Source organism: Lissotriton helveticus, chromosome 4_2, assembly GCF_964261635.1.
Source record: "Lissotriton helveticus chromosome 4_2, aLisHel1.1, whole genome shotgun sequence".
NCBI classification, from domain to species: domain Eukaryota; kingdom Metazoa; phylum Chordata; class Amphibia; order Caudata; family Salamandridae; genus Lissotriton; species Lissotriton helveticus.
The window spans coordinates 137,045,797-137,185,912 of NC_136064.1; the positions used below are offsets into that span (position 1 = coordinate 137,045,797).

A 140,116-nucleotide genomic window follows, 5' to 3' on the forward strand; every position below is an offset into this window, starting at 1 on the left:
TCTCCAATAAACTTGGAAAAAGATCACCAGTAGAACTGATACAGATTTATGCTGCAAAGTGCCAAGCCATAGCATTATATGGTGCAGGGATTTGGGGACATACAGCCACTGGTTCTCTACAAAAAGAGGAGAACATCTTCATGAGATTCCTTTTGTCAACTCCAAGAGATACCTCCACCTACGCCTCACACATGGAACTGGGAATCCCATACATTGAAGATTTAATAAAGATCCAACCTCTTTTACTTTGGAGACGTGTTTGGTTGTCGAAAAAAATAGCCTGACTAAAAATATTTTACGGGACACTATGGATTTGGACCATGCACACAAAATAGTCTGGCTTTCTTATGTAAAACACTTTTTTTCCGACCTAGGTTTACAAAAGTATTACCACACGCCTGAAAAACTGAAAGAAATATCCAAAAAAGAACTGAAACAAATAGCGCTGAGCCACTTGGAATCCCTGAGACTGACTTTGATGACATCAAAAAAATCTGTTATTCATGCGATTATGACACAGCAGTCGCCGAAAATCCAGTTATACTTGACTTTGGAGCTCACAGCATATGACAAGATGCTCCTAACAAGGTTCAGAATGAATCTTTTTTACAGACTAGTGACATTTCCCGAAAAAAATAACTGGAACACACACATGGAACCGTGCCCATGCGATGAACTTTCACAACAGTCCACCATGCACACAATATTGTTCTGCAAGTTTTTCCACACCCACCGAAAAATCTGGCTAATCCCCTTATTAAAAAAATGGGGCCATAGACAATGTCGTCCAGCCATGCTAGCACTTCAGACTTTGGACTCCGAATGCACCTGTTATCACGTACTGAATTTTTTAAAGTGCATCATGAGGCACAGAAATAACTTGTGAAATAGAGGACTAAATTTGCACAGTATCTGTCTGTCTCTTTTTTCTCCTAACTGTATATCTTTTAACAAACATACTTTTTCGTGTATTTTGTGTGTCATGATAACTTTTATAACTTTTATGGTTTTGCACTGCTAAAAAACCGAATAAAGATTATTATTATTATTATTATTATTATTATAAAACCATTTATCAGTCGCTATATAAATCAAAGGGTAGGCATGACACACTAAATCGGGCAAATCTATTAAGGATCTTTCAACACATACCATCATTGACAGATATAAGAAGTGTAGATATGATCCGTGTTCAACTTAAATCCAAGAGAAAAACACCACCACATAGCAGAAGCAGTTCTCAGGGGAAAACAAATCTTGAAAAACCGGGGGATAGCAATAGAGAAACCAAAGCAAGAAAAATACCCTCTTATTTTTCTCAAACCTGAAAACACAATAAAACACTCAAAAAAAGCCAAGGAAAACTTGCAAAGTACATTAAGAGGCACTGTGAAAAAACAATTTGATGAGAATTATAAAAACTTAAGTATATAGGTAAGTACTCAGGAGGATATGATCAAAAATAGAATAGTAAAAGATGAAGCATCTCCAAAAACTCAAAGGAGGGACCAATACAGCAGGATAAGTAGTGAGACATTGTACCTCACTCATCATTCCTGATCCCATAGTGGTCCCACAAGAACAATTTAAAACAAACCTGCCCTTGGCTGCAATGATTGGAACTCAGTGCACCGACCAAAGTAATTAATCCGGTATTAAAATTGACTCCTGCAACGTTGCTGGCATCATCAAAGCTCTTAAACATGGATCGGCAAAGAAAAACTGCAAAAAAGTGACATTCCTTGCCTACAAGAAGCCTGGGCAATAGAACCCATACATCTGGAAGGCTTTGGAGTCAGATATGCTACAGGCATTCAAAGTGGGGGGAGAAGGGGAAAGAGAAGGTAGATCTTTAATGCTTATAATAAACATATATCTTAACATCCATGAACAGCCAAAATTGGAGGCAACAAGATCTATAATGGAAGACCTAAATAGAAGAAATCTTAAGCACACACTTTGGTCCGGCTAAGGTGATCACGGGTGACTTCAACCTGCAGCACTTGTGAATGAAGCTGAGTGAAACAATGCACCTAACAAGCTCAGAAAGAATTTTTAACAACTTCCTTCAAAATTACGATTTTAAGTCAAATGAGGAATTATACTAAAACACAGACGCAAATAGTTACATTAAATAATTGCACAACAATCAATTATATTTTTCTGTGTAATCAACCCAGTCAAAAAATAGCTCACTTTGAAACGAAAACACACAAAATAAGCGATCACACAATTCTTCGGGTTGAAGTGAGCTTTCGCATTAAATAACAGAAACAAGGCTCTACTTTAGCCCACTCTATATGCATCGAGGAACATTCACTAATCAGAAGGATAAAATGGAATGAGCAGGAGGCCACCATACTAAACTCATGGAAACATGAACAAGAATGCAGAGGCAACCACCCTCTTCCTGAGTATATTGGGCAAAACTAAGGAGATGGATTTCGGCCTTGAAAACAACTCTCTGCAAAAATGAAAAGGAAAACTTCCAAGTGAATGTGACATCTACCACACAAATCCGGCAAGGTGACACAAAACTTAGTGAATTAACACGTAACTTAAAAAAGGCAAATAGAACTCACAGGATTGCTTGTACGTAAACCACATGGCGCATGTACAAAGAACACAACACTCAGCACAAACACCTGCTATGGACATTCAAAGAGAAGAACCTAGAGCTTTGGTTCCCACACTGTGTGCTGTGTCTCCCTGGGGAGCCGGCAAACTTAGCCAGGGGAGCTGCGCACCAGGCACTTTAATGCGTTTAATGTTGAAGGGTCTGTTGGCTTCAGTTAAACTAGTTAGACTTAATTGCATGATGTCAATGATTTGTAAGTGACATGCCTAAGCTGTGTTGGCGTGTATGACATGGGTATAAATGGAAGTGCATGCAAATATTCTTCAAGATCAGAAATACTTTAGCAATGGGGCCTACATGCATAGGGGTGCTATCTAGCACTGTAAGTGGGATAAAGAAAGTTTGAGAGGATACTTAAAAAAGGTATGGGCAAAGAAGTATAACAAGGAATATTTTATTAGAGGCGGCCCCTTAGTAATACGAAACACTCTGCGTATATGAGTATAATACCGTCATCAGCTTCATCCTATTTATTTTCAGGGAGAAAATGCAAGTACTCCCGAGGCTGGGCTTACATCCCCCACCCTCCAAAAAAGTAACAGTGGGGAGTCACGGGCAATGGGTCAAGGGAGCCACTGATCGAAAAAGTTTGGGAACCACTGACCTAGAGGAAGAATGGACCAAGATCCACAAGCTATTCAAGCCCTACAAACATCGGCAATTCTGGTAACGCATAGCTCGGTTGGAAAGTGACAAGATGGACCGGCGTAACTCTCTCCACGCCGATGCATGGGTGCGTCATGTATCCACAATCTTTATAGAAAACAAAGGTAGCATTCAACCTGGAAGCATATTGGAATGTTAATGGAGCGTACAAATGGAAAATATGACCCCACACTAGAAGCCGGGAGTAAAGACCAAGACGGTCATGCCGTCGAAAATATAATAAAAAACATACGACAAGATGGGGCTCCTGGACCTAATGGGTTACAGGGACGAATGTTTAGAGAAGATCCAGCATATTGGGGAAGAGTCCTAGCTAACCTATTCACTGAATGTCGGCTGCAAGCCAAGGTTCCAGACTCATGGCGCGGGTCATTTTTACAACCAATATTCAAGAAAGGAGACAACACTGAACCAAAAAACTACAGATTGTTTGCTCTCCTGGAGATCAAAGGGAAAGCCTACGCGAGCTCCCTACTGGCTGAGTTGAATAGGTGGATCGAAGATAAGGAAATCCTCCCCTCCGTACCAATCAAGATTTTGCAGAGGATACTAAACAATCAACGTAGTTAGCCGTATCTTACCTGAGCCGGCAAGCAAACTTTAAACTGTCTTTGCCTGTTTTGTAGATTATTCAGCTGCTTTCAATTGCGTCTCTCGACATAAGCTCTGGACCAAATTATGTAATTGGCAAATCCCAGTAGGGGTCCTCAACGCCATTATCTCGCTATACAGCAAAACTTGGATTAAAGTCAAGCTAGCAGATAAATACAACAATAAAAAGTGTTTTACAAACCAGGGCCTATAACAGGAATGCATTCTCGCCCCACACTTTTCAACCTACATACAGCGGATCTTGGTAAGATGCTTCAAAATGCCAACCTTGCAAGCACTAAAATCGCACCAACAAGTTCCAAATATTTCAATATGCAGATGATCTAGTAGAGATGGATTACACCAAAATTGGCCTACAAACGGGTCTAAATGCCTAAAGCATCTACACTGAGACAAATGATTTAATCATCAACTCACACAAATCTAAAGTAATGATTTCCGGGCATTGCGCAAAAAAAGCACTGTTTAAATGGAATGTGGACAGGGAGATAATTTCCACTACAAAGTCCTATAACTACCTTGGAGCTTGGCTCAGCAATTCCGGAAGAGTGGCTCTACATTTACATAAAATGAATTCCAAAGTACATTCAGCAATTTATGCTTTGTATAAACTGCATGAGGAACTGCAAACTGATTACAACATATATGGAGCAAAAATACATCCCTACTTGAGACAAACATTGGGGAGGAAGGCTCTAAAAAACATTCAGTGGGCCAGACCAGTGCCCCTTCCAATCAAAGAATTAAACTCCAGATGAAAATCCCTTGATCTTATAACCAGGTGTAGTAGTTGCAGCTATAACACAGAATCCCTGCTACACTTGGTGTGCTGTTGCCCTGGCCTGTTACAGTTTTTGTCAGAAGCTGCAAAAACCAATGTGGCTATCCAAAGGAGCTTGGACAGTGAAAGAAGCAGTTTTGGTTCTGTTCTCTTGCACCGCACCTGCAGACTTGGCCAGATTTGGGTGATACATGGGCGAGCTGCCCATCAGACTTAACGAAAAAGAAGGTTCGTACAACACCAGAGGAGTTTGAATAGCAGCAAGTCATTAAATAGAAAATAGATTTGCTGTTAATTTGTCTAATGCACAGTTCCAAGTGACACATGGAACTTTGTGGTAACACTGCTTATATAACGGTTTTTACTACAAATAGTATTTTCCTTACAACCGCAATCGGATAGCATTTTATTCATGTGTTCTTTTTATAGATGTAAGATACACTACAAAAGATTTTAAGCAACTGTGCTCTTTTTTTTTACTGATGTAAGATAAATTGCAAATGATTTTAGGGAATTGTGCAATAAAATGTTTCAAGTCAAAAAGTCAAGACATAGGTCTATTATGAAACATTATGACAAAGCCAGTAGGATTGACTTACTTGTGTAGAAAAGCATGTATTAAAGACAACAGGCATTTAAAGATTACAGTAGTAGTCGGAGGTTGTTACATGGTATTTCACAGATTACTGTAGTAGTTGAACTTTGGTACATGTTATTTCACAAATTAGTGTAGTAGTTGAACTTTAGTACATATTACTTCACAAATTAGTGTAGTAGTCATAGGCTTTGATGTTGGTGATCCATCCGAACAAACTGTACAGATAGTGCATATGCTCTACGACAGTCCTTGTTAGGCTCTCTTAGGAAAGGTAGTGTTTTGCCATCTGTAATTTTGTATGCATTTGCACTTTTTAAAATGTATGCCGGATGGTTACTTTGTGGTAAGCTGGCGTTCAGGACAATGTGCTTAAGTTGGTGATGATTGACAAACCAATGATAAAGGCTATATGCTTAATTGTTTATCATGAAAAGCTACAATAAAAACAGTGGGTCTGAGAAAACACATAGTAAACTAAAGCTTGTTTGTTATTACTCTGAATTAAAGCCTGCAGATAGATCTTTTTTTACATGGAATCTCATAGACTATCTTAGTAGGTGAGGGTTTTGGTGATGGTCACCGGCGCTGATAAACGAGTGTGAAAGATTTACACACGGTGAATCCGTGTTAAGCCTTGTTAGGTGGGAGACTTTTTTGCTTTGCCAACTGCAACTTTGTTTACATTTATACTTTTATGAATGAGTTGTGGGAGAGCTGACGCTGTGCACAGTAGGCCTGAGTTAGTTAATGTGTCAATCCAATGATAGCAGCTCTATGCTTGATTGGTGTGGAGGGGACCGTTATGCCAGATACCAAGGGCCTGGTCTGTTTAATAATAACAAGTATTTCAAAGGCAGTCGGCCTGGCTGATTTATTGTGAAAAGCAGATGGTAAAGCCAGCAGGCCTCTACCAGAGGATTGTTATCACAGAAGGTCACAGGCCGTGGAAAGGTATTTGGTTGCATGAAATCTCAAACACCACTGTAGTAGACAAGGTCACCCACTCTGACAAGCCCTGGCAGCGGAATGTCACTGTGATGATTCCTGTTAGGACCTGTTAAGAGAGGTTGTATATTGTTTTGCCAGTTATATTTTGTACATATTTGTAATTTTATCCATGTCTGCCTGATGGTTGTCAGTTTCTTCTCAGTTGTGTTGGTTTTTGTGGTATAGTGAGTCAAATCATTGGTAAGGGGTAGAGGCCTTTTCCTTTCACTGGGGAAAGGTGATATCAGATTCCTTAGGAGTGACCTGTTAATAATGAAATGTTATGACCTAGCTGTCAGATTTTAACCAAACATGACCTCATAGCAGCACTAGACGTACTCCCCCCCCCTCCTAGTTTGAATGACATACACTGGGATGGTTTGAAAGAGTTTCACTCTGTTAAGTTGAACCACCAACAAACACTGCCAGCCTGTCGGTCTCCCAGTTTCCAACTGTCTCAGCAGAGACTTTACCATGGAGACCTACAACACACAGTACGAGTTGGAATGTAATACATGTCAAGCCCTGGAGGCCTCCGGGTACCACGCGCTCTACAAATGCCCTTTTCATTTCATTCATTTCATTCATTAATACACCCCTCCCGCAAAGAAAGGACTTACCTTCTCTGGAAGGGTTTCTAGTAATCATATTGACTAGATCATCTTTTCCAAGCAGTGCATCAGGAGAGTATCTGACTTTTTCATCATGTCTAACTGCGTCAGTGACTAAAACATGTTGGGGCTTACTCTCTCTGGAAAAGTGGACCCTCCGGGTCCTCTAAGGACAGCGGCCATCGAAGTCAATGGAAGTCAGGGCGCTATCCTGTAGTGAGGCCTTATCAACCCAGCCCTACTGCCCTCTACTATAATAAACCACAATGAAGCACATGTTTCCCTATGTGTGGGGGTGGAGGAAGAGACAACTTCAGTGCTAAACTCTTCAGGGGGCATTTGTCAGTCCACAAGGAAACTTCTGGCAAAGTCGCTAAAGCCCAGAGAACCTGAGGATTTTGGATGGTTTAATAAGGCTTCTACCAGAGCACATCATGACCTTGTGTCCAGTCTATAAAAAACTCCTAAGGATAAGGAGGAAGTTGAGATGTGTAGGCACTCTTATGAGCACATACTCAGCGAAAGGAGTCTATTTGAGAAGACGCCTGGGAGAGCTTGAGCATCGCCTGTCGAGATAGTGACTGTTATTGATTCTGGGAAACCATAGAGGCCCCCTTTAAAGACAATGGTCAAGCCCCAGCGATATTTTCATGACCTTCGCCGACTGGGTTACCCATTTGTTTCCATCTATAGGCCACCCTCTCAGGAGGCTATCACTATCGGTAACTACAATCACTGAAACAAGCATTGGCATAGCCAATAGATCCCGCCTTCTGGACCTTATAAGTGTGTAGCCATGCAGCATATTATCCTGGGTGGTGTGTCGCTAGGGATTGAAGAGCTGTACAATTATTATACCCTGTTTTTTCACAGTGTGTGTGTGTGTCAGGGTACGCTATTCCAGTGTGTGTCGCCCATGCCTGACCGCATTATTAAGAGCACCCTATGAATAATGCATTGTTTACAGTGTGTGTCTGGCTACACTGAGCTCACAATACACTGTTTGCAGAGCTTGTTTTGTGTCTGCGGCGAGCACATGATACCAATTGTGCGGAAGTAGTTATCCCCGCGGCTACACCGAGATGCCAATGCATATCATTATCACGAAAACAAAGAGATACCTTTTGGCTGGGTAAGTGCATTGCCTCTCAGAGCAAACGGAAACATAGTTTAAGATGCAGTTTGTACTGTGGTGAAATGTTCACAGTCACATATCCAGGAGGAGGCGTGTCTTGCTAAAGTGACACAGGAGGTAGTGAGTCGTGTCTGTGAGTCGAGAGTGTGCTGCGACAAACATCATAAACTTTCCTGTTTTACCTCATATTTTATAGGGACATATTCACCACAGAGATGAACAAACAAGAAGTACATACAATCGAACAAATAAAAAGAAAATGTGGCCACGACAGAGGCTGCGAAGTCACGAATTTTCTAACAAACTTACTTTCTGGTCTGAACTTAAGTAATTATTCTATAACTATGTTCAAGTGCTTGGAAGTGGCTGTAAGGCAAGATATTGGCACTTTCCAAAATAATCAAATATGCAGATACATTATTTTACTAAAGGACTATTAGAAATGTGTTATTTCATACCATGCAACCCAACAGCCCTCTCTTTAATGATCTCAGATTTGGAGTGTGCTAATGAGGAAGGCAGTCTGTTAGTAGGGAGGGAAAAGGAAGGTTAAAGGCCATCACGCAGAATGTTTAAAGTATAAGATATCCTGTGAACAAGAAAGTGGTTGAATGTCCGTTCCTTGCTTATAGCTCTATACAATGTAACACAAATCAACCTAGCACGCTCAACCCTCAACAGCAAGCGTTTCTCCACTAAGATATTTTTAAATGCTCTTAAAGAAATGTTAGATATTTTTAAAATATGGACCTCACAGTAATTGCCTCTAGCCTGCTAAATATATACATAAGTGGTAGGTAGTTATAGTTAGGACATAGTTTCTATAGGAAAAAAATGTTTATGAATTGCCTTTAACTTAGCCACCGTTTCATGAATCTTCGCAAATTTTTAAGAGACGCCGAGACACCGGAAGGTATTTGCGCGCTCTAGAAATTTTAAAAATAAATAAATAAATAAAACTAATTGCCCACTCACTTGAGCTCTTGTGCTGAAAGTTTCAGGGTGATTGATCAAGCGGGGGACAAGAAAAGAGGGGGTCCCAAAACGCTTTTTCTCCATGTTAATTTCCACAGGAAACTTTAGACATGGCTACAGCCCGAACTGCTGAACGGAATTTCACCAAATTTGGCAAAGAGTCAGAAAGCAATCTTTTTGTTAAATGGTGTAAATACATTCATTAGTTGCTTTGAAATTTTAACATTTATCAGATATACAACTGTGGCCCCGGAGGATCCGCAGATCCTCCCGATCTGGAGCCTGCAATCTGATTTGCTGCCAACACTTCAAACAAGGAAGTGTTGACAGCCATCTTGTGACTTGGTTGAAACGAGTCACAGGAAACAAGGCTAAAAAACCTGAAAAAAACTAGAAAAGGGGTTAGGGTAGAAACACCCAGACCCCCTAAGCCTGCTCAAGGGATCCCACAGGGACCCCCAGGGCCAAAAAAGCATTTTTTTTAATTCAGCAGGATTCATGGTGAATCAATAAATACGGCACATTTTAAAAAAATGCTTCGGTTCCTTTAGGCCCCCCGGTGGGTCAAGTCCCAGGGGCAATGATAAAAAGAGATGCTGAAGACCACCACCTCCCCAAGGCAATATAGACAAAAAAATATGTGGGGGGCTCCTACCTCCCCACACAGCCCCTGGGACCACCACCTCTCTGGTGAAATATATGTGAAATGTGGGGGCTATGCGTTCCCCCCCAGCCTTTAGGGTAACAACCTCCCCGGGGCTATGTTTAAAATAATGTGTTTTCTATGGAATGGTGGGAGCACCGCTCCCGCCATCCCATAGAAAATAGTGTGCTCACCTTGAACAAACAAGTGCACTTGTCTCTTGCTTGTTCAAAGTGAGCACACTTCGCTTTTTACCCCCAGGGGGCAGCATGTCAGCAGGAAGTGTGAGCCGGCTAGGACTGCGGAAGCCTTCAGACCCCCCTCTATTGAAAATCACCCCAAAAATATCTATGCCCCAAGGGATTGAGTCCCAGGGGCAAAATTAGCCTGGGGAGGGGGGCCGCATGGCCCCCTTATCCTTTGTAACTAACATTTTTTAAAAAGGCCTAACCCCGGGGGATGGAGTCCCCGGGCCAAAATCGGCCTCAGGAGGAGGGCCACGCAGCCCCCCTCTTTTTTAAATGGGTCAGGCCCTTGGGCCCAAAAGGATAAAGGAAAGGACCTCACTTCTTAAAATACAAAAAAGAAAATGAAGCCAGCATCTTTCTCCACTACTCTGCAAAAAAAGCCTGCAGGCACACTACTGGTTGGGGGATGAAGTCTACTTTACTCCAGAGGGATCTTGGGGGCCAAGATATCCTCCCGGTAGCTCCTGTACGTCCTATGCAGTGGAATTCCTTAGAGCTGGTTGGTAGCACAGCCCCTTTTCTCCACCACTCTGCAAACATGACTGCTGGTTAAAAAACCTTAGAAATTCACTGAAAAAAACAAAGGTTACAGAGACGTTATAGTTAGGAATTAGCATTTTAAAAACCTTAGAAATTCACTGAAAACAACACAGGTTTCAGGGACATTATAGTTGGGAATTAGTATTTAAAAAACCTTAAAAATTTACAGAAAAAACAGGTTACAGGATCGTTATAGTTAGGCTGACATTCTACTTGTATAAAACCTGTGAAATTCAGCCTCTAGAACTCGCGCCCCTGTAATGTACTGCTGATGACGTTACATATTACATCACTCATGACATTGTCAGTGACATCACTCATTACATCCCTGATGACATCATCCACATAATCTCTGATGTACCTATTCACACCCCAATCTAACCTTTCATACACCCACTCCAAATTTCAGACTACCAATCTTGAAAGCATAGGCACACTAATGCCAGTAAGTACATACCCACTCAGTGATTCATAGGTCTACACACACATCCACTCACTCACCCATATAGCCACTCATACACCCAGTCACTCACCAACACTGCCACTGACATATCTACTCATATACCTATACAGACACTTACACACCCCCACTCACCCATAGAGCGACTCACACACCAGGTCACTCACCAAAACGTCAATCATGCAGTCACTTACTCATCTATACAGTTATACACACACACCACCTCACTTATTCATACAGATACTAACACATACTTAGTCTCTTATACAATCACTGACACAAGCACACACTCATCCATACAGCGACTCTCACAATCACTCACTAACACATACAGTCACTTATAAACTCCAACACTCACATATACTGTCTTTAACAAATACAGTTACTCACTATATACCACTGAGATATGCATTCATGCACTGACACAGCCATATGCACACTCATTCACCCATACAGCCCCTCACAGTTGCGCTCATATACCCAGTGAATCACTCACTCACATATCCATGCTGGGAGTCACACACCCCTTCACCCACCCACACAGACACTCAGGCACCTTCACAGTTACTCAGACAACCAATCAATAACCCATATTGACAGTCATGTAGCTACTTACAACCCCTTGCAGCCTATTACACATCAACTGACAGACTGATACAGATATTTACACAGATTAGTCACTCATCCATACATTCACTGAGACACCTCATCACTCACTTATACAGTCAGTCATGCACACCCACTTAATCATCCAAACAGGCACTCATGTACCCACTGATTCACCAATACACATTTCTATTCATATTTAACACTCATAAACTTTGTAAAAACACTCTGAGTCACTGGATGATGTCAACAGTGATGTCATCAGTAATTCCAGAGGCTATGTAATGAGTGATGTAATGTGTGAAGTTATTTCTCTGTATTCCTACAGATAGTTATTTTGTTACACAAAACTTCAGACTTCCCTTGTAGGGAAGGGTTTTGCTGTTGGGTTCTCTCTCTGACAAACCCTAGGGGAGAAGATTCGCACTGTAATAACTCGTGATAGAATCTCTTTGTAGATGTCTGCCAAGATTGTGCAATAATAATAATCAGTAAATAATACATACATACATACATGGAAATGTATATCTATTCATATACATAAAGGGCCTTTAGCCCCACTCTTTTCTCCTATTGGTATATCCGCATGTCATTTACACTCTGCTTCCACCCATGACAGCAAACTGCGTGGGATAATGCTTCAGTCCTCACAAGTCATTCACTCTCTAGCCCTTGATTACATGTGCAAGTCCACCTGAAAATAAGTGTGCTTCAGTGTCTGGGCTTGTTGGCCAGTCTTTACGTTTAGAATATTCCTTCATTTATAGCTTCCCTTTTTCCTATCAGCTTCTCTTTTTATTTTAATGTTTCTTAAGAGGAAACTGAGGGCCTGATTCACAAAAGTAATCTGAGACAAAATCCTAGCTTTAAGACTTTCAGTATTCACAAAGGGCATTTAGGAGGAGTAAAGTAAGGAATCCTAACTTTACTACCAATGAATGCCCTTTGTGAATACCGAAAGTCATAAAGTTAGCATTTTGTCTCAGATTACTTTTATGAATTGGGCCCTACATCTCTCCAGATAATGGGCAGGTTCTTTCCCATCATTTAATCTGCAGTGCGCCACGTTCCACATGGTCTCTTTCTCTAAAGCAGGAGATCATTATGGAATGCTGTATTCAATAGCCTATCATGTTTTTACCATTCAAAGATGGCCAACACATTGGTTCTAAATTTGGCAACCATACTTGATCTTCATAACAATGATAGACTGATGAGAAGACTCCTGACAATCCAAAAAGCAGCAACCAAACTGATCCTCAACCTGCCCAAAAGGACCCATACATCCAAGCATCTAAGAGGCCTCCACTGGCTCCGCATCCAGAAAACACCTATTGAAGCTTCTGACCCATGCTTACAAAGGCCTTCATAATCAAGGACCTGCATACATAAATCACCACCTGAGAATCCACCGCAAACCCAGAAACCTCTGCTGTGCTCACTTCGCAGTCACAAAGTCACCGATCAGCCTCGTCTGCCATGCCGGAGAACAGCCCTTGTCCCACTTCAAAGCCTAATCATGGAACACCCTTCCCCTCCACCTCCAAACAGCACCCTTGATGACAGACTGCAGGAAGTGACTCAAGACCTGGCTCTTAAACTAAAACCTGTAGCCCAGCACCTGGGTAGCCTCACAGGTGATTAGTCGCGCCACACAAGCACCGCATGACTAAGTAATGGATCGACTATTTACAATATCTTTGCAAGACCGACACCCACTGGTATGTAGATTTGAAATTGCAAATATAGTCCCTGTTGTGTTTAGAAGGCAGGATGCTTTCTATTTTCCACTGGTATTCTTTTAATTTAGCTTGCATACATTGTATAGTTTGTTTGTGTTTGATTGCAGGAGTGTTAGAGGGTGCATGGAAGGTTGAGTCAATGGATTGATCAATAGATGCACAATCGCAAAGATGAGTGACAGAGAATGCGTATGCTGAATTATCTAGTGCCTACACTCATCAGTGACAGACAACTAACTTTCGTTCATAAGCCAGCCTACTGCCATTGTCAGTGCTTGTTTTTTCTATGCTCCTCAGGAGTTACGACAGTTTATCCTGCAACGCTCTATTTTATTTGCTCCTCAGGATATGCAGCATAACCTTTGTTTACAAAGGTTGTAGGAAAGAGTTGGTCATGAAAGTTTAAATAATGTTGCATAACCATGGTACTCTACTTCCAACATAGGCCTCATGATTGGAAAATATTCAATGATTTACCATTAAAAACACTAGTTTGGTGCCTTCCTGGTAAGTACATGCCACAGCAATGCCTCGAGGGAAACTTCAAAGTCTCACTATATTTGTCTTAAATGGTTACCTTCCTGGTCACTGTAAATGGAATGGTGAAGTCCAGGCCCTGTAGGGGCACAGGGTCCAGTGTATTAACCCACAGAAGGACCTTTGCACCCTTCTGCTGTGGCACTGATGTACAAAAAACACTGAACTATCTAGTTCCGCCTTTTCATATTGGACATGTGGGGGGCAAAGAACAGAAAGAAGGTGAACACACCAAAAAGTTCCCCAAAGCAGGTAAGAGAGCGCGTAGGACACAGGGGGTTTTACTGACAGAAGCATTAAAAAGGCTACTCAAAGCCCTCAGTTACAGCAATTTAAAGGTCCTCAGCTGGCTCAGGCTCAGCTGTGGTGGCAGGAAGTTTGACCTGGAATCATGGTTTAATTTGAGCAGGTGGTTTCTGGTGCTCAATACTGGCACTTAATTGTCAACACCAGCACTTATAGCAGTCTGCCACATGATGGCACTGTCATTCTAATTTAGAGATAACAACAACAATAATTGATTATTAATTCAATATGCATTGAAATGGCTATTCCCTGCTGCTCAACACATTCTTATCACTGTGGTGGCCTGGAACAGTCTGAATTGTCCCACTTGTACGATGGGATGGTTGTAGTTGTACTGGTGCAGTCATTGGACGCACTGGCAGGGGCAATGGGTGGTACGAGCTGCAATGGCCTCCTGACAGGGGCCATGGCACATACTTTTTAAATAAATTAAGCACAGGAGCGAAGTGAAGTGTGCACACAAATAGTAAATGTGGAGGTGAGTGTGAGCAGTAATTTGATGATCAGACTCACAGTAATAGTGCATATGCAGAGAGGGGTTGTCTTCCCCCCAGCAAGCCGTGGGATGCCGAACAGCATGGCAACTGGGAAGAGTAAAGGACAGACATAATCCCAGGGTAAACCCAGAACTCGCAGACCAAACTCACCCAGAAGCTGGCTACTATGGGCAATCAGATTGGCGAGGGGGCGTACCCAAAAATGGACTAACGTCATGTTTGATAACGAGTCACTAAGTGCCATCGGATATAATGCACTAGTAATGAGTCACCAAGTGCCATAGGATATAATGCACTAGTAACAAGTCATTAAGTGCCAATTGGACATAATGCATTAGTAAAGAGTAGTGTGCTTCGACGCCCCGTCAGGGGTAGTAAGAGCTATATAAATGCAATTACAATACAATACAATACAATAGGATATAATGCACTAGTAATGAGTCATCAAGTGCCACAGACCATCTTTTGAGACCCAAATCAAAAGGGTTGCAGGGAGATGTTTTGGAATCCTAAGAATATTGAGGAAGACCCTAGATATCCTACCTTTAGTGGCAAGAAAGACCTTGACTCATGCACTAGTCACTTCCAGGCTAGATTATGGAAACTTGCTGTACCTTGGTGCAAACAAACAGGGGCTCCAAAAGCTGCAATCTGTCCAGAATGCGGCAGCACGCCTTGTTCTAAATCTGCCAAAGAGAACATCCTCAAAGAGTGCATTAAATTCATTGCATTGGTTACCGATCCAGAAACGAATCACATTTAAGGCCCTGTGCACTGGGCATCGAATCTTGCAGGGCAGGTGTCCACCGTACCTCAATGACCTGATGAATCCTTACGAGACAGGAAGACAATCGGGATCCACAGGGACACATCTGGTGAAAGTACCGAGTATTAGGAGGGCACGAATGGGAGCACGCTCCTTCAGCTATCTGGCAGCAAAAAGCTGGAACTCCCTTCCACTGACTCTTAGGGGGGAACCATCGGAGAAAAGTTTCCGAAAAAAATTAAAAACTTGGTTGTACACACAAGAATAAAATAGTACTTAAACTGAAGATATAAAGTTCTAAAGGATGATAAGCGGTATTAACAGCGCGTGGACAAACCAGTTGGTGTAACGAGGCGTTCTGCAAATGCATAAATAAATAAATAATTAAATTAATAGGATACAATGCACTAGTAATGAGTCTTCAAGTGCCATAGGATACAATTTACTACTAATGAGTCATTGAGTGCCAATAGGATATAATGCACTAGTAACAAGTCATCAAGTGCCATAGGATGTAATGCACTAGTAACGAGTAATTAAGAGCCATACGATGTAATGCATTAGTAACAAGTCATGAAGTGCCAATAGCATATATTGCACTAGTAACGCGTCATCAAGTGCCATAGGATATAATGCACTAGTAACGAGTCATCAAGTGCCATAGGATATAATGCACTAGTAGTGAGTCATCAAGTGCCAATAGAATATAATGCACTAGTAACGAGTCATCAAGTGCCATAGGATATAATGCACTAGTAGTGAGTCATCAAGTGCCAATAGCATATATTGCACTAGTAACCACCCTCTGCCTCGCTGACACATGATCACCATCCTCTGCCCCGCTGACACATGATCACCATCCTCTGCCCGCTGACATGTGATCCCCATCCTCTGCCTGCTGACACATGATCACCACCCTCTGCCCCACTGACACATGATCACCATCCTCTGCCCCGCTGACACATGATCACCATCTCTGCCCGCTGACACATGATCACCACCCTCTGCTGGCTGACACATGATCACCACCCTCTGCCCTGCTCACACATGATCACCACCCTCTGCCCATTGGCACATGATCACCACCCTCTGCCCCGCTGACACATAATCACCACCCTCTGCCTCGCTGACACATGATCACCATCCTCTGCCATCTGACACATGATCGCCACCCTCTGCCCCGCTCACACATGATCACCATCCTCTGCCTGCTGACACAGGATCACCAACTCCTGCCCCACTGACACAGGATCATCACCTCCTGCCCCACTGACACATGATCATCACCCTCTGCTCTGCTGACACATGATCACCACCCTCTGGCCCGCTGACACATGGCACAGGTTTGTGAGGAGTGCTGGTTTGAGCCCCTGGTTTGTGCGCCGGAGAGCACCAAGTCGACACACGGCCTGTGGCAAGAATGAGTCCTCACCTGTCAGTTGTGTAGAGGCCGGTGCTTGAGCGTTGTTCACATGGTTTTTGAGGGATTCAGCATTTTTATCACAGACTGTTCGAGTCCTGTGAGGCTTGAAAATACTGGTGATGAGTCTTGTTTGGTTTGGAGCCGGTGGCACCAGGAGGGAATACGGAGCAAGGGTGGCTTTCTGCGGCTCTTTATTAGTTCCAGGGACTTTAATATCAGAAAGGTTTGTAAGTGTAACTTTCCAGACTGCCAACCCCTCAATTGCAGCTTGGCTGCGGCTTCGTAGTTTAGTTCTATGCATTCTGGTGGTGCAAGAGACCTGGTAGCTGTGCTGCAGCTGATTGACAGGCGGACGCGATTTTCAGTGAGGACAGTAGATGAAGTCAATCAATAAATCAATCAATCAAGCATTTGTAAAGTGCACAACCTACCCATGAGGATCTCAAAGCGCTGGTGTGGGGGGTGGGAATGCTGCTACTGTTCGAAGAGCCAGGTTTTGAGGAGTTTTCTGAAGGTCAGTAGGTCTTGAGTCTGCCTAGGCAGATGGGGAGGGTGTTCCATGTCTTGGCGGCGAGGTGGGAGAATGATCTGCCGCTGGCAGTCACTTTTCAGATAAGGGGGACAGTGGCGAGGGCGTGGTCGGCAGAGCGGAGCTGGCGGGTGGGGGTGTAGAAGCTGATTTGTCTGTTGAGGTAGGCTGGTCCGGTGTTGTGGAGTGCCTTGTGTGCCTGGGTGAGGAGCTTGAAGGTGATCCTCTTGTTGACGGGGAGCCAGTGCAGGTCTCTCAGGCGGGGTGTGATGTGGCTGCGGCAGGAGATGTTGAGGATCAGGCGTGCGGAGGCGTTCTGGATGCATTGGAGCCGTTTCAGGAGTTTGGCCAAGGCTCCTGCGTAGAGGGCGTTTCCGTAGTCTAATCGGCTGCTGACGAGGGCCTGGGTGACCATCCTTCTTGTTTCATTGGGCATCCATTTGAAGCAGGAGGAAGAGATGGGGTTGACCTGCTTTGTCATGGAGAGGGTCGCATCGAGGATGACCCCTAGGTTGCGTGCGTCGTCGGCGGGTGTTGGAGCTGTTCCTGGTGCGGTCGGCCACCAGGAGTCGCCCCAGGCCGAGGGCGTGGATCTGAGGATGAGGACCTCCATCTTGTCTGACAAGCTTACCCCTCCCACACAGCGTTGGGAGATCTCCAGCTTCATCCTGCTGCTGTGGTGCACCGCAGGTGACGGGGGTCACCGTGCATACTCCAGGTGACAGGGGTCACCATGCACACTCCAGGTGACAGGGGTCACCATGCAAACGCCAGGTGACAGTGGTCACCGTGCAAACTCCAGGTGACAGGGGTCACCGTGCAAACTCCAGGTGACAGGGGTCACCATGCAAACGCCAGGTGACAGGGGTCACTGTGCAAACTCCAGGTGACAGTGGTTACCGTGTAAACTCCAGGTTACAGGGTCACAGTAAAAACTCCAGGATTCAGGGGGAATGTCAGGAGAGTTGCTGGAGGAAAACAAGCTGTTGCAAGAGATGGGGGAGGTGGAGGAGCAGAGGGTACCAACCACTTCTGCTCCCCTCCAGCCGCAGCGCTAGCGCTGCTTTATTGCCACAGTCTCACCACTGCCCCACACCACAGCCTCACCACTGTCCCCACACACACAGCCTCACCACTGCCCCCACACACACAGCCTCACCACTGCCCTCACACCACAGTCTCACCACTGCCCCACACCACAGCCTCACCACTGCCCTTCCACCAGTCTCACCACTGCCCCCACACCACAGCCTCACCACTGCCCCACACCACAGCCTCACCACTCACTGCCCCACACACATAGCCTCACCACTGCCCCCACACCACAGCCTCACCACTGCCCCCACACCACAGCCTCACCACTGCCAACTGCCTCATTCGGTCTCTTTGCCCCCCCCCACCAGCTCCCACCTCCCAGCAAACACAAGAATGCCGAGGTAAGTGCCACAAGGGAAGGAGCAATGAGTCGAGGAAAACCACAGTCCTTTGGCGAAGCAACGACAAGGGCAGGCAGACAGCAGGCAGTCCAAAGGCAATCTGAAGTGGGACCCCTGGGTTAACAGGTAGGCAGGTAAACTGGCCACAGTAAACTGGCCACCAGGGCTGCAGAGCCAACATGCAGCAAGCAGTCAGTGTCCGGCATTGTCCAACGTCAAAGGACATCTGCAGTGTCTGCTAAGCCTACACCCCACGGCCATGGGAAGCAGAGAGTGGCCGGAGTGGGCATGTGAGGGCACCCAATGTGGGTGTCACAAGCGCCGCTGGTCAGCTACCTGAGCTCAGGATATCCAGTGAAAGCACTCCGCTGCTGCTACCCACTTCACTGCGGCTTCCCCCCTCCACTGCTCCCCCCCCCCCGCCGCTGCTGCTCTGCTACACCCCCCTCCACTGAAGAAAGAAGCGTGCCCCTCACCACCAGAACTGAAAACAAGCCCTTTGGGAAATGAATTTCTTAAGTTCAAGTAAAAAGTGTGTTAGCGCCACAGCTCTTTCAGCAGCGAGTCCCTGTGGCCCGGCAGGCCTGGTATAAGTCTTACCCACCCCGGCAGGAGTGAAGTGTGCAGCATCTTAGAGTGCACTCACAGCAGCTACAGTCCTATCTGGTGAGATGGCTGCAAAAAGACCCAGTGCTGCACTCTGCAGATGCAGGGTCTTTCCCTCTGTTATGGTCGCCCTCTGACCATAACAGGTGTACTTGTACTCTCCCTGCAGGTTAGTTTCCATGCTCCCAAAATGTTTTGGGGTAATTTTGATAAGTCTGTCCTCGATTCCAAGCTGGGGTGGCGGTGCTCCCTCTGTGTCCTCACTCGTTCTATGGAGTTGGGTCAGTCACAGTCCTGTACTCCCAGTGCGCTATGGGTCACCACTGCACAGTTTTAGGCTCCTGCCTGATGCACACGGCAAACCCTCCTGGCATAGAGGGGTGCTGCACATGAAGGACTGGACTTTTAACAGAACCAGCGGTGCCAGGGAACAACACCGATAACCTTCATGGGATACCTGTTTCGGCGCACAACTACAGAGACACAGGACACTTCCTTCGGCGTCAAAGACCAGCGTTTATTACTGCAGGGAAACAAGAGTCATTAGAAGTACATAGGCATGTAAGTTCTGCGAGTCTGCTTCGAATTGCATATGTAGGTCGCTCTCTTTTATACAAAATGTTGCCATTGCACAACATGTTAACAAAAGGTTACAATTCAGTTCCCACAGTAAAACTTCAAAAGGGTCGCTTTCATGTGTTCAGAATCCCGGAACATAATTACAGTAGCAATGTCGGTTCCCAACTGTAAAAGTACATCTTCCCACCATTAGGCACACCCATTAGAGTTGTAAATGACAAAGAAGAAAAGACAAGGGCAGCTGCAAGGAAGTCAGACACGTGTAGAGAAAAGAGGGTGAGGGTAATATCGGAAGCATGATCGTAGGATCAAAGAGCTGGATCCATCGCCTGCACGGCTGTCACAATAGACCGGTACAACCAGATTACCCTCAAGCTGGGCCATCTGCCTTCGCTGTGTCATTCCTCCGGCCATAAAGACGCATGAAAGGAATATGCGTCTTCCGCAAGGCTTGGGAACTAGAGGGTCAGGGGGCGAACAGTTACCTGCTCGCTGACTACGTGAGGGCAAGAAACAAAATGGATGCCGTATCTAAAATGGAACCCAAGGGTTCAGATGAAGAACCCGTAATATTAGACGAACCCTGGCAGGTAGTGTAGCGAAAATACACACTCTTGCCAAACTCGCCATTTACGGTTCGTAGATACCAAACTCGTCCATATTCGGTAATGCCCAGAACGCCGTAATAATTTTTACGGAACCTCAGACGGTCCTTTTACCCTCATGTAGGCAAGCACTAGTCGGAATCATAATCGATTTCGATACTCATCAGATCATTTAGATGTTGCTGATGCATTATTCTATCCTTCAATGCCTCTTTGGTGACAACGGGCTGTCTTATACACGTCGTAGCACAAAGGCCACATAAGGCAGGACCACATTGCACACAAAGACAACATGAGAACAGAAATGTCACAACAACCCCTATGATCATCAGAATCTTCCAACCCCAAGTCGATATCAGACCCCAAAACCATCCCAGAAGCGTCCAATTTCCTTCGTCCACGTGTATGGACTCCGAAATTTTGTGCAACTTAGAGATGGCTTGATAAACCGTTGGAGCGTTATCAGGTATGAATACGCAGCAGCTCGAATGGATGACTTTACAAACCCCACCTCTATCTGCTAGAACGATATCTAGAACCATACGGTTCTGCAACGTCATTAGTCTATCCGCCTGAAGCTCGGCTGTCAAATTACCAAGGGCACTTGCAGTTATATTGGCAGTTGATTCTACTACACGAGTTAACTGCCTCAGGTTCCTGCTATTAACCATCGGTCCCCAGAACGGTAGGAAACCCTTAAAGAAGTCTCCCGCTTCTTGTCCGGCAGTATCTTCTTTGCTAACCACACCTCTCACAATTCTAGTTCTGTGATAATCAGAGGCCACAGTGAAAGTCGGGGGCAAAAGATTCGCAATATAGCAGGTACCCGAGAAGTCATGAGGTAACCACGTATAGGCTCGATCATAACATACAAAGTAGGTACCCTTGGCAGGCAGGAAGACAGGGGAGGAGAGCGTTGGTAAGACATATGTCTCAGTACACGCGCTCTCCCCAAACTGAGCTCTCGGATTTCGACCAAGACCTTTCAAGCAGAAATCACCGAGGTGAGGTACAATCCATATCGGTGACGAGCTTTTAAGCTGCCTCTCATCTCAATGGCGATGGCAAAGAAATTGTTCGAGGGGTGTCAGCTATGGACTGAGCTTCGCTGAACGGAACAAAGTGTTGTGGAGTGTCTGTTTCACATGAAGAAAAACCTCTTCTTATCCAGGTGTCCGACGGCAAAGGAAGCGGGACCTTTTTGGTGTGGGTAGCATGTACCCAATTTTTGCGTCCCTGCAGTCGAACCGCCGTCCTCGTAGCTAGCTGTACTTGGAACGGACCCACAAATCTCGGTTCAAGATTCCATTTTCGTCCGAAGTTTCGGACGAGAAGCCAATCTCCGGGTTGGAGCCGATGACCAGGACCCTCTGTTTGTGACGGCAGAGCCTCAAAGACCTGTTGATGAATCAAACTCAATTTAGCAGTCAGATCATAGAGATAGTCAATCAACATAGGATATTCGACTCTATCAAACTCCTTAGGCCTTGGGACTCCCCATACATTAGCAGGACGGCCGAACACAATCTCGTATGGGCTGAGCCCTACTCGAGAGTGTACAGTTGCCCTGGTCGACAGGAGAGCTAGAGGCAGAGCGTCGGGCCATGATAGACCAGTTGTCGCCTGAATTTTAGCCAATTTTAGTTTTAGGGTGCCATTATATCCTTCCACCAAGCCTGCTGATTGTGGATGGTTTGCACTATGAAACTTTTGCACTATCCCTAAACCACGACACACACTCTTCATCACACTCCCAACAAACTCACTTCCGTTGTCTGACCATATGACCCGAGGCATTCCGTAGCGGGGAAAATACTCTTTGAGCAAAATTTTTGCCGTGGATAAAGCCGTATTATCCTTAAGGGGGTAGGCCTCAATCCACCTAGAGAATGCACACACCACAACCAAAACATACTTCAAGTTGTTACATCGGTCCATGTGGATAAAGTCCAACTGGATGACTTCGAAAGGGTACGTAGGAGGGGCAAAATGACCAGGCGGAGTGGGGGTGCCCTTACCAGGATTGTGCATCAAACACACCATACAATTCTTAACCACTCTCTCTGCACACTTAGTAATCCCATCATTCTTCCATACATGAGACAACAACTTGCATATGCCTTTCGTGTTGATGTGCGCCGTACCATGAGCCATTGTAACAACAGCGAGCACATACGCATCCGGTAACATCCATCTCTGCTTCTCTGATAAATCAACCCAACATCCATTCTCATCCAATCTTCCCGTGCTCTTTTTCCATTTAGTCCTTTCCATCTCAGTGGCTTCATTCTGTATTCCTTTCACACTCTCAATTGTGTCTGCACACATACCAGTCTCTGTTGGCCATCTCACTGAGCTCGTAACATATATTCTGTTCGTCAAATCTTTAGCTGTCTCTTTAGCCGTTTCATCCGCAAACGCATTACCACGACCCACATCGTCCGTTACTTTCTGATGTGCACTGCATTTGACTACGGCCACCTGTTTAGGCAATGTGAGTGCATCTAAAAGATCATTTACAGGCTGACCATGCTGAATCTTCGTGCCATGCGACGTAAGGAATCCTCTCTCTCTCCACAGTCGCCCAAAACTATGTGCCACACCAAACGCATACTGGCTATCTGTAAACACATTCACCCGTTTATCTCTAGACAACACACACGCTCTCGTCAATGCGATCAACTCAGCAGCCTGAGCCGAATTCTGACTTAATCTTGCGCTTTCCACAATCGTACTCAATGTTACTACAGCATACGCAGTCGTCACATCACCATTCGATAACTTAAAACAGGAGCCATCCACATATAAAGTACCATCGGGATCTGTCAATGGAGTATCTTTTAGGTCAATACGACCCTTGGTTTCCTCTTCCGTTCTAAGATAGCAATCATGTACTGCTTCACCACTTGACTCCGTGTCGATCGGCAGCAATGTTGCTGGATTCAACACATTACATCGTTTTATCCGTATGTGACTGGCCAGCAACGTCAACTCATATCCAGACAACCTTGCGCTCGTCAGATGTTGAGTTTTCGTTCGATTCAATAGAGTGTCAATTGCATGCGGAACCATCACCGTAAGCATATTATCCATGACTAGACCTGCGGACTGTCGAATGGACGCCGCAGCTGCCGCTGTTGCCCTCAAACAACTCGGCAAGGCTCTAGCTACTGGGTCTAAAGTCGAAGAAAAATAGGCGCATGGGCGTTGCTTGCCGCCAAAAGGTTGTGTCAGAACACTCAACGCTCAACCATCCCTCTCGTGAACGTATAGCGTAAACGGCTTACTGTAGTCAGGAGTGCCCAACACAGGAGCCGAACACAACGCATCACGCAATTCAGAAAAACTTTTCTGACACTCTTCAGACCAAGGCAATGGGGATGGAACATCCTTGCACGTAAGGGCTATCAATGGTTTCGCCAACAATGAAAAATTTGGAATCCATTGTCTGCAATAGGACGTAATACCTAAAAAGGCACGAACATCTCTCTGGCTCTTAGGCACAGTCATTCGGGAAATCGCTGCGATTCTTTCTGGGGTCAACCTTCTCCCCTCTTTTGACAATAAGTGACCTAGATAGGTAACTTCTTGACAACAATACTGTAGCTTTGAAGGCGATACCTTGTGGTGTAAGTCATGTAGATAGTGTAATAATGATACCGTAGCCGTTTTGCAAATAGCTTCTGTATCAGCTGCCACTAAAAGATCGTCAACGTATTGAATCAAAGCCGCACCCGTTGGTAAAACAAAGGCATCAAGCTGACCTTTAAGTGCTTGGCTGCAGATTGACGGACTCTCACAGTAGCCCTGTGGAGCGCGTTTTAGCCTAAAACTGCGACCACCTAATGAGAATCCGAATAGGTCTCTGCTTTCCTCTGCAATCGGGATGCTAAAGAAAGCATTCTTTAGATCGATCACCGTGAACCAGGAGGCAGATGCCGGAATCATTGTTAGTAAGGCCGTGATATCGGGAACCACAGGAAATTGTGGAACCACTATTTTATTTACCTCTCTCAAATCTATTACGAAACGATACACAGGAGGTTTAGTTGGGTCAGTTCGTTTCAGAATAGGCAATACAGGGCTATTACACACGTTTCCACGAGTTTCTTCAACAACACCCTTTCCAATTAAATCATGAACAATCGCTAACAGCGCTCGTTCGCCATCAAGAGAGATACGATATTGAGGTAAACGTGGTAATCGCACATTTGGTTTCAATTGAATCACATAAGGTGGAATGTCTAACAGGCCCACATCATTGGGACCTGTGGCCCATAGGGACGCATGGAGGGAATTCAATTCCGGTGGGAATTTATCGACCGACAAACACATGGGAGAGATCACTTTCCGCCCTAATGTAAGCTCCACTCCTTCGGGGGAACAATACAAAGTTGCATATAGTCGTTTCAACAAATCCAGGCCCAAAAGATTCTCACCACAACCTGTAGATAGAATCAGTGGAGCCGTTAGCTCACGAGGTCCAATCATAAGGGGCAAAGGACTAGAGACTGGGTTGCTAACAGGGGCGCCGGAGAATCCAACGGAAACGTTTGTTAAGCCAGACAAAGGTGCGCCAGGGAGTTTCGAATGCATGATGGAACTTTTCGTCGCACCAGTGTCTAACAGAAAAGGCTCAACTACGTCCAATGTAGTCACTGCAACGTAAGGCCCACTCTGATCGACCGGAACTGATACTACTCCCTCTCTTTGCCGTTGGCTGTCCTAGTAATGGTCGTTTGCAACAGTCTCATGTTCTACGTAATAATCGTCCACATTATATTGTGCAGATCGAACTGACCCCGCGTTTCGCTGGTCAAAGCAATTATTCGCATCCGATTGGTTTTGATGGCGATCAATCTGATTTTGGGATGAACCACGACCTCTACCTCGTGATGCCTGTTGAGGACCACCACCACGGTTTCCTCGTGTCGACACACCATTCAGACGGTCCCGTAAGGCAAGACAATCATATTTTATGTGTCCCTCTTTCCTACAATATGCGCACTGATTATACCCAAGTGAAGATCTATAATCAAAGTTATCAGAGTGCGGCTGCATCCTATCGGGCTGTGCTCGTGGTCGATACTGCTGTTGTGAATCATTTTGGTTTGATCGTGGAGGATATGCTTGCTGCAACAAAACCTTCGTTTTGAGCTCCTTCGTTTTCTTTTCCACACGATCACTTTCTTCCTTTCCCCTATTCTCATAATATTGGGCCGTTGCTAGTATCTGCGCAGTGGTTGAATCCGCCCACGCACTTTCTGAATTCTTCAATTTGTTGCTTAACTCAGGCAACAAATTCGACACGAGCTTGTCAACAAATAACCGCTGGCCTCCCTCAGCGCCCATGTCGCTGAGGTCGACAAACGCTTCCTCAAACCTCGTGAAGAAATCCGAGACACTCTCGTCTTTCTTTTGCTTACAAGCTGATAACTTGTCCCAGTTCACCTTCATCGCCGGCATGAGAGTTTTCATGAGCGTAATGATTTTCTGAGGCAAATCCAAGATCAGCTGTTCAGGCTTAGCTCCACCAACTTGTAATGCATCAGCCGCTAGCACTGCAGCCCAATCACCCCCTAGCTCAATTGCGTGGTTGGCTTGACGAATTTTCGCCCAAACTGGTTGCGGTACAACATTACCGAACAACATGTCGATGTCGGCAAGGTTCATAGCAGAAGCTTCCACCAGTTGGGATAACTCCTTATAATAACCAGCCGGATTTTTACGCGGATCGGGCAAGGATTGCTTCACTTGCAAAACTTCCGATCGTTTCCATGGTAGGTGTATCCACACCTACCGAAAATGCGGTAAAACCGGAGGGGCAGCACCAGGGTCACCAGGCACCCAAAGTGGCGGAACTTCTCTCATAGGATACTGACCAGGAGCCGCTTTCCAATTCTCAGCGGTATCATCTAATGACACCCGAGAATGCACTGTGGATCTGACTGCTAACAAGCGTTCCACGGCACGTCGTACATCTTCACCTACGATCATACCGTTCGAAAAGTGACTCTGGAGTTCAATTATGTCGGGCGGTACATTATCTACATCATCGTTATACCATTCTTCCCTCAAAAAGTTACACATCTCTTCAAACACGAATCTCTGCGTAGGCTCATTAAACTGAGAAAACGTGTCAAAGACCACACGAGGAGTGTAGTTAGCAGGATGTCTTATCCACCTATGTGCCATGGTTACTAACGTCTCTTTCTCCCTACCACTAGGGATCTGACTCCGTCTCTGAGGAGTTTCAGATAAATCAGACGGGAATAACGGACCAGAAAGTGGTGAATAAAGGGTAGCAACAGAGTTAGGAACACGCTTACGAACAGAGGGAGAAAGAAAAACAGGGGCAACAACACTGGAGGTGAAGGAAGGCATAGTAGGAACGGACAAGGTAGTCAGAGTAACAGAAACAACAGTCTGCGAAGGTGCAGGTACAGGGGCAGTAGGAACAAGGACAGGTGGTGGAACAAACGTAGGGTTAACAACGGGCTGACCCGCAGCCGCTGGAGCAACAAGAGGAACAACAGGAGGAGCTACAGGAGGAGCTACAGGAGCAGTAGCACACTGTACATAAGGAGGTGGTGATTTCATTAAATACGATAACAAGGAATCCTCCTTCGAATCTTCTCCTTTCTTCTCTAGACTAGTCGGTAAAACCGGATAACATTTATCTATTTTCATGTGATGCAATCTAGTAGAGATTTCCATTTCCTTTTCTTCTTTTTCCTGTTTACATTCTCGTATAGTTTGCATTATCGGAACGAACCCTTGTTTTTGATCCTTTTTAAGTTGTTTGATTTCTTTCTGCTTGGCCTCTTTACGCCATATCCGAAAGGAATCAAACATAGCTGGCCTAGCTTTCTTTAAAAATAATTTAGCCTCAAGATCATCTAAAATCGAAAGTTCAAAAGTTCCATGTGGTGGCCATCTAAGGTCACCGTCTTTCTTTGTATAGCGGACCCAGTAATCATTATATATTATAGGACCCACCCCATGTCGACTATAAAGATCATGTATCGGAGTTCCAACTGGAGGTATCGGACACGAGTCCTCCAACCGGGAATCCATTGCGCAACATTGGAAAATACGAAACAAACCACTATGGCTAGGCATCGTGCACACTAACCTAGTATCAAACTTCAAGGATTACCGAAGTAATTAAACCTCGTGTAAGTCAAAACCCTCGGTTTTTGGCAATTGCAACTGTCAAATAATACTAAGAACCAATACTAAGAACCACAAATGCAATGGAACCATACAATACAACAAAGCCTTAAGGCTACCACAAAGCTCGGAGAGCTAACAACAAAGCCTGAGGAGGCTATAACAAAGCTCAGTGAGCTATTACAACAAAGCCTTAAAAGGCTACAACAAAGCTTTCGAGAAGCTAGAACAACCACTAAGGACTGGGAGCGACCCACAAATACTTAACTCAGAACTTCAATGGCGTCACCAGGAAGGCCCGTCTATCGTCTCGCTTGTACGTAAGGTCTGCGCCGGGCGTCGAAGACAGGTCGACAGTCAGGGCATCGGTCCGTCGCAGCCGTCAGGAGGCGGGAATCTTCGCAGGGAAAATCTTCGGGCCACTTATTTCGACAACAGGATCGATGAAGCGGGGTGCACCTTCCCTCGGAGATTTCACACGAAGTTCCTCACGATCATCAGGCTTTGGACCGGTACCGCTGAAGGCGCCCCACATTGGGCGCCAACTGAAGGACTGGACTTTTAACAGAACCAGCGGTGCCAGGGAACAACACCTATAACCTTCATGGGATACCTGTTTCGGCGCACAACTACAGAGACACGGGACACTTCCTTCGGCGTCAAAGACCAGCGTTTATTACTGCAGGGAAACAAGAGTCATTAGAAGTACATAGGCATGTAAGTTCTGCGAGTCTGCTTCGAATTGCATATGTAGGTCGCTCTCTTTTATACAAAATGTTGCCATTGCACAACATGTGAACAAAAGGTTACAATTCAGTTCCCACAGTAAAACTTCAAAAGGGTCGCTTTCATGTGTTCAGAATCCCGGAACATAATTACAGTAGCAATGTCGGTTCACAACTGTAAAAGTACATCTTCCCACCATTAGGCACACCCATTAGAGTTGTAAATGACAAAGAAGAAAAGACAAGGGCAGCTGCAAGGAAGTCAGACACGTGTAGAGAAAAGAGGGTGAGGGTAATATCGGAAGCATGATCGTAGGATCAAAGAGCTGGATCCATCACCTGCACGGCTGTCACAATAGACCGGTACAACCAGATTACCCTCAAGCTGGGCCATCTGCCTTCGCTGTGTCATTCCTCCGGCCATAAAGACGCATGAAAGGAATATGCGTCTTCCGCAAGGCTTGGGAACTAGAGGGTCAGGGGGCGAACAGTTACCTGCTCGCTGACTACGTGAGGGCAAGAAACAAAATGGATGCCGTATCTAAAATGGAACCCAAGGGTTCAGATGAAGAACCCGTAATATTAGACGAACCCTGGCAGGTAGTGTAGCGAAAATACACACTCTTGCCGAACTCGCCATTTACGGTTCGTAGATACCAAACTCGTCCATATTCGGTAATGCCCAGAACGCCGTAATAATTTTTACGGAACCTCACACAGATGTCATGCAAGGCTTCGGCCCTTATGGCATGGCAGTCTTTACCAAGGCGACCACTCCCAGCATACGGAGGTCGCCGCAACAGTTTCACGCAGGCTTCAGCCCTTCTCCTCAAAGTTGTCTGTTCAACAAGGGCACTTACAGGTATATGGGGGTCACCGCAATGGTGCTCTCCAGGCTCCCACCTTTACAGTGCGGCAATCTTTCCCACGATTATCTTCACAGCGGCCCTCTCCTCACAAAAGTGGGTCGCTCACTCAGTTCTATACACGGGCAAAGACCCAATCAGTGCACCAGCTGTTCCCTCACACCTTGCACCGTGAGCCCACTCCACAGAACTTTCTCCCTCCAATGCTCTCGTCTTCCTCATGGGACACACTGGTCTTGGCAAGCAGGCAGGCAGGCACTGGTGCTCCAGTGAGGTGGTCTTGGTTTCCCTGGGTCATGTCGCCTCACCCAGCAGATTGAGTAAAAGACCTTGGCCCCCAGTCCTGGCCACAGGCTATCGTCTTGCAAAGCTTTCCTTTTTCACACAGCCCTTATGGCTGCTTATCAGATGACAATTTTTAGGGTCACAAAGTCACTTACTGCCCATTTCCAGATACAAAATGTGCCTTTGAGGTTTTATTTTGGGGCTCTATTTCTTTCGAAGTACACACTCCTCCTCTCACTCTAACTCTTAAAATGCCATCTGTCTCAGCAAGAGAGACTCCGAAGCAAAGAGTCCCACACAGAGGCCATGGGAGTGACTAGAGTTCACATCTGGATGGTAGTGACAGTGGCATGTGCATGAAAAGGTTCTTTTTTGGCTCTCAGCCCTACTTTTTATGATTCCCTTATCAGCCCAGCTCCTTCCTGAGATGTGTCCAGGCCCCTTCCTTGTGATATCTCACTGAATCTGAGAGCAATCTTTGAAATGTACTGGTGAAGCCTAGCTCTCCCGTCCCCAGTGTGCCCCACCCAGGCCGCAGGAATGACAAAATACTCCAATCTGTCTGGGGATTCCCTTACTTCCAGATGTCTCACCAAGCAGGGCTGGGTCTCCCAAAATGGGACCTAGAGTCCTCCATGTAATGTACCATTACAGTCACACTTGCACTCAGTGTACATACACAGCACACACATTGTCCAGCACCGTTACATCCATGTATTGTGTCACCAAAGGCACAAATGCTCTCAGCATACACTTTCACTCTGTATAGCACTCTAGCCTTTCTGTATTGTGCCACTTTCAGGCACACATACGCCTAGCACACATGTTCACCATGCACACGCTGCACAACACTACACCCTTCATGTACTGTCCTCCTCGCAGGTACAGATACACCCAGTACATGCACTCACCATCTGCGCACTGCACAGCAGTGCCATATCCTTGTACTGTACCCTTCCCAGGCACACATTCGGCCAGCGCAGAGTCACCTCTCCTGTGCTGGGCAGCACTCCACATCCAATAGATGCAGGCCAAAGGACAAGTTAAGCGCACAGCAGCCGAACTTTAGAAATGGAGTGAGCCTGGAGGCATCACTCCAGTGACACAGATTAGGAAAGGACCCGTCACTCCTACGGATCATTACACTCTACGCTGCCACCACCGCACTCGAGCCGCTTCACTCGTGGCAAGGCAGTAGCCTTCCATCAGGCCCACGGCTGAAGGTTCATTCCCCAGGACCAATCACCCATTCAACCTAATAATCCCAGTGACACATTTTCCCGTTTCGTTATCATGGGAACTGACATCTCTTCGGGATAGGCTGGGTTTATCTTTAGTTTTGGTTACTTTGGAACTTTGACCTTCTCTGAATCTGGACAGTCTGACAGAGGACGTCAGCAGGTATTTCCCACACTTCCCTCTCCGCATTGTTACATTGTCTCAGGACATTGCCTTTCCCAACAGGGTTTGTGTTCTTCCTTCCTGAGTATCCAAGCGGATCATCTGTGTTGGCAGTTTCTGTTGAGCAGATCAGTTTCCCAAACACGCTTATATCTGAGGCCATAAACTAAAGCATATTATGGACAGTAAAGCATATTTTTTTTATTTATATAATACTTTTTTGTATTATTCTCTATAAAGCACTGTAGTGTGAATGGTACATAAATACAGCATATTCAAATTTATGGAACTATATTAATTCAAGCAGCATAAAAAAGTAAACTTAGAATAAATGGGTGCGTGGAATCGTCCGGTGAATTTGGTAGTTTTTCAAGTTAGATCTGAATTCAGTTACAGAACTAGAAAGGAAGACAGGCGAAGGCATAAGCATTATACATAGAGATGCAAGAAAAGGAGGAGAGCAGAACTGTAAAGCTGCACATGGTGTAAATTGGTGCAGATCTTGTTTGAAAAGGGTGATGGTCACAGAGAACAAGATGGAGGAGAGAGGACACCAGAAGAATGAGGACCAAGACTGTAGAGGTGCAAAGATAAAATTGAGACGAGAAGGGCAAGTTATATAGAAGATCCAGGAAAGCGGGAAGTCTCACTAGTGCAAGGTGCACGCAGACCCTAGAAGGCCCAGATAGGGAATAGACCGAAACATTAAAGTCAGTGGCAGCGACGCAGCAAAAAGAATGGAACCTTTCTGAATATTGAGTTGGAATCAATATCCAAATGCAATGGTAGAAGTGAGTTGTGCAAAGATAAAAACCCAGAGATTATGAGCAGAGATAAGTGAATCATTCGTGGAATTTACAGTTGATTAGAAGAAACACTGGTTTATGAGAGTAATAACCATAGGCGGCCTCTTAACCCCTCCCACGCTTATGAAGGAACCGCTCCGTCACGCCCCTCGGGTGGGCTGTGCTGGTGACGGAGCGGTTCTGTCATGGCCCGCTCGCCGCGCCTGCGCGGCGCTGATTTCGCACCTATGCGGTGGGTTCTATTAAGTGGGCGGGCCATGACGGAACCGCTCCGTCACAAGCACAGCCCACCCGAGGGGCGTGACTGAGCGGTTCCGTCATAAGCGTCGGAGCGCCGCGCGGCCCCCCAGCCCCTTAGCGCTGCGGCGTAATTGCCGCCGCAGCGAAAGGGTTAAGAATGGTGCAGCGGAAGGGTCTGCCATCAAGCCTGACAGCGCAGAGCGGCGAGAGCAATCACATTATTATAAGAGTGCAGGAGGGGGGTGTTTCAATGCTTGTTTCAATGCTGCTGCCATATTATTTTATAGGACTATAGCTGCTGGGAACCAACATTGCAGTATACTTGCATCTCAGGAAACCGATTTAGAGAAATCTCAAATGGCGCAGAATACAGCAGACTGCAACAAATCCTGTGCAATGTCTAGATGTAAGGATGAAAGGAACATAGAGACAGATTTATGAAAGAGAAGTGAAAAAGTAGGCTAAAAGCAGTATGGAGGTATGATATACCGAGAGCAGTGGTACTGTAGGTGTTGGCAAATGCCGGCCAAGAGCAGTTATTCAACATAAAACGTACAGAATAGTGAGTGAGACGTTGTCCTGAAGATATGTACTGTGAGGGCACGAGATAGGATTATCACCATTGATTTGAGCAAAGCACCATTTGGAAGGGCTACACATACTCAAAGGGGTTAGAAAAAGAGTCAATAATCTCATTAGAACAGTTGATTCCGTTGGTCGCATCTGGAGCGCAGTGAAAGATGGAAAGGTTTACTTTCAAAAATGGTTATGGGGAAAACCTGAGTTCCAGACTGGAGGGGTGAAAGGCTCAGAAGGAAGCAAAGTCTAGAACAGAGCCATAACCAAAACAGATCATGGGGTTTGAAATGTCAGTTTAGGGAAAAGAATAACTGATCTCCCTCCAAGACAGTCAAGAGTCAGTTGTGGATGCGATCACATATCACAGCTACGATTATGGCTCCATCTTTGCAAAAAACAAAATACCATATGGGTAACTCACACGCGGATGAATGAATAACTTCAATAGCATCATCTCAAGGGGCCCCTTACTTTGGAGAATTTCATTATAAACTATACAAGTGTGAAAGAATAAAAAAAATAATAAAAAAATGAGAGCAGTCCTAATCAATACGGTGTTCTCTGCCGTATAGCGAAAAGGGTCTCTTCTCAAGACCAGTGCGAGTAGCAAAACCACAAGTGATGGCAGCGGCGCAGACTTTAGAAAAGTAGAAATAGCCGGCTTGTAGACTGAAGGTCAGTGGCAAAGATGAACATTTAGACTTCCTTGTTTGAGTGAGGTGAAGCCGGCCATAACAGCCGCCAAGACCGAAAAATAAATGAGAACTAGAAAGAGAATACAATAAAAATGCACGCGATGCATGGAAATGAGGTGCGGATGTTGGATGTTTTATCATCTTCCAATAATTCATACTTGCGTCAATGTGCAGGTCTAACCTCTCGAACAATCATTCTTACTCCTCCAGCATTATTTTTCTATTTTGTTGGAATAATATGTTAATGCTTTTTTTGAAGTTTTCAGTGTATGTTGGTTCATAATACAAATAGGCATCAGTATTGTGAGATATTGAAACTGACATTGGCTTCCGGTAACCTCAGGTCTTTGTATAGAAAGTCGGAAAGATGTCCAGATTTGGGATGTGACAAACACAACCTCCCACTCAGTCCTTAGTTTGGTTAAGAGCATGTTTTGTTCCTACATCACATATATTTGTGGTTAAATTAATCTTTGGTTCAAAAGATGTGAGTAAGCACCCTTAGAAGGTCAAAAGAAATTGAATAGATTATATTTTTGAGTTTCTGGATTCCCAGTAGAACTACTTTTCATCTCCTGAGGACTTGCCCTGGAACGCCTCCTCTTCAGAGGACATCTTAACAGCAGCTGGTGGAGCTACGCTTGCTGCGGATTCTGTCAAGATTTCTGTTCACGTTCACATTTGCTTATCTTCTTTGCTCTCGTTTTAGGGTGATCTTGGGATTCACTGATCTGTTGACTCTTCATTAACTACAAATTCTTAACACTAAAAAAACCATTATTACACAAAAACATACTGCATAGTGGGGTCCTTAATCAAAGGCCTGGATATTCCCTTTAGTGAGTTTCTATTTACAGTTACCCTGCATCTTAGTACAAACTGATTCTTGAGTCACACACGTCAAGATGTTGCTCCACTTTAAATAAATAAAGGGTACTGAAGTTCTACTCGCTGAGCTCATACTGGGTCACATGCAGTCTATTTCTGGAATGTATTTGTTGGTGTCTGGTCAGATTAGATGAATGGCTGAAAGTTTTTCCACATTCTGTACAGCTATAAGGCTTTTCTTCGGTATGAGTTCGCTGGTGTGTTATTAAGTTGGCTACCTGTGTGAATCTCTTCCCACATTCACTGCATGTAAAGGGCTGCTCGCCAGTGTGTATTCTCTGGTGTGTGACTAAGTGCTCGGACCGACTGAAGCCCTTGCCGCATTCCCTGCAGACATGTGGTTTCTCACCGGTGTGGATCCTTTTGTGTATGATCAGGTGTGATGGGCGTCTGAAGCACTTTTCGCAGATGCTGCAGGAGTACGGTTTATCTCCCGTGTGCATCCGCTGGTGTTTGAGCAGCATCGACAAGTCACTAAAGTTCTTTCCACATTCTCTGCATGTGTAAGGCCTTTCCCCTGTGTGAATCCTCTTGTGTTTGACCAAGTTGGACAATTCCCTGAAACTCTTTCCACACTGATTACAAATGTAGGAATCAACTTCAGAGTGCGTCCGTTGATGCAGGAACAAGGATGGCGGATCCCTGAAGCTCTTTTCATATTCAAGAAAGGAAAATGGTGGATGAGCTGCAGAGGTTCTCTGGTCAGTTTGTGGTGTTGGATTCTGATTGAAGTATTCTCCAAATTCGGTACATGTGAATTCTTGCTCTCTGCTCTGTGTTCCTTGGTTATCAACGCTGGGCACTCCTAGGACATACTGTTCACTCTCAGTGGGCAGAGTTGTTTCCTTGGTGGAATGATATTCACAGTTCTTTGTTTTGCCAGTTTCATCCCGCTCTAGAAACCTCTCTTCAACTGGTTTCATTTTTTCCACAGATCTTTGAGACTTCCTCTCAGTGTATTTATTGTTGAATGAAGTCTCTGTAGGAGTTAAAGAAATGCAAATGATTAATCCGTGACCTTAACATGGAAAAACTCCAGCTTACATTTATTTATAAAGAAATGTCCATCATAAATCAGCCATTGGTTAAATAATGTGAATATCCTCTTGCTACTACAGGAGAAAAATTACTTGTTCCCTGATCTTCTGTATTGGCCTGTGAGTAGCTATTGATATACTAGTCCCACCAAAATCATCAAAACATAACAAAAGAAAACAGCCCTTTGGAGGAATGCAGTTTGAAAGATAAAGCTAATACAACAAATCACAAAGGACCTACAGACTTGGCCCAAAAAAACATCATAAGACAAAATGCGGCAACACATAACCGAATATACAAATCATCAGCTAAAGAAAGCTACCACTCACGCACAATCCACAACACAAAATGTCCCAATAGAATTTTTTTTAAATACATTCATAATCAAAACTGCACCCAAGGAGGCCACCCCACACTAGCAATTTTGTGACAAACTGACAACTCATCACACAACCAAAGCAGGCATGTTAGATTCATAGTGACACACAAAAACTAACCGTACTAACCCATTTCCCACACCTCCCCCAAGGGAAGGTTGACACAGCCACTCACTCCTTCAAGGGACTATCAACAAGTGAATTTCTGGATGTTGTCAAAGTTAGCAGGCCCGCCAGTTGACCTTCTCACCTGTGTCCCCCATAAATCTTCAAAAACATTCTTCTAACACCCTCAGCAGCCATCCAAGTAAGAACACTGATCGGCAAGTGTTTTACAGCAAGAGTTTCTCCAGTAGCCTTAAAAAAGCCAAACCTACACCCATTAGTAACGAAAACAAACCTGGACCCTCAAGACCCTGCAATAACAGACCTACGGAATACCTTACATATTTGTATATGCCCAAGTATAGAGAAATTGTCATTCATATTATTTTATGTTTTGTTAAATCTGCTTATATAGCGCATGGCTACCCCAACAATGGGGCGTACCAGCGCTGCGGACATACCTAGAAACAGAGCAACACAACAGATGAAGTGAAGTTAAATGGAAGAGAACAGCCAAGTTTTAATTTGTTTACGGAACAGCAGGTGGTTAGAAGTGGCCCGAGCCCCGAAAGGGATCGAGTTCCACAACTTCGGCGCCAAATACCTAAAAGAGCGACCACCAGCTCTGCACCTACGGATCTTAATCGTGCTTGCCATGGCATGCTTAACCATGGCAATGAACTTCGCTCCGCTAGTGGAGGTTGCAGAGATTTGTTAACTACGCATTACATTGAAAACACAGAATTCACGCAAAAACTCCGACTCCGCCATGTAGCGGAGTTAGTATTAGCTCTCAGCTGAGCCCGAGAGCCTGCCCCTTGAGGAATGTTTTGATATTGGATACTATAATATTCACTACACTCTAGAATCTCGTCCCATAATGCTTTGCAGGGCCTTTGGTTGGGATCGTATTTTTGCCCATAACTGTGCTTGGGGTGGTCCTAGGAGGATGGAACCACCACCGAATCGTTCAGCAAGATGTGCTCTTTGCGTTCAAGGTATCTGCTTGGTTCTCTCCCTAGGATAGTGAGGACCCCAAAATCATCTCCTCTCTCACTGCTTCCTATATTTTCATTTTCACTTTTGTGAGATGACTATATGCATTTTAGCATGTAAAGATAGGGGGGCATATTATCAAGAAACGGCGTTCAAATTATCGCTGCTTTAAGTGGCAGGAAACTGCCGCTAAATCGGCAATAATGGCCTTGATAATATGCCCTTGTGAATTATGTTCTGGTGTGAACATTGGCAGTTTCCTGCCGATAAAAGCGGCGATAATGTATCGCCCTTTCTTGATAATATGGCCCAGAGTTACTTGATGTTTTACAAAAAGTATGTGAGGTTTCTGTTTTATTAATTGGGATGAGACGGAACGGAGTTACGGAGCAGAGTTCACAGAGCTTTTGTTCAACTCTGAAGAATTCCACGTAGTGGTACTCTGCCAACTTCACCCACCATTAATTCATATGTACATTTGTGTGTGTATATAAGGGTCTAAACGTTGTATGGGATTGGTATCATTATGTGTAAACATATGTGAATTCATATGCTTATATACGTCCGTATGTAGGAGTGTCTGTGTCTATATCAAAAAACAATTAAAACGTGGCTGTGTATCTGGATATGTAACGGTTGATGTGTGCATATGTATGCGGGCATCAATTTGAGTTTAGGCTTTGTAAAGGGATGTACATTCAGATAGGTATATATAAGGTTATGAACATGTTTATATGTATATATGAATATATACATGTCTAGGTATGTACATATGACCATATGCATGTACGTGTCTATGTACATGAGAGTATACATTGCATAAGTATATAAGAAATATATATAAAGGAGAAAAATGTTATGTATATGAAAGTATGTTTATGCATTATGTATATCTGTATGGCATAGTATGAAGATAACATATGTACGAGTATGTATACGACTTCATTCTTCTGAGTGATAATACATAGATGTCAGACCATGTAAATATGATTATAGGTAGATACCTGTACCTAAGCATATGGTTTTATGTTTTCTATAAAGGTAGAACTGTATATTCAGATATTTATAAAGAAAAACACTGCTTGCATATTCAAGCACGGCAAAATATGCGTGCGTGTGCATGTATCTATACACATGTATATGTTTTTATCCTACTAGCTGGCCAAATAAATATTATTACATTTTAAAGTGATGTTATAGTTAGGTGTTAATGACAGTTTAATAATAGAGTTTCAAACTAACAAAACTACTGAAATCCACTAGTTATAATTATCTGAAGTAACTCTAACTCATGGCCTAACATATGCATAACTCGTGCTCCTGCTATGCACAATGTTGCCACCAATGATGTTATAGGCCACTGTCATGAGTGATTATTAGAAATTGTGTTTGTGGTTTGCAGAGGTATGCACCCTGTCCAAGCAGGAACCCCGATCTCAGTCATGGTAAGTCACAGACACACCCTAAACAATCCTGTGCTCACCCTCTGGAAGCTTGGCACAGAGCAGTCAGGTATTCGTGCAACACTTCAGACTTTAACCCAGTGAAAACACCAGGTTCGAAAAATAGATGATATTATTATGAATAAAATATGATGAAAACAACAATAATCCATCACGTAGAAGCAGAGATGTATATATTTAAAGACTAAATACAAAAAGCTGGACTGGAACAAAGCGAAGAGTTCAGGCAGACTGTGATGGAGCGCAGACCGGAAACAAGGCCCACGCAGGGCCCACTGAGCAAAAGTACCTTGATCTTGGTCACAACAGCGAGATTTGTCCGTGATTTCCAGGCTGTTGAGCAGCGACGGTTTCTCCGCAATGGCAGAGGATTTACACCCCCCCCCCCCTGCAAATAGCCAGAAAATGAAAAATAAAGTGATAATAAACAATTTTGCTATCATTTTATTTTTCGCTGTTTGGCACCTAACGCAAGGGATGGTAGACTCTCAGGCAGTGGTTGAGGTATGCTGGTCCATGGCTGTGACGGGCTTTGCAGGCATGTGTCAGAATCTTGAATTGGTATCTTTTGTGTATGGGGAGCCAGTGGAGTTTCCTAAGGTGGGGGTTGATGTAGGTCCAACTGGGGAGGTTCAAATGATTCTGGCTGCTGAGTTTTGTATGATTTGAAGTCTCTTCCTGAGGTGTGATGTCATTCCGGTGTAAACTGCATTGCATTGCTTTAGTAAAGGCGGCTGGTGATGAGGGCTTGTGTGACTGTACATCTGGTGGAGACTGGGAGCCACTGGAAGATCTTATGGAGCATGTGGAGGGTGAGGAAGCAGGTAGAGGAGACTGTGTGGATCTGGTTTCTCTTGCTGAGTTTGTTGTGGAGGATGATGTTGAGGTTTTGGGCTCGATCTTTGGGGGTGGTGTAGGGGGCAGGGGGCTTGGGACCCCGGTAGGGGGGCCGCCAGGAGTCATCCCAAGGTGAGGGGGTGTTTCTGAAAATCATGATTCTGTTTTGTCTGTGTTGAGTCTGCGGCAGTTGTCTTGGATCCAGTGGCGATGCTAGTCATGCAGAGGTTCGCAGTTGAGGTGTCTTTAGATAGTGAGAAGATGAGAGTAAGAGAAGATGTTGAGTCGGTGGTTAATGACAATGCTGGCCAGGGGGGGTCATGTAGGTGTGGAAGAGGGTGGGGCTGAGGGATGAACCTTGAGGGACGCTGCAGATGATGTTCTTGGGCTTAGTTGAGAAAAGCAGGAGGAGAACTCTGAGTGTTATCGGAGCGGAAGGAGGCCATCCATTCGAAAGAGTCATCTTGGATGCCGATCTGGTGGAGGCTCTTGATTATGGTGTGGTGGGAGACTGTGTTGCAAGCCGCTGAGAGGCCTAGAAGGATGATGAGCATGTGATACAATGTCAAAACCAAAGGAACTGACAGTGTTGGCAAGGAGCGGCTGGGGGGTATAAGTAAACACTGAAGAGTGTGGGATTCAAGAGGATCCCTGGGGCACCCGACATTAAAACTGGTGAAAAAGAGCCCCCCTGACTCTTTTTCCCCAGTTTGCTTGAACCCGATTTGATGTTTGGGAGACACTTTAGACATTACTTCCAAGGGAATTGCATAAATTTGGACAGAGAGATACTGTTTTATTTTCAAAATGTGAGGAGAGTACATTGCATAAAACCTTTGAAGGTTGAATGGAATTTGTACAGGATTTGGGCAGCAGAAAGTTTTTGGCAATAAAAAGATGTCACAGAAGGTGTTAGGTGAACTACTTATGCTCTCCTTGAAGTAAGCGCAATGAGCGTTTCTAATTGATTGATGGTATATGCAGCTTTATAGATTATTTGATCTGACATCACGTAGGATCGCCTCTAGTTGCGTCCCACTGCAGTTAATTCGAGCAGCAGGGGCCGATGGAGTCCTGAGGTTGGATTTAAAATGTTTAGGGAATAACCCCGTCCAGCGCACTGGTGATCCAGTCATTACAATCTTCATTTGCATCTGCGGTGTCAGTGGGGACACCAGGGAGACTGACACTGAGAGAGATGGTAAATCTACCAATGGTTAGCTCCAACCAGGGACAGTCTTTGTACGACGAGAGTGGGTGGACTTACAGCGAGGACTGAAATCAGGGAAGCAGTTGAAGTGGATTACAAACTGGCCAGTCCAAGCCACCAGCAGGATCTGGGGCCATGACATCAGCAAGGTTGGTGAATTAAGGATCAAGAGGATGCCCTGATCAGTGGCTAGACCCCTGAGGAGACCGAGAAAGACCTGGCGACTGGAATGGACCTTGTCTTTTAGGTCAGGATGAAAGCTGGTGCGGGATGTGGGGCGCGGGCCACGCCAATGTCCTGGGAGGGTACGCTGCCTGAGCTTCTGGGGATAGCTGTATTTTTAACAAGAAACATTGTTCAAATATCTGTTGTAACGATACAGGAGCGGAGAATGAGCCAACCCCTCCTTGCTCCATAGAACACCATGATCAGGAACGGGCGGTACCATACCAAGAAAGGGGTGCGGCAAGACACATTGCTGAAGGGGATGCTGAATCATTAACCTCAGGCCAGAAGGCATAACAATGTATGCAGGGAGACTTGGCACATTATATTATATTTAGGTGGAGAGGAAACTATAGCCAGGAGTCAATTTAGACCTAAAAGTAATACAAAAGATTTATGGCTGTGTCTCCTTTGAAAAAGTATTAACCCCTACCGCGTTTTCCCGCTGTGCGCTAAAATTTTAAAAATGGCTTGTTTATGACAAAGCCAGCTCGTCGTCCGCGCAGCGCAGGTAACGTTGATGACGAGCTGGCTTTGTCATCAGCGCCGAAGGGGTTAAAAAGCAGGCTGACCACCTCATCAGCCGAGGCTTCTGATTATCTTTTGTATTACTTGTATGTCTAAATTGACTAGTTGCCTCTCCACTTGTATATAATCTAAATTACGAGCAGCTGACCATCGAGGTGGGTAACTTACTGTCTGTGACATTATAAGGTGGTGCGGCTTTGTAATCCCTGGCTGCTTTCCTATCTTGTTCAGACTTGGCATACAACCATGCTGTTGGACAGTAGTTATAATTCAGGTAGACAAAAGGAGGGAAATTGGTGACAAAAATGGTTAGGACTTATTTGACCTTTGACCTAATCCGTATTAATACTGCTGAACTTCTTATAATTCACTCAGCCGAGATAGGCGCTGTGTTGAAGGATACTAAAACACCGAATCACAATAGCGGCCATCTTAGGGGAGGAAAAGTCACAGCGCTCTAGCGCTTTAGGCACCAGTATAAAGGCAGGGAGCGCGAGGCTTCGCGAGATTCTACTGTCCTCCTGAGGCGGAAAGCCGGAAGACATAATGCATGTGTTGTAACTTTATTTTTTAATTACTTGGTTCATTTGGCTTTTCGCCGCATTTTAATTGCTCTCCTTTGCAGGACTCTGCATCCAGCTTATCCCGCAGACACCCTTCACTCAGCCGAGATAGGCGCTGTGTTGAAGAAGACTAAAACGCAGAATCACAATAGCGGCCATCTTAGGGGAGGAAAAGTCACATCGCTCTAGCGCTTTAGGCACCAGTATAAAGGCAGACGGATATGCCTCCGCGTAGCGGACGCGCATTTGTCGCGCCGAAGTCAAGCCAAAGTTCAGCCCGTCTGCGCCCGTCTGCGCTGAGGACGGGCCAAGGGCCGGACATGCTGCTCAGGTCCCCATCATTAACCAATTGTCCAGAGACCATATAGTGTCTGTTGGACTTGGCCTTTTTCCCCCAAAATTTTTCGCTTTTGACCCCCTTATCTAGACTGTCTCCCCCATGGGATTAAACCTGTATAGGCCATGAGTGGTGTGAGACCCCTTGTGAAAAATGTAATTACATGAAATAATGTGAGCACTTGTAAAATCCCCCATTTTAAAACTGCACCTGACTGAAATGTAGTGTTTTTAAAATGGATGCCATGGCCCTGGGTTTTGCCACTGGACTGACATAGGTCAGCGGACTAGATAATATTACCCAGCTACCCCTAGCTTTTGGAGGGAAAGCCTGGCACCCAGGGTGCTCACCCCCTCCCCTAGAACCAGTTTAGGCTAGATGTGCCAACATTCTAGAAGGTCCTGGCACTGCCTGGGAGGAGGGTATAAATAGGGAGAAGTGTCACCAGAGAGTCAGTCAGCGCTGGGACCAAGAAGGGAGGGGATCTACTGTGAGGTGCTACCGCCACATGGGCCTGTGAGCTGGGCCCTGCACCCTTATAAACCCCCCCGCTGCTGTCCCCATGGGCCCCTGACAAGGGAGGGCCCCTTCCCTGGTCACTGACGTTGGATGGACCGGGAACCACGCCAGCACTGCGTGAAGAAGCGCCCAGGAGGTGAGGAGTGTACCCCTGAGGAGGACTGTGGGACTGTTCACCCTCCCCCCTGTGAGGTGTGCTGCAGTAGTGCTGTTTTGGGGAGGTTGATGCCCCCAAGGAAGCGGTGGCCCCTCTGGAAGCGCTGGGCTGTGAGATGTCTATGGTGAAAGGCTGCGGAAAGCTGACTGACGTAAACTGCCGTATCGCCCCATAAGCGCTGGATGTCTAAAGGCTGTTGCTGCCTGTGGAGCTGCCTGGGGAGGATGGTGCCCCCAAGGGACTGTGCCCTGTGATTGGTGTGGCCCCCGAAGTGCTGTTGGTTCTGAGGACTGTGTGGGCTGAGGGAGGAGCTGTCCTCTGAGAAAAGCGCCCCGGTCTCGGTGGAGAATAGCGACAGAAAGATAATTAATTAAAAGGGAGCCTACCCCTTATTGCCGCCGATTTCACCGCCGCAGCCCGAGGAGTGTTGGCGCTGCCTTGCGCCCGTCGTAAATTGGTGAAAATCACCACCGCGGCCCGGCACCGCCTTTCAGGGACCCCCACCGTTGTGAATACCGTTGCGGCGGCCCCCGGTGTGAGGAGAGGGCCGCCGAAGTGAAGAAAGGGCCGCGCTAGGCCCTGAGGCCGGCGGATCCCCTATCACGTGACGGAGGCCCGGCCGCGTCATCGGCCCGCCCCCGCCGCGCACGGATTGGCCTGCGCGGCCGTGACCTTTTTAAGGCCGCGCAGGGATTGGCTGACGGCCGGGAAGGCCAGGAGAAGGGGATTCGAAGCCCCGGGTCCCCGTGAGGTCGGAGGGGGACCCGGGTGAAGTTTGGTTGCAGGGCCCCCGTGCCAACGAGGGAGCCCCGAGTGAAGCGACCGGAGCGGGAGGCCACCCCGCCGGTCTGTGCCCCGAGGGAGAAGGTGCGGTGAGGTAGGCGGGGCCGGGGCACACTGTCGGTGCCAGCCCCACTTCCCGACCTGAAGCGCCCGGAGGAGAGCAGCTGTGAGGCTCCCGTGAGGACCTGAGGAGCCCCGATTGAGCCGCCCAGACCTCCGGTGAGGAGGAGGAGTCGGGTGATTCCCCCAGAGGGGAGAAAAGTTCCCTTCGCGTGTGCCACGTCAGGGGGCCTCGAGGCACATTGTCGGTGCCTGCCCCCACCGCAAAGGAGGTCCTGGACAGCCGGTGAGTGTGGGCAACGGGGCACAGGGTCGGTGCTCGCCCCCCCCCCCCCCCCCGGAGACATTGTAATTGAGCTCGTAGGCCCTAATTACGCCAGGGCCCCCGTGAGAAGTACCAGCAGGATTGCCAGGCATCTGAACTGGGCTACGACATTTGTTAATCCCTGCCTGGGGTGACCAGGTGAATGCCAGCTAGTGTAGGCCCTGGGATTTGTGTTAGTGTGGCAAGGCAGTGCTTCCGCTGAATTCCGCACCCAGTGTGTCAGTGTGTTTATGACCTAAGGGCACCCCCCCATATAGGTTGGCTTGAATGAGCCGGGAGGGAACAGATGCCTAGGGGGCCTTCATTAGATGATGCACCAGTGGGTAGGATTAGGCTCATGCGTATGGTTTAATACCTGCCAATGCTCTATAATGTGTATGCCTAATGTTCATGAAGAGAGTTGGCTGTGGTGTACACCCTGATGTCTTATGCTTATAGTGATGCCAACGTTCTGCCTGATGTTGATACCCCAAGGTTGTTGGTAGAGGGAGCCTAGCTATTTCCTTACAGGTGTTCCTGATATATAAGGAGGGCTCCGACCTGATATATATGCTGGGCGATGTATGTTCCGCCTAGGTTGGTCCATGGGTTGGCCTGATGTTATTCCAGGCCCTTGTTATGTACCAGAATGATGGGCCAGATAGGCTGATTTATTGCAGATGTTCCTGCCCATGTTATGCCGTGATGCCCTAATGTTTTCTTTCCCTAACAGGGGTTGGGTTGGTGTTAATGTGCATGATGGTTAACTATGCTAATGTAGAACTTTTGCATTTACAGCCTTCCCTGTAGGATGAGAGTCTGAGTTGGCCCCGCCAGATTGGGCTCCAGAACTAATGACATTTTGAATCCATTTTTTTTTCCCTTACAGCATGGACTACTTCCTATGTACATAATTCCCCCCCTTTATATACTTGGCTCTGGCGCCATTGGGCGTCTTGTGTGACACTACTGTTTTGAATTCTTTTGCCTTGCAGGTTGGAAACCCTACTAAACGACGTATCTTTTTCCAACTCAAACTGGTGTCCTGCCTCTTTTGGGTGTGCCTGGTGTGTTGACTGTGGGTATTGCGTGAATGCTTCACATGTCCTCGAAGTTTGGCCTGCCCGCTTGATGCCATGCTACCCCCTTGGAGATTTGGGCAACCCCCATTTCTTACATTGGTGGCAAGCGGTGGGATAGGACTTGTGTTTGCGCAGTACCACAGTGGCCACAGGTTACATCACAAGTAGAGCCTTGTGGTGGGGATTATTGTTTGGAAGATTGTTTGCTAAATTGCTTCCTCCTGAAGAGTGTTCTGAACTGTCCCCCTTGTTCCACTGGGAGGGTGTGTCCCGGGTGTACCTCGCCACGATGGGGTTGATTTACCAGGAAGTGGAACTGATGGAGTACACCGAACAGGAGGTGATAGACTTCCTCCTGGAGAGAGGGATACCCCCAGTAGGGAACATTAGGAGGAATTTGTTTCTCTATGAGGCCCTCAAGAGGGGAGAGCCCTTGGAGATTGGTGGGGACTTATCTGACTACCCTCCCGAGGTTTTGAAGGGTCAGTGGGTTAGAGACCAGAGAGAGGGCTCCCCATCCAGAACCCTGGGAGGTAATTACTCCGATGAGGAGGAGGAAGAATTTGAGAGGGCGGAGATGCCAGGAGCTGATGAGGACACTGTAGATAGGGAGTCCAGCACTGGGTCCAGCCCCGGGGCCACAGCCCAATCCCTTTCCCTGTCCCCAGAAGAGTGGGTAGATAGGAGGGAAGAGAGGGAGTATCAGCTGGCGCTGGCAAAGCTCAGGCATGCCGAGGGCTTAGCGCAGCTGAGGGTGGAAGAGCAGCGACTAGAGACTGAAAAAGTCCTAGCCCAGGAGAGGATGGCGGAGGCGTAAAGGGCCTTCACCAGAGAGAGATCAGCTCAGGTGGGTAGGTTGTCCCCTGAGAGTGGTTTCAGGAGTCTGGATTCACCGTGGAGGGTGGGATTCAGTGGTGGCAGCGAGTGTAGGTCCAGTGCAAGGAGTCCCACTCCCGAAGCCCAAGAGACTGTGCCTGATTCCCCGGAAGAGGAGGACGGGTTAGTGTTTAGGGGCAGGGGAAAGCTGTTCCATCAGTCCTGGGGAGAGTTCGAGGAGGAGTGTTGGACTGTACTGGAGGATTGGGTGGTGAGGAGAGCAGTGGAGGATTGGGAAGGGCTGTGCCATGCCGTTATCCGGGAGCACATGCTGAGGAGTTGTTTCCCAAGACTGCATCACCATCTGGTGCGGTGTGGGTTCTCAGACCCCAGGGAACTTGCACGGGAGGCAGACCTCTAGGTAAGTGCCAGAGCGTCTGGGAAGGCTGAGGGGAGTGATCCTGAAGGGAGTGAGACGGGGGGTGTCCCGAGGTGCCCCAGCTGTGGTCACCGGGCCTGGAGTGTTCTTTAAGAGAACCCCAGGATGGGAGACTAGGCTGTCCCGATGTGTCATCCAGAGGAAGGGATCCCCTCATGTCAGGAGGACCCGGAGCATCAATAATCGGAGCTCCAGTGGTTCGGGGGTCTGACCAGTCACAGGGTTTAGATCCTGGACTGGGGTTCCAGGTTAAGGGGTTGCCTGACCTGGAGGGTGGGGTACCTGTAATTCAGGTCCCTACCAATTTGACTCCCAGGGGTACTACTCCCAGTGGGAGGGTGCGGAACTCTGGGAGGGGGTGCAGAGGGAGGAAGGTCTCTTCTCTGTCACCAGCTCAGCCACAGGGCGCAGATCCTGGGTTGGGTGGCCAGGGACAGGGGTTGCCTGCCCTGGTGGGAGGGACCTCTGTAACCAGAGTCCCCCCGGAAGTGACTCCCAGGGGTACTTCTCCGGGTAGGAGGGTGCGGAACTCTGGGAGGGGGTGCAGGGAGAGGGAGGACTCGCCCCTGTCACCAGTTCAGCCTGTGGGTTTCGACTCCAGGTTGGGGAGAGAGTTGTGTGAGGGTGTCCCCAGGCGTAGGAGATGGAGGAACCCTAGGAGGAGAAGTAGGGGGAGGAGAGCCTCGCCCCTAAGGGCTGGTCAGTCTGAGGGTGTAGACCCCAGATGGGTGGACCAGTGGCAATTTGGAGAGAAGAGAGTGGTCCAGGAGAATTACAAGCCTGAGGCTAGAGCCTCCCACTCTAGGAAGGAAAAACATCCCACTAGGGAACACCAGTGGGGTGGTTTTGTTGGTGAAGGGAGGGTTGCGAGAGAGAACCATTGGGTTCCAGAGTGGAGGAGAAACTGCAGGTGCTCCTGTAGTTGCAGGCCTGCGTCCACCTTTTTCCGCCCCAAGCAGGGAAGCCCATCAAGGCATTGATCGGTGTACCCTGGCTTTTGGCTGGGGGGGAGTCATGTTGGACTTGGCCTTTTTCCCCCAAAATTTTTTGCTTTTGACCCCCTTATCTAGACTGTCTCCCCCATGGGATTAAACCTGTATAGGCCATGAGTGGTGTGAGACCCCTTGTGAAAAATGTAATTACATGAAATAATGTGAGCACTTGTAAAATCCCCCATTTTAAAACTGCACCTGACTGAAATGTAGTGTTTTTAAAATGGATGCCATGGCCCTGGGTTTTGCCACTGGACTGACATAGGTCAGCGGACTAGATAATATTACCCAGCTACCCCTAGCTTTTGGAGGGAAAGCCTGGCACCCAGGGTGCTCACCCCCTCCCCTAGAACCAGTTTAGGCTAGATGTGCCAACATTCTAGAAGGTCCTGGCACTGCCTGGGAGGAGGGTATAAATAGGGAGAAGTGTCACCAGAGAGTCAGTCAGCGCTGGGACCAAGAAGGGAGGGGATCTACTGTGAGGTGCTACCGCCACATGGGCCTGTGAGCTGGGCCCTGCACCCTTATAAACCCCCCCGCTGCTGTCCCCATGGGCCCCTGACAAGGGAGGGCCCCTTCCCTGGTCACTGACGTTGGATGGACCGGGAACCACGCCAGCACTGCGTGAAGAAGCGCCCAGGAGGTGAGGAGTGTACCCCTGAGGAGGACTGTGGGACTGTTCACCCTCCCCCCTGTGAGGTGTGCTGCAGTAGTGCTGTTTTGGGGAGGTTGATTCCCCCAAGGAAGCGGTGGCCCCTCTGGAAGTGCTGGGCTGTGAGATGCCTATGGTGAAAGGCTGCGGACAGCTGACTGGCGTAAACTGCCGTATCGCCCCATAAGCGCTGGATGTCTAAAGGCTGTTGCTGCCTGTGGAGCTGCCTGGGGAGGATGGTGCCCCCAAGGGACTGTGCCCTGTGATTGGTGTGGCCCCCGAAGTGCTGTTGGTTCTGAGGACTGTGTGGGCTGAGGGAGGAGCTGTCCTCTGAGAAAAGCGCCCCGGTCTCGGTGGAGAATAGCGACAGAAAGATAATTAATTAAAAGGGAGCCTACCCCTTATTGCCGCCGATTTCACCGCCGCAGCCCGAGGAGTGTTGGCGCTGCCTTGCGCCCGTCGTAAATTGGTGAAAATCACCACCGCGGCCCGGCACCGCCTTTCAGGGACCCCCACCGTTGTGAATACCGTTGCGGCGGCCCCCGGTGTGAGGAGAGGGCCGCCGAAGTGAAGAAAGGGCCGCGCTAGGCCCTGAGGCCGGCGGATCCCCTATCACGTGACGGAGGCCCGGCCGCGTCATCGGCCCGCCCCCGCCGCGCACGGATTGGCCTACGCGGCCGTGACCTTTTTAAGGCCGCGCAGGGATTGGCTGACGGCCGGGAAGGCCAGGAGAAGGGGATTCGAAGCCCCGGGTCCCCGTGAGGTCGGAGGGGGACCCGGGTGAAGTTTGGTTGCAGGGCCCCCGTGCCAACGAGGGAGCCCCGAGTGAAGCGACCGGAGCGGGAGGCCACCCTGCCGGTCTGTGCCCCGAGGGAGAAGGTCCGGTGAGGTAGGCGGGGCCGGGGCGCACTGTCGGTGCCAGCCCCACTTCCCGACCTGAAGCGCCCGGAGGAGAGCAGCTGTGAGGCTCCCGTGAGGACCTGAGGAGCCCCGATTGAGCCGCCCAGACCTCCGGTGAGGAGGAGGAGTCGGGTGATTCCCCCAGAGGGGAGAAAAGTTCCCTTCGCGTGTGCCACGTCAGGGGGCCTCGAGGCACATTGTCGGTGCCTGCCCCCACCGCAAAGGAGGTCCTGGACAGCCGGTGAGTGTGGGCAACGGGGCACAGGGTCGGTGCTCGCCCCCCCCCCCCCCCCGGAGACATTGTAATTGAGCTCGTAGGCCCTAATTACGCCAGGGCCCCCGTGAGAAGTACCAGCAGGATTGCCAGGCATCTGAACTGGGCTACGACATTTGTTAATCCCTGCCTGGGGTGACCAGGTGAATGCCAGCTAGTGTAGGCCCTGGGATTTGTGTTAGTGTGGCAAGGCAGTGCTTCCGCTGAATTCCGCACCCAGTGTGTCAGTGTGTTTATGACCTAAGGGCACCCCCCCATATAGGTTGGCTTGAATGAGCCGGGAGGGAACAGATGCCTAGGGGGCCTTCATTAGATGATGCACCAGTGGGTAGGATTAGGCTCATGCGTATGGTTTAATACCTGCCAATGCTCTATAATGTGTATGCCTAATGTTCATGAAGAGAGTTGGCTGTGGTGTACACCCTGATGTCTTATGCTTATAGTGATGCCAACGTTCTGCCTGATGTTGATACCCCAAGGTTGTTGGTAGAGGGAGCCTAGCTATTTCCTTACAGGTGTTCCTGATATATAAGGAGGGCTCCTACCTGATATCTATGCTGGGCGATGTATGTTCCGCCTAGGTTGGTCCATGGGTTGGCCTGATGTTATTCCAGGCCCTTGTTATGTACCAGATTGATGGGCCAGTGTGACGGAGGGGCCGGGGAAGGAAGGACTCAACTCAAAACGTGTAGTCCACAAGCTCTTTATTACTAACAGAAAGGGCTTGACCCGGGGCAATGTCTCTATCCACTCAAGGGTTCCTTATATCCTGTAAGACGGCTTCTCCAGACAAGATGCACAGCAGGGTCCCTTTGTCTCTCTTCCTGAGGCTCCACGGCTCCGGATATAGACAGGGAGGAAAGAGACACAGGAGAGCCTCGTTAGTGGCGTGGTCAGGGGACACGTATGAAAGAGGGGAAGGGAAAGTGAGGGATCACCAGGTTCCACCACCGTGTGTACAGCTTCGCTACTAGCAGTGCGTGCAGGGCCCCGTGGCTACCCTCGTTCTATCCAGTCCCACCCCGTGCAGTGAACAACCCCTGTAGACGCCCTCGTACCTTGGCCAGCCACACTTCTCCCCTGGAAGCGTGGCAGGGCGGCTCGTGGGTCCGGTGGCCTCCTGGCTTGTCGCGTCTCTCCTTCAGTGTAACCGGCGATGTGTCTTCACTCCGTCCGTTTTCCTCTATGTCTGCGTCCTCCTCGCGGGTCGGCGTCTTCCCGTCAGGCAGCGCGCCAGGGTACATGTCCAGCACTTCCTTATTCTCCGCAGGCCCTGCTGATTGGTCTGTTGGTGATGACGATGACGCACCGGATAGGCTGACCGGTGGAAGAGACAGGGGACTCCCCCCTGACGTCAGAGCGGGGAGGGCTAACAGCGTAGGCAGCGAAGGAAACTCGGAGCCGCTCCAAGCCACATCAAGGGGATCCTGCGGACGGGGCGGAAACGGACACAAGTTAGAAGGTACGTCCCGCCCGTCCAAGTCAGGGGACACGGCCTCGTGACAGCCAGATAGGCTGATTTATTGCAGATGTTCCTGCCCATGTTATGCCGTGATGCCCTAATGTTTTCTTTCCCTAACAGGGGTTGGGTTGGTGTTAATGTGCATGATGGTTAACTATGCTAATGTAGAACTTTTGCATTTACAGCCTTCCCTGTAGGATGAGAGTCTGAGTTGGCCCCGCCAGATTGGGCTCCAGAACTAATGACATTTTGAATCCATTTTTTTTTCCCTTACAGCATGGACTACTTCCTATGTACATAATTCCCCCCCTTTATATACTTGGCTCTGGCGCCATTGGGCGTCTTGTGTGACACTACTGTTTTGCATTCTTTTGCCTTGCAGGTTGGAAACCCTACTAAACGACGTATCTTTTTCCAACTCAAACTGGTGTCCTGCCTCTTTTGTGGTGTGCCTGGTGTGTTGACTGTGGGTATTGCGTGAATGCTTCGCATGTCCTCGAAGTTTGGCCTGCCCGCTTGATGCCATACTACCCCCTTGGAGATTTGGGCAACCCCCATTTCTTACAGTGTCACTTAATAAGCAGCCTAATTGCTGTCTTCAGACCATTAATGTAGATACTTTGTAGGTCCCATTAGTTGTTATGGATGTAAGCAGGTATTAGAACCCTTCCATAGATCTAAAGGGAAAGGGACACCCAAGACGATAACTGGTGGACTCATAAATGCACGTTCCATGTGTAAGAATGCACTACACGTGCATGACCTGATAGTGGAGGGTGAGCTTTACTGTCTGTTTGTCACCGAGACGTGGCTAAGAGAATGGTCTAATCCCGACATCGTACACGCCCACCCACCTGGTTTCTTAATCCAGAGGTTGAACAGACCAGGTCAGCGTGGTGGAGGCTTGGCGATTATTTTCCGAGACTCTATGACATGTATGATTACGGAGCTAGCGGATATCAAAGGAGCAGAAAGTCTGGGTGTTTGCCTTCAGGTCCACGTTTCCTTTACTTTTGCTGGAGTTTGGTATACCGCCCACCAGGTCCGCCCACTCAGTTTTTGGAAAGTGTGGGGGAAGTACTTAGTAACCTGACCCTCAAGTGTTCCAATTTTACACTACTGGGGGACCTGAATCTTCATCTGGACAATATTACTGATCAGAGTGTAATGTGTTTCAGAGATATAATACATGTCCTTGGATTAACCATCCGAACTTTAGACCCTGCCCACAAAGCGGGCCATATTTTGGACTGCATTAGCTCCAACTTAGAGACTATGAAAGTAGAGCCCCCCCTGACTCAAATCTGGTCAGATCATAAATGTATTGCATTCAGCATCATAGTAGATAGTAGTGCGGCAATAAAAACGAATGTTCAAAGTAACAGGAGGCATACGCCATGTTGGGGTAAAATTATATATCCCCGGACTTTTTCAGATGGGTGAAAGAGAGTAAACCCATCCTGACAGGCAACACATCTATAGACTACCAGGGGTTTGGAGAATGGATCAGTGTCATAGGGAAAAAGACTAAATCCATAGGTGCAGAGATAAGACCTGGCCATAAGAAGAAATCTGCGCCCTGGTTCTCAAAAACACTAAAAGAAATACACGGGGAAGTCAGAACATTAGAACGCAGTTGGCGTCGCAATTACAATAGCAAAGATCATGATAGGTACAAGACAGCAAGGAGGCACTATCATACCCTGAATAAAAGTGCTAAGGCCAACTTCTATGCGGCCGCTATCGAATCTACAAAAAACAAGCAGAAAGAAATCTTCAAAATTGTGAATAGTTTCTGAAATCCTAAATTCCTGATACAGGATATTCCACCATCCCAGATTCTTTGCGACTCCATAGCTAACTTTTTTGAACAAAAAATTCAGAATCTCACTAAGGAGTTCCCTCCAGCTGAGCAAACTGACACTAAAGAAATGGTTAGGACTAATGCTAATACGGCTTGTTTGAAGGCTTTCTCCCCGATAAGTCTGGAGGATACTCGCCAGGCCATATCTCTAATTAAGTCAGGATCTCCCTTTGATCCGTGTCCCCCGGTTCTGTTATAAGCCATGACAGAGGAGGCAAATCCCATGATCAACGCAATCATTAACTCTTCACTCCTGTCGGGTGATATTCCAGCACAATGGAAAATCGCAGCGGTAAGACCCATCCAGAAGAAGTCACTATCGGACCCTACGACCTTGTCCAACTTGTGCCCCATTTCACTTCTTCCAGCTCTCTGTAAAGTAGCGGAAACATTTGTAAACAGACAGCTCATGGCATTTCTAGAAGGGAATAACATACTTCATCCTAATCAAGCGGGCTTTAGAGCCCAGCATTCTACGGAGTCTGCCCTTCTGTTTACTACGGAAACCATACGAGCTGTCATTGATCAGGGCAAGAAGGCCGTCCTAATCCTTTTGGATCTTTCGGCGGCGTTTGATACGGTGTCCCATGCTATTCTTTTGGACCGTCTGGCAAGTGCGGGCATAGCAGGAACCGCATTAGAGTGGCTTAAGAACTTTTTAACGCATAGGCGTCAAATAATCACGTTGGGCAATTTATGCTCAGAGGAAAAGGCACTTATGACAGGGGTACCACAGGGCTCAAGTTTGAGCCCTACGCTTTTCAATCTTTACATGGTCCCCCTGATCAAGTTAATCTCTTCCTTTGACATCAGCACTATTGCTTATGCTGATGACACGCAGTTGGTCTTAGTCCTGGATAAGGACGTGACGAACGCAGAACAAAACCTCAAAAACTGTCTAGCAGCAACATTTACCTGGATGCAAAATAACCATCTGAAGTGCAACTCCGCTAAAACAGAAATTCTGCCGTTCAGACTTAATAACGCTTTCGCCCCTCAGAAAAGGTGGCCAGAGGATGCTGAAGCACCGCCGAGCACAATTAGTGCAGCACGAAATTTAGGGATCAAATTTGATGATTCCCTATCTTTCAAACAGCAAGCAGAGGCAGTAGCAGGATCTTGTTTCAATATTATAAAGGGGCTAAGGAAATGTTTTGATTTGCTTCCCCTGGCAGCCAGGCGCACGGTGGCAGTTGCATTAATTATATCTAGACTAGATTATTGTAATAGCCTGTATGCAGGATCAAACAAATCGGCCCTTCACAGGCTTCAGATGGTCCAGCATGCGGCCGCTCGCCTGGTACTTAGGTGGCCCAGAAAGTCTTCGGCCTCTGCTGCACTGGATGCCCTCCACTGGCTCCCTATCCATAAACGCAATCTGTTTAAGGTACTAACTATCACCTATAGGGCTTTACACTTGCCGGGCCCGATATATCTCCAAAAAAGCTTTACGAGATATTATCCTCCCCGAAATCTTAGGTCCGCCTCAGCCAACCTACTCACTGTCCCCAAATTCAGACTTTCCACGAACTGAGGAAAATCCCTGGCAGTGATTGGCGCGAGGGTGTGGAATAAACTACCCGACCAGTTGCGCCAGTTCACAACTGAACAAGGTTTCAGGAAAGCCCTTAAAACCTGGATTTACAGCCTGTCAGAACCAGCATGTAAGGCACTCGTGTGAATTCTAATTTCCCTAGGTGGACAGTACAGCCGCGGATCATCAACTCAGCTGGGGGAGACTAAGCGCCAAGATGCTACTTGGAGTGATAGAGCGCTATACAAATGACGCCTCACATCACATCACATCACATAATACTTACAATAATTTGAATACACATCAATTTTAGGCGGACAGTGAATATCATTGAATATCATAAATAATCATATAATGTGAAACCCTAAGGGGTTTATTACAACCCCTTTGAGGGAAGGAACCGCTCGACCCTAGGCCGGCTGTTCCGATATCCCAATTTGGATGCGGCTGCCCATAGGCAGTAGAAGCTTGTGTGGCGGGCAGAATCGACCCGCTGCACAAGGTTCCATTGTAGAATGGAGGTTTGCAAATATCCCTGCAATGTTGAGGGAGGCATTGAAGAGCGCCAGGGGGAAGGGAGTCCTGCTAGGGGCCCCTAATGTCACTTTTTGACAGCCTTTCCATGTCCGAAAGACTAAAATAGAATGGCTGTCGGAACAGCCATCATAATCCTGACGGTTGAACCACCATCATTAAGGGATTATGCTGTCATTCCAATGTACAGACGTGCCTTTTGAGTCCATCAGAAGTGTTGCTGACAGCCCCCCCACCCGATGCCTCCACTTGCCGAATTGTAATGTGGCGGGCGGACCACAGGGGTAGATGTCAGTGGGTCTGACACCGACGTGCCATCGGTTTCTTGCACACCAACATCATAATTAGACCCTAAGTATCGAGTGTGCATACTGACTTCAGGATATAAGGCGGGCTCTGTATATGCCACCTGAGAATCTCTGGCAAATCTCTGACAATTTAGTCTTAGTCCTAACATTACCCTCACTACCCTCGCCCCGTCTGAGCACAACTACCTAAGAAAGGAGTCCAACACTTGCCCATTCTTCTTTTCTCTGAAAATGTTGCAGTTTTACCCTTTGGGGCTTTGAGGAACTATCCAATGTGACCCCAATATTTGAAGGTAACACGACTAGAGGAAGAGGAGCAGATGCTTTACTGTGACCTGATGAGCATGCCCGCTGCATAACGTTGCATATCTGACACAAGCAAACTCCAGGGGCCCCCACCTGGTCTGGGGTTGAGGTGCTAGTGGAAGACTTGCCAGCCAATGGAATTTCAATTCCAATTTTCTTATAAAGCGCCTGGCTACCAAAACACGGGCTTCCCAGCACTAACATGTAACCAGAGTGAGGAAGGCTGAAATCAAGAGAACAAGTAAGCTTTCAGTTGTTTCTCGAAGCTAATCAGGTTATCATGAGATCTTAGACTTAGTGGGAGTGAATTCCAAAGCTTGGGGGCCAAGGATGTAAAGGAACGTTCTCCGCTTCTGGCTTTTTTTTCTTCTTGGTATAGCCAGGAGAGATTGGTTGTTTGATCACAAGTCCCGTGCCTTCTGGTGAGGAGCAAGGAATTGCTTCAGGATATGTGGCCTCTGAACAGGTCTTAGTTTATGAATTATACAAAAAGACAAACTCAATTCTCTTCCTTACATGCGACCAATGAAGGTTGGCCAGCGCCCATCACGCAGAATGAGATTTAGGGATATTCAGCAGGACTCTGGCTGCGGTATTTTGTATCACCTGTAGTTGTCTCGTGGCGAACATAGGACTCCCTAGATAGAGAGAATTACCGTAATCCAAGCGTGACATGATGAGTCCTTGGGTGACAATTCTATGGATGTCAGTTGGGAGCCTTTTCATAGTCTTCCTCAGGGCTCTTACACGTCCATACGTCCAAGTATGATCCAGCCAATTTCTTAGCTTGTGCTGCCATGGTAAGGTTCTTATCAAGTAATATTCCCTGGCTTTGATCTCATCTTTTGGAGCGGAACGCGCATGGGCCGGCGCCGGGCTAAGCCCGGGCAAAGGGCGTGCCGTCTGTGGCCGTCAGAGGCCAAAAGAAGCCGGGTTGGGCCACCGGATTAACATTTGACTGACAAGACAAAGTAAGACTTCGGCACTAACTTTGGATAGCGGTTTGAAAATTATATCTTGTCCATATTGTGTTGGGTGGTGGCTACCGCCGGTTGAGTGACATCTACGTATGCTGCTTTATAAGCAGGAGTCTTCTTATTGTTTATTACTTTAGATAGCGTCTTGTGTTCCGTGAAGTTATGTTAGCAATGACAAAACCAAAGATAGGCTAAGGGAATGGGGTTGTGGGCACCCTGGATGCTTTCTTAGTAAAAGCTACATCTGTAATCATAAACGAAATGAAGTTAACTGAACGTAGGTTGTCACTAGATTCACAATTGCAACAGAGTCGCCATGTTACTACCAGCACTATCAGCACAAACTTAGACGAGGGACAGGTGGAAGGAGGACCACAACTTAATGGGTGCCCCCTGTCGTTGCCAGAGTCTCACAGTATTCAAGAGATTCCGGATTGTCCGATTATAAGAAATAAATCAACTGTAACAACAAGGGTACAAAAAACTAAACAGATAAGTGGGAGTAGCCCCGCCCCATTGGGTAAAAAACGAAAGGGACTAACTAAGAGACCTCGTAAACAGTATATATATCTAAACCCCCAGTAAAGAAGGGCATGCAAGAGACTACGGAGTTAACACCAGATTTAGTGACTGAGAGCCACGATTCTTCATCGATAAATATAACACCTACACAGATTGCACCAATTACACACCAGAGTATGGAGGAAAATTTTTGGACTAAGTTGGAAGTAGTGATGAATGCTCATTTACAAACTATTTTATGTAAATTGTCTGATATCAAAAATCGATTATCATGTATAGAGAGCAAACAATTAAACATCAGTGCACCACAAACCGAATTGAGGTCTGGGTTAAATAGGCAAATGGGCAAAAACAGAAGTGGGGAAACTGCTACATTGGATTGCTCGGGGAAAAGAATGATACAGCCTGGGATCCCTAAGGGTCATATACATCACCTTGTGGATGTAGATAGTTTGACCCAGGAAGGCAATCAAAGTATAAATTCCATGAATAAGAACAAACTACCAGGGACAGGAGACACTCAAAATGAAGGTAGACCAGAAAAGATCCCTGCTATGGAATGTTCCCCATGCCATTTGCCGGTCAATGGTCCAGACTCAATTCTAAACTTGCCACCCCACACTACACCTTACATTGTTGTTCTAGTAAATGTATGCCCATTAACACCAGGGGAAGGGGAAGACTGGCCGTCTCTGAGAAATAAATTGTTGCATTTCATAAATGCCAAGACAGAAATAAATCGTAATGTCCTGTTTTCAGAACTCAAGGTGGCTCGAAGGGTCAGATGGGTTGGACCAAGTGAGAAATCACTGGAGGGGGACTGTATAGTTTTAACCTCTAGGTCCCCAGGGCTGGTGAGAGCCATAATTGATAGGATGTCGGATCAAATCATGGAGAAATCAAAAGTCATCATCCTACCATTGGGGTTCTTTTACCGCCCCCCCTCCCCCACATGGCAACCTAATTCAATAAGAATAGAGTGCCAAAATAAAGTAAATCAGCAACCACAGTGTCCACCATGGTACCACGCAAATCGTTTTGGCCCTTTGAGTACCTTAGCTGAGGTTGATTGACTACAAAGAGGGACCCCCATGAGAATTTATGATGCTGAAGACATGACTGCATCTTCACCATATCACAGGGACATAAATGAGCTCATATTATTTACTGACCCTTTGGGAGAAGATAGTGATTCCCAGTTGTCCCGCAATAAAGATAAAATGCTGGCATTGGCTGTAGACTGTGAGGATAATCAGGACATCATACATGTTGGCCAAATGGGAGAAGGGCTTAGCGTAAGTAAACATCCAGACAAAATAAGTAATCAAACTGATAGATGCACTTTTCGCCTAATCTCGTGGAATGTGGCAGGCATCACACGAAGATTACGGGATGAGGTATGGATGAAATATATTAAATCTTTTGACATCATCTGTCTTCAAGAAACTTGGAGCAGAACTGGCCAAAGTTTGGATGGATATTGTTCATTTATTGTTCACGCTGAACCTTCACAGGCCGGGAGGGCAAAAGGCGGCAAATGACTTCTATTTCGGTTAAAGATAAGTCATTGAAAATAGATAAAATAGTGGCCTCTCCATGGTATCAATTGATTCTGATTACAAATTTGCTTCTTGTCCCTTTGCTTTTAATCAACTGGTATTATAACATTCTTGACACCCAGACTACATCTATTATTGATGGTTTACAGGTTGAAATAGCCAAAGTGACAGAAAGTTTTTCACCTCTGTGTATTATGTGGCTGGGGGATTTTAATTGTACCACATGTCATCAAAGTGGGACCAAGGCTTGTGGTCTACTTGATATAAATGAGCAACCACTTGAACACTTTAAGCACACCACACAGGGAGATGCTTTGAACAACATTATTGTGGTAAATGATCTCTGCATGCTAGACATGTCGACTAGCACACTAACGGTGCCGATACCAACCTTTCAGGAGACTGGGGGACAAATGAGTGTAATTGACTTTGTGTTCATTTCTAGTATGTATGTCCATCTTATTGATGATTTTAAAATAGAAATAAATCCTGCCAGTGACCACAATCCACTTGTCCTAATGTTGAGTACTGTTGTTGACGGGTAACAGTCCTCTGAACAACCGATGAAATATAGCCACTATCATGGTCTTAGATTAAAGTGGGATAGGGTTAATTCAAAAAAATTGGAGGAAACAACTTTCAGAGCCAATCATTCACAAGTGGATACCTGTCTAACGAGTACTTGTGATCCTGAATTGATAGTTTAGAATTTTGAAGCTCTCTGTGAGAGCGTGGCCACATATCTTTTTAAACCTGCCGGGAAGGGCGATACCCGGGACTATAAATGGTTTGATGCTGAATGCTCCGCAGCACAAACATTATTGTAGAAGGTGTTACATGGAGTCCCACGGGATAAGGAAATGGTTAAGAAGGCAAGAAGAAATTATAAAGAAACCATTGATAAAAGGAAATTGGAATTGAAAAAGCAAGCCTGGGATGACCTTGAGAAAGCCTCTGATTTAAGGGACAGTAGGTTATTTTGGGAGGTAATAAATCGTCCCTTCCTTAGTAACGAAAATAGAACCAGGATTGTCCATATAACCGGGGAGACTTGGGAGACTCATTACTCTAGGATCTTTAACCCAAAGGGAGCCACTTTGACAAATGAAGGTGAGAACGAGATTGATTTTAATATTGAGACTGCACAACAACTTAGTCTCTCACTTTCTTTGGGTGAAGTGGAGGGGGCACTGAGAAAAGGTATTCCACTCAAGGCACCAGGTCTTGATGCTGTACCCTTATTTATTTATTTTATTTATTTAATTTGTATAGCGCGTTATAACCACCGGGGTCTCTAAGCGCTGTTTGTCCAGATTACGTAGTGGGGTTCGGTATTTACTTGATCTTAACACAATGCCTAGAGGCTACTCCATGCTTGCTTGAACAATACGGTTTTTAACTTTTTCCTGAAGGATAACAGATTGCATTCCTTCCTTAGTTCTGGGGCCAGTTTGTTCCATAAAGCTGGGAGTGTGTTGGAGAAAGCACGTCCCCCCACCGTGGCCAGTTTAAAACGGGATTGGGACAAGAGGGTAGCGTCCGACGAGCGCAAAGTCCTGCTCGGTGTATATGGGGACAGGCGGGATTTCAAGTATCTTGGTGCATTACCATACAGCGCCTTATGTACGATACACAATCCTTTAAATACAACCCTCTGCCGAATCGGGAGCCAATGTAGCTCCTGCATCAGAGGGGAAGAGTGGGCAGTCCTAGGTTTCTTGTAAATCAGCCGGGCTGCGTCGTTCATAACCCCCTGTAGCATATCCAGCAGCCGCTGGGGTAGACCGATATACAGGGAGTTTCCATAGTCCAGCCTAGCCAGGATTGTGGCTGAAACCATGTATCTCAAGGTGGAAAATGAGAGTAGTGCAGAGATCTTCCTCAATTGTTGCATCAGGCCTATACAGGTGCCCACTACCGTGGTGACTTGTTTCTTCATGGAGAGTTTATCATCCACGTACAAGCCCAAACTTTTGACTGCAGACGCCGGTTCCGGTGGCACACCCAGCTCCACAGGCCAGAATTTCTCACTCCAGGGGTTGCCCGTGATGGAAATAGGCAACACTTCCGTCTTGTCCGGGTTGATTTTTAAGGAATTCTCGGACATCCAATTAACCGTGGCTTTGAGTATGTCCTGCAACCTGGTAGACGCTCCCGGGCCATCATCCAGCCGGATGATTATCTGGGTGTCATCGGCGTAGTTGTATACTAGGCAGTCCATCCTATTCAGGAGCGCAATTAATGGCTGCAAGTAAATATTAAAGAGTAGGGGTGACAGGGCAGAACCCTGTGGAACCCCACAAGTGATGGGAGCAGAGGTGGAAAGGAGATCCCCCAACTGTACTCTTTGTGTCCTGCCCTGCAGGAATGATGTAAGCCATGCATGTGCTGTACCCCTGATACCAAAAGACCTCAACCGCGACAATAGTTGTTCATGACACACGGTATCAAAGGCCGCGGAGAGATCCAGTAGTACCAGGGCGCTCGGTGTTTTTATATCAGCTCGACTCCTCAATTCATCCAGGATTGATAGCATGACTAATTCCGTGCTATGGTTGGCACGGAACCCTGCCTGATTGGACTCCAGCAGGTTGTTGCTCTCTAGATGTCCTGAGAGCAATGCCAGCACATGCTGCTCGATCACCTTAGCCAAAAAAGGCAGCTGGGAAATGGGTCGGAAATTCTTCAAACACTTCGTGTCCGATCCAGGTTTTTTTAGTAGAGGAATCAGGCGAGCCTCTTTGAAAGCTAGAGGGACCTGTCCTGTGTGAAGGGAAGTGTTCAACAGATGCAAAACTTCTTTCTCAATACCTGGCAGTGCCAATTTGAACACATCAGGAGGGCATGGATCAACCTGAGAGCCGGATTTGACTCGGTCCGTAATCGTAAGTAGTTCCTGTTTTGCAATTGGGGAGAACTCAGCTAACGGTATAATATCCGACGGGCAGTATGGTCAGGTGGGCGAGGACAGTCGAAGGGTGTAGTGACAGCAATTTCTCCCAGAATATCGGAGATCTTGTTCACAAAGAAGTCCTGGAACCTCTGGCAATCCTCCTGGGCGAACTCAGTGCTTTGCTCTTTGTTTATCCTGAGCTCAGCCAGGACCCGAAAGATTTCCTTCTGTGGATTTCTAGCTGCAACTATTCTTTCCTCAAAGAAAGCAGCCTTCCTAGTTTGGATGGCTAGTTTGTAAATCGCTAAGGATGAAATATATTCTTTCTTGGCAGTGGCGTCATACTCTTTCCGCCATGCTCGTTCTTTCCTCCTCACCCCACGTTTCATATCCCGTAAGGAGTCATTATACCACGGAGCCCCAGCTCCTCTCTCCACCTTCTTCACCCTACGAAGGGGTGCCACCAAATCAATGGCTCTCCCCAGTCTATGATGAAGGTGTCCACAAAGGGCATCAATATTAGCGTCCTGCTCCTTTACTGGAGGAGACTCTTCCAGGAGATGCACCATTTTCTCCCCATCGATGTTTCTCCACTTCCGGGCCATTTTCCAACCTTCCCCAGGCTTGGACAGGTGGCCGTTCAATAGAATTCTGCCCCTTATTAAAGAGTGGTCAGACCAGGCGCATGGCAAGATCTCTGTAGAGCCCTGGACTGGCATAGTGGTCCAAACTAAATCAAGCACATGTCCCTTCTCGTGTGTCGGTCCCTTCACTTGTTGAGTGAAGTCCAAGGAGGAAATTGCTTCCTCAATCTGTAGCGCTTGCCCTTCTTTAGGGGATTTTTCCCAATGGTAGTTGAAGTCACCGACAACAATCATTTTGTCATATCTCGAACGCAGATCCTGAACCAATCTAATAAAGAGAGCCGGGAATTCTGGCGAGGCCCAAGGCGGTCGGTATACCACCAAAACCACCACACATACCGCCCCCCGCCTGAGTTTAACCCCCATAACCTCTGCGCCCCCCAGGGTTTCGGATAGAAACCTTGCGGTGCGGAGACGGGCCTGATAGAGAAGAGCTACTCCACCTCCTTTCTTAGCTCCCTCCCTATTGAAATGGAGTGCCAGATAGTTATCTGGTAGGGCCGCCACTAAATCCGGCGCCGAACAATCCTCCAACCATGTTTCGGTAAGCGCAAGGGCATCTAGCTCCCCGTCTTCCAGTAGTGAAAAGACCTCCAACTTGTGGCCCTGCAAAGAGCGCGTATTCAACAGGCCATAGTTTAAAACGTGAGCATAGGAGTAGCGCTGCCGCGCTCTTGTGCTCTTAGATGTAATCAGAAGGCCCTCCCGAGCTAACAGATGTATGCAATCCTGATCAAGGTGGGACTTACCCATGTTAAGCTCCAATAATTCACATCTAGAGTAATGCAAATTTGGGCCAGGGGTTCTGGCCCCGGGTCCCGGATGGTCAATGATGGGCAAAGATGGGCTCGCCTCTGGTGAGCCTCCGGCGCGCCTACGGTGCGCCCGCTGCGCGTCATCATGGGGACGTTTAAATAGCACCCAATTGTGCTATGTCTGCAGCAACAGCTAGAACGCCAACAAAAATGGCATCCCTTGCCGGCACTTCCCCTCCCAAGATGGCGCCTAACCCCCAGTCCAACTAACGGGCCGCCGAACAGCGGTGCAGATGACAAATTTTATGTGCAGGTATGTCCTAACAAGCCCACTAATCGCAACAAATCCAAAATGAAGTTTTCCCTTTAAAACGCGCAAATAAAAGCGCACAAGACCGCGCTTCAAGCGCCGCGCATGTGGCACAGTTAAAAATTAAATTCCAGGTCCACAAATTGAATTAAGTATACACAAGTAAGTGGCAGTTATTAGAATTTATAAATCAGCAAGCGCAGCAGCAGAGTGTCAAAAAATGCCTCGCCTACACTGACGCTTACCTTACCCTTGGATCTTTATGAAAATAATCTCGAAGTCTGGGCACCACTGCTGCTTAATGTCTTTAAGGCGATCATTGTGGGCCGCATTCCATCATCTTGGAAAGAGTCAGTAGTTGTGCCAATTTTCAAAAAAGGTGAAAAAAGCGACCCTTGCTGTTATAGGCCAATTTCCTTAATAGACGCCTCTTGCAAGTTAATGGGGAGAGTAATATTGGCCCGCCTGGAAACATGGGCAAATTCCTCTGGCCTTATTGTGGATTCACAGTACGGGTTTAGAAAGGGTAGGGGGACAACGGAACAGTGTCTCAATTTGGCCCTGATCATGGGTAAGTACATGAAGGCCAGGGGTGTTTCTATACACCTGGCCTTCATGGACTTATCCAGTGCCTTCAACACTGTGTGCAGGAGGAAATTGTGGTCACTAATGGAGTCTATGGGGTTTGAGGAACCCTTGGTCACCCTGTTGCGTAGATTGCATGCTGCTACTTCTGTGGCCATTCAATATGGCCCTGGGGGTGAAAAGACAGGGTCTATTCCATCAATCGAAGGTGTCCGTCAGGGCTGTATTCTGGCCCCTTTTTTGTTTTTAGTTTACACAAATGGTTTAGAAAAAGTTTTGCTGGAAAAAGGTTCGGACTTTCCTAAAATAAATGGCAAACAAATAGCTTTATTGTCCTATGCAGACGATACTGTGTTAATGACTTTAACTGCAAATAGTATGCAAACATGCTTGAATGCTTTTAATGAATTTATGCTGGGTTTAGACCTAAAGGTTAATTTTACAAAACCATTCACAATGGTCTACGGCCCAAACGGGACCAAAACCCGTAGATTTGTTGTAGATAATTTGATCATTGAAAAAATCCCAAATTTTAATTATCTGGGAAATCTTTTTAATAAAACCCAGAGTTGGGATCCTCTAATAACAACACGAGTACAAAAGACAACGAGATCGATAGAGGCCCTTTTTCGCTTTGCAAGTAAATTAGGCCAAAAACCAATTGCTGAACTAAAGACACTGTATAAATCTAGATGCTTGCCTGTTGCGACATATGGGATATCATAAATGCACACAATTACAAGTTACGGAGAACAAGTTTTTAAAACGTCTCTTATCAGTTCCGAATAGTTCTCCCAATAATTTTTGTCATTCCGAGTTGGGCTTAGATTTCGTGAGTGATAGTATCCATGTGTCCCCACTGCTCCTATGGGGAAAAATATGGTCCTCAGATGATTTGCAGCTTTCAATAGAAATCCTAAAAGATTGTGTAAATTTGGACCATGCCATGCAGATTCCATGGCTGTGTTAAGTTAAGGAAACCTTTTATAAAATCGGCCTTGGTAATTTCTATGACAACCCAGATTCTATTAAATCAGATACAAAGATTGTGATTAAGAATGCATATCGTAGTATATTGGGTTCGTCCAAATATGATGAACAACCATTATACCAGGCAGTTATATCATAGCACCAATTTTACTTATCTTTTACTACACACACGCAATGGCATTTTTTATTTGACCAGATTTCGGTTAAAGGCACTGCACTTTCTAGTTGCTTTCCCGAAGCAAGGGAGTTGGTGTGAGAGGCTACCCCCTTGCCCATGTGATAATGGAGCCCAACACTGTACTCTGCACTTTGTGCTCTTTTGCACACTCTATAAAGCTCCAAGAGATCGTTTTATTAAACCCGTCCTAAGGGAAATCAGACCGTGTAATTTTAAAGAAGGTTTTAAGCACTTAAGATCATTACAAACTGCTGCTATATGTAGCTCAATGCTTAGTTTCATTAGATCGGCACTTTCAATCAGGAATCGCTATTGATAGTATGGTTCCTGTTTTGATATTTTGTGTTTTTTACCGAAAGCCATTGAAATTCATGGAATTGATAATTTATATGAATACATCTAGTTAAATTGCACTAAGTTTTGGCAGCTACCCTGCAAAATCAAGTGGATTGGTGTGAGAGGCTAGCCCACCTATACATGTGATGTTGTAGTTTGATAATGCACAGTACACTCTACATTTGTTTTCTTGTTTTTTAAAGATGTAATCAAAGCTTGCAAATATAAGTTGGTTGGTGTGAGAGCCTAACCAACTTATATATGTGACGATGTAGTTTGAAAATGCACAGTGCACTTTATATTTGTTCGATTGTGTCTAAAAGAAGCTTTTAAAATGTTCCCGGCAGTCTTTCGATCTTGAATACATTAGGAAGTCTGGAGTAATAGATTGTTATAATTTGTCCGTCTTTCTAATGTAATTTTTATCTTTAGCCCTATTGGATTGATTTTTAAGAATTTTTTATATAATGTTTATTGATAATGTTCTTTTGATATTCTGTGTTTACGTGTTTGAACCTTTGGATATGAAATACCATTTGTGAATTTGTATGTTAAAAAATGTATACTTTTATGATTCTTTTCGAATCAAATAAAGTTATTTATGATGATGATGAGGGGGACTTTCCTATTCCCTCAGTTAGATTTGTTTTTGTTGAGTGAACATACCCACGGTGGGAGAGCCTGGGCTAGCTGGGTTGTGGCTTTCTTTAGTAGTTTGGATCCTACTACTTCGAGACGTTCCCCAAAGAATCATTATCAAGCAAGCTCTTCACAGTACTCTTTAGAGGGAGGGGGACCTGTCCCTGCGACTTTAGGTTTCAGGAAAGAATGCATTATGCTGTAGATTCCCCTCGAGGCCTGTAGCAATCGTGTAATTCTCTCAGCAATGTCTATTAACGTGGCTTTCCTAATAGCATGTCGACACGTCTTCATCCTTTTTGTCAATCTCATCATTTCGCCTCCAATTCCTTTCCTCTCTTTCGCACAGTTTCTTCAGGTCTCTGATTTCTGGTGTGAACCAGGTGACATTTATCCTAGTACAATGAGACTTCAACATTTTCATCGAGCAATGGTGTGGCCGGAACCCATCACCCCTGACCTCTTCAGATCCATCTGATAGGACTATCTTCTCCTCCTTGGAGTATGATGGTTGTCGTGAATGAGGGGTCTCTGAAAGCACAACTGCCTTCACTCATTGCATGGTGAACCGGGGCCAGAAGGAGTGACGGCGGCCGCCCATTCCAGCTCCTCCAGCCTCTATGGTCCACATACGTAGGGAACTCATCTGAAAGGTTAGAGCTGGATACAAAAGGACTACATCCCCTGCATGGCAGGAGCAGGTGCTGGCTCGGCTCCAGCCGGTGTGACCTTCCTGTGACCTGTTGTGGTATTGGGAGCGCCTCCATTTTGTCTCAAGAGCTGAACCAATCCGCTGCCCCCACAGCTTCCCTTCCACTGGAGCAGGTGACCGCGAACAAGCCGTAGGAAGTAATGGGGTGGGAAGACGAGACGGACCGCCACCTGCAGGACGGAAGTCTTCTAATGATGCAACCTGCACCCACCATTCCTATCCTGGAGAGGATTCAATATTCTTTATCCAGAGGAGAAGAGGGACAGAAACTTCACAGACACTGATACCACAAGCAGCTGCTTCAAAGGCTGGAAAGATGCCAAAAAATACTGGACTACAAGAGCTTCTGATAAAGTATTTACTTAAAGTCATAAACATGGGATTTGCCTATCCTCTGTCACCATCATAATCATGTCTGGCATTGAGGCAGCCCAAGTTCTTTCATATAAGGGCTGTTTGGGCCACAAAAAGACTTCATGAGGGGAGGAAGGCTTTTTAAATCAACTAATGTGGAGAGGAAAGTATCAGTGAAGGAGGAAGCGCTCAGCGGTTCATCTCCCTGAGCCACAGAATCCAGCTCCAGATTCTAAACATTTCAGAGGGTAGCGGACTGCAGGCAAGTTGGACAGGAGAAATATTGCAGGGGACAAGACACAAGGTCCTGCTAAAAGGGCTCACACTGGGGCCTCCATTAAGCAGGTCCTGGGTGAGTGCGGGGCACTGGATAGCGGGAGGAGGGAAACGGCAGGAAGAGGGAGGAAACAAGCAGAAAAAGGCAGAACACAGTTCAGAAAAACAAACAGGAAAGGTAACAAAGAGCACAAGAGTGCAAAACAGAGGGCATAAAAACTAGCAAAAAAGGCAAAACCGAGGGTAGAAAAATGAGCAGAAATGCAAAACAGAAAACAGAAAAAAAGCTGAAAAGGCAAATCAGAGGGCTGAAAAACAAGCAGAAAAAGTAAAACAGAGGAGAAGAGAGCAAAACAGATGCCAGAAAAAAAGCAGACGGGCATAACAGAGCAGGAGATGTCAAGGCAGAGGGCAGAAAAATGAACAGAAAGGGCAAGAGGGCAGAAAACAAGCAGTTGAGGCAAAATTGAGGGCGGAAGAACAAGCAAAAAAAGCAAAACAGAGCAGAGGAGGGCAAAAACAAAGGGGAAAACACAACAGAGAAGGGGAAAACAGAGCAGAAAAAGAGCAATAAAAGGGTAAAACCAAGGGCACAAAAACAAGCAAGAAAGGCAAAACAGCAGAAGAGGACAAGACAGAGGGCAGAAAAACGAGCAGAGGAAGGCAAAACAGTGGGTAGAAAAACTAGCAGGAAAGGCAAAACAGCAGACAAGAGCAACACAAAGGGCAAAAAACAACAGAGAATGGGGAAAACAGAGATGAAAAAGAGCAATAAAAGGGTAAAACCGAGGGCACAAAAACAAGCAGGAACGGCAAAAGAGCAGAAGAGGATAAGACAGAGGGCAGTAAAACGAGCAGAGGAAGGCAAAACAGTGGGCAGAAAATTGAGCAGGAAAGGCAAAATAGAGCAAAAGACGACAGGAAACTGAGCAGAAAAGACAAAACAGAGGGCAGTAAAACGAACAGCAAAAAACAAACAAAAAAAGCAAAAACAAAGAAGAAGAGGGCAAAGCCAAGGACAGACAAATAAGCAGAAAATGCAAAACAGTGGGCAGAAAGATTAACAGAAATGGCAAAACAGAGCAAGCAATAAGCAGAGGAGGCACAACAGAGGGGAGCACGTAGACAGGCAACAGAGGGTAGCAGACTGTGGGTAAGCTGAACATGAGAACTGTCGCAGAGGGAGCTGGCACACAAGGACCTGCTGAAGCTGTAAACTCTGTAAACATGACCAACCTCTGTAGGGGAGACAAACTCGACTGGAGCCAGCCCGCTAAAGGTTCAAGAAGCTCAATATGCATAGAGGACTGCATGTCATAAGCCAACTGGTCCGTGACAACATGCATCCCTCAAGAAACATCACCGACAGTTCTATGCCTCTTAACTCCGACATACTAAGGGCCCGGTTATAAGCTGAGCAGAGCCTTACCCCCAAGAGGAGGAACACTGATTATGTCTGGTCCATTCTTAGGACAACATTTAGCCCATGCCCCCCAAAGACCCAAATATACAGTTCTTGGGAAGAGGCCCCTTCACAGACACACTGGACAATCAGATGTGATGACTACTTACTCACCTGAAGAGAGGCCTTCCCGTTTCCACATCTGGCGACTGATCACAGGCAGAGCGTCTTCTATAAACCTCGGTGTAACCTCACTCTTCACAGCCAGACGTTCTGCAGAGAAGCCATCACTCCCCTCTGCCCGCGGACAGTCCTGGTCAGCGGGTGGTGTATATCCATCACCAGTTCTGTACATGGACCCCGGGTCGTACTGAAGATAATGCGGGGGTACCTGCCTTCCCTTCATGCGTTTCTCTTCACACTCACTGTGGTTCTCCTCCTCATCCACCGCTATAATCTCAGATTTAACAAATGCAGACTCTAAGAGGGCGCCATCGATCTGTGGGTGGTCGGCATGGTTCTGGTGGTTCCTCACACCCGGTTTCTCCTCAACCTGTGTTTGCGCCTCAGATTTCACACCCACGGGCTCTGTGGAGGCGCAATCAATCTTCTCGCTTCTCTCAAAGTTTTGGCAAACTTTCAAAGATGGATCATTCCTGGTATCATTGATTTCTTCAAGGTTCTCAGCCACTGAAATCAGTCAGAAAAGAAAGGTTATGAGTCATTTGAGTTATGGGTTTAGATAAAGTCTAGAATATTTAAGAGCTTTGAGCTGGTGCTGCAAACACTGGATTTAACTCAGCATAACAAGATGAAGTCTACTCTGGACAAGACCTAGGTCTTGATTCTGTTGAGGTGTACTGAAATCAGAAGAACCAGACAAGAAATAATGAAGCGACATTCAAAGTTATATGTTGCAAGTTTCTTGTATTTGTATAATGTATAATGTTTATTTAATACTCATGCATACACTTAACTTCAGTTTTAATGAAAACGTTGATATAATGTGCGTAAGCCTACCTATTTTTAGCATGGGCACATGATACTTCTTTACTTTATTAGGTTCAAATATTCCATGTTAAATTTTGGGTATTAGTTTCAACCTTTAGCTCCTCCACAGAACTTATTTTTTCTTGGTGCTCTGTGGCAGAATTTTAAAAGACTACCTCCACCTGTTTTGATTTGATGGAGTAGGTGATGGAGTAGGTGATGGTGTGGGTGATGGAGGAGGTAATGGAGGAGGTAATGGAGGAGGGGACGGAGGAGGGGACGGAGGAGGTGACGGAGGAGGGGACGGAGGAGGTGTTGGAGGAGGTGTTGGAGGAGGTGTTGGAGGAGGTGTTGGAGGAGGTGTTGGAGGAGGTGTTGGAGGAGGTGATGGAGGAGGAGGTGATGGAGGGGTGATGGAGTGGGTGATGGAGGAGGTGATGGTGTGGGTGATGGAGGAGGTAATGGAGGAGGTAATGGAGGAGGTGACGGAGGAGGGGACGGAGGAGGGGACGGAGGAGGTGACGGAGGAGGTGACGGAGGAGGTGACGGAGGAGGTGACGGAGGAGGTGACGGAGGAGGTGACGGAGGAGGTGACGGAGTGGCTGATGGTGGAGGTGGTGGTGGAGGAGGTGATGGAGGAGGTGATGGAGGAGGTAATGGAGGAGGTGACGGAGGAGGGGACGGAGGAGGGGACGGAGGAGGTGACGGAGGAGGTGACGGAGGAGGTGACGGAGGAGGTGACGGAGGAGGTGACGGAGGAGGTGACGGAGGAGGTGACGGAGGAGGTGATGGAGGAGGTGATGGGGGAGGTGATGGGGGAGGTGATGGGGGAGGTGATGGGGGAGGTGATGGGGGAGGTGATGGGGGAGGTGATGGGGGAGGTGATGGGGGAGGTGATGGGGGAGGTGATGGGGGAGGTGATGGGGGAGGTGATGGGGGAGGTGATGGGGGAGGTGATGGGGAGGTGATGGGGAGGTGATGGGGAGGTGATGGGGAGGTGATGGGGAGGTGATGGGGAGGTGATGGGGGAGGTGATGGGGGAGGTGATGGGGGAGGTGATGGGGGAGGTGATGGGGGAGGTGATGGGGGAGGTGATGGGGGAGGTGATGGAGGGGGTGATGGAGGGGGTGATGGAGGGGGTGATGGAGGGGGTGATGGAGTGGGTGATGGAGTGGGTGATGGAGTGGGTGATGGAGTGGGTGATGGAGTGGGTGATGGAGTGGGTGATGGAGTGGGTGATGGAGTGGGTGATGGAGTGGGTGATGGAGTGGGTGATGGAGTGGGTGATGGAGTGGGTGATGGAGTGGGTGATGGAGTGGGTGATGGAGTGGGTGATGGAGTGGGTGATGGAGTGGGTGATGGAGTGGGTGATGGAGTGGGTGATGGAGTGGGTGATGGAGTGGGTGATGGAGTGAGTGATGGAGGAGGTGATGGAGGAGGTGATGGAGGAGGTGATGGAGGAGGTGATGGAGGAGATGTTGGAGGAGGTGATGGAGTGGGTGATGGAGGAGGTGATGGAGGAGGTGATGGAGGTGGTGATGGAGGAGGTGATGGAGGAGGTGATGGAGGAGGTGATGGAGGAGGTGATGGAGGAGGTGATGGAGGAGGTGATGGAGGAGGTGATGGAGGAGGTGATGGAGGAGGTGATGGAGTGGGTGATGGAGTGGGTGATGGAGGGGGTGATGGAGTGGGTGATGGAGGAGGTGATGGAGGAGGTGATGGAGGAGATGTTGGAGGAGGTGATGGAGTGGGTGATGGAGGAGATGTTGGAGGAGGTGATGGAGTGGGTGATGGAGGAGGTGATGGAGGAGGTGATGGAGGAGGTGATGGAGGAGGTGATGGAGGAGGTGATGGAGGAGGTGATGGAGGAGGTGATGGAGGAGGTGATGGAGGAGGTGATGAGGAGGTGATGAGGAGGTGATGGAGGAGGTGATGGAGGGGGTGATGGAGTGGGTGATGGAGTGGGTGATGGAGTGGGTGATGGAGTGGGTGATGGAGTGGGTGATGGAGTGGGTGATGGAGTGGGTGATGGAGTGGGTGATGGAGTGGGTGATGGGAGCCAAAGATACCTTGCACTTGACGGAGACACTGGATAAGACAAGCGGCAGGAGGAAACCTGCAGAACATTGCCATACCCTTTCAGCAGCAAGAGACCGCTAGTACCAGGCACGCACGATCAAGGCGCCAGAAGGGGCTTCATAATCAGAAAGCCCTCAACGTCGCGGGACGCGAGCGGGACGCGAGCGGGACGCCTGGGGCTAAGCCCGGGCAAAGGGCGGGCCCTCTACGGCCCTCATCGGCCAGAGGAGGCTGGGCTGGGCCACCCCCCCGAATCCCATCACTACTGCCTGCGATCAAGGTAATTAACTGTGCCGTACAATACTCAGTGTAATTCACCCATCACTATTGTATCCCCGTTTAACATATCATGAGGAAGCCTGCAAAAAAGTCTAAAATGCCTACACTGAGATCAAGCACTAGATCAAAACCGGATTCCCAACAAACAGTACCAACTTTAACTGCCATAGATAAGATGCTCAAGCAAACCATAGGGGCAGTTTCCAATGCCATAGCTAACACGGAGAGGAGGTTGTCTCTACCACCCATGATCGTCGTCCAGGACACTCAGGAAACTACAAATGACATCTCTATAGCTCCTCTAGACCTTACAGATGATCCTGATACTAACATGGCTATTTCCCCCTCCTCACTCGTCGATCTCCCGTGTGCTCAGGCTCCCTCTAAGAAGAATAGGGAGCATCCTGCTTCACAAACAAAAAATAGCAAGAGCAAATTAAACACTATGGAAAACAACTGGCCTAAGGAAGGCTCAAAAAACGGGGGGGGGGAAAGACCAAACTAGAAACCACAATCTGGTAACACCTATAAACCCTCCCACCACAGGAATACCCTGTTGGATTACCAATATGGTGTCTGACCTCAAAACGGACTTGGAACATTCCATCACTGTCTTTATAAAACCCCTTATATCTAAAATCGATAGGCTGACATCCCTTGTAAACAACATAGGTGTTGGATTGAAAACTCAACCAACACAAGGGGGTGCCACAGTAACAACAAATCTGGATGGGGTTCTATCCAATACACTAATGAAAGATAAGCAAAATTCAACTCAGGACACGGTTACAAACAATCTCCCTAGAGACCCACAAATAAGCTCAAAAGTCACCCAGATAGACAGTAATACACCAAATACAGACAAGACTAATAAACAGATAAACCCCGAAACCCTTAAACCATCCTCAGGGCCCGCATAAATACCACCCAAAACCCAAACACCGAAATTGAACCCTAAGGCAAACCCTACCCTTCCAGTAAGCACAAAAGAAAATAAAACATTATCTAGGTTCAAGATAATTAATTTGCCACCTGAAGCCTTACCTTTCGTAGTGGTATTAACAGGAGTTCCACCTCTAAGAGAAGGCAAAAGGGAAACGCCCATAGAGTTAAAAAACAAATGCGCTCAGTGGCTGCAAATACATAGACCACTACCCCCAAACATCTATGGCCAGATTCTCTCTGCAAGAAGGGGGGAATGGATCGGCAAAGGCATTAAGACAATAGCAGGGGACATAATCAAGGTGAACTTTCGAGACATTGCAGCGGTCAATTATATTTGCAATGCGCCTTCTAGTGATATCCACTCACAAATCCATCCCCTGCATTTATCTTACTTCTACCCCCATGCATCTCATAGACCTATGCATACCAACAGACCCCCGATGCCCAGAAATCCCCAAATGGATACCCAATTTAGACCAAACCAGTGGCAAAGGCCATTTCTTGCGCCCACAAATTATGACCCCTTTGAAACACAGTATGCACACTGGAATAGGTTTAGTGTCCTTGAACAGGTGGATTGACACGAAAAGGGAAAACAAACCCCGAAACATACAAGGCTAAGGGAGGCAGAACTGCTGGATACAGGAACGAAAAGGGGATATGCGAATAGGCCATCATCTGTCTATTATAAGAGAGGTGGCAACAGATCTCCCAAAACAAGTAGAGGTAGAGGTGATCTGACAAAAGCCACAGAATATTTGACTACCACTGAACAAAGCAGAATAGTCATTAACTGTAGGCCACAACCCAGATCTACCACATTAATCAAAACTGGCGAGCACATAGTGCACTCACTAGGAGACGAAATAGGATGCCCCAAGGAGAACACCCATGAAAATGTACAAATTGTATCCTGGAATATAGCAGGATTAGCAGCCAAATTTGAGTCCCGAGAATGGCTTAGCTACATAAATAAATTTCAAATAATTTGCCTACAGGAAACATGGGCCACTGAAACAAATGATTACAGCTTAGAGGGTTACAAAAGTTTCTTCGTCCCAGCCAGAAAAGTATCCTCAGGGAGAGCTAGTGGGGGACTAGTGATATATGTTAACTTACTTATCCAGGGCACCTGGACAAATCTCAATCAATGCTCACCCAATCTCCAAGTAGTAAGGTTTCAATCTAAAACACTACATCTTCTGCTGGTCAACTGGTATAATGCTGTTGGCACAACGGAAAAGGGAAAAGCTGTAAAGGAACTGGACTCCTGTCTAGAAAATCTGAATTCCCTAAACAAGACACCAAACCCCCCAAGTCTCATACTGCTGGGGGATTTTAACTGTCACCTTTGTGAAAAACTAAAACCTTTTACCAAAGACTGGTCAAGATGCACCACAGTGAAAGGGCCACACTTCACCCATTCAAAAGAAGGATGGGACCTGGAGAGACTAGCGAAGAGGTACAATCTCATCCAAACTCTAGATCTCGCAGAACTGGGTGATAAAGGAGAGCTAAACCCAACATATAGAGGGAGAGGTTGCCATTCCTATATCGACTATATCCTTGTCTCACCCATTCTAAAAAGGAATATCAACAAAATCATAATAGATACAAGCATCTACAGTGATCACAACCCGGTGATACTTGCAACGAAAGGATTTGATTTTAAATTGGGTTCAAAAAGACATGATACAACAGAAAGGGCAGTGGATCAAGGAAGGAGAATCAGATGGGCCAGGATTGATGGGGACAGCTTTTATAAAAAACTGATAACTGAGGGCACAAACGCAATCAACACATGCCTTGACTCAAGGGTAGAAGGAGCCATGGTGGTCAGGGCTTTTGAAGAGATTGCTTCTTATGTTAATAATCTCTTAAAGATTCCAAGCAATAGTAAAGTATCCCTGATGCCACGTTGGTTTGACTCTGTTTGCACCAAGGCGCACAAAAAACTGAAACTTAGTCTTCACGAAAAACCAAGGAATAACCTCACAGTAGCTCAGAACAGACTGGAATACAAAAAAGCTCTGAAAAAGCGTAAACAAAGTCTGCAAATCCAAGCCTGGGAGGACCTAAGGGACGCCGCAGAAAGGAAAGACACCTCAAGCTTCTGGAAAGTCATTAACTCCCCTTGCTTTCAGGATCCAGGTGTACCTAAAATAACTAACATCATCCTGCCAGAACAATGGCAGACCCATTTTCAGAGTCTTTATAATCACACAAAAGACTCCACTCAGGGGGACAACCCAAGGATGATACACCCAGTAAAACTGGTTTTCTCCCTAGAAGAAGTGGAAACTGGTATAGCTGGGTTAAGCAAAAACAAAGCACCCGGCCCGGATGGAATCCCGCCAGATCTCTTCCTGAGTAAACCCGAGCTATGGGCTCCGCTGCTTACCAGGGTCCTGAACGAGGCTATGGTGGCAGGATTGCCTCGTTCCTGGTCGACGGCGACCATAGTCCCGATCTACAAGAAGGGAAACCGTGATGACCCCCAATGTTACCGCCCCATTTCACTCATTGATGTAACTGCGAAAGTATTGGGGCGGGTCATCTTACACCGTCTACAAGATTGGGTGGAGGAACATCAGGTATTTTCGGACATCCAATATGGCTTCAGGGAGGGAAGATCCACCACTGACCAATGCTTGAATTTATACCTCCTAACAGCAAAATATATCATCGCAGGGAAGGGGTCCGTCTACATGGGGTTTATGGACCTCTCTGCGGCCTTCGACCGCGTAAACAGAACGAAGCTCTGGTCTCTGTTGGTAGAACTAGGCGTGGAACAACCGCTTGTAGATATCCTGCAATCCTTACACTGGAACACAGCTGCATGCGTAAGATTCAACCAAGAGGGAAACAAGACCGACCCCTTTGCTTGCACCAGTGGAGTAAGGCAAGGCTGCATCCTTGCTCCCTTCCTTTTCTCCATATATATCAACTCCCTGGAAAAAGATCTACTGAAACTGAAGGTGGATTCACCTCAAATCGGTCATCGTGCAGTGCCGGTATTACTCTATGCCGATGACGCGGTATTACTAGCTAGAACCCCTTTAGGCCTACAAAAGCTGATTGTTGGCTTTGTAGAGTTCATGGGCAAGCTGGATCTAACAACAAATCTGGAAAAATCTTACATCATGTCTCTAGGGCAAAGGAGAAAAGAGAATTTTGTTTATTACATCGGGACACATAAAATCAATCAAGTTAATACATTCTCATACCTGGGGGTATTGTTCGATAGTCACCTTAATTTTAAACCCCTGGCAGAGAAACATGCTACAAAATTGGCGGCGTCAGTAGGAGCCATTATGGGGTATGGACAAAGATTGGGAAGGTGGTCTCCAGAACAAATACTAACCGTATATAGGTCAATTTGCTGTGTAAAGGTAACTTATGGCGCAGAAGTCTGGGGCTTCATAGACAATAAAGCACAGCAAATACAGACAGAAGAAAATAAATTTTTGAGAAGAATCCTGAAAGTGCCCCAGAGTGTTCCCGCCTACATTATACACGAGGAAGTAGGTGAATATTTTATAGAAGACCAGATCAAACTTAAACCACTCCTGGCATGTGTCAAGATATGGACTAACCCGGAGGCGACCCTAACAAGACAAATCATTTTGGATTGCCTCAAACGTGATAAAGGACACAACATACCCTGGCTGAAGTACATTAAGAAATCATTTGCAGAGATTGATTGCGCCGACTTCTTCAACTCCCCAGAATCCCTAACCGGAGAGAGCAAAACTATGACAAAAAAACTTTCTTCAGAACGGTCACGGATAATTAGAGCCAAGAATGAAAGGCTTAAACCCACTGTTTCATTGTACTGTGAACTCTCACCAAAGCAAGGAATGGAGCCATACCTGAGGGTCATGCATAACACCCAGGATCGCTATTACATGACCCGTTTTAGACTCAATATGCTTCACCACCTATTTGCGGTCCCTGCTGGGTTCACTCACACAGTGGAGGAGAAGGGTACCTGCGGCTGCGACAACAGGTCTCCGCAGGATACCCTTCACTTTGTTTTATTGTGCCCATTCTACACAGTGCCAAGACGCAAGTTCCTGGTAGAGATTCTGAAAGAACTAAAGTGTAGACAAGCAAAACAGGCCCTGAAGTTCCTGCAGGAAGCTGGAGACGCCCACACTCTACTGTGCACTATAAACTTTATCCGGTTAGCATTAAGATTACGGAATACCAGAGAATTATGACTCTAATATTAACCGACCCCATGAAAAATGATTTCCTATCCCCCACTGACCCACTGAATGATGAATTACGATTTTAGCTAAACTTATCTTTTTTAATGGAAATTGCATTTTTTAAATATTTTGTGTGTATATTGTGGATGTGCTTTTATGGTGTCTTTTTAAGAACCGAATAAAGATTACAAATTGAAATTGAGTGGGTGATGGAGGAGGTGATGGAGGAGGTGATGGAGGAGGTGATGGAGGAGGTGATGGAGGAGGTGATGGAGGAGGTGATGGAGGAGGTGATGGGGGAGGTGATGGGGGGGTGATGGAGGGGGTGATGGAGGGGGTGATGGAGGGGGTGATGGAGGGGGTGATTGAGGAGGTGATGGAGGAGGCATTCTATAGAGTCTGTTCAACTAGATCTAGGAAGTCCTCAGAGCACCAGTTGGAATCAAGCCACCTTACCTTCAGTCTGGACACCCTCCTCCCACGATGACGAGTGGACACTGCGGCTGCCATCTTGAAGGGCTTCTTTGCACTCAACCAAGTATCTCTCAATGAGCTCCACTAGGCTGTCGAGGGAGCCCACCCGCTGACGCTCCAGCCACCCCTGAGCACCCTCTGGGAGGATCTGAACCAGCTGCTCCATCACAACGAGATCCACAATCTCTGCGGCGCTGCGGACTCCGGGTTTTAGCCACCTCTGGCACAAGTCCTGCAGCTGATGGGTGACTGTCCAAGCGCCTGCTTCGACGGTAAAAGGTAGACTGCGAAACCTCTTCCGGCAGGTATCCTCGCCCACTCCTAGGTGGTCAAGGATGGCATGCTTCAACCTTTCATAGTCTTTGGCACTTCGATGTGGCAGGTCTGGGTAAGAGGCCAGTGCATCACTAGCCAGCAGGGGAGCCAGCGGCATCACATGCTGCTCCGAAGGCCACCGGACGCCCTCAGAGGCACACTCAAACACCAGCAGGAAGGCCTCACCATCCCGCGACGGGCCAAGCTTCACCATCTTCCCTCCTTGGATCTGAGTCTGTGGTCTCTGTAAGAGTTTCAGCGGGAACTCCTGCTGCCCGGCGGGCACTGGCACATGAATATTTTCCAACGTTTGTACCATGGTATTAGGCCAGGTTTATTGATTCACTTTGTCTTCACTTGGACAGGTTATTACTTAAATATGAAAAGGGACAGATGGGTGACCAACCACTGATGGAAACAGATGCACCAATACTTCTCCAGTGTTGGGCAGGGCCTCGCTGACAATCACAGGCCCATCACCTCCCCTGGTGCGGAAGCTGTCCAGTGTCTGAGGATGTCCCCTCAGCAGTCTCCAGCGACACTGTGGCTACAAAGGTCCATCACATTCTCCTGAGGCGGCTTCAGATGACATGAGGTTCCTGAAACAACAAACACTGCGTTACCCTTCGTAGCTTTCAGAAACAGTGAGGGCTGATTCACAAAGGTAACACACTTTTACGTAGGTTTAGACTTCTGAGTCAGTTTACTACTTTTCAGTAATCACAAGCTGCACTTTTGTAACAATTTACCCTTGTGACAAACATGGTCAACCACTGGCACTTAAACACCGACCCATAGAAAATATTGGAAGTAGGAACTTTGTAGAAGAGTGTAAATTACTACAAAAGTGCGGCGTGCGATCAGCACTTTGCAGTACATTTTGTAGTACTACTGTAGTACCGCAGAACATACTACAAAGTGCAGTTTCTGAATCAGGACCGTTATGTTAATAACAAAATATATATATGTATGTGTGTGTGTGTACATATGTGGACGAAGAAGACATCAGTATGTCCATTGCAGATACCAACCTGTAATATTTAACAAAGAGGAGTCCTAGTATTGCTGCGTCCAGATGTGGGTTTATTCTTAGTAAACAATAAGGATACAAGCAAGGTAGTAATTCAGTAAAGGCCCCAATTAAAGCCCCACCGGGAGCAGCTGCCCTGCTGTTCAGCCAAAGATATAACTGACAATAGAAGGAAACAAACACAAAAGGAACTCTAGGTGACATCACAGATACAGGCTGAGCAACTTAGAACAAACACTAAGAAGGACAGAGAGGGAGGAAAAGCAAGATGTACACAACCTCCTACAGGTACTCACAGATTTGGAAGAAGAGGGAAGCACTGATTCATTTTATGAAACTCAAATTGCTGCAAGCTCCACTCCCCTTAAATCATCATTTAAGCCCAAATGTAAATTCAACCCCACACCTTTTCTTTGACAACATTGATTCGTTCAACGAAATTATGGTTGATGAAATTAAGAAAATCAATCAAGCCGAAATAAAGAACAACCATAGGCCGAAGGAGAGGGAATTAACCATGGTTATAAATAAATGGTCCCCTGAACATGAGTGTGTCATATGCAATGCTGACAAAGGTGTAAATGTTGTCAACTGGCCCCTTATGATGTATATAGACAAAGCTAATCTCCAGTTAAAATACACTACATGTTATAAAATCCTCACATGGGGAGAATATGAAAGTCTCAGGAATAAATTCTATGATGACTTAACATGGCGTGACCACAGTTTCATTACATTAGAGCAGGGGTACTCATAGTACGGCCCGTGGGCCGCCAGCGGCCCGGCAAGCCTTCCTTGGCGGCCCGCGGACCTTGCAGACAATCGTACCTGTGCTAAAAAAATCATGTATTAGTGTTAGCAAATACCGCCGCAGCAGCGCTTGACTAAGAGGACTCAGAGACTGATAATCACTGCTCCCCCGGCCCCCACAGAGCAGAGTGGAGATGCAGGGGCGCTAAGAGGTGAAATACGACAAAGCCTCTGCTCTGTGGGGCCGGGCGAGCGGTGATTGTCAGAGTGGAGATGCTGGGGCGCTACAACAAAGCCTCAATAATAGGTAAATGGTCTTTTAAAGACCTGCAAAGTTCTTTGGTGCAGCTGTCTGTGTGCGCGCGCTGAGGAAGCTGTCTCAGCCCGGGCTGAAGGCTGACACAGACAGACAGACAGACACACTGTGAGATGACAGAGGGGGAGGGAGAGGGAGGGCTGGAGGTAGGGAGAGATGTATGTATGCTGGGTCTGGGTGCTCAGTGGATGAAGGTGTCTGCTGCAGGGACCAGTGTGCAACCTCATGGTCACAGGTTTTCTTTTTGCTTTAGCCCCGCCCCTCCCCTTCTGACCCCGCCCCCACCAGTGCGGCCCTCGGCCACAAACCACACTGTAAATGTGGCCCCCGAGAGAAAGTTTGTGAGAACCCATGCATTAGAGGAATACAGCTTTCTGAATGTAAACTTCCCTAGGGTTCCTATCATGTATCTTCTACCCAAGGTACACCAAAACAATGTATGTACCCCAGGCAAGCCCATCATTTCTGCAATAGGAAGCCTACTGGAAAATGTCTTCAAGTATGTTGACTTCTATCTGCAGCCGATGGTGAAAGATCTACCGTCTAATATAGAAGACACTACAGATCTTTTAAAGCAGATCTTTGACATACATTTGGAGGCCGACTTCCGCATGGTGTGTCTTGACGTTAACTCCCTCTATATGAGCATTCGACACAAAGATGGACTAAGGGCTGTTTCACATTTTTCGAACCGTAGCCAAAATAAATTGTTGATCATAATGAAATGTTGATCAAAATGATCAAGTGGTGTCTCTCATATAATATCTTCCTTTTCAATAAGACACTATACAGACAGTAACAGGGAACAGCGATGGGCACTTGTTTCGCTCCCAGCTATGCCAATCTGCATAAAGGCTAGAGGGAGGAGCAGGTGTTACATGGTCCTGAAATGGAAATATGGTCACCCCACATTGTGACATGGTTACGATATATCTATGACCTTTTTATCCAATGAAATGGTGATCTAGATTCTGTTTCAAGATTTGTTGACTGTATAACTACCAACAACTTGAATCTACTGTTCACAAGTCGTATCGCAACACTGAAATTGAGTTTTTAGATGTGAGAGTAGAGGTAAAGGAGCATCATCTTTGTACCACTGTATTCTGTAAACCAACAGCAGGGAACACAAAATTGCACGCAACCAGCTCACATCCCCAATCACTCAAGATCAGTATTCCCCAAGGTGAACTATTGAGGGCTAATAGAATCTGCAGCTCTAGTGGGGAATATGATTGTATCGAAAAGGAAATATGTTCAAGATTAGGAGACTGAGGGTACCAACGTCCTGTCTTAGAACAAGCCAAACTCAAAGCTAGGGAGGACAAAAGAACAGATCTCTTGTTCAAGAAACCAGAAAATGAAGAGAAAGCGAAAATTTTAAATAGGTTTATTGTCACCTGCAATTCACACCACAAAGAATTGAGGAAAGCACTAAACAGGCACTGACATTTGGTTATATGAGATCTGGTTGTCGGTAAATATGTCACTAAGAAACCTGGCGTGACATACCGACGTTCTCAGACAATAGGAAACAAGTTAGTCAATACCTATACTGATACACATCCCCAATGGTTGAAAGCCAGTAAAGGGTTCAAAAAGTGTTTGAAATGTAAGACCTGCCAGTATGGCAAAAACACAACACAAGTGAAAACATGTCTCGGAGAATATTTAAGCATCTCTAAACCACTAAACTGCAAATCAGAATATGTGGTTTATCTGTTAGAATGCCCGTGCCCCAAAGGCTATGTGGGGAGCACAGAGTTGGAGGCCTAAAAGTGGGTCCTTCAATATTTATGTGCTATAAAAAATGCTGACACCACATACCCTGTCATTTTATCAAGAACAGCGGTCCTTAGCTTGAACAATAAAATTCTAAATGGCAAACATAGCAAGACGGACGACACCAAGCCCAACATGTGATCTTATCAAGGATCAGCACGAAGCGGACTGCTTAATCTTGCAGCCGCGTTCATTTTATCTCCGAGACATAAACAACCCTCTGGGCCTCAGACATTATTTACAGGCTCCCAGGACGAGGATCACCTCCCGCCCACTAACTCACAGAAGCCGTTCCAGGCTCTGTTTCAGGAAAACAAAGATAACTCTTTTCTCCGGAAAGGCTTCTTATCAAGAGGCCTTCATGGACCTCCCCCGCTGACGGAGATTAGGCTTTTAACATTTCAGGCAATAGCATTAACATTAGTCCTGAAGATGATCCCAGTTTAATATTAGGAGCTAGGGATCGAAACGTCACGTCGACTGTTGTAACAGTACTGCATGTCTCAACTGTATATATTTATTGCAGTTACTGTTGGTTTGTGCTTGCACAAGATTGCATTGTATTGTAAGCCGCCACTTACTGCAACCCTTTTGCCTGCTTAAACCTTTCTTATTCTTTCCCCTTATTGTTTGTTCTCCCTGACTTGGTACAGGCTTGTGCCCAGTGTTTTTGATTCTTGTTCCACGTATTCGCAAATCCTTGTACAACTTTGAAAATAAATACTTCCTTGTCCGGCTGGACATTGGAGAAAACTAAGCCATAGCTCTTATTTAAGTCTATGTTTGCCATTTACAATTTTATTGTTCAAGCTAAGGACCGCTGTTCTTGATAAAATGACTAATTACCCGAGGTCCTTTGCTACCTATAACGGGTTCCCTTGTTCACTATATTGTTACCACATACCCTGTAGCCAGACATTTTATAGAATGCCACAACCGAGACCCCTTTAAATTGACCTATTGCATCTTAGATCAGGTTGTTAAAACCCTAAGAGGAGGGGGGGACAGAGAAAAAGCTCTCAGACAGTTGGAATGAAGGTACATTCTGAGAATGGGCACTAAAGAGCTGGCCGGCATGAAGATTGATGAAGATATATACACCTGTCTCTGAAGTAATGTCCATCTACCGATTCTACTGGTGTATGTGAAAAAATTATGTTCCGTTTTTTGCCGTATTCTGAAGGAAGTTAGTCTGTGCACTGTATATGTATGCCTTTTTAATGTTTTTTAATCTGTTTTGTTTGTTTCCCAAGAGAGTATTCTAATACTATGCCTATATTTTTCCATTACAGGTTATCCACAGGAATTACTGTGATATAACAGCAAAGAAGCTAAGATATCTATTTTTATGTATTATAGTTTATTTTATTTTTTATCCTTTACTATTTTCAGATGTTATTAGTCATTTTTTGTTGCATAGATCGAGTGCTCGACTAACACTTGACACATTTAGATGAATCATGAACATGGTCGCTATTTCTAAATTATGCAGGATATCATAACTTCCTTGGAGGACGTGATGTCCCTTATTATGCATTGGAGACTTTGCCCACTTGGGCTCATTTGAATACAGAGCTATTTGTGTCTTTTAATTGCTCACTTTTTTTAGCAATATTTTGTTTCTCGATCAACTAGGTATTTTTAAGTTGATTTCTATCTATACAGTGAGGACATTGCCCTCTTGGGCTGCATTAATTCTGAATCAAACCATGAAAGATTTGTACCCCGATTCCTCTGGTATGGAAATTACTGACAATATTGTGTGAAGCTGGTGAAAATAAAAAAAACACAGCTTGCCAAATTGTGACCGTATTTAATTTGTTCCATGTAGTTACATTCAATGTGTTTTCTCCAATGCAACACGTATTTCAATTTCTAGTCCTTTGAGAAGCAATTATTCTAATTTATACTGCTTTACATGTGGTAGTAACGTGTTAAGATGGACGATTATATTCTGAAGAGACATGTAACGTTTAATGCCTCTTTCTATGACCATGCTCACCACAACTTTATTTGATGTCTACTTGATAACGTCATGAACAAGGCTTTTGAAGACAAAATGCTTAGACGTTTGTCTGCCTTTTCAACCTGTAAATTGAACTGATTTTCGTACATACAGATTGCCGTCTCCTTAGTATTTTCGTTTGGGAGCAGTTTTGTAAAAAAAAAAAATATATATATTTTTTTTTTTTTTTCAGGCACCCACACTCAATCTTACTTAGACACTCACACACCCACTCACAGACCCACTTAGACACATGCTCAGTGAGAGACCTATTGAGACACTCATGCACCCACTCAAACACTGTTGCACTCATTCACAGTCCCACAGTGACAGAGACGCACTCAGACATTCACGCACCCACTGGCAGACCCACGGAGACACTCATGCAGCCACTCACAGACCCACTGAGACACTCATGCAGCCACTCACAGACCCACTGAGACACTCATGCAGCCACTCACAGACCCATGCACACACACTCTGACCCACTCAGAGACCCACACACCCACTCGCAGACCCACGCATCCATTCAGAGACCCACTCAGAGTCATGCACCCACTCACAGTTCCCAGTCAGAGATCCACGCACCCGCTCACAGATGGACTCAGAGACTCATTCGCCCGCTCACTGACCCACTTGGAGACCTATGCACTCACTCACAGACTTACTAAGAAAATCACACACCCGCTCACTGGCCCACTCAGAGACTCACGCACCCGCTCACAGACCCATTCAGAGACTCATTCACCCACTCACTGACACACTCAGAAACCCACGCACCCGCTCACAGACCCACTCAGAGACTCATATACACCCACTCACAGACCCATTCAGAGACTCATATACACCCACTCACTGACCCACTCAGAGACTCACGCACCCGCTCACAGACCCATTCAGAGACTCATTCACCCACTCACTGACACACTCAGAAACCCACGCACCCGCTCACAGACCCACTCAGAGACTCATATACACCCACTCACAGACCCATTCAGAGACTCATTCACCCGCTCACTGGCCCACTCAGAGACTCACGCACCCGCTCACAGACCCATTCAGAGACTCATTCACCCACTCACTGACACACTCAGAAACCCACGCACCCGCTCACAGACCCACTCAGAGACTCATATACACCCACTCACTGACACACTCAGAGACTCATATACACCCACTCACTGACACACTCAGAGACTCATATACACCCGCTCACTGACACACTCAGAGACTCATATACACCCACTCACTGACACACTCAGAGACTCATATACACCCGCTCACAGACCCACTCAGAGACTCATATACACCCGCTCACAGACCCACTCAGAGACTCATATACACCCGCTCACAGACCCACTCAGAGACTCATTCACCCGCTCACTGACACACTCAGAGACTCATATACACCCGCTCACAGACCCATTCAGAGACTCATTCACCCGCTCACTGGCCCACTCAGAGACTCACGCACCCGCTCACAGACCCAATCAGAGACTCATTCACCCACTCACTGACACACTCAGAAACTCATTCACCCGCTCACAGACCCATTCAGAGACTCATTCACCCGCTCACTGACACACTCAGAGACTCATATACACCCACTCACTGACACACTCAGAGACTCATATACACCCACTCACTGACACACTCAGAGACTCATATACACCCGCTCACAGACCCATTCAGAGACTCATTCACCCGCTCACTGGCCCACTCAGAGACTCATATACACCCACTCACTGACACACTCAGAGACTCATATACACCCACTCACTGACACACTCAGAGACTCATATACACCCGCTCACAGACCCATTCAGAGACTCATTCACCCGCTCACTGGCCCACTCAGAGACTCATATACACCCACTCACTGACACACTCAGAGACTCATATACACCCACTCACTGACACACTCAGAGACTCATATACACCCACTCACTGACACACTCAGAGACTCATATACACCCACTCACTGACACACTCAGAGACTCATATACACCCACTCACTGACACACTCAGAGACTCATATACACCCACTCACTGACACACTCAGAGACTCATATACACCCACTCACTGACACACTCAGAAACTCATATACACCCACTCACTGACACACTCAGAGACTCATATACACCCACTCACAGACCCATTCAGAGACTCATATACACCCGCTCACAGACCCATTCAGAGACTCATTCACCCGCTCACTGGCCCACTCAGAGACTCACGCACCCGCTCACAGACCCAATCAGAGACTCATTCACCCACTCACTGACCCACTCAGAGACTCATTCACCCACTCACTGACCCACTCAGAGACTCATATACACCCACTCACTGACACACTCAGAGACTCATATACACCCGCTCACAGACCCATTCAGAGACTCATTCACCCGCTCACTGGCCCACTCAGAGACTCACGCACCCGCTCACAGACCCAATCAGAGACTCATTCACCCACTCACTGACACACTCAGAAACTCATTCACCCGCTCACAGACCCACTCAGAGACTCATATACACCCACTCACTGACACACTCAGAGACTCATATACACCCACTCACTGACACACTCAGAGACTCATATACACCCGCTCACAGACCCATTCAGAGACTCATTCACCCGCTCACTGGCCCACTCAGAGACTCATATACACCCACTCACTGACACACTCAGAGACTCATATACACCCACTCACTGACACACTCAGAGACTCATATACACCCACTCACTGACACACTCAGAGACTCATATACACCCACTCACTGACACACTCAGAGACTCATATACACCCACTCACTGACACACTCAGAGACTCATATACACCCACTCACTGACACACTCAGAGACTCATATACACCCACTCACTGACACACTCAGAAACTCATATACACCCACTCACTGACACACTCAGAGACTCATATACACCCACTCACTGACACACTCAGAGACTCATATACACCCACTCACAGACCCATTCAGAGACTCATTCACCCGCTCACTGGCCCACTCAGAGACTCACGCACCCGCTCACAGACCCAATCAGAGACTCATTCACCCACTCACTGACACACTCAGAAACTCATTCACCCGCTCACAGACCCATTCAGAGACTCATTCACCCGCTCACTGGCCCACTCAGAGACTCACGCACCCGCTCACAGACCCAATCAGAGACTCATTCACCCACTCACTGACACACTCAGAAACTCATTCACCCGCTCACAGACCCATTCAGAGACTCATTCACCCGCTCACTGGCCCACTCAGAGACTCACGCACCCGCTCACAGACCCAATCAGAGACTCATTGACCCACTCACTGACACACTCAGAAACTCATTCACCCGCTCACAGACCCACTCAGAGACTCATATACACCCACTCACTGACACACTCAGAGACTCATATACACCCACTCACTGACACACTCAGAGACTCATATACACCCACTCACTGACACACTCAGAGACTCATATACACCCGCTCACAGACCCACTCAGAGACTCATATACACCCACTCACTGACCCACTCAGAGACTCACGCACCCGCTCACAGACCCAATCAGAGACTCATTCACCCACTCACTGACACACTCAGAAACTCATTCACCCGCTCACAGACCCATTCAGAGACTCATTCACCCGCTCACTGGCCCACTCAGAGACTCACGCACCCGCTCACAGACCCAATCAGAGACTCATTCACCCACTCACTGACACACTCAGAAACTCATTCACCCGCTCACAGACCCACTCAGAGACTCATATACACCCACTCACTGACACACTCAGAGACTCATATACACCCACTCACTGACACACTCAGAGACTCATATACACCCACTCACTGACACACTCAGAGACTCATATACACCCACTCACTGACACACTCAGAGACTCATATACACCCACTCACTGACACACTCAGAGACTCATTCACCCGCTCACAGACCCAATCAGAGACTCATTCACCCACTCACTGACACACTCAGAAACCCAAGCACCCGCTCACAGACCCAATCAGAGACTCATTCACCCACTCACTGACACACTCAGAAACTCATTCACCCGCTCACAGACCCACTCAGAGACTCATATACACCCACTCACTGACACACTCAGAGACTCATATACACCCACTCACTGACACACTCAGAGACTCATATACACCCACTCACTGACACACTCAGAGACTCATTCACCCGCTCACAGACCCACTCAGAGACTCATATACACCCACTCACTGACCCATTCAGAGACTCACGCACCCGCTCACAGACCCACTCAGAAAACCAAACCTACCACATGAGTAGTTATGGTGAGATCAATGAGAGTGTGAGAATATCACGGATCTCTCTATCTAGTTACGCAACTGTTGTAGGAACTGATTGGAAACAAAGACCTTTTCTTGTGCTTGTGCCGTGTTTACAAAGAAAGTCACCCTTTATAGAAGAGGAATCCTCACACACATAATAAAGTCATGCATCATCATCCGTATCCTCTCCTCACCCCGGAAGGTAAACACCACCAGGGTGGACTCGACCTCCCCGTGGACTTAAATGGTAAGAGGGAGTTCTTGGATAAGACTAACTGGATAAAGTAGGGCTCCAGACATTATTAAAAATACCTTGGTGTGGCAAGGGTGATTACCTTTATTCAGAGGTGCACCAGGCATCCCTAAAATCAATTATGAACGGGTAGAATGAGGACAATGGCTAAAAACCATTCTTCACCTGTCAACATGTTTCTGCCCGATAATAGTAGCCAAAACGGTCTGGGGCATTCTTCAGGGCCAAAGGATCCCGATCTGAAGTCATTGTGACTTCTAAAAGTCTCTAAATTAAGAAAACATTTTTTTAAAGAAGTATAGGTGTGGACTACTTTTAACCCAGGTGATTCCTACCTGGTTCAGTTTCTACTGTTCAATAGACTCCCTAAACTTTAGGGGATGCCGGCTAACTGCTCCCGAAGGGGGTGGCGTCCTTTGTAGTCACACTTTAATCAGAAGGTACACCACGTTTGGTTACCTATGTGTATACCGCTCCAGACCACAGGTACATACTCGCTCACAGACCCCCCCCCTCAGAGACTCATGCACCCACTCCCGGACCCACCCAGAGACTCACGCACGACTCACTGACCCAAACAAACGCTCTGTGATGCCATCGGTGATGTCACTGACCATGTCATGAGTGATATAATATGTGAGGTCATCAGTAGTGCATTGTGGGGGTGTAAGTTATAATTAGGTCAGTTAACTGTAGCTGCTGTTTTTTTCTGATTTTGTACGTGAGAAATCTGAGTGTAACTATAACATTCCTGTAACCTTTTCTTTTTTTCAATGAATATGTGTGTATATGAATCTATATATTGATTTATTGCAATACCCATGGTATGTATATTCAGATTTAACATGGATTATTGTTATCACTTTAGGTCTACTTCATATTGCAACCCACATCCATTTTGATTCTGGGAAGCTTAACTTGTCATAGGGCCTGGATGGAAGAAGTCTCTTTAGTTTGCCAGTGTTGTCACCTTTCCTTCTGCAGGTGCCTTGTCATGCTTCTCGTTAGCTCGATAAAGGCTTGTTTGTATTAGACGGCTGATACTGAGGCCTGCGGGAAGGCAGGTGATAATGAGCTCGGAGAAATAATGGTGCAAGGAAGCCTTCTGTCTGCCATGGACCAGGATGCTGGGATGCTGCGGCTGCTGGCCCAGTTTTAAGGAGATGTTAACTTAGGGAGTGTGTTCACTCCCATCATGATCATCATTGTGGTTGGTTGTTGGTGGGGTGAAGAGATCTATGGAGGACCCCGGGGGAAGCGAAGACGCAGTCTAGTCTTTTGCGGGGCCTTTCGCGCAGGGAAGGGCCAGGCTGGGTTGAGGGGCGTGGTTGGGGGGTGGGTATAAGAATGCAAGGGGAGGAAGGCGGCTTCCTCTTCCTGCATTCTGGCATTGCTGGGTGGGTTAGATTTCTGTGGAGTGTTAGGGGGTGTTGTGGAGGTTTACAGACGGCGGTTTGTTGCCCGGGTTGCTGGATACGTGGCTGGACTGGTGCCGGACGTTGGTGCGGGTTTCTGGTCGTTGTCGGCGTTTTCCTGTTGCGGAGGTATTTATTGGTGCGATATGGCGGGGGATGCTGAGGCGGTTCGGGAGGCCTTGAGGGTGTTGGGGAGGGCGGACCTTCTGCGGCCGGGCGTTTTAGAGCAGGCCTGGGTTGGCTTTACGAGGCCTACCCGGGCGGCGGCAGCGGGTGTCAGCGCTGCAGTACTGGCCTGCCAGGAGGACTCAGTCCCAGCGGGCAAGATGACCCCGGCCCGGGGGCGGGGCTCGGGCGTGAGAGGGGCTCAGTGCGGAGGGCGGCGTAAGAGCCTGCCTCAGCGCTTGAAATCGGCAGGGAGCGGGGGCCCAAAGGGGGGGGCCCGGAGCGTTTTTTCAAGGAGCATGTGGATTGTGAGGTGCTGGGCACGCCGGGGGAGGGGCATGGCGCCCCCTCGTCCTTGGACGTGTCTGGAGACCCGGGATTGTGGAAGGGGGGCAGCTTGGGCTCTCCGCCCTCGGGTCTCTTGTTAGTGTGCCTGGGCTGGCTGTTTTGGGTGGCGTTGGGCAGGTGGGCCCTGCGGTGGAGGCTCTGGAGGTAGAGGGGGGCAGCGATGGTGAGGAGGCTGCGTGTGTGGTCCTTGGGAGGGGGGGGTTTGCTGATGGTGGGCTCCTGGATCTGTCCATGGGTTCTAGGGCCAGAACCCCGGTACTGCGGGGCACTGGCGGGCCGGCTGTTGTCCAGCTGGCGCCGGTGGTGAAGCCGGGGGGGCTGGGGAGTCTCTTCCATGGAAATCCATGCAGGGGGTGGGTACCAGGGGCTACTGCCCCCCGTTGTTGGGCAGGTAGGAGGCCACGGATGTGGAGTCGAAGATCAGAGAACAGAGGCTGTTGATGCAGAACGCAGACGCCAGGCTTTTGGAGTTGGAGGATATGAGGGCGGGGGCGGCCTGGGGGGGGGGACGGGAGGGCCCTCCCACACCCACGTCGGAAGAGGAGTTTTGGGCAGAACAGGAGGAGGCCGAGAGGAAGGTCAGGGCCCGGGGGGGGGGGCCAAAGGGGGGGTGAATGGACAGGCAGGGGCAGTTAGGGATGGCCAGGATGGCGGCAAGGCCCAGCAATGCCAGAGCCCGCCCGGGTTGGAGTGGCCCGGGGGGTCAGGGGGGATCCCAGCTGGCGGAGGTCAGCAGAGGGGTGGGTGGTTCGGCGGAGCGCAAGACGGCTCAGGGACGCTGCCATCAAGCATTAGGGGAGTCGGCGGCGGCTTTCCCTCGATCGCGGCATCGGGCCTCGGTGTGTGTGGTGGAGAAGGAGTCTAGGCATGGTGTGCCATGTCAGAAGGGTGTGAAACGTGCAGTACGTGAAGTGGAGTGGAAGCAGGTGGAGGATGACTGGGAGATTGAGCTGGATTATGGAGTGGAGAGTGAGGAGTTGGAAGAAGGTGAAGGGCGAGATGATACGGACAGGACGGCTGATGGGGCGAGGGGCAACAGTGGTTTTGGTGTCTTGCAGGCCCCAGTGAAGAAGACCGGGAAGTCAAAGGGGTCTGTGGTGCAAACCAGTGGAATGGACCGTCGGCCGGGACCGTCGCAGGCCGCACTGACAGGTGAGGGTGAATGGTGGGCTGCTTGGGGGGAGGGCCAGAAAGGTGGCAGAAAGAAGGCCTGCAGGTCAGTTGGCGTGGGGGAGGGGTCTGTACGGGAGGACGGGATTAAAGGGGCCAAGGCGGGGGCGCTTGCGTCAACAGGTAAGCAGGTAGTGACAGCAGGGGTGCAGACGGACAAACCGGGGCTGGGAGACAAGGCTGACGGGAAAGAGGACAAGAAAGAGAAAGGGGGGGACAAGCACCAGAAGAAACTGCCCTATATGGGCTTGGTCATGCCTTTGGGCTCTCACTTGTCGGAGAAGATAAAAATTAAGATTTGGAAACACGAATATGTCGATGTTTTCAAACTGTTGCATAGGGAGGTACAAGCCAAGGAGGGCTCCAAGGAGGAGAAGTGGGAGTTGACCAGGAGGCCGAGGGTCCCGGTCAACATGGAAAATTGGACTTCGGCGTTTTTGATATACGCCAGCATCTATTGCGAACAGCATGTGGATAGGGCTATCCCCCTGTTCAAGTACATGGACATCATCAGGAAGGCGCAATTACAATTTGGGGGCTTCGCATGGCTGAGCTATGACGAGGAGTTTAAAGTTGCAGTGGGGTTTCACGGAAGGATTTAGAGTAGGTTACCAAGGTCCAAGAGTGCGTAGGTGGGCAGATAATCTTAAGTCAGCAAAAGAATTGCCGGAGGTGGTGGCAGCCAAGTTGCAGAAAGAAGTGTCAGAGGGCAGAGTTGCGTGCCCCTTTGGGGAATGGCCCTTGGAGCACCTGATTATCTCACCTTTGGGTGTGGTGCCTAATAAGGAGGAAGGGGAGTTTAGGATGATACATCACTTGTCCTGGCCGGAAGGCCAGTCTGTTAACAATTTCATTGCAGACGTAGACTCCCGAGTCCTTTATGCGTCGGTGGATGACGCTATTCGTCTGGTGCACAAGAGCGGGCGGGGGGCGGAGATGGCTAAGTGTGATGTCAAATCAGCCTTCCGCCTTCTGCCGATTCATCCGGCAGACTTTTCCTTATTGGGCATGCAGTTTGCAGGGGCCATCTACGTGGACAAAGTCTTGCCCATGGGGTGTGCCATATCCTGTGCGCTCTTTGAGGTCTTTAGTACATTTTTGCAGTGGGCGTTTACTCAAATTAGCGGGCACCGGGCTGTGACACACTACTTGGACGATTTTATTTTCCTGGGAAGGGAGAAGTCGGGGGATTGTGGCAGGGCCCTGTCACAATACCAGGACATGGCACAGAGTTTCGGGGTCCCCTTGGCGCCGGAGAAGACAGCTGGGCCTAGCTCTTGCTTGACGTTTTTGGGGATCGAGCTGGACTCCGTTTTATGGAGGGCTTGCCTTCCCCAAGGGAAGGTCTCTGGGATACAGGCATGTCTGCTGTGGGTCATTGGCGAGAAGAGGATTGCGCTGCGCACTGTACAACAGCTCTTGGGGTTCTTGAATTTTGCATGCCGTGTGGTGAGAGCGGGGAGGACTTTTTGCAGGAGACTCGGCATGACCATTTCGGGGGCGGTGTTACCACATCACAGAGTTCGGATCTCCATGGGGGTGCGGGCTGACCTGCGGACTTGGTGGACTTTTCTTTCTGACTTCAATGGTGTGTCACTGGATTTTGTGGAGGAGAGGACGGTGTGGCAGATTCAGATTTTCTCAGATGCAGCGGGGGCGGCAGGTTTTGGCCTTTTCTGGGACGGTAGGTGGTGTGCCGAGGAGTGGCCAGCACACTGGTTACAGCAAGGGCGGAGCATTGCTTTCTTAGAATTTTTTCCTCTGTTGGTGGCACTGGAGGTCTGGGGTGCGGAGTTGCAGAACAGGTCAGTGTTGTTTCATGTGGTCAACATGACAGTGGTCGAGTTGGTCAACCGACAGAGGGCGAGAGACTTGAGAGTGTTGCGGCTGTTGAGGGGGTTTATGCTGCATTGCTTGAAGTTGAATGTGATTTTTCTGGCCAAACATGTCCCTGGGGCGAATAACGACATTGCGGATGCTTTGTCTCGTTCGCAGTGGCAGCGTTTCCGGAGGTTGGCACCTGGAGCGGAGCAGCAGAAGACCGGATTGCCGGACGGCGTCTGGGCCATGGGGGAGTGAGAGTTTTAGGACTGGTGGAGAGCTCCGTTGCAGAATCAACAAGGAGGACGTACAGGCTGGCATGGGATGAGTTTGTTTCTTTCATGGGGTGGAGTTGGTTGGCTGCGGGGGGTGCTCGTTCGGTGATGGAGCAAGGAGTTTCACAGTTTGTTTTGCACTATATTGACAAGGGTTTGTCGGCTGCTACAATTTCAGGAAAATTGGCGGGATTGTCTTTCTATGCTACGCTGTTTTTTGGCTTTGAACCCACAAAAGATGTAGTCATTGGTAGGATGCTGCGGGGTTGGGGCAGAGAGAACAAAATGGGGCGGGCGTTGCGGGAGGCGGTGACATTTGAGTTGTTGGCTCGCATTGTTGATGTGTTGCCATTATGTTGTTATAATGGGTCTGAGGTCAGGCTGTTCCGGTTGTGCATGGCGTGGATGTTTTTTGGAGCCTTTAGGGTTTCGGAGTTGTTGGGTACCAGGTCTGGTGGTGGTAGGCGTTTTGGAGACGTTCGTTTGGAAGCAGGCCGGCTGGGTATTTGGTTGAACCAGTCTAAAACGGATCAGTTGGGGAGAGGAAAGTGGGTTTGGATGTGTGAGAGTGCCCGGTGACGGAGTGGAGGATGTTTGCGGAGCAGGTGCGATTGTTGGATGGGGAGATATTTTGTCATGAGTCTGGAGCCAGGGTCACGGCGGGGCAGTTGTTGGCGGTTTTGCGTAAGGCGGTGAGCAGGTTGGGGCTGAATCCTTTGGCGTTTGGGACGCACTGCTTTAGGATAGGGGCGGCAACTGCGACATCGCGCTTGGGATGGTCCTGGGATAGGATACGTCAGATTGGTAGATGGAACTCATGATGTTGTGAGCGGTATGTTAGAAAGTAGGTTGCTGCGTGGGGGCGTTTTTTGGGCACAGTTGGAGCGCCATTCTTAACAGGATGTGTACTAATACCTTTTTCTTTCGTAGGTTGCGTGGGAGGCCCGGGGGCCAAGACGGTCACGTGGATTGTTGGGCATTCTTTTTTGCACTGGGCATCGAGATATGCGGAGCAGCAGGTGTACGGCCGTAACCTGGGACTCAACGGACTCCAGCATGAGGTGCACTGGTGGGGGAAACAGGGGATGCGATGGGGGGCACTTTTGCCCTGGCTCACGAAGATGGTCCCCCAGAGGGGATACCCGGACTTGTTGATCATCCACCTGGGGGAAAATGACTTAATCCAGCTGTCGGGTTTGGCGCTCTTGCAGCTGATGCAGCGGGAGCTGGAGGTTATGAAGCTCAGGTTGTCTGGGGCTTGCATTGCTTGGACGGGATTCATCCCCAGGAGAGTTTGGAGGGGGGGGGGTGAATAAGCCTGGGGCAGTGGAGAAAGCCCGAAGGAAATTGAACAGGGCGAGGAGGGTTTTCTGTGAGAAGAAGGACATTAAGGTGATTTCCCACCCAGGACTATGACTTGAGGAAAGGTTGCTCTTTAGGGACGACGGAGTGCATCTTTCGACGATTGGAAATGCGTATTACATGATGGAAATGCGTGACGTTGTGAGCAAGTTGTGGAATGAATCGATCTGGTGCCGCAGGGATGTGTGAGTGTGGAGGCAAAAGGTGCACAGTGACACCTGGGGGGGCAGGTAACCGTTCCCTGGTTGGCGGTATTAGGGAGGGGTGGGGGAGTCACTAGCGGGCGCACCCACCACTTGTGGGGGGGAGTGAATGATGGAAGGGGTGACTGGTGGCAAGAGAGTAGTGCCAGCATGCGAGGAGAGATTGGAGGGAAGGTTGAAGAACGGAAGGTGGAATGAAAGGAGAGTATCAGGATGGATCTTGGTGTTGGGGGGAGATTTAGTCGTTGTTGATTATTGTTGTTGTTTATTGTTGTGCAGCCTGGTCCTAATAAATGGCCTTTTACGCTTAACAACAGTGTGGCCTGATGATTGTGCGGTAGGTGCTTTTGAAGCCGCTGTTGTGTTTGTTGTGTGTTTGCATGGATAGTTGGTAGTTAGTCAGACTCCCCCTCGAGTCTGAGAGGATGGATCCGGCTCTGCCGGGTCCGCCCCGGGCGTAGCGCCTCCAGCCGACACTGCTCTTATTTACACGGAGTTCTGTTTTATGTCGACACCTGCTGTGCTCCCGGATAGAGATCCCTGTTATTTATCCTGTTTGTTCTTAACATAGGTTTAGAATGGAAAGAGGAATCGTCTTTATGGGCCACTTTATTGCTACAATCGTCTTTGTTTGAGCTGCGGCTGGTACTGATCTGTAAGTCACTCCTGCCGCGGCTCCGCCTCCAGAGGACATGGCTGCACTTTATTCACCTGTTTGTACTTTGCATATGTACTAATGTCCTACAATAAACCACTTTAAGAGAAATCTTTGATTCTTGGTCCTGACTGTGGGTGACACTGGATCTGCATCTGTTGCTTCCGTCCAGCGCTCCGAGGCGGCTCACAAAGGTCCGGCGATCAATGGGGTTTGAGATTGGATCCTTTGAACATAAGATCGATCCGCGCAGACCAGCGGCCGGACACGGCTCCAGAGCCGGCCCAGGTGAAGAGAAGGACGTCCTCTGGCTCGAACCTCTCCGTGTATCGGAAAGAATAACCGACAGTTCCATGCGCCCAGCTGACCTCTGACCCGAAGATGCTGAAATATTGAAAGCACAAAGGCGCCCCCTCATGGCCTCACCCTTGGAAACACGTGACGTCCGTCGGTCCGTCCGTCCTCACGGTGTGGGTGATCTCTGGGCGGGGTCACATCTGGATCACCCCCCTCCCCCCCTCACGGTGCGGCCCCCAGGGCTGCTCGGTGGGTTCGGCTCCGCCGCTGTCCTGGTGACGTCCTTCTGTCCGTCCGTCCTCTCGTGTCCTGGTGACGTCCTTCTGTCCGTCCGTCCTCACGGTGTGGGTGATCTCTGGGCGGGGTCACATCTGGATCACCCCCCCTCACGGTGCGGCCCCCAGGGCTGCTCGGTGGGTTCGGCTCCGCCGCTGTCCTGGTGACGTCCTTCTGTCCGTCCGTCCTCTCGTGTCCTGGTGACCCCCAGATTGTCGCCTCTCTTCCCAGGCAGGGTTGTGACGTCATTGAGAGGCTCCAGATGTGCCCGCGGGGGGGGGGGGCTTGTCTCAGACTGAACTCTGCAGCCCCTCTGGGACCCTCCTGAGGCCGGATGAAGGCGGGTGGGAGGGGGGGGGTCAGGTCCAGTGAAGGGGGGCGCCCGAGGGTCTCTGACGGGCGATGAGCGGCTCACAGGTGACCTCTGCGGACTCACCTGAGCTTCGCCCCCCCCCCCCGGGGAGGGTCCACCAGCTCCGAGGCAGGTCTCCTCACAAGGACAGTCCGAGGAGCCCCCGTTGCCCTCCCTGCAGCCCCTGATCGAGCCCTCGGCTCCAGCGGCTCGAAGCGCTCGAGGCGCTAGAGATGCGAGTCACGCTGCTGCTGGGACTGGAACCAGGGTCACCCCGGCTCCACGTGCAGCACCTCGGCCTCGGGGCGAGACTCCCCGCGGCGCAGGGGGCACCAGGCACCCGTCCCTCAGTCCAGCCCCTCGAGGCGCTATCCGCTGCCCCGCCGCTCCGCTGGCCTCTCGGCGCCCGCCCCGCGCCCTGTGACCCTCGGCAGCCCCGGTGCCCCGTGGAGCGTCCCGGGGCCGCGTAAAGCGCCTCAGCCCCGAGGCGGCGCTATAGAGAGACTGCAAAACAAGCACTTACCGCGCCCGGAGCCCTGGACAGGACAGGAATGAGGAATAACCGGCAGCCCAGAGAGGCTGTGTCTCCCCACGGCACAGGCGCTGTGGAGACTGGGGAATAACGAGGGCAGGGGCGGGGCCACGGAATGAGGAATAACCACGAGTGGGAGACACTCCTCACAATCCATTTATTTATTTATTTATGCGATTTTCTATAGCGCAAACTTTACCCGAAAGAGTCAGAGCGCTTTACATAAGAACCAGTTGAGAAACATAAGGATTTAGGATTACATGAGTTACATAAAAGGATACACACGGAAAGAAATTAGCAAATGTACAAGATGTAAAGTCACACAAGGAGGCGATACAAACAGAAAGAAGAGATATGACTGGATATACTCTAAGAGTCACATAGGAATGGTAGAGAGTACAAAGGTCTACTGCATATACTAGTGATTAGAGTTATCTCTATATACATAGGGAAGGGATACCAGTGGATATACTCTAAGAGTCCCATAGGAATGGTAGAGAGTACAAAGGTCTACGCATATATTAGTGATTAGAGTTATCTCTATATACATAGGGAAGGGATACGAATGGATATACTCTAAGAGTCCCATAGGAATGGTAGAGAGTACAAAGGTCTACCGCATATACTAGTGATTAGAGTTATCTCTATATACATAGGGAAGGGATACGAATGGATATACTCTAAGAGTCACATAGGAACGGTAGAGAGCACAAAGGTCTACGCATATATTAGTGATTAGAGTTATCTCTATATACATAGGGAAGGGATACGAATGGATATACTGTAAGAGACGCATAGGAATGGTAGAGAGTACAAAGGTCTACGCATATACTAGTGATTAGAGTTATCTCTATATACATAGGGAAGGGATACGAATGGATATACTCTAAGAGTCCCATAGGAATGGTAGAGAGTACAAAGGTCTACCGCATATACTAGTGATTAGAGTTATCTCTATATACATAGGGAAGGGATATGACTAGATATACTCTAAGAGTCACATAGGAATGGTAGAGAGTACAAAGGTCTACGCATATATTAGTGATTAGAGTTATCTCTATATACATAGGGAAGGGATACGAATGGATATACTCTAAGAGTCACATAGGAATGGTAGAGAGTACAAAGGTCTACGCATATACTAGTGATTAGAGTTATCTCTATATACATAGGGAAGGGATACTGATGGATATACTCTAAGAGTCACACAGGAATGGTAGAGAGTACAAAGGTCTACGCATATACTAGTGATTAGAGTTATCTCTATATACATAGGGAAGGGATACGAATGGATATACTCTAAGAGTCACATAGGAATGGTAGAGAGTACAATGGTCTACTGCATATACCAGTGATTAGAGTTATTTCTATATACATAGGGAGGGGATACACATGGATATACTCTAAGAGTCACATAGGAATGGTAGAGTACAAAGGTCCACACACATACTAGTGATTAGAGTTATCTCTATATACATAGGGAAGGGATACTAATGGATATACTGTAAGAGTCACAGAGGAATGGAAGAGAGTACAAAGGTCTACGCATATACTAGTGATTAGAGTTATTTCTATATACATAGGGAGGGGATACACATGGATATACTCTAAGAGTCACATAGGAATGTGTAGAGAGTACAAAGGTCTACGCATATACTAGTGATTAGAGTTATCTCTATATACATAGGGAAGGGATACGAATGGATATACTCTAAGAGTCACATAGGAATGGTAGAGAGTACAGAGGTGAAGGACTGGACTTTTAACAGTACCAGCGGTGCCAGGGAACAACACCTATAACCTTCATGGGATACCTGTTTCGGCGCACAAACTACAGAGACACGGGACACTTCCTTCGGTGTCAAAGATTCAAGGTTTATTACTGCAGGGAACACAGAAGTCACGACAAGTACAACACGTGCAACTTGGGGAGACTGCTTCAAATTGGTTCTGTGGATCGCTCCTTTTATACAAGTTTAACTCATAGGACAACATGGTACACAAAAGTTTACAACCTGGTTCCCATAATTATCCCCCAGAGGGGTCGCTTTGGTCACTTTGGTACACATAAGGTCCGGAACATAAGTGCGGAAACATTTGGCGGTTCCCAACTGTAAAAACCCATCTTCCCAACATTAGTGAATTCCAATCGGCAGTAAAACAGATCGAAATAGGGACAAAGACAGGTGCAGAGGGAGATGGAGACAGTGGGGAAATCGAAAAGGGTGTAAAAGGGGAGGTATCGGGAAACACGAGATACAGGCATCAAAGGGACGTGCCTAATGAGATGCACGGCTGAGACAATAAACCGGACGGCAAGATGAGCCTCGAGCGGGGCCATCTGCCTTACAGTATCATCCCCCTCATCGTAAAAGATATTTACAAAGTACATGTGTCTTCCACAAATATCCTGAGAGTCCCAGGGTGACGAAGCGGACAGTGTCCGTTCGCTGGCTACTTGAGGGCAAGAGACAAAATGGATGCCGTATCTAAGATGGAACCCGTGGGTACAGATGAAAAACCCACATATCAAATGAACGGTTTAAGTTAGCACAGCGAAACTGCGCACACTTACTAAACTCGTCATTTGCGGTTCTTAGATACCAGACTCGACCATATTCGTGCGAATCAAAAAACATCACTTAAAATTGTCACGGAACCTCAGACGCTCCTTTTGCCCTTAAGTAGGCAAGCACTAGTCGGAATCATATTCGATATTCATCAAACCCTCGAGATGTTGCTGTAGCATAGCTCTGTCCAACCGAGACCCTTTGGTAACAGGTGGCTGTCTCATACACGTTGTAGCACAGAGGCCACATAAGGCAGGACCGCACTGCACGCAAAGGCAACAAGTGAACAGGAACACTACAACGACTCCAATGATCGTCAGAATTTTCCAACCCCAAGTCGACATTAGGCCCCAAAACCATCCAAGTAGCGTCCAATCCCCTACATCCACGTGTATGGATTCGGAGATCTTATGCAACTTCGAGATGGCTTGATAGACAGTCGGAGCGTTATCAGGAATGAAAATACAGCAGCTCGAATGGATCACCTTACATACCCCACCTCGATCTGCTAAGATCACATCTAAAACCATACGGTTTTGTAACGTCATAAGTCTATCCGCCTGAAGTTCTGTGGTGATATTACCAAGAGCACTGGCAGTAATATTAGCTGTCGATTCTACCACTCGAGTCAACTGTCTTAGGTTCCTACTATTAACCATAGGTCCCCAAAATGGGAGGAAACCCTTGAAAAAGTCTCCTGCCTCTTGACCGGCAGTATCCTCTTCGCTAATTACGCCCCTCACAACTCTAGTTTTGTGATAATCTGCATCTACAGTAAACGTCGGAGGCAACAAGTTTGCGATAAAACATGAGCCCATGAAGTCAGAGGGCAACCATGCATATGCACGATCATGACAAATAAAGTATGTACCCTTGGCAGCCAAAAACACAGGGGACGAGACCATTGGCAATATATAATTTTCAGTGCAAGCACTCTCTCCAAGTCGGGCTTTCGATCTACGGCCGCGACCTATTAAACAAAAATTACCAATGTGGGGTACGACCCATATCGGAGGCGAGCTTTTAAGCTGTTTTTCACCAGTGAACACACTATATTCGCCTCTACTTAGGACCCTATAGGCTTGTACCTCTTCTTCAGGGATAAGCGAGGGATCATAGATATCGCTATCTAAATCCTCTATAGCTATAGACAAAGATTTTTGGTACGAGGTAGGACCAGAGTAAGGGGAACGTGGTTCTCGAATGGGGTGGAAACCCAGTGCGCTTCGAAACATTGTTTGAAATGCTCGAGCAGACCCTTGGGAGCTATACGGTAACACCAGATATGGAATTCCCTTATCCGTAGTATGTGGCATCAACCCACACACCCAACAATTAGTAGTGTTAACCACTAACTGATGCTGATGAAGGAGTTGAATAAAGGAATTGTTGCGGAATTCTGCACGTCTAGCCTGCTCGTGTTCAGGTAAGATGTGAAAAGAATGAGGAGAGTCAGTGGAGATGAGTTTAAGATTAGGGGTAGGAGTAGGTATAGTAGAAGGCAAGAAGTAAGACATTGTGTAATACACTCCACCCGCTAATAACGCAGAACCAGTCACAAACAGTACAAATATTTGGAACACAAAACATTTGGTACGACTGAGTTGCTGCAGCTTGAATCTTTGTGCTTGAGCTTTTTCCAAGTCCATCAGCTTAAAAAAATGCCATTCCCTATGACCGTCCGCAACGTTTCTTGACGCACTTCGTTCTGTGTAGCAATAGTCAATTCCTAGGAGTTCCCAGGAATCGACGGTCTTTAACCTAGCGTCAAGACCTACTAACCAGGAGGAAGTACACGCGCGGCCCTACGGCCTTTATTTCACAAATATATATATATATATATATGTATAAAAACAAATGTCTCTCAGCTGTGGAAACAAAAAGTGTTAGGAACGAAGCTCAATGAATATATACAAAATAATTACAATGGTATGAGTGTTCAAACTGATCATGGAAAACGGGATAATGCACTTGTCAAGGGACAGAACGGGGTTTTTTATTAGTCTTTAGTGCTGGATCTTAAAAAATATCGGGTTTTCCCAGGACGTGTCTGTTCGTTAAACAAAAGATCCATTGAAGGGACAACGCCCTGTTGATCAGCTGAATGTTCTGGTCTTGAGTCTTCTGATGACAAGTGTTCAATAATGCCTTTTTGCTGCACTGAGGATGCTCCGACAGGTTGTGCGTCGCTGAAAGGTACCAACGCCGGCAATCCTTCGGTTTCAGTTGATGCAATGCCTTTCCTTACCCACGAGTCTGCTGGCAACGGAATGGGGACTTTCTTGGTATGGGTGGCATGCACCCAATTTTTCCGCCCCTCAAGACGAACTGCAGTTCTCGTGGCAAGGAGGACCTGATAGGGTCCAGTGAACCTGGGATCCAAATTGTTCTTGCGTGAAAAATTGCGCGTTACCACCCAATCTCCGGGCTGGAGCTGGTGGCCTGGACCCTCCGTCTGTGTCGGCAATGCTTCGTGAACCTGTTGGTGAATTAACCTCAGTTTAGCAGTCAAGTCATGAAGATAATCGATTAACATTGGATACTCAAGTTCGCAAAAGGCACCCGGTCTAGGGACCCCCCAAACATTGGCAGGACGACCGAACACTATTTCATAGGGACTGAGCCCTACTCGGGAGTGTACAGTTGCCCTTGTTGACAGCAATGCTACGGGTAAAGCGTCAGGCCACGAAAGACCTGTCGTGGCCTGAATCTTTGCTAGTTTTAGTTTAAGGGTGCCATTGTACCCTTCAACCAAACCGGCTGACTGAGGATGATTGGCACTATGAAATTTCTGTACAATCCCTAACCCGCGACACACACTCTTCATCACGCTCCCAACAAACTCACTTCCGTTGTCTGACCACACAACCCGAGGCATTCCGTAGCGGGAAAAATACTCTTTGAGTAAAATTTTTGCCGTGGATAAAGCCGTATTATCCTTAAGGGGGTAGGCCTCAATCCACCTAGAAAATGCACACACCACAACCAGCACATACTTCAAATTATTACATCTCTCCATGTGGATAAAGTCCAACTGGATAACTTCGAAAGGGTACGCAGGAGGGGCAAAATGGCCAGGTGGAGTGGGAGTGCCCTTACCAGGATTGTGCATCAAACACACCATACAATTCTTAACCAAGCGTTCAGCACATTTCGTAATACCATCATTCTTCCACACAGGAAACAGCAATTTACAGATACCTTTCGCGCTAATATGTGCTAACCCGTGTGCCATAGTCACAATAGCCAGCACATACGCATCAGGCAACATCCATCTTTTCTGTTCCGATAAGTCAGTCCAACAACCATTCGCATCCAACTTTCCCGTACTTTCTTTCCACTTCGTCTTTTCAGTCTCGGTGGCCTCATTCTGAATTGCTTTCACACTCTCGATAGTGTTCTCACACATACTTGATTCTGCAGGCCACCTAACCGAACTCGTCACATACATTCGAGTGCTAAGGTTCCGGGCAGTCTCCTTAGCAGTCTCATCCGCAAACGCATTACCACGACCAACATCATCCATCACTTTACGATGCGCACTACATTTAACAATCGCCACTTGCTTAGGTAACGTAAGTGCATCCAAAAGATCATTTACAAGCTGGCCATGCTGAATCTTCGTACCATGTGACGTAAGGAATCCTCTCTCTCTCCACAGTCGTCCAAAACTATGTGCCACACCAAATGCATACTGGCTATCTGTAAACACATTCACCCGTTTATCTTTAGACAATACACACGCTCTCGTCAAAGCAATTAGCTCAGCAGCCTGAGCCGAATTTTGATTTAATCTTGCACTTTCCACAATCGTTCTCAATGTAACTACAGCATACGCAGTCGTCACATCACCGTTCGGCAACTTGAAACAAGAACCATCCACATACAAAGTACCATCGGGATTTGTCAATGGAGTATCTTTTAGGTCAATGCGACCCTTGGTTTCCTCTTCAGTTTTGAGATAGCAGTCATGTACTGCTTCACCACTTGATTCTGCGTCGATCGGCAGCAATGTTGCTGGATTCAACACATTACATCGTTTTATCCGTATATGACTGGCCAGCAATGTCAACTCATATCCAGACAATCTTGCACTTGTCAGATGTTGAGTTTTCGTTCGGTTCAATAGAGTGTCGACTGCATGCGGAACCATTACCGTGAGCATATTATCCATGACTAGACCTGCAGACTGTCGAATGGACGCCGCAGCTGCCGCTGTTGCCCTTAAGCAACTTGGCAAGGCTCTTGCTACTGGGTCTAAAGTCGAAGAAAAGTAGGCACATGGGCGTTGCTTACCACCAAAAGATTGTGTCAAAACACTCAACGCGCAACCATCCCTCTCGTGAACGTATAGTGTAAACGGCTTACTGTAGTCAGGGGTACCCAACACAGGAGCCGAACACAGCGCATCACGCAATTCAGAAAAACTTTTCTGACATTCTTCAGACCAAGGTACTGGGGATGAAACGTCTTTGCATGTAAGGGCTATCAATGGTTTCGCCAACAATGAAAAATTTGGAATCCATTGTCTGCAGTAGGACGTAATACCTAAGAAGGCACGAACATCTCTTTGGGTTTTTGGCACAGTCATTCGGGAAATCGCTGCAATTCTCTCTGGGGTCAACCTTCTCCCTTCTCTTGACAATAAGTGACCTAGATAGGTAACTTCTTGGCAACAATACTGTAGCTTTGAAGGTGATACCTTGTGGTGCAAGTCATGTAGATAGTGCAATAATGATACTGTAGCCGTTTTGCAAATAGCTTCTGTATCAGCTGCCACTAAAAGATCGTCAACGTATTGGATCAAAGCTGCACCTTTAGGCAATACAAAGGCATCAAGCTGACCTTTAAGTGCTTGGCTGTAGATTGATGGACTCTCACAGTAACCCTGTGGAGCGCGTTTTAGCCTAAAACTGCGACCTCCTAATGAGAATCCGAACAGGTCTCTGCTTTCCTCTGCAATCGGAATGCTAAAGAAAGCATTCTTTAGATCAATCACTGTGAACCAGGAGGCAGATGCCGGAATCATTGTTAATAAAGCCGTAATGTCAGGGACCACAGGAAATTGCGGAACCACTATTTTGTTTACCTCTCTCAAATCTATAACAAAACGATACACAGGAGGTTTAGTTGGGTCAGTTCGTTTTAGAATTGGTAATACAGGGCTATTGCACACGTTTCCACGAGTTTCTTCAACAACACCTTTTCCAATGAGATCATGAACGATTTCTAACAGCGCTCGTTCGCCCTCAAGAGAAATACGATATTGAGGTAAACGCGGTAATCGCGCATTTGGTTTTAATTGAATCACATAGGGTGGAATGTCTAACAGGCCCACGTCATTGGGACCTGTGGCCCATAAGGACGCAGGGAGGGAATTCAATTCCGGTGGGAATTTATCAACCGATAAATACATGGGAGAGATCACTCTCCTTCCCAATGTAAGCTCCACTCCTTCAGGGGAACAATACAATGTTGCATATAATCGTTTCAACAAATCCAGGCCCAAAAGATTTTCACCACAACCTGTAGATAGAATCAGTGGAGCCGTTAGCTCACGAGATCCAATCATAAGAGGCAAAGGGTTAGAGACTGGGTTACTAACAGGGGCGCCAGAGAATCCGACGGAAACATTCGTTAAGCCAGACAAAGGTGCGCCAGGGAGTTTTGAATGCATGATGGAACTTTTCGTCGCACCAGTGTCTAACAGAAAAGGCTCAACTACACCCGATGTAGTCACTGCAACGTAAGGCCCACTCTGATCGACCGGAACTGACACTACTCCCTCTCTTTGTCGTTGGCTGTCCTAGTAGTGGTCATTTACAACAGTCTCGTGGTCTATATAATAATCATCAACATTATACTGTGCAGATCGAACTGACCCCGCATTTCGCTGGTCAAAATAATTATTTGCGTCCGATTGATTTTGATGACGATCAATCTGATTGTGGGATGAACCACGACCTCTACCACGTGGTGCCTGCTGAGGACCACCGCCACGATTTCCTCGTGTCGACACACCATTCAGACGGTCCCGTAAAGCAAGACAATCATATTTTAGGTGTCCCTCTTTCCTACAATATGCGCACTGATTATACCCAAGTGAAGATCTGGGATCAAAGTTGTCAGAGCGCGGCTGTGTTCTATCGAGCTGTGCTCGTGGTCGATACTGCTGTTGTGCATCATTTTGGTTTGATCGTGGAGGGTATGCTTGCTGCAACAAAACCTTCGTTTTGAGTTCTTTCGTTTTCTTTTCTACACGATCACTTTCTTCCTTTTCCCTATTCTCATAATACTGAGCCGTTGCTAATATTTGCGCAGGGGTTGAAACTGCCCACGCACTTTCTGAATTCTTTAATTTGTTGCATAGCTCAGGCAGCAAATTTGACACAAATTTGTCAACGAATAACCGCTGACCTCCCTCAGCGCCCATGTCCTGGCCGCTGTGGTCGACAAACGCTTCCTCAAACCTTGTAAAGAAATCCGAGACACTCTCGTCTTTCTTTTGTTTACAAGCTGATAACTTATCCCAGTTCACCTTCATCGCTGGCATGAGAGTTTTCATGAGCGTAATGATTTTCTGAGGCAAATCCAAGATCAACTGTTCAGGTTTAGCCCCACCAATTTGTAATGCATCAGCTGCTAGCAGTGCAGCCCAATCACCCCCTAATTCAGCTGCGTGATTGGCTTGACGAATTTTAGCCCAAACTGGTTGCGGTACAACATTGCCAAACAACATGTCGATGTCGGCAATATTCATAATAGAAGCTTCTATCAGTTGTGATAACTCCTTATAATAACCAGCCGGATTTTTACGCGGATCGGGTAAGGATTGCTTCACTTGCAAAACTTCCGATCGTTTCCATGGAAGATGTATCCACACCCTTCGAAAATGTGGTAAAACCGCAGGGTTAGCTTGCGGATCTCCAGGCACCCACAGTGGCGGGACTTCTCTCATGGGATACTGACCAGGAACCGCTTTCCAGTTCTCAGTGGTATCATCTAATGACACCCGAGAATGTGCTGTGGGTCTGAATGCTAATAAGCGTTCCACGGCACGTCATACATCGTCTCCTATAATCATACCGTTCGAAAAGTGACTCTGGAGTTCAATTATGTCGGACGGTACATCATCTACATCATTATTGTACCATTCTTCTCTCAAAAAGTTACACATTTCCTCAAATACGAATCTCTGCGTAGGCTCATTAAACTGAGAAAACGTATCAAATACTACACGCGGAGTGTAATTAGCGGGATGTCTTATCCACCTATGTGCCATTGTTACTAACGTCTCTTTCTCCCTACCACTAGGGATCTGACTCCGTCTCTGAGGAGTTTCAGATGCATCAGACGAAAATAACGGACCGGAAAGAGGTGAATAAAGGGTAGCAACAGAGTTAGGAACACGCTTACGAACAGAAGGAGAAAGAAAAACAGGAGCAACAACACTAGAGGTGAAGGAAGGCATAGTAGGAACGGACAAGATAGTCGGAGTAGCAGAAACAACAGTCTGCAAAGGTACAGGTACAGGAGCAGTAGGAACGAGGACAGGTGGTGGAACAAACGTAGGGTTAACAGCGGGCTGGCCCGCAGCCGCTGGAGCAACAAGAGGAACAACAGGAGGAGCTATAGGAGGAGCTACAGGAGCAGTAGCACCCTGTACATAAGGAGGTGGTGATTTCATCAAGTATGATAGCAAGGAATCCTCCTTTAAATCTTCTTCTTTCTTTTCTAGATTATTCGGTAAGACTGGGTAACATTTATCTATTTTCATGTGATGCAATCTAGTAGCGATTTCCATATCTTTTTCTTCTTTGTCTTGTCTACATTCTTTTATAGCTTGCATTATCGGAACAAACTCTTGCTTTTTATCCTTTTTAAGTTGTTTGATTTCTTTCTGTTTGGCCTCTTTACGCCATATCCGAAAGGAATCAAACATAGCTGGCCTAGCTTTCTTTAAAAATAATTTAGCCTCAAGATTATCTAAAATCGAAAGTTCAAAAGTTCCGTGTGGTGGCCATCTAAGGTCACCGTCTTTCTTTGTATAGCGGATCCAGTAATCGTTATAGATTATAGGACCCACCCCATGTCGACTATATAGATCATGTATCGGAGTTCCAACTGGAGGTATCGGACACGAGTCCTCCAACCGGGAATCCATTGCGCAACATTTGAAAATACGAAACAAATCACTATGGCTAGGCATCGTGCACACTAACCTAGTATCAAACTTCAAGGATTACCGAAGCAATAAAACCTCGTGTAAGTCAAAACCCTCGGTTTTTGGCAATTGCAACTGTCAAATAATACTAAGAACCAATACTAAGAACCACAAATGCAATGGAACCATGCAATACAACAAAGCCTTAAGGCTATTACAAAGCTCGGAGAGCTATTACCACAAAGCCTTAAAGGCTAACCACAAAGCTTTCAAAAAGCTAGAACAACCACTAAGGACTGGGAGCGACCCACAAATACTTAACTCAGAACTTCAATGGCGTCACCAGGAAGGCCCGTCTATCGTCTCGCTTGTACATAAGGTCTACGCCGGGCGTCGAAGACAGGTCGACAGTCAGGGCATCGGTCCGTCGCAGCCGTCAGGAGGCGGGAATCTTCGCAGGGAAAAACTTCGGGCCACTTATTTCGACAACAGGATCGATGAAGCGGGGTGCACCTTCCCTCGGAGATTTCACACGAAGTTCCTCACGATCATCAGGCTTTGGACCGGACCGGTACCGCTGAAGTAGCCCCACGTTGGGCGCCAACTGAAGGACTGGACTTTTAACAGTACCAGCGGTGCCAGGGAACAACACCTATAACCTTCATGGGATACCTGTTTCGGCGCACAAACTACAGAGACACGGGACACTTCCTTCGGCGTCAAAGATTCAAGGTTTATTACTGCAGGGAACACAGAAGTCACGACAAGTACAACACGTGCAACTTGGGGAGACTGCTTCAAATTGGTTCTGTGGATCGCTCCTTTTATACAAGTTTAACTCATAGGACAACATGGTACACAAAAGTTTACAACCTGGTTCCCATAATTATCCCCCAGAGGGGTCGCTTTGGTCACTTTGGTACACATAAGGTCCGGAACATAAGTGCGGAAACATTTGGCGGTTCCCAACTGTAAAAACCCATCTTCCCAACATTAGTGAATTCCAATCGGCAGTAAAACAGATCGAAATAGGGACAAAGACAGGTGCAGAGGGAGATGGAGACAGTGGGGAAATCGAAAAGGGTGTAAAAGGGGAGGTATCGGGAAACACGAGATACAGGCATCAAAGGGACGTGCCTAATGAGATGCACGGCTGAGACAATAAACCGGACGGCAAGATGAGCCTCGAGCGGGGCCATCTGCCTTACAGTATCATCCCCCTCATCGTAAAAGATATTTACAAAGTACATGTGTCTTCCACAAATATCCTGAGAGTCCCAGGGTGACGAAGCGGACAGTGTCCGTTCGCTGGCTACTTGAGGGCAAGAGACAAAATGGATGCCGTATCTAAGATGGAACCCGTGGGTACAGATGAAAAACCCACATATCAAATGAACGGTTTAAGTTAGCACAGCGAAACTGCGCACACTTACTAAACTCGTCATTTGCGGTTCTTAGATACCAGACTCGACCATATTCGTGCGAATCAAAAAACATCACTTAAAATTGTCACGGAACCTCAGAGGTCTACTGCATATACTAGTGATTAGAGTTATCTCTATATACATAGGGAAGGGATACGAATGGATATACTCTGAGTCACATAGGAATGATAGAGAGTACAAAGGTCTACTGCATATACTAGTGATTAGAGTTATCTCTATATACATAGGGAAGGGATACCAGTGGATATACTCTAAGAGTCCCATAGGAATGTACGAGAGTACAAAGGTCTACTGCATATACTAGTGATTAGAGTTATCTCTATATACATAGGGAAGGGATACGAATGGATATACTCTAAGAGTCACATAGGAATGACAGAGAGTACAAAGGTCTACGCATATACTAGTGATTAGAGTTATCTCTATATACATAGGGAAGGGATACGAATGGATATACTCTAAGAGTCACAGAGGAATGGAAGAGAGTACAAAGGTCTACACACATACTAGTGATTAGAGTTATCTCTATATACATAGGGAAGGGATACCAGTGGATATACTCTAAGAGTCCCATAGGAATGGTAGAGTACAAAGGTCCACACACATACTAGTGATTAGAGTTATCTCTATATACATAGGGAAGGGATACTAATGGATATACTGTAAGAGTCACAGAGGAATGGAAGAGAGTACAAAGGTCTACGCATATACTAGTGATTAGAGTTATCTCTATATACATAGGGAAGGGATACCAGTGGATATACTCTAAGAGTCACATAGGAATGGCAGAGTACAAAGGTCTACACACATACTAGTGATTAGAGTTATCTCTATATACATAGGGAAGGGATACGAATGGATATACTGTAAGAGTCACAGACGAATGGAAGAGAGTACAAAGGTCTACGTATATACTAGTGATTAGAGTTATTTCTATATACATAGGGAGGGGATACACATGGATATACTCTAAGAGTCACATAGGAATGGTAGAGAGTACAAAGGTCTACGCATATACTAGTGATTAGAGTTATCTCTATATACACAGGGAAGGGATACACATGGATATACTCTAAGAGTCCCATAGGAATGTAAGAGAGTACAAAGGTCTACGCATATACTAGTGATTAGAGTTATCTCTATATACATAGGGAAGGGATACGAATGGATATACTCTAAGAGTCACATAGGAATGGTAGAGAGTACAGAGGTCTACTGCATATACTAGTGATTAGAGTTATCTCTATATACATAGGGAAGGGATACGAATGGATATACTCTGAGTCAGATAGGAATGATAGAGAGTACAAAGGTCTACTGCATATACTAGTGATTAGAGTTATCTCTATATACATAGGGAAGGGATACCAGTGGATATACTCTAAGAGTCACATAGGAATGACAGAGAGTACAAAGGTCTACGCATATACTAGTGATTAGAGTTATCTCTATATACATAGGGAAGGGATACGAATGGATATACTCTAAGAGTCCCATAGGAATGGTAGAGTACAAAGGTCTACACACATACTAGTGATTAGAGTTATCTCTATATACATAGGGAAGGGATACCAGTGGATATACTGTAAGAGTCACAGAGGAATGGAAGAGAGTACAAAGGTCTACGCATATACTAGTGATTAGAGTTATCTCTATATACATAGGGAAGGGATACCAGTGGATATACTCTAAGAGTCACATAGCAATGGCAGAGTACAAAGGTCTACACACATACTAGTGATTAGAGTTATCTCTATATACATAGGGAAGGGATACGAATGGATATACTGTAAGAGTCACAGAGGAATGGAAGAGAGTACAAAGGTCTACGCATATACTAGTGATTAGAGTTATTTCTATATACATAGGGAAGGGATACGAATGGATATACTCTAAGAGTCACATAGGAATGGTAGAGAATGCAAAGGTCTACGCATATACTAGTGATTAGAGTTATCTCTATATACACAGGGAAGGGATACGAATGGATATACTCTAAGAGTCACATAGGAATGGTAGAGAGTACAAAGGTCTACGCATATACTAGTGATTAGAGTTATCTCTATATACATAGGGAAGGGATACGAATGGATATACTCTAAGAGTCACATAGGAATGGTAGAGAGTACAAAGGTCTACTGCATATACTAGTGATTAGAGTTATCTCTATATACATAGGGAATGGATACGAATGGATATACTCTAAGAGTCACATAGGAATGGTAGAGAGTACAAAGGTCTACCGCATATACTAGTGATTAGAGTTATCTCTATATACATAGGGAAGGGATATGACTAGATATACTCTAAGAGTCACATAGGAATGGTAGAGAGTACAAGGTCTACTGCATATACTAGTGATTAGAGTTATCTCTATATACATAGGGAAGGGATATGACTGGATATACTCTAAGAGTCACATAGGAATGGAAGAGAGTACAAAGATCTACGCATATACTAGTGATTAGAGTTATCTCTATATACACAGGGAAGGGATACGAATGGATATACTCTAAGAGTCACATAGGAATGGTAGAGAATACAAAGGTCTACGCATATACTAGTGATTAGAGTTATTTCTATATACATAGGGAAGGGATAAGGATGGATATACTCTAAGAGTCACATAGGAATGGTAGAGAATACAAAGGTCTACGCATATACTAGTGATTAGAGTTATCTCTATATACACAGGGAAGGGATACGAATGGATATACTCTAAGAGTCACATAGGAATGGTAGAGAGTACAAAGGTCTACGCATATACTAGTGATTAGAGTTATCTCTATATACATAGGGAAGGGATACGAATGGATATACTCTAAGAGTCACATAGGAATGCTAGAGAGTACAAAGGTCTACTGCATATACTAGTGATTAGAGTTATCTCTATATACATAGGGAAGGGATACGAATGGATATACTCTAAGAGTCACATAGGAATGTTAGAGAGTACAAAGGTCTACCGCATATACTAGTGATTAGAGTTATCTCTATATACATAGGGAAGGGATATGACTAGATATACTCTAAGAGTCACATAGGAATGGTACAGAGTACAAAGGTCTACTACATATACTAGTGATTAGAGTTATCTCTATATACATAGGGAAGGGATACGAATGGATATACTCTAAGAGTCACATAGGAATGGTAGAGAGTACAAAGGTCTACTGCATATACTAGTGATTAGAGTTATCTCTATATACACAGGGAAGGGATACGAATGGATATACTCTAAGAGTCACATAGGAATGGTAGAGAGTACAAAGGTCTACGCATATACTAGTGATTAGAGTTATCTCTATATACATAGGGAAGGAATATGACTGGATATACTCTGAGTCACATAGGAATAGTAGAGACTGCAAAGGTCTACGCATATACTAGTGATTAGAGTTATCACTATATACATAGGGAAGAGATACAAATGGATATACTCTAAGAGTCACATATGAATGGTAGAGAGTACAAAGGTCTACTGCATATACTAGTGATTAGAGTTACCTCTATATACATAGGAGAGGGATACGAATGGATATACTCTAAGAGTTACATAGGAATGGTAGAGAGTACAAAGGTCTACGCATATACTAGTGATTAGAGTTATTTCTATATACATAGGGAGGGGATACACATGGATATACTCTAAGAGTCACATAGGAATGGTAGAGAGTACAAAGGTCTACGCATATACTAGTGATTAGAGTTATCTCTATATACACAGGGAAGGGATACACATGGATATACTCTAAGAGTCCCATAGGAATGTAAGAGAGTACAAAGGTCTACGCATATACTAGTGATTAGAGTTATCTCTATATACATAGGGAAGGGATACGAATGGATATACTCTAAGAGTCACATAGGAATGGTAGAGAGTACAGAGGTCTACTGCATATACTAGTGATTAGAGTTATCTCTGTATACATAGGGAAGGGATATGACTGGATATACTCTAAGAGTCACATAGGAATGGTAGAGAGTACAAAGGTCTACGCATATACTAGTGATTAGAGTTATCTCTATATACACAGGGAAGGGACACAAATGGATATACTCTAAGAGTCACATAGGAATGGGAGAGAGTACAAAGGTCTACCGCATATACTAGTGATTAGAGTTATCTCTATATACATAGGGAAGTGATACGAATGGATATACTCTAAGAGTCACATAGGAATGGCAGAGAGTACAAAGGTCTACTGCATATACTAGTGATTAGAGTTATCTCTATATACATAGGGAAGGGATACGGATGGATATACTCTAAGAGTCACATAGGAATGGGAGAGAGTACAAAGGTCTACTGCATATACCAGTGATTAGAGTTATCTCTATATACATAGGGAAGGGATACGGATGGATATACTCAAAGAGTCACATAGGAATGGTAGAGAGTACAAAGGTCTACTGCATATACTAGTGATTAGAGTTATCTCTATATACATAGGGAAGGGATACGGATGGATATACTCTAAGAGTCACATAGGAATGGTAGAGAGTACAAAGGTCTACTGCATATACTAGTGATTAGAGTTATCTCTATATACATAGGGAAGGGATACGAATGGATATACTCTAAGGGTCACATAGGAATGGCAGAGAGTACAAAGGGCTACGGCATATACTAGTGATTAGAGTTATCTCTATGTACATAGGGAAGGGATACGAATGGATATACTCTAAGAGTCACATAGGAATGGGAGAGAGTACAAAGGTCTACCACATATACTAGTGATTAGAGTTATCTCTATATACATAGGGAAGGGATATGACTGGATATATTCTAAGAGTCACATAGGAATGGGAGAGAGTACAAAGGTCTACTGCATATACTAGTGATTAGAGTTATCTCTATATACATAGGGAAGGGATACGAATGGATATACTCTAAGAGTCACATAATACATAAGGAAGGGATACAAATGGATATACTCTAAGAGTCACATGGGAATGGTAGAGAGCACAGCAGACTACTGCATATACTAGTGATTAGAGTTATCTCTATATACATAGGGAAGGGATATGACTGGATATACTCTAAGAGTCGCATAGTAATGGCAGAGAGCACAAAGGTCTACTGCATATACTAGTGATTAGAGTTATCTCTATATACATAGGGAAGGGATACGACTGGATATACTCTAAGAGTCACATAGGAATGGTAGAGAGTACAAAGGTCTACTGCATATACCAGTGATGAGAGTTACCTCTATATACATAGGGAAGGGATACGAATGGATATACTCTAAGAGTCACATAGGAATGGTGGAGAGTACAATGGTCTACTGCATATACTAGTGCTTAGAGTTATCTCTATATACATCGGGAAGGGATACGAATGGATATACTCTAAGAGTCACATAGTAATGGCAGAGAGCACAAAGGTCTACTGCATATACTAGTGATTACAGTTATCTCTATATACATAGGGAAGGGATACGAATGGATATACTCTAAGAGTCACATAGGAATGGTGGAGAGTACAAAGGTCTACTGCATATACTAGTGCTTAGACTTATCTCTATATACATAGGGAAGGGATACGACTGGATATACTCTAAGAGTCACATAGGAATGGTAGAGTACAAAGGTCTACGCATATACCAGTGATTAGAGTTATCTCTATATACATAGGGAAGGGATACGGATGGATATACTCTAAGAGTCACATAGGAATGGTAGAGAGTACAAAGGTCTACTGCATATACCAGTGATGAGAGTTACCTCTATATACATCGGGAAGGGATACGAATGGATATACTCTAAGAGTCACATAGGAATGGCAGAGAGTACAAAGGACTACTGCTTATACTAGTGATTAGAGTTATCTCTATATACATCGGGAAGGGATAAGAATGGATATACTCTAAGAGTCACATAGGAATGGTAGAGAGTACAAAGGTCTACTGCATATACTAGTGATTAGAGTTATCTCTATATACATAGGGAAGGGATACGAATGGATATACTCTAAGAGTCACATAGGAATGGTAGAGTACAAAGGTCTACGCATATACCTGTGATTAGAGTTATCTCTATATACATAGGGAAGGGATATGACTGGATATACTCTAAGAGTCGCATAGTAATGGCAGAGAGCACAAAGGTCTACTGCATATACTAGTGATTAGAGTTATCTCTATATACATAGGGAAGGGATACGACTGGATATATTCTAAGAGTCACATAGGAATGGTAGAGAGTACAAAGGTCTACTGCATATACTAGTGATTAGAGTTACCTCTATATACATAGGAGAGGGATACGAATGGATATACTCTAAGAGTTACATAGGAATGGTAGAGAGTACAAAGGTCTACGCATATACTAGTGATTAGAGTTATTTCTATATACATAGGGAGGGGATACACATGGATATACTCTAAGAGTCACATAGGAATGGTAGAGAGTACAAAGGTCTACGCATATACTAGTGATTAGAGTTATCTCTATATACACAGGGAAGGGATACACATGGATATACTCTAAGAGTCCCATAGGAATGTAAGAGAGTACAAAGGTCTACGCATATACTAGTGATTAGAGTTATCTCTATATACATAGGGAAGGGATACGAATGGATATACTCTAAGAGTCACATAGGAATGGTAGAGAGTACAGAGGTCTACTGCATATACTAGTGATTAGAGTTATCTCTGTATACATAGGGAAGGGATATGACTGGATATACTCTAAGAGTCACATAGGAATGGTAGAGAGTACAAAGGTCTACGCATATACTAGTGATTAGAGTTATCTCTATATACACAGGGAAGGGACACAAATGGATATACTCTAAGAGTCACATAGGAATGGGAGAGAGTACAAAGGTCTACCGCATATACTAGTGATTAGAGTTATCTCTATATACATAGGGAAGTGATACGAATGGATATACTCTAAGAGTCACATAGGAATGGCAGAGAGTACAAAGGTCTACTGCATATACTAGTGATTAGAGTTATCTCTATATACATAGGGAAGGGATACGGATGGATATACTCTAAGAGTCACATAGGAATGGGAGAGAGTACAAAGGTCTACTGCATATACCAGTGATTAGAGTTATCTCTATATACATAGGGAAGGGATACGGATGGATATACTCAAAGAGTCACATAGGAATGGTAGAGAGTACAAAGGTCTACTGCATATACTAGTGATTAGAGTTATCTCTATATACATAGGGAAGGGATACGGATGGATATACTCTAAGAGTCACATAGGAATGGTAGAGAGTACAAAGGTCTACTGCATATACTAGTGATTAGAGTTATCTCTATATACATAGGGAAGGGATACGAATGGATATACTCTAAGGGTCACATAGGAATGGCAGAGAGTACAAAGGGCTACGGCATATACTAGTGATTAGAGTTATCTCTATGTACATAGGGAAGGGATACGAATGGATATACTCTAAGAGTCACATAGGAATGGGAGAGAGTACAAAGGTCTACCACATATACTAGTGATTAGAGTTATCTCTATATACATAGGGAAGGGATACGACTGGATATATTCTAAGAGTCACATAGGAATGGGAGAGAGTACAAAGGTCTACTGCATATACTAGTGATTAGAGTTATCTCTATATACATAGGGAAGGGATACGAATGGATATACTCTAAGAGTCACATAATACATAAGGAAGGGATACAAATGGATATACTCTAAGAGTCACATGGGAATGGTAGAGAGCACAGCAGACTACTGCATATACTAGTGATTAGAGTTATCTCTATATACATAGGGAAGGGATATGACTGGATATACTCTAAGAGTCGCATAGTAATGGCAGAGAGCACAAAGGTCTACTGCATATACTAGTGATTAGAGTTATCTCTATATACATAGGGAAGGGATACGACTGGATATACTCTAAGAGTCACATAGGAATGGTAGAGAGTACAAAGGTCTACTGCATATACCAGTGATGAGAGTTACCTCTATATACATAGGGAAGGGATACGAATGGATATACTCTAAGAGTCACATAGGAATGGTGGAGAGTACAAAGGTCTACTGCATATACTAGTGCTTAGAGTTATCTCTATATACATCGGGAAGGGATACGAATGGATATACTCTAAGAGTCACATAGTAATGGCAGAGAGCACAAAGGTCTACTGCATATACTAGTGATTACAGTTATCTCTATATACATAGGGAAGGGATACGAATGGATATACTCTAAGAGTCACATAGGAATGGTGGAGAGTACAAAGGTCTACTGCATATACTAGTGCTTAGACTTATCTCTATATACATAGGGAAGGGATACGACTGGATATACTCTAAGAGTCACATAGGAATGGTAGAGTACAAAGGTCTACGCATATACCAGTGATTAGAGTTATCTCTATATACATAGGGAAGGGATACGGATGGATATACTCTAAGAGTCACATAGGAATGGTAGAGAGTACAAAGGTCTACTGCATATACCAGTGATGAGAGTTACCTCTATATACATCGGGAAGGGATACGAATGGATATACTCTAAGAGTCACATAGGAATGGCAGAGAGTACAAAGGACTACTGCTTATACTAGTGATTAGAGTTATCTCTATATACATCGGGAAGGGATAAGAATGGATATACTCTAAGAGTCACATAGGAATGGTAGAGAGTACAAAGGTCTACTGCATATACTAGTGATTAGAGTTATCTCTATATACATAGGGAAGGGATACGAATGGATATACTCTAAGAGTCACATAGGAATGGTAGAGTACAAAGGTCTACGCATATACCTGTGATTAGAGTTATCTCTATATACATAGGGAAGGGATATGACTGGATATACTCTAAGAGTCGCATAGTAATGGCAGAGAGCACAAAGGTCTACTGCATATACTAGTGATTAGAGTTATCTCTATATACATAGGGAAGGGATACGACTGGATATATTCTAAGAGTCACATAGGAATGGTAGAGAGTACAAAGGTCTACTGCATATACTAGTGATTAGAGTTACCTCTATATACATAGGAGAGGGATACGAATGGATATACTCTAAGAGTTACATAGGAATGGTAGAGAGTACAAAGGTCTACGCATATACTAGTGATTAGAGTTATTTCTATATACATAGGGAGGGGATACACATGGATATACTCTAAGAGTCACATAGGAATGGTAGAGAGTACAAAGGTCTACGCATATACTAGTGATTAGAGTTATCTCTATATACACAGGGAAGGGATACACATGGATATACTCTAAGAGTCCCATAGGAATGTAAGAGAGTACAAAGGTCTACGCATATACTAGTGATTAGAGTTATCTCTATATACATAGGGAAGGGATACGAATGGATATACTCTAAGAGTCACATAGGAATGGTAGAGAGTACAGAGGTCTACTGCATATACTAGTGATTAGAGTTATCTCTGTATACATAGGGAAGGGATATGACTGGATATACTCTAAGAGTCACATAGGAATGGTAGAGAGTACAAAGGTCTACGCATATACTAGTGATTAGAGTTATCTCTATATACACAGGGAAGGGACACAAATGGATATACTCTAAGAGTCACATAGGAATGGGAGAGAGTACAAAGGTCTACCGCATATACTAGTGATTAGAGTTATCTCTATATACATAGGGAAGTGATACGAATGGATATACTCTAAGAGTCACATAGGAATGGCAGAGAGTACAAAGGTCTACTGCATATACTAGTGATTAGAGTTATCTCTATATACATAGGGAAGGGATACGGATGGATATACTCTAAGAGTCACATAGGAATGGGAGAGAGTACAAAGGTCTACTGCATATACCAGTGATTAGAGTTATCTCTATATACATAGGGAAGGGATACGGATGGATATACTCAAAGAGTCACATAGGAATGGTAGAGAGTACAAAGGTCTACTGCATATACTAGTGATTAGAGTTATCTCTATATACATAGGGAAGGGATACGGATGGATATACTCTAAGAGTCACATAGGAATGGTAGAGAGTACAAAGGTCTACTGCATATACTAGTGATTAGAGTTATCTCTATATACATAGGGAAGGGATACGAATGGATATACTCTAAGGGTCACATAGGAATGGCAGAGAGTACAAAGGGCTACGGCATATACTAGTGATTAGAGTTATCTCTATGTACATAGGGAAGGGATACGAATGGATATACTCTAAGAGTCACATAGGAATGGGAGAGAGTACAAAGGTCTACCACATATACTAGTGATTAGAGTTATCTCTATATACATAGGGAAGGGATACGACTGGATATATTCTAAGAGTCACATAGGAATGGGAGAGAGTACAAAGGTCTACTGCATATACTAGTGATTAGAGTTATCTCTATATACATAGGGAAGGGATACGAATGGATATACTCTAAGAGTCACATAATACATAAGGAAGGGATACAAATGGATATACTCTAAGAGTCACATGGGAATGGTAGAGAGCACAGCAGACTACTGCATATACTAGTGATTAGAGTTATCTCTATATACATAGGGAAGGGATATGACTGGATATACTCTAAGAGTCGCATAGTAATGGCAGAGAGCACAAAGGTCTACTGCATATACTAGTGATTAGAGTTATCTCTATATACATAGGGAAGGGATACGACTGGATATACTCTAAGAGTCACATAGGAATGGTAGAGAGTACAAAGGTCTACTGCATATACCAGTGATGAGAGTTACCTCTATATACATAGGGAAGGGATACGAATGGATATACTCTAAGAGTCACATAGGAATGGTGGAGAGTACAAAGGTCTACTGCATATACTAGTGCTTAGAGTTATCTCTATATACATCGGGAAGGGATACGAATGGATATACTCTAAGAGTCACATAGTAATGGCAGAGAGCACAAAGGTCTACTGCATATACTAGTGATTACAGTTATCTCTATATACATAGGGAAGGGATACGAATGGATATACTCTAAGAGTCACATAGGAATGGTGGAGAGTACAAAGGTCTACTGCATATACTAGTGCTTAGACTTATCTCTATATACATAGGGAAGGGATACGACTGGATATACTCTAAGAGTCACATAGGAATGGTAGAGTACAAAGGTCTACGCATATACCAGTGATTAGAGTTATCTCTATATACATAGGGAAGGGATACGGATGGATATACTCTAAGAGTCACATAGGAATGGTAGAGAGTACAAAGGTCTACTGCATATACCAGTGATGAGAGTTACCTCTATATACATCGGGAAGGGATACGAATGGATATACTCTAAGAGTCACATAGGAATGGCAGAGAGTACAAAGGACTACTGCTTATACTAGTGATTAGAGTTATCTCTATATACATCGGGAAGGGATAAGAATGGATATACTCTAAGAGTCACATAGTAATGGCAGAGAGCACAAAGGTCTACTGCATATACTAGTGATTACAGTTATCTCTATATACATAGGGAAGGGATACGAATGGATATACTCTAAGAGTCACATAGGAATGGTAGAGTACAAAGGTCTACGCATATACCTGTGATTAGAGTTATCTCTATATACATAGGGAAGGGATATGACTGGATATACTCTAAGAGTCGCATAGTAATGGCAGAGAGCACAAAGGTCTACTGCATATACTAGTGATTAGAGTTATCTCTATATACATAGGGAAGGGATACGACTGGATATATTCTAAGAGTCACATAGGAATGGTAGAGAGTACAAAGGTCTACTGCATATACCAGTGATGAGAGTTACCTCTATATACATCGGGAAGGGATACGAATGGATATACTCTAAGAGTCACATAGGAATGGCAGAGAGTACAAAGGTCTACTGCTTATACTAGTGATTAGAGTTATCTCTATATACATCGGGAAGGGATAAGAATGGATATACTCTAAGAGTCACATAGGAATGGTAGAGAGTACAAAGGTCTACGCATATACTAGTGATTAGAGTTATCTCTATATACATAGGGAAGGGATACGGATGGATATACTGTAAGAGACGCATAGGAATGGGAGAAAGTACAAAGGTCTACTGCATATACTAGTGATTAGAGTTATCTCTATATACATAGGGAAGGGATACGACTGGATATATTCTAAGAGTCACATAGGAATGGGAGAGAGTACAAAGGTCTACTGCATATACTAGTGATTAGAGTTATCTCTATATACATAGGGAAGGGATACGAATGGATATACTCTAAGAGTCACATAATACATAAGGAAGGGATACAAATGGATATACTCTAAGAGTCACATGGGAATGGTAGAGAGCACAGCAGACTACTGCATATACTAGTGATTAGAGTTATCTCTATATACATAGGGAAGGGATACGAATGGATATACTCTAAGAGTCACATAGGAATGGTAGAGAGCACAAAGGTCTACTGCATATACTAGTGATTAGAGTTATCTCTGTATACATAGGGAAGGGATATGACTGGATATACTCTAAGAGTCGCATAGTAATGGCAGAGAGCACAAAGGTCTACTGCATATACTAGTGATTAGAGTTATCTCTATATACATAGGGAAGGGATACGACTGGATATACTCTAAGAGTCACATAGGAATGGTAGAGAGTACAAAGGTCTACGCATATACCAGTGATGAGAGTTACCTCTATATACATAGGGAAGGGATACGAATGGATATACTCTAAGAGTCACATAGTAATGACAGAGAGTACAAAGGTCTACCGCATATACTAGTGATTACAGTTATCTCTATATACATAGGGAAGGGATACGAATGGATATACTCTAAGAGTCACATAGGAATGGTGGAGAGTACAAAGGTCTACTGCATATGCTAGTGATTAGAGTTATCTCTATATACATAGGGAAGGGATATGACTGGATATACTCTAAGAGTCGCATAGTAATGGCAGAGAGCACAAAGGTCTACTGCATATACTAGTGATTAGAGTTATCTCTATATACATAGGGAAGGGATACGACTGGATATACTCTAAGAGTCACATAGGAATGGTAGAGTACAAAGGTCTACGCATATACCAGTGATTAGAGTTATCTCTATATACATAGGGAAGGGATACGGATGGATATACTCTAAGAGTCACATAGGAATGGTAGAGAGTACAAAGGTCTACTGCATATACCAGTGATGAGAGTTACCTCTATATACATCGGGAAGGGATACAAATGGATATACTCTAAGAGTCACATAGGAATGGCAGAGAGTACAAAGGTCTACTGCTTATACTAGTGATTAGAGTTATCTCTATATACATCGGGAAGGGATAAGAATGGATATACTCTAAGAGTCACATAGGAATGGTAGAGAGTACAAAGGTCTACTGCATATACTAGTGATTACAGTTATCTCTACATACATAGGGAAGGGATACGAATGGATATACTCTAAGAGTCACATAGGAATGGTAGAGAGTACAAAGGTCTACTGCATATACCAGTGATGAGAGTTACCTCTATATACATCGGGAAGGGATACGAATGGATATACTCTAAGAGTTACATAGGAATGGCAGAGAGTACAAAGGTCTACTGCTTATACTAGTGATTAGAGTTATCTCTATATACATCGGGAAGGGATAAGGATGGATATACTCTAAGAGTCACATAGGAATGGGAGAGAGTACAAAGGTCTACCACATATACTAGTGATTAGAGTTATCTCTATATACATAGGGAAGGGATACGGATGGATATACTGTAAGAGACGCATAGGAATGTGTAGGAGAGTAGGGTCTGCAATCCTATGATCACCCAGATTTTTGCTTTTTGCTGCACTGGTTTACGACTTTCCCTGGCTGTGGGCCTGCTAATCAGACCCACAGCCTAGCTGTTCTCTCTATCCAAATTGTACTCAGGTACTGAATTGGCACTGGGCCCTCTCCAAGTCCCTGTACCCAGGGCTGAGGTGTACCCAGAAGTCTTCCAGGGGCTGAAGCATGTATTATGCCACCCCTGGGCTGACTAACTAAACTGACACAACTGGCTGCACGACAGCTGGGGCAAGGTGGTGTACTCACCCTTTGCTTTAGATATAGTATACCTATATCTAACCCTAAAATGGACACACAGATCTCCTATCAGTCACTCCTATGGCAGGCCTTAACAATCCTGAAGGCAGAGTGCTTGGAATCGTGTGAGATGGTGCTCTGGCATGAGCTGAGCCTGTCTGCGGCTTTCGGGATCCATCCCTTAGCCGTTTCCATGATATCGCATACCATATACTCTTAAGTGCATTATAATCCTCGCGGTTATATGCCAACTCTGGTATCGCTTTATCAAAACATGTCGAGTAAGGTGTCATACGAATTGGAATACTAACCCCTCGCCAATTCTGGCGACGGGGTTAGCATTCCACCCTTCTAGAGGGACACGACATGTATGTAACCCCTAACCCCGGTTAAAGTCAGACAGAGCCTTAGCATCCACAAAATGGATGCTGCCACTGAGACACAAGTCTGCCCTCCTGCTGCTGGGAGTCCTCCCAGAGCAGGAGATAAGGACAAAGGGTTTCCTGCCAGGGGCGGTGCCAGCACCGTCCCAGACAGGATTTTGTGTATTGTAGGTAGGCAGGGCTTCGGAGGAAGTTGACTGCACGTGGCACCCCGGTGCTCACTGTGCATAGGCTGGCTTGAACCAGTTCCAGGGACACTCCAGACCCTGTGCTGGGGAAAAGCCCGCCAAGGAAGTGGGTGTAACCACCCCCCTCCTGGTCCCACCCCTAGGGCAGGACTTAGTCGCGTGCCAGCCCCCTTTTCCCAGATAAAGGTAGGAGCAGGCCCCCTTCCAAATTAGATCATCTTTGAATCCTGAAACTACTTTCTACGAAAGGAACTCAAGACTTCTTCCTAAGATTTCTCCCTTGTGGCTAAGGAGTAGTCACCCTGCATCCGCAGGCACCATCTTAAGAACACTGCGGTCTGCTGCAAGTCCTTCCTCCGGAATCCGACTGCCCAGCTCGACGAGAACCGGCTTCCCTGGCACCTCTGACCTCTACCCACATCTACAGCCCAGCTGAGAACCGTGGGTGCGACGAGACCTCGAGGGACCGGCCATCTTCAAGACTGCACGACTTCTGCACAGCAAGCCCGCCGAGTAATTTCCTGGTGAGTGCTTTGGGGTCCGAGAAGCCCCGACCCTGAGCAGCTCCAGCACCGAAGTACAGCCTCCCAGCATCTCCACGATCTGCGTGGGGCCCTTCTGCTTGTTGCTGCTCACCGCGTTGTTTGGCTACTAGCCCGCTGGCTTGTGGCCTTCTGAACGACGCCCGACGACATCACTGCTGCTGGTCTGGTTGCTCCAGACTGGCCCTTGCTCCCTTCCCGAAGAGAAGCACCCCGGACCCTCCTGGTCCACTCCAGACGCCATTTTGAGCCCACCGCGTGGGCTTGAATTAGCCAAGGCTTGTTGCCCAATCCTGGGTAACTTCGACGCCGACAGCTTCATCCATCGTGGGACAGCTGGCCTCTCCATCCTGGTCGCCGACAACGCCTCCTGGTCCGTGAGATCTGCAGAGCCAGCGTCGCCCACTCACCTAGTCGAGGTGACTGCCATCCGGTGCCCTCCTGGTGCCCACTGACTACTGGCTAGTAGTCACGAACTTGGTCCCCTCTGCTTTCAGGTGTCATCCATCTTCCAGATCCAGGCTTGGATCAACTCGAACTATCTTCACTGGTCGCCTGCCAGCATCTTTCTTTCAGGCTCCTGGTCCGGCAGCGAGGATTCCCGACGTCTTTTCAGACCTATGCAGCTGCAGCCCCTCGGCTAGGTAACTTCGGTATTTCGGTGCCCCAGCATAGCCTCACTATCCAAGGGTCAGGATCCACTGTCGTTTTCTCCCTACCAGGTCGGGTTCGCCCGTGAACACTAACTTTAGCGTTACTAGCTTCCATAGACTTTGTCCCGCATCCCGCGTGAGAGTGCACACTCTGCACCCCTCGGGCATTTGTATATACCGTGCTAACTTAAGTATTTTCGTAAGAGTTTTGTTGTGTGCTTAGCACCCTGTCCTCATAAAGAGTACAGGGTTGTTGTGATTCTAATAAATATATTGTTTATTTTCATAACACTTGTGTGGTGTCCTTTCACTGGGTGTTCAAGGGGTAATGTGATGGTAAAACAGCTGGCTTAACACGCCCTCTAGAGTCTTAGCCTTAGACTGCTCGTATCCATGCTACTAGGATAGCTGGTCTATAAGGTTGACTTACAACCAATCATCAATAAGGGTTGTTTGGACTGATATATAGTGATCACTAGAATAGTGAACACTGCACATCAGGCCAACTTCTCACATTGGTGAGCAGCGGTTGGGATTTGAGCTTGCTGTTGTTTTACCACACATATCCTAAGAATATCTTGTGAAAGATCACATAAGTACTAAAGGTACATATAACTTAGCTTAGAATACTCTGAGTTCTACTGAACCAGCTGTTGTAGCTCCTAGGGCCTAGCACACCCTAAACTACAACTCTAGCAAGGGATCAGTAGGCAAACACATAGTGTAGGTAAGTGCACCACTTACACCTCACTAGAAAAGCATGTCTACCCAGGGAGAATCTACTGAGACTCCCCTGGTCAGTGTTGACCCTCCACAGGTCACTTCAAGATATGCAGCTCTCAGTTTTCAGGAGATGAGACAAGTCTGTACCTCCAGGAAACTGAAGCAGGGGTCTAACCCCACCATTCCCTTTCTGATAGGTCTCTTAGAGACATATGATGCCAGAAAGATTTCTCAGTTACATGAGAATATGCCAGCCTTAGAGGGAACCTCTGGGGATCCAGACCTCCCCAACACTGCTACTGCAGTTTAGGAGGAGGATCAAGAGGAACTCTCTGGGGATGAGGTAGACAAAGGTCTTGAGGTAGTCAGAAGGCTAACCAGGGCCAACTTAGACTTACTTGGGCTAGGATCTGGGGGCCCCCCAGTACTAACCCGAAGTGGGCCTAACCTTGGAGTTAGGAGAGATAGATCTCTTTCTAGGGACTCCAATAGATCTCTGCACTCTAATGCCTCTTCCCAGAGGAGGAGAAACTCTCCACAGAGGAGAGTGACTTCCCCTCAGAGAATAGAGCATGAACCTAGAATGAGACAGGCTGCTCTGAGGATTGAAAGGGAAGAACTTGCCCTGGCCAAAGAAAAGCTTGCTTTTGCTAGAGAGCAGCAGATGAGTGGGCTAGCTCCCACTGGTGGCAGCAATCTCCCAAGAGATAGAGAGAAGGGTTTAGATACTAAACACCTGACTAAGATAGTGCCCCCCTTCAAGCAAGGGGATGATATCCAGAAATGGATGGCTGCTCTGGAGAGGGCCTGCACTGTGCAGTGCATTCCCCAGAGTCAGTGGGCAGCTATACTGTGGCTCTCCTTTGATGGTAAAGGTAGAGATAAGCTCCTCACTACAAGAGTGGAGGATGCTAACAATTACCAGGTCCTGAAGAATACACTGGTTGATGGGTTTGGTTTAACCACTGAGCAGTACAGGTTGCTGTTCAGAGACACCCAGAAAACTCAGTCTCAGGACTGGTCTGACTTTGTGGATAGTGCCACTAAGGCTTTGGAGGGCTGGTTGCTGGGTAGCAAGGTTACAGATTACACAGGATTGTATAATCTTATGATGAGAGAACAAATTTTAAACAATTGTCAGAACCAGTTGTTGCACCAGCACCTTGTTGATTCAGATCTGACCTCTCCCCAAGAATTGGGAAAGAAGGCAGACAAATGGGTCAGGACAAGGATCAAGCAGAACCAGAACCAGGGTGGTCAGAAGAAAGCAGACCAGAAGGGTAATGCAAAGAGTGAACAAAACGACCAGAAGTCTTCACCAGGTCCCCAACAAACCAAAGAGGGTGGGGGTCAGGCTTCCCAGAAGAAGAAGACTCAAGAAGGCCAGTCAAAAAGGTGGTGCCAGTACTGCAAAAGTAAATCTCACTGGTTTAGTGAGTGCACCAAAAGAGGAGGACAAACTCCTGCCACTACAGCCCCTAAGGCAACTGCACCCCCTAGTACAGTCAGTAGTGGTAGTATACCTCCCAAGGCATTAGTTGGGTTAACCTTGGGAACTGAGGGGTCTGACAACTTAGTTGGCACACTCACTCAGGCTGTCCTTGTCTGTACAGGGGATATGGATATATCCCCTGAGATAAGTCCCAATACTTTGGGCAAATACAGGCAGACGCCTTTGATTAATGGCAAAATGGCTTAGGCCTATAGGGACACTTGTGCCAGTGTCACCATGGTGACACCTAACTTTGTGGACCCTGGACAGATCATGCCAGGTACTGATTTCCTGGTGACCAATGCCAGCAATGTCACTACTAGTCATAGTGTGGCAATTGTGGCTTTCTCCTGGGGTGGAGTGAAGGGACAAAAGAAAGTTGTAGTCAGTTCAGACCTCCCAGTTGATTGTTTGTTGGGCAATGATTTGGAGTCATCACAATGGTCAGAAGTGGAGCAGAGGACTCACATGGAAATGTTAGGCTTGCCAGCACATGTGCTTGCTGTGACTAGGTCACAGGCCAGAAAATGCCCCACTGAACAGGTGCTGGATCCTGAAATTATGGACCAGACACCTTCCAAGAAGAAGAGCAGTAAGGGTAAGGCTTTGCCTTCCCCCTTGCCCCAGGTTGAGGATCAAGTCTCTGAGGAGGCTGATCTGAGAGAACTGAGGGAAACTGAGCCTAAAGAGCTTGAACTTGATCAAGTTGAGTTTCTGGGCTCAGGGGGACCCTCCAGAGCAGACCTGGGGAAGGCACAGTTAGACTGCCCTTCCCTTGAACCCCTCAGACAGCAGGCTGCTGCTGAGGCTGCAGGGAATGCCACAGGTGCCCACAGGGTATACTGGGAAGATGGACTCCTGTACTCTGAGTCAAGAGACCCCAAGCCTGGTGCAACCAGGAGGCTGGTCATCCCCTTGTCTCTGAGAGGTTTCCTTCTCACCTTGGCCCATGAGATTCCCCTTGCAGGTCATTTAGGTCAGACAAAGACTTGGGACAGGCTTGTCTCACACTTTCACTGGCCCCATATGAATGAGAATACCAAGGAGTTTTGTCGCTCCTGTGTCACTTGCCAAGCCAGTGGTAAGTCAGGTGGCACAACAAAGGCCCCCCTCATACCACTACCTGTGGTGGGGGTTCCCTTTGAAAGAGTGGGGATTGACATTGTTGGTCCAATGGAACCCCAGACAGCATCAGGGCACAAGTTTATACTGGTGGTAGTGGATCATGCCACCAGGTATCCTGAAGCTATTCCACTTAGGACCACTACAGCACCTGTAGTGGCAAGGGCCCTAGTTGGAGTGTTCTCCAGAGTGGGCTTCCCTAAGGAGGTTGTTTCTGACAGAGGTACAAACTTCATGTCAGGATATCTGACTGCAATGTGGAAGGAGTGTGGTGTGAACTACAAGTTCACCACACCCTACCACCCACAATGCAATGGGCTTGTTGAGAGATTCAACAGGACCCTCAAAGGGATGATTCATGGGCTACCTGAAACTCTTAGGAGAAGATGGGATGTCCTGATCCCCTGCCTCTTGTTTGCTTACAGAGAGGTCCCACAGAAGGGGGTTGGCTACAGCCCTTTTGAGCTTCTGTATGGGCATCCTGTAAGAGGACCCCTGTGTTTGGTGAAGGAAGGATGGGAGAGCCCTCTCAAAAAGCCTGCAACCAACATAGTGGACTATGTACTTGGTCTCCGCTCCAGGATGGCTGAGTATATGGAAAAGGCATCTAAAAACCTTGAGGCCAGCCAAGAACTTCAAAAAGCTTGGCATGACCAAAAGGCTGTTCTGACTGTGTACCAGCCAGGACAGAAGGTGTGGGTGCTGGAGCCAGTGGCCCCAGCAGCTCTGAAAGACAAATGGTCTGGGCCCCACACCATCATTGAGCAAAAGGGAGAGGTTACCTACTTGGTGGACCTTGGAACTCCCAGGAGCCCTCTCAGAGTGCTCCATGTTAACAGGCTCCAGGCATATGTTGACAGGAAGGACATGAGCTTGCTCATGGCCACAGATGAGGGACAGGAGGAAGAGAGTGACCCTCTCCCAGACCTGCTCACTCAGAATCCTGATGATGGATCAGTTGATGGTGTTGTCTTTTGTGGCAGCCTCACTGAACATCAGCAACAGGATTGCAGGCAAGTCCTGCAATCCTTAAGACATATGTTCTCTCTGACACCCAGCCAAACTGATTGGTGTACCCATGATGTTGACACTGGAGACAGTCTGCCTGTCAAGAGTAAAATCTACAGACAGCCTGATCATGTTAGAGACTGCATCAAAACTGAAGTGCAGAAAATGTTGGAGCTGGGAGTCATTGAGCCCTCAGATAGCCCTTGGGCTAGCCCAGTAGTTCTAGTGCCAAAGCCTCACACCCAGGGTGGTAAGAAAGAGATGAGGTTTTGCGTAGACTACAGAGGCCTCAATGCAGTCACTAAGACTGATGCCCACCCAATACCAAGAGCAGATGAACTTATAGATAAATTGGCTTCTGCCAACTTCTTAAGTACATTTGATTTGACAGCTGGGTATTGGCAAATCAGGTTAGCTGAGGAGGCCAAACCCAAGACAGCATTTTCTACCCCTGGAGGGCATTATCAGTTTGTGGTAATGCCCTTTGGACTGAAAAATGCACCTGCCACCTTCCAAAGGTTGGTGAATCAAGTCCTCACTGGGCTGGATGACTTCTGTGCAGCGTATATAGATGATATTGCTGTCTTTAGCTCCACCTGGGAGGATCACCTGGTCCACCTGAGGAAAGTGTTAGAGGCTCTGCAAAAGGCAGGCCTCACTATCAAGGCCACAAAGTGCCAGATAGGGCAGACACAGGTTGTATACCTGGGCCACCTTGTAGGTGGAGGCCAGGTTCAGCCACTGGAGAGTAAGATACAGGCCATCAAGGACTGGACTCCTCCAATCACCCAGACTCAGGTTCGAGCTTTCTTGGGCCTGACTGGGTACTATAGGAAGTTTGTCAGAAATTATGGGTCCATAGTGACCCCTCTTAATGACCTGACAAGCAAAAAGATGCCAAAGAAAGTTCAGTGGACAGCAAGCTGTCAGAAAGCATTCAATGACCTAAAGCAGGCCATGTGCACAGCACCTATCCTAAAGAGTCCAGATTACTCCAAGCCATTCATTGTCCAAACAGATGCTTCTGAGTTGGGTGTGGGGGCTGTTCTGTCTCAACTGAATTTTGATGGTAATGATCAGCCTATTGCTTTCATTAGTAGAAGGTTGACACCCAGAGAGAAAAATTGGTCAGCTATTGAGAGGGAGGCCTTTGCTGTGGTCTGGGCCCTGAAGAAGCTGAGGGCCTACTTGTTTGGCACTCACTTCACCATTCAGACAGACCATAAGCCCCTCTTGTGGCTAAATCAGATGAAGGGTGAAAACCCCAAACTGCTTAGGTGGTCCATTTCCCTACAGGGGATGGATTTTACAGTGGAGCATAGACCTGGTACTGATCACAGCAATGCTGATGGGCTCTCCAGGTATTTCCACTTAGAGCAAGAAGACTCACCTGGTCAAGGTTAGTTTATTGTCCCAAAGTTTGGGGGGGGGTCATGTAGGAGAGTAGGGTCTGCAATCCTATGATCACCCAGATTTTTGCTTTTTGCTGCATTGGTTTACGACTTTCCCTGGCTGTGGGCCTGCTAATCAGACCCACAGGCTAGCTGTTCTCTCTATCCAAATTGTAATCAGGTACTGAATTGGCACTGGGCCCTCTCCAAGTCCCTGTACCCAGGGCTGAGGTGTACCCAGAAGTCTCCCAGGGGCTGAAGCATGTATTATGCCACCCCTGGGCTGACTAACTAAACTGACACAACTGGCTGCACGACAGCTGGGGCAAGGTGGTGTACTCACCCTTTGCTTTAGATATAGTACACCTATATCTAACCCTAAAATGGACACACAGATCTCCTATCAGTCACTCCTATGGCAGGCCTTAACAATCCTGAAGGCAGAGTGCTTGGAATCGTGTGAGATGGTGCTCTGGCATGAGCTGAGCCAGTCTGCGGCTTTCGGGATCCATCCCTTAGCCGTTTCCATGATATCGCATACCATATACTCTTAAGTGCATTATAATCCTCGCGGTTATATGCCATCTCTGGTATCGCTTTATCAAAACATGTCGAGTAAGGTGTCATACGAATTGGAATACTAACCCCTCGCCAATTCTGGCGACGGGGTTAGCATTCCACCCTTCTAGAGGGACACGACATGTATGTAACCCCTAACCCCGGTTAAAGTCAGACAGAGCCTTAGCATCCACAAAATGGATGCTGCCACCGAGACACAAGTCTGCCCTCCTGCTGCTGGGAGTCCTCCCAGAGCAGGAGATAAGGACAAAGGGTTTCCTGCCAGGGGCGGTGCCAGCACCGTCCCAGACAGGATTTTGTGTATTGTAGGTAGGCAGGGCTTCAGAGGAAGGTGACTGCACGTGGCACCCCGGTGCTCACTGTGCATAGGCTGGCTTGAACCAGTTCCAGGGACACTCCAGACCCTGTGCTGGGGAAAAGCCCGCCAAGGAAGTGGGTGTAACCACCCCCCTCCTGGTCCCACCCCTAGGGCAGGACTTAGTCGCGTGCCAGCCCCCTTTTCCCAGATAAAGGTAGGAGCAGGCCCCCTTCCAAATTAGATCATCTTTGAATCCTGAAACTACTTTCTACGAAAGGAACTCAAGACTTCTTCCTAAGATTTCTCCCTTGTGGCTAAGGAGTAGTCACCCTGCATCCGCAGGCACCATCTTAAGAACACTGCGGTCTGCTGCAAGTCCTTCCTCCGGAATCCGACTGCCCAGCTCGACGAGAACCGGCTTCCCTGGCACCTCTGACCTCTACCCACATCTACAGCCCAGCTGAGAACCGTGGGTGCGACGAGACCTCGAGGGACCGGCCATCTGCAAGACTGCACGACTTCTGCACAGCAAGCCCGCCGAGTAATTTCCTGGTGAGTGCTTTGGGGTCCGAGAAGCCCCGACCCTGAGCAGCTCCAGCACCGAAGTACAGCCTCCCAGCATCTCCACGATCTGCGTGGGGCCCTTCTGCTTGTTGCTGCTCACCGCGTTGTTTGGCTACTAGCCCGCTGGCTTGTGGCCTTCTGAACGACGCCCGACGACATCACTGCTGCTGGTCTGGTTGCTCCAGACTGGCCCTTGCTCCCTTCCCGAAGAGAAGCACCCCGGACCCTCCTGGTCCACTCCAGACGCCATTTTGAGCCCACCGCGTGGGCTTGAATTAGCCAAGGCTTGTTGCCCAATCCTGGGTAACTTCGACGCCGACAGCTTCATCCATCGTGGGACAGCTGGCCTCTCCATCCTGGTCGCCGACAACGCCTCCTGGTCCGTGAGATCTGCAGAGCCAGCGTCGCCCACTCACCTAGTCGAGGTGACTGCCATCCGGTGCCCTCCTGGTGCCCACTGACTACTGGCTAGTAGTCACGAACTTGGTCCCCTCTGCTTTCAGGTGTCATCCATCTTCCAGATCCAGGCTTGGATCAACTCGAACTATCTTCACTGGTCGCCTGCCAGCATCTTTCTTTCAGGCTCCTGGTCCGGCAGCGAGGATTCCCGACGTCTTTTGAGACCTATGCAGCTGCAGCCCCTGGGCTAGGTAACTTCGGCATTTCGGTGCCCCAGCATAGCCTCACTATCCAAGGGTCAGGATCCACTGTCGTTTTCTCCCTACCAGGTCGGGTTCGCCCGTGAACACTAACTTTAGCGTTACTAGCTTCCATAGACTTTGTCCCGCATCCCGCGTGAGAGTGCACACTCTGCACCCGAGTCCCCTAGGTCTCCTAGAAGTAATCTGACGATTCCCTAGTCAAGTCCTAGCGATTCCAAAGCCTATTAGTGCTGTACTTACCTGCTAGTAACTTCGCATTCCACTTTTAAAGTATATGGTTTTTCGTGCCCCTCGGGCATTTGTATATACCGTGCTAACTTAAGTATTTTCGTAAGAGTTTTGTTGTGTGCTTAGCACCCTGTCCTCATAAAGAGTACAGGGTTGTTGTGATTCTAATAAATATATTGTTTATTTTCATAACACTTGTGTGGTGTCCTTTCACTGGGTGTTCAAGGGGTAATGTGATGGTAAAACAGCTGGCTTAACACGCCCTCTAGAGTCTTAGCCTTAGACTGCTCGTATCCATGCTACTAGGATAGCTGGTCTATAAGGTTGACTTACAACCAATCATCAATAAGGGTTGTTTGGACTGATATATAGTGATCACTAGAATAGTGAACACTGCACATCAGGCCAACTTCTCACAGAATGGTAGATAGTACAAAGGTCTACTGCATATACTAGTGATTAGAGTTATCTCTATATACATAGGGAAGGGATATGACTGGATATACTCTAAGAGTCACATAGGAATGGGAGAGAGTACAGAGGTCTACTGCATATACTAGTGATTAGAGTTATCTCTATATACATAGGTAAGGGATACGAATGGATATTCTCTAAGAGTCACATAGGAGTGGGAGAGAGTACAAAGGTCTACCGCATATACTAGTGATTAGAGTTATCTCTATATACATAGGGAAGGGATACGACTGGATATACTCTAAGAGTCACATAGGAATGGTAGAGAGTACAAAGGTCTACTGCATATACCAGTGATTAGAGTTACCTCTATATACATAGGGAAGGGATACGAATGGATATACTCTAAGAGTCACATAGGAATGGCAGAGAGTACAAAGGTCTACTGCTTATACTAGTGATTAGAGTAATCTCTATATACATCGGGAAGGGATAAGAATGGATATACTCTAAGAGTCACATAGGAATGGTAGAGAGTACAAAGGTCTACGCATATACTAGTGATTAGAGTTATCTCTATATACATAGGGAAGGGATACGGATGGATATACTGTAAGAGACGCATAGGAATGGTAGATAGTACAAAGGTCTACTGCATATACTAGTGATTAGAGTTATCTCTATATACATAGGGAAGGGATACGAATGGATATTCTCTAAGAGTCACATAGGAGTGGTAGAGAGTACAGAGGTCTACTGCATATATTAGTGATTCGAGTTATCTCTATATACATAGGGAAGGGATATGACTGGATATACTCTAAGAGTCACATAGGAATGGTAGAGAGTACAGAGGTCTACTGCATATACTAGTGATTAGAGTTATCTCTATATACATAGGGAAGGGATACGGATGGATATACTCTAAGAGTCACATAGGAATGGTAGAGAGTACAAAGGTCTACTGCATATACTAGTGATTAGAGTTATCTCTATATACATAGGGAAGGGATACGACTGGATATACTCTAAGAGTCACATAGGAATGGTAGAGAGTACAAAGGTCTACTGCATATACCAGTGATTAGAGTTACCTCTATATACATAGGGAAGGGATACGAATGGATATACTCTAAGAGTCACATAGGAATGGCAGAGAGTACAAAGGTCTACTGCTTATACTAGTGATTAGAGTAATCTCTATATACATCGGGAAGGGATAAGAATGGATATACTCTAAGAGTCACATAGGAATGGTAGAGAGTACAAAGGTCTACGCATATACTAGTGATTAGAGTTATCTCTATATACATAGGGAAGGGATACGGATGGATATACTGTAAGAGACGCATAGGAATGGTAGATAGTACAAAGGTCTACTGCATATACTAGTGATTAGAGTTATCTCTATATACATAGGGAAGGGATACGAATGGATATTCTCTAAGAGTCACATAGGAGTGGTAGAGAGTACAGAGGTCTACTGCATATATTAGTGATTCGAGTTATCTCTATATACATAGGGAAGGGATATGACTGGATATACTCTAAGAGTCACATAGGAATGGTAGAGAGTACAGAGGTCTACTGCATATACTAGTGATTAGAGTTATCTCTATATACATAGGGAAGGGATACGGATGGATATACTCTAAGAGTCACATAGGAATGGTAGAGAGTACAGAGGTCTACTGCATATACTAGTGATTAGAGTTATCTCTATATACATAGGTAAGGGATACGAATGGATATTCTCTAAGAGTCACATAGGAGTGGCAGAGAGTACAGAGGTCTACCGCATATACTAGTGATTAGAGTTATCTCTATATACATAGGGAAGGGATACGGATGAATATACCCTAAGAGTCACATAGGAATGGTAGAGAGTACAAAGGTCTACTGCATATACCAGTGATTAGAGTTACCTCTATATACATAGGGAAGGGATAAGAATGGATATACTCTAAGAGTCACATAGGAATGGTAGAGAGTACAAAGGTCTACGCATATACTAGTGATTAGAGTTATCTCTATATACATAGGGAAGGGATACGGATGGATATACTGTAAGAGACGCATAGGAATGGGAGAGAGTACAGAGGTCTACTGCATATACTAGTGATTAGAGTTATCTCCATATACATAGGGAAGGGATACGAATGGATATACTCTAAGAGTCACATAGGAATGGCAGAGAGTACAAAGGTCTACTGCTTATACTAGTGATTAGAGTTATCTCTATATACATCGGGAAGGGATAAGAATGGATATACTCTAAGAGTCACATAGGAATGGTAGAGAGTACAAAGGTCTACGCATATACTAGTGATTAGAGTTATCTCTATATACATAGGGAAGGGATACGGATGGATATACTCTAAGAGTCACATAGGAATGGGAGAGAGTACAGAGGTCTACTGCATATACTAGTGATTAGAGTTGTCTCTATATACATAGGGAAGGGATACGAATGGATATACTCTAAGAGTCACATAGGAATGGGGGAGAGTACAGAGGTCTACCGCATATACTAGTGATTAGAGTTATCTCTATATACATAGGGAAGGGATAAGGATGGATATACTCTAAGAGTCACATAGGAATGGTAGAGAGTACAGAGGTCTACTGCATATACTAGTGATTAGAGTTATCTCTATATACATAGGGAAGGGATATGACTGGATATACTTTAAGAGTCACATAGGAGTGGTAGAGAGTACAGAGGTCTACGCATATACTAGTGATTAGAGTTATCTCTATATACATAGGGAAGGGATATGACTGGATATACTCTAAGAGACACATAGGAATGGTAGAGTACAAAGGTCTACTGCATATACTAGTGATTAGAGTTATCTCTATATACATAGGGAAGGGATATGACTGGATATACTCTAAGAGACACATAGGAATGGTAGAGAGTACAAAGGTCTAAGCATATACTAGTGATTAGAGTTATCTCTATATACATAGGGAAGGGATACGAATGGATATACTCTAAGAGTCACATAGGAATGGTAGAGTACAAAGGTCTACTGCATATACTAGTGATTAGAGTTATCTCTATATACATAGGGAAGGGATATGACTGGATATACTCTAAGAGACACATAGGAATGGTAGAGAGTACAAAGGTCTACGCATATACTAGTGATTAGAGTTATCTCTATATACATAGGGAAGGGATACGAATGGATATACTCTAAGAGTCACATAGGAATGGTAGAGAGTACAGAGGTCTATCGCATATACTAGTGATTAGAGTTATTTCTATATACATAGGGAAGGGATAAGGATGGATATACTCTAAGAGTCACATAGGAATGGTAGAGAGTACAAAGATCTACCGCATATACTAGTGCTTAGAGTTATCTCTATATACATAGGGAAGGGATAAGGATGGATATACTCTAAGAGTCACATAGGAATGGTAGAGAGTACAACGGTCTACTGCATATACCAGTGATTAGAGTTATCTCTATATACATAGGGAAGGGATACGAATGGATATTCTCTAAGAGTCACAAGTGGCAGAGAGTACAGAGGTCTACTGCATATACTAGTGATTAGAGTTGTCTCTATATACATAGGGAAGGGATACGAATGGATATACTCTAAGAGTCACATAGGAATGGCAGAGAGTACAAAGGTCTACCGCATATACTAGTGATTAGAGTTATCTCTATATACATAGGGAAGGGATACGGATGGATATACTCTAAGAGTCACATAGGAATGGGAGAGAGTACAGAGGTCTACTGCATATACTAGTGATTAGAGTTGTCTCTATATACATAGGGAAGGGATACGAATGGATATACTCTAAGAGTCACATAGGAATGGGGGAGAGTACAGAGGTCTACTGCATATACTAGTGATTAGAGTTATCTCTATATACATAGGGAAGGGATATGACTGGATATACTTTAAGAGTCACATAGGAGTGGTAGAGAGTACAGAGGTCTACTGCATATACTAGTGATTAGAGTTATCTCTATATACATAGGGAAGGGATATGACTGGATATACTCTAAGAGACACATAGGAATGGTAGAGAGTACAAAGGTCTACGCATATACTAGTGATTAGAGTTATCTCTATATACATAGGGAAGGGATACGAATGGATATACTCTAAGAGTCACATAGGAATGGTAGAGAGTACAGAGGTCTATCGCATATACTAGTGATTAGAGTTATTTCTATATACATAGGGAAGGGATAAGGATGGATATACTCTAAGAGTCACATAGGAATGGTAGAGAGTACAAAGGTCTACCGCATATACTAGTGCTTAGAGTTATCTCTATATACATAGGGAAGGGATAAGGATGGATATACTCTAAGAGTCACATAGGAATGGTAGAGAGTACAAAGGTCTACCACATATACTAGTGATTAGAGTTATCTCTATATACATAGGGAAGGGATACGACTGGATATACTCTAAGAGTCACATAGGAATGGGAGAGAGTACAAAGGTCTACCGCATATACTAGTGATTAGAGTTATCTCTATATACATAGGGAAGGGATACGGATGGATATACTCTAACAGTCACATAGGAATGGGAGAGAGTACAAAGGTCTACCGCATATACTAGTGATTAGAGTTATCTCTATATACATAGGGAAGGGACACGACTGGATATACTCTAAGAGTCACATAGGAATGGGAGAGAGTACAGAGGTCTACTGCATATACTAGTGATTAGAGTTATCTCTATATACATAGGGACGGGATACGAATGGATATACTCTAAGAGTCACATAGGAGTGGCAGAGAGTACAGAGGTCTACCGCATATACTAGTGATTAGAGTTATCTCTATATACATAGGGCAGGGATACAACTGTATATACTCTAAGAGTCACATAGGAATGGTAGAGAGTACGAAGGTCTACCGCATATACTAGTGATTAGAGTTATCTCTATATACATAGGGAAGGGATACGGATGGATATACTCTAAGAGTCACATAGGAATGGGAGAGAGTACAAAGGTCTACTGCATATACTAGTGATTAGAGTTATCTCTATATACATAGGGAAGGGATACCACTGGATATACTCTAAGAGTCACATTGGAATGGTAGAGAGTACAAAGGTCTACTGCATATACTAGTGATTAGAGTTATCTCCATATACATAAGGAAGGGATACGAATGGATATACTGTAAGAGTCACATAGGAATGGTAGAGAGTACAAAGATCTACGCATATACTAGTGATTAGAGTTATCTCTATATACATAGGGAAGGGATACGAATGGATATACTCTAAGATCCACATAGAAATGGTAGAGAGTACAAAGGTCTACGCATATACTAGTGATTAGAGTTATCTCTATATACATAGGGAAGGGATACGAATGGATATACTCTAAGAGCCACATAGGAATGGTAGAGAGTACAAAGGTCTATGCATATACTAGTGATTAGAGTTATCTCTATATACATAGGGAAGGGATACGAGTGGATATACTCTAAGAGTCACATAGGAATGGTAGAGAGTACAAAGGTCTACTGCATATACTAGTGATTAGAGTTATCTCTATATACATAGGGAAGGGACACGACTGGATATACTCTAAGAGTCACATAGGAATGGCAGAGAGTACAAAGGTCTACGCATATACTAGTGATTAGAGTTATCTCTATATACATAGGGAAGGGATACGGATGGATATACGCTGAGAGTCACATAGGAATGGTAGACAGTACAAAGGTCTACGCATATACTAGTGATTAGAGTTATCTCTATATACATAGGGAAGGGATATGACTGGATATACTCACGGGTCACATAGGAACGGTAGATGGTACAAAGATCTACTGCAAATACTAGTGATAAGAGTTATCCCTATAAACTAAAATAAGCACACATAGTAGAGATCCTCAGGCAGAGTTCCCTTAAGTGGGGTTGTAGGGGGGACGAAGTCACAACACCAAGGTAGGGTGGGAGGGAATCAAGGGTAGGGAGAGAAGGCAATGCTTAAAAGGGAGGAAGCATTTGAGGAACATCAAGGGGGAAACGAGGGAAAAGGGTAAAAGACGAAGGAATGGGCAAGAAGACAAGCCGGCGACAAGAGAAAAACGGCCGAGAGCAGCAGCAAAATGGCGGGCAGGAAAAGTGAGGCGGTCCATGAGAGTCTGTGGTCCACCAATACAGTGCCTCAAGTGTTTCCCGTAACAGGGTGAGTAGTTAAGGTCATCCGACACTCCGATGCATCTTATAAGAGTGCCCCTGGCCAAAATGAAAGAGCCCTGTTCGGCCTGATGCCTGCTTGTAGACAGAGACGGTTGGTAAGAAACATTGTCCTGCAAGGCTTCGATAATCCCTACCACAGTCATGGTGCAGGCATGTGGTATTCCTCTGCACGCTTTGTGGTAGACTGGCGCACGCACACCACCATGAGCAGGTCCGTGGAAATCCAGATTAGTCTTGCGTGACCCCGGGGCAGTCTGGTGATGTCGACAGCGCTCCAAGTGGAGGAATCCAGCAATTCTTAAGATCAGGGGCAGCTTTTGGTGTGTGAGGGCAGTGAGAGTTGGGTTCAGAAGCTCAATAGGGGGAGCCGATCGCCAGTTGCAGGTCGCCGCCAGCTGCCATTTTAAGGTCAGGCATGCGCGGGAAGGAAATTGGTTATGAGGACTGCCTCCAGTGAAATGCCGCTAATGAAGCACCTGGGTTTTGTAAAGCTTGTGTCAGCCTCTGTGCTGCGACCTTCAACCGTACCTCCTGTTTGGGATAGCAGCTGTCGGCGCTCTCGGCAAGGTTGCGACCGCCATTTTGTACGCCGCCGCCTTCTCCCCCGCACTGTAGATTTTCACCGCTCCCACGGCACCAGCAACGATCGGAGCAGCCCTGCAAGTGCCCCACACTCTCTGGTTCAGGTAGGGAGCATCAGGGTCGAGGAGAATGCTCTCCAGTGGCCAGGAGCCGTGCCGGAGCAGAGCGTGGACCGGGAGCCGAGACAGAACCCCGCCTGTTGCTCCGCCCCTCCGGCAACATGTCCATCATCATTTAAAAGCAGAGCCAGAGCTGCAGGTGTAGATGAGGAGGCTTCAGGGGTGAGGGGTGACTCTC

General features: G+C 46.3%; 1 protein-coding gene across 1 annotated transcript; it reads right to left on the reverse strand.

Moving 5' to 3' along the window:
- Positions 1-31,152: 31,152 nt before the first annotated feature.
- LOC144752257 (uncharacterized) lies at positions 31,153-96,736 on the reverse strand. Its single transcript, XM_078640265.1, has 4 exons — positions 96,607-96,736; positions 76,945-77,876; positions 68,156-68,671; positions 31,153-35,163 (listed from the first exon to the last, which is right to left on the reverse strand). The coding sequence occupies exons 2-4, from the start codon at positions 77,594-77,596 to the stop codon at positions 34,241-34,243; spliced, it is 2,091 nt and encodes a 696-aa protein (XP_078496391.1). The 5' UTR covers positions 77,597-77,876; positions 96,607-96,736; the 3' UTR covers positions 31,153-34,240.
- Between the last annotated feature and the right edge of the window lie 43,380 nt (positions 96,737-140,116).

Excerpts from the sequence above, each read along its gene's own strand:
- LOC144752257 (XM_078640265.1), bottom strand. The coding sequence starts at position 77,596 with ATGGTACAAACGTTGGAAAATATTCATGTGCCAGTGCCCGCCGGGCAG. Across the intron at positions 68,672-76,944 it reads GGAGGGTGTCCAGACTGAAG|TGGCTGAGAACCTTGAAGAA; the intron begins GTAAGGTGGCTT and ends GACTGATTTCAG. Across the intron at positions 35,164-68,155 it reads ACGGGAAGGCCTCTCTTCAG|AGACTTCATTCAACAATAAA; the intron begins GTGAGTAAGTAG and ends TAACTCCTACAG.